General features: G+C 56.9%; 9 protein-coding genes across 28 annotated transcripts in view; 6 read left to right on the forward strand and 3 right to left on the reverse strand.

The window, feature by feature from the left end:
- Positions 1 to 518: 518 nt before the first annotated feature.
- Positions 519 to 46,404, forward strand: NUP210L (nucleoporin 210 like). 4 transcript variants are annotated; one of them, XM_048828055.2, is made up of 40 exons: positions 519 to 2,107; positions 3,304 to 3,440; positions 3,987 to 4,118; positions 5,039 to 5,132; positions 5,751 to 5,901; positions 6,966 to 7,098; positions 7,661 to 7,819; positions 8,345 to 8,413; positions 9,782 to 9,888; positions 10,895 to 11,035; positions 12,760 to 12,897; positions 13,814 to 13,969; positions 14,549 to 14,747; positions 15,104 to 15,249; positions 16,253 to 16,474; positions 17,009 to 17,182; positions 17,696 to 17,888; positions 19,345 to 19,433; positions 19,781 to 19,885; positions 23,698 to 23,799; positions 24,690 to 24,818; positions 26,037 to 26,164; positions 27,112 to 27,244; positions 27,879 to 27,941; positions 28,482 to 28,661; positions 29,704 to 29,784; positions 31,362 to 31,493; positions 32,131 to 32,289; positions 33,804 to 33,895; positions 35,125 to 35,299; positions 35,946 to 36,121; positions 36,396 to 36,616; positions 38,621 to 38,757; positions 39,294 to 39,420; positions 40,161 to 40,310; positions 40,608 to 40,858; positions 42,088 to 42,292; positions 43,103 to 43,207; positions 45,687 to 45,761; positions 46,270 to 46,404. In XM_048828055.2, the coding sequence occupies exons 1-40, from the start codon at positions 1,845 to 1,847 to the stop codon at positions 46,359 to 46,361; spliced, it is 5,721 nt and encodes a 1,906-aa protein (XP_048684012.1). In that variant the 5' UTR covers positions 519 to 1,844; the 3' UTR covers positions 46,362 to 46,404. The 4 variants fall into 4 exon arrangements, with proteins under 4 accessions (XP_048684012.1, XP_048684013.1, XP_048684015.1 ...); XM_048828056.2 differs by lacking the exon at positions 43,103 to 43,207; XM_048828058.2 differs by lacking the exon at positions 28,482 to 28,661.
- A 727-nt stretch (positions 46,405 to 47,131) lies between these two features.
- On the reverse strand, positions 47,132 to 49,784 carry RPS27 (ribosomal protein S27). The gene is made up of 4 exons (XM_048828063.1): positions 49,643 to 49,784; positions 49,220 to 49,328; positions 48,096 to 48,206; positions 47,132 to 47,381 (listed from the first exon to the last, which is right to left on the reverse strand). The coding sequence occupies exons 1-4, from the start codon at positions 49,646 to 49,648 to the stop codon at positions 47,353 to 47,355; spliced, it is 255 nt and encodes an 84-aa protein (XP_048684020.1). The 5' UTR covers positions 49,649 to 49,784; the 3' UTR covers positions 47,132 to 47,352.
- A 2,195-nt stretch (positions 49,785 to 51,979) lies between these two features.
- On the forward strand, positions 51,980 to 62,224 carry RAB13 (RAB13, member RAS oncogene family). Its single transcript, XM_048828062.2, has 8 exons — positions 51,980 to 52,366; positions 57,916 to 57,976; positions 58,457 to 58,517; positions 59,029 to 59,106; positions 59,793 to 59,882; positions 60,195 to 60,260; positions 60,770 to 60,820; positions 61,486 to 62,224. The coding sequence occupies exons 1-8, from the start codon at positions 52,243 to 52,245 to the stop codon at positions 61,558 to 61,560; spliced, it is 606 nt and encodes a 201-aa protein (XP_048684019.1). The 5' UTR covers positions 51,980 to 52,242; the 3' UTR covers positions 61,561 to 62,224.
- A 1,316-nt stretch (positions 62,225 to 63,540) lies between these two features.
- On the forward strand, positions 63,541 to 68,863 carry JTB (jumping translocation breakpoint). Its single transcript, XM_048828381.2, has 5 exons — positions 63,541 to 63,697; positions 64,269 to 64,309; positions 65,010 to 65,095; positions 65,368 to 65,447; positions 65,832 to 68,863. The coding sequence occupies exons 1-5, from the start codon at positions 63,648 to 63,650 to the stop codon at positions 65,986 to 65,988; spliced, it is 414 nt and encodes a 137-aa protein (XP_048684338.1). The 5' UTR covers positions 63,541 to 63,647; the 3' UTR covers positions 65,989 to 68,863.
- LOC125625845 (cocaine- and amphetamine-regulated transcript protein-like) lies at positions 68,772 to 72,492 on the reverse strand. The gene is made up of 3 exons (XM_048828382.2): positions 72,240 to 72,492; positions 71,514 to 71,597; positions 68,772 to 69,808 (listed from the first exon to the last, which is right to left on the reverse strand). Exons 1-3 carry the CDS (start codon positions 72,363 to 72,365, stop codon positions 69,701 to 69,703), a joined length of 318 nt encoding a protein of 105 aa, XP_048684339.2. The 5' UTR covers positions 72,366 to 72,492; the 3' UTR covers positions 68,772 to 69,700.
- A 4,673-nt stretch (positions 72,493 to 77,165) lies between these two features.
- On the reverse strand, positions 77,166 to 86,147 carry CREB3L4 (cAMP responsive element binding protein 3 like 4). 6 transcript variants are annotated; one of them, XM_075123090.1, is made up of 10 exons: positions 85,717 to 86,147; positions 84,948 to 85,112; positions 84,086 to 84,350; positions 83,362 to 83,501; positions 82,880 to 82,975; positions 82,258 to 82,364; positions 81,946 to 82,014; positions 80,843 to 80,927; positions 80,419 to 80,515; positions 77,166 to 79,880 (listed from the first exon to the last, which is right to left on the reverse strand). In XM_075123090.1, the coding sequence occupies exons 2-10, from the start codon at positions 85,110 to 85,112 to the stop codon at positions 79,567 to 79,569; spliced, it is 1,338 nt and encodes a 445-aa protein (XP_074979191.1). In that variant the 5' UTR covers positions 85,717 to 86,147; the 3' UTR covers positions 77,166 to 79,566. The 6 variants fall into 6 exon arrangements, with proteins under 6 accessions (XP_074979191.1, XP_074979189.1, XP_074979188.1 ...); XM_075123088.1 differs by lacking the exon at positions 85,717 to 86,147 and adding an exon at positions 85,534 to 85,693 and having other exon boundaries at positions 84,963 to 85,112; XM_075123087.1 differs by lacking the exon at positions 85,717 to 86,147 and adding an exon at positions 85,534 to 85,693 and having other exon boundaries at positions 82,880 to 82,972.
- A 3,207-nt stretch (positions 86,148 to 89,354) lies between these two features.
- Positions 89,355 to 96,553, forward strand: SLC39A1 (solute carrier family 39 member 1). 2 transcript variants are annotated; one of them, XM_048828442.2, is made up of 4 exons: positions 89,355 to 89,432; positions 91,664 to 92,020; positions 92,818 to 92,948; positions 94,278 to 96,553. In XM_048828442.2, the coding sequence occupies exons 2-4, from the start codon at positions 91,822 to 91,824 to the stop codon at positions 94,965 to 94,967; spliced, it is 1,020 nt and encodes a 339-aa protein (XP_048684399.1). In that variant the 5' UTR covers positions 89,355 to 89,432; positions 91,664 to 91,821; the 3' UTR covers positions 94,968 to 96,553. The 2 variants fall into 2 exon arrangements, with proteins under 2 accessions (XP_048684399.1, XP_048684398.1); XM_048828441.2 differs by lacking the exon at positions 89,355 to 89,432 and adding an exon at positions 89,574 to 90,521.
- A 3,742-nt stretch (positions 96,554 to 100,295) lies between these two features.
- Positions 100,296 to 126,738, forward strand: CRTC2 (CREB regulated transcription coactivator 2). 4 transcript variants are annotated; one of them, XM_075123066.1, is made up of 14 exons: positions 100,296 to 100,507; positions 109,033 to 109,134; positions 109,696 to 109,812; positions 110,015 to 110,076; positions 113,944 to 114,012; positions 117,495 to 117,598; positions 118,219 to 118,248; positions 118,857 to 118,939; positions 119,316 to 119,365; positions 119,721 to 119,965; positions 120,815 to 121,278; positions 122,851 to 123,102; positions 124,972 to 125,185; positions 125,724 to 126,738. In XM_075123066.1, exons 1-14 carry the CDS (start codon positions 100,343 to 100,345, stop codon positions 125,927 to 125,929), a joined length of 2,163 nt encoding a protein of 720 aa, XP_074979167.1. In that variant the 5' UTR covers positions 100,296 to 100,342; the 3' UTR covers positions 125,930 to 126,738. The 4 variants fall into 4 exon arrangements, with proteins under 4 accessions (XP_074979167.1, XP_074979168.1, XP_074979169.1 ...); XM_075123067.1 differs by having other exon boundaries at positions 109,039 to 109,134; XM_075123069.1 differs by lacking the exon at positions 100,296 to 100,507 and adding an exon at positions 105,035 to 105,248.
- Positions 126,739 to 130,036: 3,298 nt separating this feature from the next.
- The window catches only part of DENND4B (DENN domain containing 4B), a 23,256-nt gene continuing 19,772 nt past the window's right edge, over positions 130,037 to 133,520 (forward strand). For 6 of the 8 annotated variants that reach the window (XR_007353633.2, XM_048828200.2, XM_075123064.1 and 3 more), the window contains exon 1: positions 130,194 to 130,279. The gene's annotated coding sequence lies outside the window, so the exon portion shown is untranslated. Of the gene's footprint in view, positions 130,077 to 130,193; positions 130,280 to 131,702; positions 131,856 to 133,520 lie in introns of those variants that run through there. The other 2 variants (XM_048828203.2, XM_048828201.2) reach the window with 2 other exon arrangements.

Below are 133,520 nucleotides of genomic sequence, written 5' to 3' on the forward strand. Positions count from 1 at the left end.
CCTGTGCATCCAGATTCCCCAAACACATGGATTCCCCCCCCCCCACTGAGCTGCCTGAACCCAGATTGCCCCACCCAGAAAGCCCCTTCACACTTGGATCCTGCCTGCCCGCACCCCCTGTAGAGGGGCAGGGCTCTGGGGTGTTTCTGGGCAGGCCCAGTCTTTGCTCTGTGTCAGGGCTGCGTCCAGCCTCACCGCTGAGTCTGTGTCCCAGGAGGGGGAAGCTGCACAGTGATCGCCCACCTCTGTGCAGCCACTGGCCTGTGGTCCCCAATGCCATGCTGGAGCCTCCACATTTATTTGACAAAATATGCAGAATTTTAAAATGTGTGCAGAATTTTTAAATTTTTTGGGCACAGAATACCCTGAGGAGTACTCCTTCCATTAGCAAAAAGAAAAGGAGGACTTGTGGCACCTTAGAGACTAACCAATTTATTTGAGCATGAGCTTTCGTGAGCTACAGCTCACTTCATCAGATGTTGAAGTGTTGATCTGATGAAGTGAGCTGTAGCTCACGAAAGCTCATGCTCAAATAAATTGGTTAGTCTCTAAGGTGCCACAAGTCCTCCTTTTCTTTTTGCGAATACAGACTAACACGGCTGTTCCTCTGAATCCTTCCATTAGGCACCTCTCCTGCATGCAGGGGTGCTGAGAGCCACTGAATCAAACTGTAAACCCAGAGAGTATGGAAACCCTTTCAAGCCAGCCAGAGCAGCAGCACCCCCCCCCTAGTTTTGCCTGTATGCTCACAAGCCATGCCCAAGGGCCTGATTCTGCCTCTCCCACACTCACATGCTTCAGGGGAACCCATTTCCTTGCATTGTAAACTCTTGGGCGAGGGACTCAGCCTTTGGGTAGGGCTAAGTGTGCCATCAGTGCTCACCAAATAAAGCACTTCGCTGAACCCAGCCACTCAATGAACTAGGAAAGAGCCGAAGCCCAGCTGGTTTCTCCAAGCTTGTGCTTTCCTTCTGCTGTATGGGGACACCTAGAGGCTGCTCTGGGGATCCCTCCAAGGCGTTTGGGGTTGGCTTTTGCTGGGTGGGGTAAAATCATTGTTGCCAACTCGATACGGATTTTTATCACAAGTTGCAAGCTGTGGGGTATTTCTCAACACCCCAGTGCCTGGAGGCACACCATGGGGGGAGACTCAGCTGTCATTTAAAAAAAGCATTTTTAGGCCTCACAATTGTAGAGAAACTTCGAGCCATGACCTGTATGTGCCCAAACAGCTGGAAAGCAAACACCAAAACATATGATTTGGGGGGCCTAGCTCATGGCTATTAAGGACTGGCAATCTAGTTATCTTTAGTCTTTTGCTCCAGCTTCTGCCTCCGACCCCGTATCTTCCTTCCTTACCCCGTTGTCCTCTCCCGCCCCTACCCTCGCCCGGCTCAGGGTAAGGCAGCAGGCCCCTTCCTCTCTGTGCTCCCAATGCCTGGGTCCTCCTGAAACCTTCCAGTGCAGCTGGCTCTGGTGTGGAACCGGCTGCGCGCCAGGAGCTGCCCCAGCAGCCGTCGGGGTCGGTGACTTTGGGGCTCCGGAAACGGCACCGGGATGTGCCAGGTGCAGGCCGAGCACCGGTGCCCCTGGTCTAAGTTAGTCCTGCACCGACCCGGGGGGACCGAGGCTTGCAGCCGCCACGTCAACCCTGCCCCTGGGAACGCTCCAACCTCGCGGGCACCCTGCGCAGGCGTAGTGGGTAGACGCTGCGCCCCACCCGCCAGCGCCCCGAACCTAGCGGAGCATGCGCACTTGTTGGGCTAAGGAGCGGCGGGCGGGGAGGCGACGCACGCGCTGTGGGACGCGGAGAGGCGGGCGCCGCGCCGCACGCGGAGAGGCGCATGCGCAGAGCTGTGGCTGCGTGCCCGCGAGCGGGAGCTGAGCCCTACGGCAGCCGCCATCTTGTCCCCGCTCCGGTCCTCGTCTTCAGCATGAGGCTGCCGAGGCGGGGCCGGCCCCCCCCGTTCCTGCTCCCCCTCCCCTTCCTGCTGCTCCTGGGCCCCGCCCGCCCCTTCAAGCTCAACGTGCCCAAGGTGCTGCTGCCCTTCAGCCGGGAGCTCCACGTCCCCTTCGTGCTGGAGGCGGAGGGCGGCTGCTACTCCTGGTGAGGGGGCGGGGCCTCCGGGGGCGGGGCTTGCAGGGATGGGCGGGGCCTGTGGGATTGGGGGAGGGGCTGTGGCTAGGCGGTGTAGAGATGGGGGGGACCAGGGTTTTGGGACTGTGGGTGTAGGGTTCGGGGAAGCCCGGCCTGGTGATGGGGGGGGAGGAGGCCCTTACCAGGGGGAAAAGGGGAGCATAGGGTTGGCCTAGGGGAGAGGCCTGGGCTGGAGGGAGCTTGGCCTTGGGGCTCAGTGAGTGACGTGGAGGAGGTGGGTCTATGGCAGTGGTTAGGGGGTAAGGAGCTGGGCCTGCGGTAGGAGAGAGGGGCCCAGATCTCTCTTCCGGAGGAGCCTGCGTTGAGGGGAGCAGCTGAGCCTGCGTTGAGGGGACGAGAAGGATTTTGGGGGAAGTTATGGATGGAGGGGCTCCACTCTTTGGGAGGAGTATATGGGCCTTTGGAGGGTTAGAGGGGTCACAGCCCATGAGGAAGGCAGGGACCATGGGGAAAGCAGGGTTGCCTTCTTAGTTTGTTTGGTCAGAGCTCTGCGACAGGCCGGATGATCTGGTACCGGGTTGGTTCAGTGGCCTCCTTACCCTGCTGAGCCCTTCTCAGTCATGTAGGTCCTTGTGAATTTCAAAACTAATCATTGGCACATCATTGGTTTTATCCCACGGAGCTCAGTGCCACAATATATTGGTAAGACCAAACCGTGAGTGGGATTTGAGAAACCGTTAGACGTTTATATGGATAACAAGAATTTCCAGAATGGCAATAGTGAATACTAACTCCCCTCTCCTGGCAAAATAAATAAACCTGCACAAATTTTGAAAGTGATGTAACCCTTATTCCTGAGGGCTTAAGCCAACCTCTAACTGTTGCCAGTTAGGAAGAAACATTTCCTGGGAGTGGGCATTCCATGACTGCCTGTTGCAACATCATCTTACCGGCCTTTGTGGTGGGACAGGGTACTTTTCTAAATGAATCGCTAGTCTTATCCAATATGGCAGTTCCTATGTATCCTCTCCAATAGCATGCAGCTCACTCATACCAAGGGTAGCATTTCCCTAAAACACTTCCTTATTCTGAGTTGCAGATCCATCTGATTTTGAATCCATTTTTTGAAAAAAATCTTCACCTCCCTTATTTTGCCCAGATAATAAAAATATGAATAGAAGAATCCAAATCTCTCTGTTTTCCAGGTATTCCACACGTCATGATACAGTCACCATTGAGCCAATTTACGAGAATGGTACCACTTGTTCGCAAAAAGCTTTGCTGTCTACTCAGTCTACACAGGCCACAAAGCTAAACAGTGTTGTTATAGCTGAGGAACTTGGTAGGTGGATAAAGAGCAACATGATAGGGAAGGAATTGGGTGTCTAGGAGGGACTTCCAGGGCTGAGATAGAATAGGCTCTTGAAATCACCCAGTCCTTCCCAAAGAGACACACACTGGATTGGGCACTATGGCACTAGTGCTTTGTCCCATCTGATTTTAATAATGAAAGATATGGAACTGCGGTGTATTTCATTATTTGTTTCAAAATCACAGATTTGAGTGATGTACATGCAAAATAACAGTGACGTATAGTAGGCACACCACAGTCTGCCTGTGGCTCAAGGAAGGACAAAAACAGAAAGTGTAACATCCATGCCCATCACAGTCCCAGAATGAGCTTATCAGGGACTTTGTTGAGGAATTTGTGCTTTCTGACAAAGGTGCTTCCTCCTCCTCCTCCTCCTCCTCCTCCCAATGATGTAAGAATTGCCACTTTTTTGTTTTGTTTTTGTTTTCAGTAGTACTACCTTCTCAAGATTTGGGAATTCAACATAGATTTATGGGATGTTGAATTAAGGCACACTCATTTATTCTCACATTTTAGTGACAGGCCATTTACTGCGTTGTGACATCATTGTCGATATGATAAACAGTATTGAAATTATCTCCCGAACCCGAGAAATATATGTGGAAGATTCTCCACTTGAATTAACCGTGAGAGCTCTGGATGTTGAAGGTATTGTATACAGGATAAACTTCTGGGGCAACTCCCAGGATTAAACTCTACCTCCTGAATAACAAGGACATTCCTTAATCTGAGTTTTTTAAAGAATGTATTATGATATGTAGCAAATTTTGTTCCCACCCCCAACGTAGCAACTTTTGCGTGTATCACAAAATCCTATATTTCATGTGCTATGTAATTTTCAGGTAGAGAAAATGTGCCTGTTTCTAACTAGTTCCTAAAATGTTTTAATATGAGCAACATGAGAATTTATTGTACTTCTGTTTATCTTTCATTTGGAGTGCATATAATGACTGCTGAGTAAAAGTAGTATCCCACTTAGTGCAAGCATAACAACTGTGACATTGCAAGGTTCTCAGATGCCACACTAATAAAACTGGTATAAAAACCTAGATAACAATAATCAGAATTCCTGTTTTCTTTGCTGTTATCTCCAACCATAGAGCTGATTTACTAATAATTGTTTAAAACTGTTATATGCTCATTCCAGTTTATTTTATTTTCATGCTTGAAATTATGTTCTTCTTTTCATCCTAGTTTGTTTTTTGTCTACGTATACATGGGTTTGTGTTTAGGGAGAAGTTGGATATGGTCAGAAATATTTTGGAATATAACAGGCATGGGCAAGTATACAAGATTAAGAAGGGAGAGTTGTCATCAGAAATATTCGACACCTGGAATATGGGCCTGTGGCCTGTTTGTTCACAGTTCTTGTAACTGGATGTGAGGAGCAAGGCAACGTAAGGACAGTTGGTGGTGGCATAGTGATAATGCAGGGTTTTTCCTGTTTTCACAGCAGTAGACAGTAGAAGATAGATTAACACATTTAGCTGTGTAGAACTCCATACTTAAAAATATATGTATTCACCAGCACATGTTTCTGAATCTGTCTGTCTGGTTTCTGTCTTCAGGAAACACATTCAGTAGTTTGTCAGGAATGACATTTGAGTGGAGCATTGCTAAGGATGATAACATGGAAGGCTTAGAACTGTCTAGCAAAATTAGGTAACTATATTTAGAATGATTAATAAATATCATCTGTTGCATTTCGTCCCGGCATCTCATAATGGGGTAGGAAGTACTATTATCCCCATTTTACTTGTGGGTAAATGGGAATGCAGAGACGAGAATTGATTTTCTCAAGGTAACAGTGAGTCAGTGACAGACATGGATATAGAACCCAGGAGTTCTGATTTCCAGGTTATGGGCTGACTCTTCAGGCACACAGAAGTACTGCTGCTGGTAAAGTCAGATGCAGTGGAAGCTGGCTGAAAGAATACAGAATACTTGTGGTCTGCATGTCGGTGATAAGTAGACACGGAGTGCGGGTGGAGGGTTCTGTAGTGGATTAGTTTAAGCTCTCTGTGTAGACATTACCTTACTCTGTTCTATTGCCATGTACACCAGGGGGAGGTATATTGTCTCCCTGACTTGGTGATTAATGGATGTGCACATATCAACATAGAAGTTACAGGGGTTTTGTCCCTTTATTCTGGCTAACATAGGTCCTCATTCCACATAATCCTGTAAAGTTTGTCCTTCGATTACTAACACTGAAAATATGTACTGAAATGATCGTGGAGATGCTTTTCTACCTGTAAAAGCCTAGTTTGGTCTTTTTAGGATTTTAAAATACTCTGAAGCAGAGTATTCCCCACCAGACTACATTGTCGAGATGGAACGAGCAGGAAAACAAGGGGATAGGATTCTGGTATCAGGTATCAAAACTGGTGCAGCTATCATAAAGGTCCGAATTCAGGAATCAACTTATAAGGTGAATTCTTACTGTAGAGTTCCCACCTTTAAAATGAAACTTGTGCCTTAGGTAGATTGCAGTTCCAGGCATATGCTTCTTAAAATTATATTTTCTTTACCATCAGTACCATTATTTGTCTTTCAGAAGTTACAGGCAATGACACCATTCACACCATTTTCCATTTAAAATGTATAAATTTGGACAGTTTTGATAATACAGTATTGAGAAATATATTGATATATAAATCCCTAAAATATAACCTACCCATGTATAGCGGGTTAGGAGGACACTCGGTTAAAAAAATCACATTTCTGTCTGAACTTGCCTGTAACAACAGCTGATAAAAAACAACACCTAAGGCTATTATAACTAAAAGGTTGGAGAAAAATACTGTTTTTTTTTCTTTGGTTACTGCATTTGTCAGTATTTGATGGATAGTCAGTTTCACTGTTATGTTCCCAAAATGATTAATTCAATTCGTATTTTTTGTTGGTTTTGTGAGTCTTTCACACAGCAACAGAAGAAAGAAAAACATTTAAAAAATAGGAATAAGTGATTGTAAAACCACAATAATTAGTAAGAGGACTTGGGCAGATGTAGTATCTGAAACTACTTTTAACCTTTGTTTTAATAAACTATCGAGTTCAAGCTGACCATCCCTTTAAAAGAAAATTGCCACATTTTACTGTATCTAGGTTCAAATGGTGAGACACTTCTTCCCATGAGTAACTGAAATTTATTTTAAAATAATATTTTAAATAATAGAGTCTTACTTTTGAAATCTCCTGCTGCTGGTGGTCCTCTTGCTGAAAAATGACAATGTGATATTGACAGGGTGGGATGTCTGGTCAATGTCAAACTCTAAAACTAGTTTCCCTCTTGCTTTTGGCTGCATTCATAACCATGGCAAATCTTTTGCTCATTAAAACCAAGCATTCTGTTTAAATAATTCTTTTTAAAGTTCTACTTTTGATTGTTTAAACCTATATTGAAGCCTTGTGGGAGCTGTCCCCTCCCACACATTTCTATCCAGTTTTTGCAGAGCCATAGTAAGCTTCTGGCTTTTATCCATCCTCCATTAGAAAGCAGCTGCTGCACTGGTGCGTCTGTTGGTTCTGGAGAATGTATTCCTAATGCCGTCCTATGACATTTACCTTCTGGTTGGAGCCTACATTAAGTACCAAGTTGCTAAAATTGTACAGGGAAAGATCACAGGTAAATTCTTTTTTTAATACCTCCAAGTTTCCCAAAATCTTCAGAATTTTTTTCTAAGTGAAGTTACAAAAGTTAAAATTTCATGGCCAGGTGGTATTTCACTTTCCTGCAGTGGCCGTTCCTGACTCCTGGGGAAGCCAGGGTTAAACTTAACCCTGAAACCCAACAGAGCAGACATTTCCCCTGCATGTCTAATGTCCCTTGTGATGGGTCTGAGTCCTACAGAAAACCTCAAATCATGATAGCAGTGGATGCCTCTGTATAGAGGCCAATGACTATTGTGTGGAACAGTGCTTCAGTCTGTGGCAGTAGAACATTTGAACTCCAGATACTGGATGCACTCAGTGTTAACCAACCAAGACTGTTAAAGCTTGCACACAGATATCTGATAGTCTTCAGGGCTAACATACCTCTTCCCCTGTGTGTGTGTGTGTGGGGGGGGGAGTTACTTCTTTGGTTGCCAGGAACCCAAATATGTGCCTTTATAAAGAAAGAATCTTGTATAAGACAGAAGTAGACTATTGTGAAATAACTGTTTGAAAAAGTAACTTATTTCCTGCAGAAGTAGAGTTACCTCTTGAACATTATGAGCTTGAACTGCGTGACCCCATTGTTGCACCTGGTGGATCTGATCTTATTCCGGTGGCCAAACTGGATGTGGACACAGCCACTGTGACAGCAATGCAGTTAGGACAGATTAGTCTGGTCTTTGTTCATAAAAGTATCCTTTAAATAAAGTTGTAACCATGTCAGCCTTCTTTATTACTGTGGCCATTCTCTTTCATAAGCATGTCAGACCTGAATTAAGTAAAACCATGCTTCAGAAAGCAGATTTGGTTAGGCTCCACCCTGCAACACCTCAGAGAATTCTATAACTTCTTAGGGTAACTCCCTCCTTCAGGAAGATGGATTTTCCTTCTTCGAGCTGAGCATGATGACATACTCATTCATCCACTTTGAGGTTAATATCGTTGGTTCTTTTTGGCCAGTACCCATCACTCACCTCCTAGCTCAACTCCATCACCTGTGATGCTTCTGGAATGAGAATGAGCCTCCTTGCCAGGTTCACAGTCCAGTTCTCATTGAAAGACACCCATTGACTTCAGTGGAAGTTGGCTCAGGCCCCAGAGCTTAAGGAGTCCAAGGATATATGGTTTATTTAAATGCTTCTGTTGCTCCCATATGTCCCTCCTATTTTTTTTTCCCGCACAATAAGACTGAATTCCTTCTTTATACGCAAACCAAGATATTCACATGCGAGCTGCATCTGGACTTCCAAACTGCACTATCTATGTTGTAGAAGCTGGGTTTCTAGGTAATTAATCAGAAGATAAAAGCTTGATTTTTAAACTCTTATTGCTTCATGTTATTGACCAATAAAATGTCTGACTTTTAAAAAAGTGACTTAATTATATGATAGATAGCATTGCTCATGTTAGAATCTGTTTTACATCCATCACACAGAAACCTGCTGTTCTTGTTTGTAAAGTGCTGTGTAAGCTTACAGCTCTTTTTGTTTTTAATAATACATGTTTTGTTTTAATAATAAATGTAAAAATAAATTCTTCATGTAGTTTTCAGAAAACTTATATCTATTAAAGAAAATAACCCCATGCTATTTCAAGCTTCCCCTTGTTAATTTTTGCATATTTTTGTTTATTGTATACCTCATTTAGGGCCATTTTCAAATAATTAGGTGTTAGAGGGTTAAAAGCTTATGTTATGGTAAAATTCCAACACTTGCCATGTTTTGCACACGACTGCATAAATTGACAGGCAAAGTGATATATGTATATACTTGTGCACACACAGTTTGTATGATTGCTTTGTATAAAGCACTTTGAAACTTAGGAGTGAAATGCCTTCTGTAAAAGAAAAGATCATTATCAGTTAGTCTCACTTTGTGAAAGAAACAGGTCACGATAGGAGGATGAGACTATGTCTTATTGAAAAAGCAGACTTTGCTTGTCTCCTTCCAGGTACATGGGCTTGAAAATTCAATCTTGCATATTCACAACCCAGAAATCTAGCTGATTGCCTGCTCTGTAATTTAGAGAAGTTACAGAAACTTAAAGACTAATGGCACAGAATGGGCACCGGAGTTTGAAATAACTGGTCTCAGTTGCTTTATGAACCTATGCAGTCGTGCTACATTATTAAAAGTAACTACGCTGTTTACAGAGCTATTTCCCATAGGAGAGTTGTCTGGACCTCAAGAAGTATTGAGAAGAGGGACTGGATTGTTAAAGGGATGGGTAATGAACCCTTTTGTATCACAAATTGTCATCCAGAGTAAATGCATAGTGACCATGAAATTACCACCATCTGATTGGCTGTCGAATCTCTGTTTGCTTTGTATCGAACAGATGCCTGCATCACAAAACTCACCACCTCTGTTGGCACTGGTTTTCCCCTTTGCTGTCCCAGGAAAGAATTTATTGTACACTTCCTTCTTGCTTCTATAAGTGGTCCAGAGTAGGAGTAAGAAGCATTGCAGAGAAATTTGCATTTACTGTTGCCTGTGTTCTACCATTTAGGGAATAAAAAGGGGGCTGCAATCTTCAAAGCTGTTAATGTAGCACCTTTCACCAACATTAAATTCATGAAACTGAAACCTAGCTGGATTTTTATTAAATGATTTTCTTTCTTTTAATATGCCACTTTCTTTTACATTTTATTTCAGGTTTCACTGTTCAGCCAGGAGACAGGTGGGTTCTAGAAGTGAAGCGAGCATATACAATCACTGTTGAGGTGTATGATAAATCCAGCACTAAAGTCTATTTATCTGATGTGAGTATGTGGGAAGGGTCTGTTGTGCTTTATTCTTTACATACCCGCAGCTGCAACAATTGAGGGATTCAGATCCTTTCAAAGTCTTATTGGAAATAGCTTATTCAGATGTTTAGGATTGATCAGTATTCAGGTCTCTGGAATTCAGCTTAATGTGATGTTACTAAAGAGAGGATAACTTATTTTCAAATTTAAACTACCATCTTCATTGAGAAGCTGTAGTGTTCTAATAAATGTAATTTTTCGTATGCCTTTACATTTAGGGCAGCTTCAGCACGTGGGGAGAGTCTGCTAGGAGAAAGGCAGCCTGGTTTATTGAAAGAAAGGAAGGTTCAGTGGTTGGGCACTAGCCTAGGAGTCAGGACAGCTGGGTTCAGTGCCCTGCTGTGCCAGAGACTTCCTGTTTGACCTTGAACAAGTCACTTAGCTTCTCTGTGCCACACTTCCCCATCTGTCAGACACGGGTTGATAACACTGGCTGACCTCACAGGGGTGTTGTAAGGATAAATACGTTAAAGATTGTGAAGTGCTTTGAGATCTACTAATTGAAAAGTGCTATATAAAAGCTAGGTCTTATTAGTGATAGTCTGAGCTGTCTGCCAGTGGCTTATAGGTACCTTATGCAAGTCACTTAATCCTCCTTGAGCCTTTGTTTCAATGTAATTAAAATAGCAATGACAATGTTTCCTTAACTCCTGGGGATTTGTAGGGTTGTTCTCCTAACAGGTCATTTCCTTAAGAAAAATGTTCTTCAGTCCAATACAGAAACCAAAGTAGGATGACTGGGCCCTTCATTTGCCAGCTGTATCCAGAATGCACTCCTGGTTTATAGTTGTTTCATAACCATGTTGATTTCCAAACTCCGGGAACACCCAACGTGTGTGTGCGCGCGCTTGTGGCCGTGCAGATTTCTCTGTCTGCATGTCTTGCGATTCTTCTGATAGAACGTGGATCCAATTTCTCTGGGAAGTGGTTCCTTCATTTATTTCTGGTTTTTGTTTTGCAGAACCTCAGAATAACTCACGAGTTTCCCAAGGAGTATTTTGAAGAGTTCTTGTCTTCTGTTAATGGGTCTTATCAGATAGTTCAAGTTCTGAAGGAGGGCATCACCGTAATAAAAGCTGCCCTAGTATCAGTTCTTCTAAAGGTAAGAGGTGAAGGTTGTACCCTTCCCTTTCCAGACTTTGCTGTTGTCTAAAGAGTTGGTCCAGTGCCTACTAGAGTGAGTGGAAAGACTCCCATTGATTTTAATGGGCGTTGACTCAGACCCTGTGATATTACTGTTCACAAATGCAGAACCTGAACTCCTGTATGTTTCAAGTTACGGCAGTATTGCTAATGCCGTATTTACTTTGAATCGTAGCAGGCTGTCCTATAAAACCTGTGTGGATAAGCGTCTCCTCCTGGGGCTCTGGGGATAGCAAGCTCTCTCTGAAGGACAGTGTGATTTCCTCAGAGACATGGAATCTGAGGACTAGAGAGAAATGCCATGACTAATTGGTAGTGCTGAAGATCAATAGGCTTCACTAAGCTGCTCATGTGAGTTTGTTCGTGCTGCACCTTTCCTACACTATTCTGAATTTTCTAGGGGCTACAAACAGGAGTAAGGGGGTGAAATGAAGAAAAAGAAAATGTACATTGAATATCAGGAAAAGCTATAGAATTGTCTGCCAGGGGAAATGATGGAAGATGCATTTCTCAGGACATTTCAAAACTGAACTGGACACAGCCCTTGAGAGCATAGTATAGGGAACTATCCTGCGCTGGTTATAGGATGGACAAGATGTGGACCCTGTTAGACCTTTTCCATTTGTAACTCCCAGGATACTGTGTTAACTGACTAAAGAAGCAGGCTGTACTTCCCCTATAAAGAACCTTACTTAAAATCAGTGGGTAGTAAAAGAAAATGACCTATTAAGCGTTAGTTTTTGGGAGCATGTATTTTTAATGTTTCAAACATTTTTCTCTGTTCAATTCCAGGCTTTAGTAAATGTGTTATATAGGGAAGATTTTGCAGAAGTCTGCTTAATGTGCACAGATTAAGGCCACATGTGGCCCTTGATCTGGAAAACATCTCTAACTGAACTGAGTGGGCACTGAGGACAGTATAGGTCTCTTGGATTAATAGGCTTGACTACAATGAATTCTTGGGTTAGCCCACTAAGCTGGCTGGTTGTTTCTGTCCAGTTGTAATGTTCTCTTTCAAATGGTTTTGAACAAGTGAGAGGTCTAGGTGTAACTAAGTAGCTGGGATTCCTCTACCCTTGCTCTCAACTTGATGTAAAGTGCAGTTTAGTGTTATTTCTTCTCTTTTAATTCTCTGCTGGTTGCAGTGTGCTTACTTGTCCTATAGACCATACAAACAGGAGCATTAAGGGCTGCTTTTATATAGGATTATATTTTTGTTTTTATAACTGTAGCATCAGTCTTCCTTTTATGAAATCTAGATTTTGCCCCCTCTCCCTCTGTTTGGTGACATACTGTAAATTTCTCAGTCCTGTAGTGTTTAACTATCTCCTATAGTTTTACACGTGAGGCAACAGCTGTTGGGAACAGCTGGAGGTATTACTGCTGTTTTGGGGGAATTTTGATTAAGCTTATACAAAAAAGAAAAAAAACAATTGACTTAAAGCAGAAACATAGTGTTCCTTATTCCCACCTTGTTTTCCAGGTAATCAGTACAAATAGGAACCATTGTTACTTCACAAAGTGTCAAATCTGTCAGCAGCTTGAAGGGAGGAGCATGGTATGCATTGTCTGCACATGCTGCCACCTCCTTGTACACAGGCAGTTAAACACTAGTTTACCACTTTTGTGAGTGGGGCAGCCTCTTTACTTGAAAGATTATTGTTCCTTTTTCTGTGCCTGTAGGCTGGCTCTGAGGATTACTTACCTGTCCCAATCAGCCATGAACAGGAGGTGAAGATTTACTTCCCCATCAAGCTGACACCCTTCTTCCTCGCATTTCCACACCATCCTATGGCAATCTTGTATCGGTACAAAGTTCAGGTGAAGTATATATGGCATGGAACATCAGGAAGAAGACCTCTTTCATATGAGAGCCCCTTCCAGAAAAAAAGCTTATTAATTACTTCCAGCCAAATAGACACCCTGAGAGTATCCTCAATAGTGAGTGAGAGGGCACGACAGCCTTTGTTTCTTTGCTAGCCTGATCTAGGCCCATTAAAATAAAGGGCAAAATGCTCATTGAATTTACTGGGGACAGGAGCAGGCCCCCATGCTAGCAACATCACAGGCGGATGACTAGTGCTTTCCTCTGCAAGCCCCACCCCTCCTCACCAGGCTTGTTTGCTCTTTCCCTCCCTCACAGGTGGTCACATTTTACATTTGTCCTAAACTGCTCTTTTTGAGTCCGTTTTCTCCAAGGTTTTGTCTTCCTCTGTCATCTCTTCTTGTTCCCTTCTTTACTGATCATACGCCCACGTTTCCAGCACCGCTTATCTTTAGTCTGGCTACGTGGCCTTCAAGCCCCTGGGTTTCTGAATCATTCTAAGTTGTATTGTAAGTTCTAAGCAGCTAGAAAAGGGGGCAGAGACAAACTTATTTTCTCTATTCTGTTCCTGTCTGTGCCACTGACTTGCCTTAGGTAAAAAACCTTCCTGTGTCTCATTTGTGTCAGTACGGTTTATACTTTCCTATCCCCCTCATAGGGGGATTGTGAGACTTAATGCATGCAGGTGAAGTGCTTTGGGGTCCTCAGATGAAGAGAACTGAAGAAATACTGTTATTACTTTATTTTTTACCCTGTTAGCATGTTGTTGCACAGCCAAATCAGCTCAAGCACACATTTTGCCAAAGAATTAACACTAATCTTGATCCCTGCACACAATCCTCCTCCCGCTCTAGTACTCTCATTGATGGTAATCTGAGCTGTTTCCCTTTTCTATCCTCTGCTGTTTCCTAGGTAAAAGGAGGCAGTGGCAATTTCACGTGGACCTCTTCTAATCAGACTGTAGTCACAGTCACCATCAAAGGAGTAGTGACTGCAGGGGTGGTCAGAGGGCAGAGCACAGTACAGGCCAGAGATGTGCAGAACCCCTTCCATTATGGAGAAATAAAGGCAAGCCTTTTCCTGACAAATCTTGCTTCAGTGACAGAGAGGGTTGCTTGTCCACATTTAGGAATTTAAAACTCATATTTGAAGAGTAAAGTTGATGATGGGCACCTGCTTAGAAATGTTGGATTTGATTCTCCTCAGACTTACACTGCAGTTCAACACTTCAGACGAGTTACTGCTGATACTCACTGGAGGGAGGGAGTAGAATCACCCCCCAGTGATGTTGCTGTTTGTTTGCTAAGCACAGACTTCTTATCAACATATTAACAATTGTCTGCTAAGCACAACAATATTAAGATTTATTTGAGTCAGGGTGTCTGGTGCTGTACAGTAACTATAAAATCAGCTGTAACTGAATCTCTTACCCCTGTATAGTGGAATTCTGTCTATACGATTAAGGCTGCAAGTGGAATTCAGCTTCTAAGCCAGAGGTGGTTTCCACTTTTATGTACTCTGCCTGCCTGTCATGAGAGATTCTAGATTTCCTTCTTGAACCGGTGGCACTTTGCAGTGTGACGTGATTCTAACCCTGGGTGATCTAACCCTTCCTACTTTGCTGACTGAGACTCTTTGTCTGCGCAGGTGTATGTCTTGAAACTGACAAAGATGGAGATTTTGCCATTTCATGCAGACATTGAGATTGGCCAAGTTTTGGAAGTTCCCCTCATGATGTACCACACCGATAGGGAGACAAGGGAGACCATTGCTTTTACTGACTGCTCCCTCTTAGCCCTGGACATAAGCATGGATAAGCAAGGAGTCTTCATCCTTGCTGAAGAGGGTAAGATAGATGAGCTCCAAATTTGATCACTTTTTAAAATACCTGATTGCAAAGTCCGTTTATAATTTATTTCCCAAAGTGTCATTCCCCATTTTCCAGTGTGAGTATTGTGTCAATCAGTCACAAGGTCTAGACAGAAGGTTAGTCATCCTGTCATAATGTCTGGAACTGTATAATTCAAGTCTTCCAACAGCTAACGGGGACAGGACGAGTGGCGAAAGGATGACAGTCTGGGAAACGTTTAGGAAAAATTTGGGAAGTCATGGATTCCATTACAGCCGTAACCCTGTGTCCAGACATCAGCCCTGCTCGTCGGAGATGTAGAAAGTGCTGAAAAAATGCTCTCAAATTTACAGGTAATCAGAAACCTGGCCTGCCATTCTGCTCCAGTATCCAGTTAGCGGCGAAGTCCTTGGGACACACTTTAGTAACGGTGAGCGCGACAGTGTACCAGGAGTATTTTGAAACCAGTGCCACATTTGCTGCTTATGAGCCTCTCAAGGTGAGGAGATGCTCCCCTCTCTCTACTTTGTTCCCTGCTATTTGAGTCCTTCTTTTGTCTTTGCTGTTTTCCCATATTTGCTTCGGGAGCAAACCCACTGATGGTTGTGAGGCAGCGATGCTAGTGCACACTTCCCTTCTGTTGTGGACTGCCTGCCCGTATTCATGTTGTCATGGAATTGTGGTCAGAAAGAGAGGGCACTTTATCCCTGCCCCGTTGAGGGATTTGTGAGGCTTTATTAATTAACATTTGGCAAGTCCCTTGGAGCAGGGAGTTTAATGTATATCACCCTGAAATATTGCTATGTTTTTCTCTGGGAGGAGAAAGTTCCTCCCATATGTCTTTTTCCTTGTCATTACACCTGCCCACAGTTGAAACCATGTTTTTCAACTACCATCCTCCCAGACTCAGAGGATTGAATAAATTCTTTTTGTGAAAAACCATCAAATGCATCTGAGCAGGTCTTCTGTTGCAGTAGTAATTTTTCTTTTCCTGTTAGCTGAGCTTTCTTCTGCCCCAGTAGGGTGTCTTTTTTATTTTTGGTGCAGATTATTATATAAAGTATTAGTTTTCTTACAGATAGCTCAATATAGTCCAACCCAGATCCAATAGCAAATGGCCTCTTTCTATAATATTGTGTAGTTTCTCAACCTTTCAGGCCTGTATAAGAACATGCGAACCGCCATACTGGGTCAGACCAAAGGTCCATCTAGCCCAGAGTCCTGTCTTCCAACAGTGGCCAATGCCAGGTGTCCCAGAGGGAATGAACAGAACAGGGAATCACCAAGTGATCCATCCCCTGTTGTCCATTCCCAGCTTCTGGCAAACAGTGGCCAGCTGGCTCCACTTAAAGGCCCTTCCCACTGCTGAGTGGTATGAAGGAGCCTGAGTGTAACTGAGAATTAGGCCCATTGGTTGTATTATAGATATTACCTTTTGTATGCCCTTGCTGAGACTATATATTCAAATAGCAGAGTCTGCTCATTTCTCTTTGTGTGATCAGGCTCTAAACCCAGTGGAGGTGGCATTGGTGACTTGGCAGTCAGCGAAGCAGATGGTATTTGAAGGCGGGCCGGGGCCATGGGTTTTGGAACCATCTCGTTTCTTCTTGGAATTGACCGTGGAGCATGAGGAAAAAATTGAGGTTACACAGATCCGACTGCCAACTAAAAGGAAACAGAACCAGTACATTTACCGGATTTTTTGCCTGGAGCTGGGGGAGCAGGTAGGGAAACACACCTACATTTTCTGCAGTGTAATAACCAGCTGGCAACAGATCGGCTAATCTCTCACACATAAAGCAATACAGTGTGAAAAAAACATGTTCTATTTCTCCTGCCAGGAAAGTTCATGGCTTGCACCAGTACACCCTAACTAAGGGACAGTTTGACTCTTGTGTACCTGAAAATCATTTTAGAAATGCCTACTGTCCACTTCGCTGTGGAAATAGAGAAAGGGATAGTGTATTGCTGCATCTGATACTTAACAGTATTCAGTGCAGAGGTGCCCCATTAGTGAGGGGGGCTCCCTGGACACGCTGGGCCTCTAGAGAGTCTCCCCTAGACTGTGTGTTTGTTTTTGAGTCTCAGTATTTTGCTTATAGACTAGACTTTTATCACAACCCCTGACATCCTGGCATGGTCTGGCTTTTGTTTTCTGTAAATAAACCCATTTTGGGATGCTGTTCAACATGACATCATGGATATAGCTGAAATTGAAAAGCCTGCTGGCTAACCATCTCCCTTGTATGTCCTTGAAGGTGCTTATGCTCCAAGTAGGTAATCAGCCAGGAGTCCTGAACCCTAGTCCTGCCGTGGAAACTGTGCAGGTGACTTTCATTTGTGCTCATCCAGCCAGTATGTCTGTGACTCCAGTGTACAAGATAGCTGCAGATGCTCAGCCTTGCCCATTGCCTCAGCACAACAAACAGCTGGTAAGACTTTATATGTTTTAAAAAGAATGAATAACACTCCTCTCTATAATCATTTGTAGGATGATTGGAAACCCATGATGTGTGTGATATGTTTGATGTCCAGATGAAGCTTGTGTAGCACTAACTGATAATTTAATAGCTATTACCAGGAAATCCATTATCTGAAGATGGAATCACCTCTGTCAAATTAAACTACCTTGATGATCTCTGCTCAGTTCCTCTTCCCATCAAAATGGCTGAGTAATTACATCAAACTACTGTGTAATTTGGCAGTAACTCACTTTCTGCATAAGAAAACTCCAAAGAGGAGTCACAGCATCCTGGGCCCTGTAGTCTCTTAGAACGGCCATACTGGGTCAGACCAAAGGTCCATCTAGCACAGAGTCCTGTCTTCCAACAGTGGCCAATGCCTCTCTCATTCAGATGAAGGTGGCTATGGGCTGCAAGGTGCTTTTTCTCTAGAATCAGGCTCCGAGTTACTAATAAGATTGAGTTCTGTTATTTTGGGTGTAGATCCCCGTGTCCAGTTTGAGGAATACAGTTTTGGAGTTGGCCGTGTTTGATCAGCACCGGCGGAAGTTTGACAACTTTAGCTCCCTGGTGCTGGAGTGGAAATCAGCCAATGAAACTGTCGCACACTTTACTGACTCAAAGTCCATGCAGATGGTAGCAAAGGATGATGGGAGTGGACAGACCAGATTGCACGGTACCTGTTCAGTTTTATACACTGAACTCCAATGAAGTCAGTCGGAGTTGCTCCTGCTTACCCCAGCACTGAATTTAGCTCAAACTCTCTCTCTCCTTCCTCCTAATATAATCTCTGTATCTATGCATCACCATGATATTTGGGTTTCACTTTCTCTAATGATTTTGGCTTTATTAATAAAGAATTTAACATAAATTAAGCTCAAACTTCAAGTTTTCTCCCTAGGCTGGGCTCCTCCTAGGTTCTTCCCTAAGGACTGTTCAGCCCACTCACTAGATCAGAGGTGGGCAAACTGCATCCAGCCCTCCAGATATTTTAATCTGGCCCTTGAGCTCCTGCTGGGGAGTGGGGTCCGGGGCTTGACCCACTCCGCGCGGCTCCCAGAAGCAGCAGCACGCCGCCCTCCAGCTCCTACGCACAGGGGCAACCAGGGGGCTCTGCACACTGCCCCTAGCGCTGCCCCCACAGCTCCCATTGGCCACGAACCACGACCAATGGGAGCTGCGGGCCGGCGCCTACAGACAGGGCTGCACACAGAGCCGCCTGGCCGCGCCTCCAAGTAGGAGCCGGATGGGGGACATGCCACTGCTTCTGGGAGCTCCTTGAAGTAAGTGCCACCCAGAGCCTGCACCCCCGACCCCCTCCTGTACCCCTGCCCCAGCCCTGATCCCCCTCCCCCCAGTCGAACCCCTCAATCCCTGCCTGGAGCACCCTCCTGCACTCGCAACCCCTCATCCCCAGAGCCTGCACCCCCAGCCGGAGCCCTCACCCCATCCCGCACCCCAATCACCAATTTCGTGAGCATTCATGGCCCACCATAGAATTTCCATACCCAGATGTGGCCCTCAGGCCAAAAAGTTTGCCCACCCCTGCGCAAGATCATTTCTTTAGAGAGCCAGTCCCAGTTCCCTTAATCTGCAAATGGAGTAACAAGCCACCTGCCTAAGTGAGTCATCAGCACCCTCTTAGCCCTTTCCCAACAGAATTTCCTCCTGCTTACAGGGTGGGTGGGGTATGTCAGACAAACACTGCTACTCTGTTACAGCCTTTAAAAGTGCCATAGCATGGCTAATGGATTATATATAGGTTTCAGAGGAACAGCCGTGTTAGTCTGTATTCGCAAAAAGAAAAGGAGTACTTGTGGCACCTTAGAGACTAACCAATTTATTTGAGCATGAGCTTTCGTGAGCTACAGCTCACTTCATCAGATGTATTATATATATGTGCTTTTAAACATACAGCACAAGAAAGCCGTCAAAGAACAAGTCAAGCAGATTTCTAACAATTAATTGCGTCCAATTCTTAACACTGAAATTATTGCTCGTGAACCTCATTTGCAAATACTGCATCCTACTCACTCTTATTCCTAGTTGAAGGTGGAATTGTTTTTTGTTCGTTTTTCCTTTTCAAATTCTATCTCGTTTCCAGTGAAATTTCTGCTCTCTGTTGCTTATAGGGCATCAGCTCCTTGAGGTGCACCGCATCAAAGGGACTATTCTGATTGGAGTCAGCTTTGTGAAGTATTCAGAGAGAGGCAGTCCAAGAGTGAGTGAAAGAGGACATTTTGGGGCACATTTTCAAACGCTTCTGAGATGAGTGTAGTATGGATTGCTTAATCTCTGACTGATCTGTCTAGCAAACTGTTGCAGTCTACTGACACATTGAGCTGAGTAGGTTAGGATTGTGCAGATAATTTTATCTTCAGGTTTGAATACTGGGCTTTGTCCTCTTTCAAGAGGAAAGTCCTATTTCTGCCATCTCAGCCAGTTAGGAGAAGGGCTAGTGCACTACCACTGCAATCATTAGTTCCTTCTGCGAAAGAGGAGGTTTGGGGCTTCAGGACTAGAAGGAATACTAATGTAACTTCTCTCTGCTTTTGGTTGTGCACTTAGGAAGTATCTAACTTGCCAACCTCCACGGCTGTGGAGTTGTTACTGGTAGAGGATGTGACGGTGGTGCCAGACAATGCCACTATCTATAATCATCCTGCTGTGAAGGTAAGAAGGTTATTAGTATGGCTAAGTCATATCACATCAGTCTTTTGTATATTACGCAGGATTTTATCATCAGATGTTTTTTTCCCCTCAACTGCCTTCATGAATATTTAGAAGACAGTGAACGTGTGTCCCTGCATAAAGCTCATGCCCATCTGTTGTATAACTGATCATCACTTAATGGAATGATAAACGCTTTGATCTTCCTCTTTCTGCTCAATGAAATGTAAATACAGTGTGGTGTTGGACTGCAAGTGCTGCTTATGTTCAAGGGTAGCGGTGCTTCTGAAAAGAAGGCCACTGTTCCAGATGAGTGTTAAGAGAGATGGTCTGCAAGTATTCTTCACAAAACACTTAATGAGGCTTGTCCTGGTCTGTTTCAGTGAAACTGAAGAGACAGTGCAATTAGTGGAGGAATCACTGTTCATTGCCCTTCTGTTGAGTGTCTCTGTAGCACTCCCAATCCCTGCCCACTGGCCAGTGAGTGATGGGAAATCAATCTTGGGTTTTCCATTTGAAAATCCAAAGCACTAACCCCCAGGCTGGACCATTCACAATTATTTTAATTGGATACATGGTACTAGCTGATGCCCTTGAGCTTCCTTTCTTTGTTGGGTCAGCAGGGTCTCCTTGGGGGAATCATGACTTTGTGTGTTACAGCTGGCTATTCTTAATCACCTCATCACTTAGGGCCAAATTTGAGGTCTTTATTTGGTTTTTACTTATAAGAACATAACAGTGGCCAGACTGGGTCAGACCAGTGGTCCATCTAGCCCAGTGTCCTGTCTTCCAGTGCCTGATGCTTCACAGGAAATGATCAGAACAGGACAATTTATTGAGTGATCCATCCCCTGTCATACAGTCCCAGCTTCTGGCAGTAGAGGTTTAGGGACACAGGAGCATGGGGTTGCGTCCCTGGCCATCTTGGCTAATAGCCATTGATGGACCTCTCCCCATGAACTTCTCTCATTCTTTTTTGAATCCACTTATACTTTTGGCCTTCACAACATCCCCTGGAGATGAGTTCCATAAGTTGACGTGTGTGAAGAAGGACTGTATTGCCTTATGCTTTTTTAAACATGCTGCCTGTTAATTTCATTGGGTGACCCTGGTTCTTGTGTTATGTGAAGGGGTAAATAACACTTTCCTCTTCGCTTTCCCCACGCCAGTCGTGATTTACAACCCTCTGCCATATGCCATCTTCGTCGTCTCTTTTCCAGGCTGAACAGTCAGAGTCTTTTTAGTCTCTCCTCAAATGAAAGCTGTTCCATCCCTCTCATCGGTTTTGCTGCCCTTCTCTGTACTTTTTCCAATTCAATATTTATTTTCAATTCCAATTATATGATTTTTGAGATGGGGTGACCAGAACTGCAGGCAGTATTCAAAAATGGGAGTGTAACATGGGTTTATATAGTGGCATTATGATACTTTTCTGTCTTATTATTTGTCCCTTTCCTGATGGTGCCTAACATTCTGTCAGTTTTTTTGATTGCTGCTGCACAGTGAGCAGATATTTCAGAGGATATCCAGAATGACTACAAGATCTCTTTCTTGAGCAGTAATAGCTCATTTAAACCTCATCATTTTGTATGTATACTTGAGATTGTTTTCCAATGTGCATTACTTTGCATTTATCAACACTGAATTTTATCTGCCATTTTCCCCGGTCACCCAATTTAGTGAGATCCCCTGGTAACTCTTTGCAGTCAGCTCTGGATTTAACTGTATTTAGTAACTTTTGTATCATCTGCAAATTTGACCACCTTACTGTTTACCCCTTTTTCCAGATCATTTATGAATATGTTGAATAGCACTTGTCCAGGTACTGATTCTTGGAGGACCCTGCTATTTACCTGTGTCCACTGTGAAAACTGGCCATTTATTCCTAACCTTTGTTTTTTATCTTTTAACCAGTTACTGGTCAGACCTTCTTTCTTATCTCATGTCTGTGTGCTTTGCTTAAGAGCCTTTGGCTAGGGACCTTGTCAAAGGCTTTCTGAAAGTCCAAGTTCATTATATCGACTAGATCACCCTTGTCCATATGTTTGTTGACCCCTCAAAGAATTCTAATAGAGTGGTGAGGCATGATTTCCCTTTACAGAAGCCATGTTGAGTCTTCCCCAACAAATCATGTTCATCTATGTGTCTGATAATTCTGTTCTTTACTACAGTTCTGTTCTTTACTACAATTTCCCTGGTACTGAAGTTAGACTCACTGGCATGTAATTGCCAGGATTGCTTCTGGAGCCTTTTTTAAAAAATCCGTGTTACATTAGTTAACCTCCAGTCATCTGGTAAAGAGGTTTCAGAGTAACAGCCGTGTTAGTCTGTATTCGCAAAAAGAAAAGGAGTACTTGTGGCACCTTAGAGACTAACCAATTTATTTGAGCATGAGCTTTCGTGAGCTACAGCTCACTTCATCGGATGCATACCGTGGAAACTGCAGCAGACTTTATATACACACAGAGAATATGAAACAATACCTCCTCCCAGCCCACTGTCCTGCTGGTAATAGCTTATCTAAAGTGATCATCAGGTTGGGCCATTTCCAGCACAAATCCAGGTTTTCTCACCCTCCACCCCCCCACACAAATTCACTCTCCTGCTGGTGATAGCCCATCCAAAGTGACAACTCTTTCAAATCCAGGTTTTCTCACCCTCCACCCCCCACACACAAATTCACTCTCCTGCTGGTGATAGCCCATCCAAAGTGACAACTCTTTAAAGAGTTGTCACTTTGGATGGGCTATCACCAGCAGGAGAGTGAATTTGTGTGGGGGGGTGGAGGGTGAGAAAACCTGGATTTGTGCTGGAAATGGCCCAACCTGATGATCACTTTAGATAAGCTATTACCAGCAGGACAGTGGGCTGGGAGGAGGTATTGTTTCATATTCTCTGTGTGTATATAAAGTCTGCTGCAGTTTCCACGGTATGCATCCGATGAAGTGAGCTGTAGCTCACGAAAGCTCATGCTCAAATAAATTGGTTAGTCTCTAAGGTGCCACAAGTACTCCTTTTCTTTCTGGTAAAGAGGTTGATTTAAGCGATAAGTTACATACCACAGTTAGTAGTTCTGCAACTTCATGTATGAGTTTCTTCAGAACTCTTGGGTGAATACCATCAGGTCCTGGTGACTTTTAGTCCTGTTTAATTTATCAGTTTGTTCCAAAACCTCCTTTTATTGACATTTCAAGCTGGGACAGTTCCTCTGATTTGTCACATAAAAAGACTAGATCAGGTTTGGGAATCTCCCTCACATCCTTCACAATGAAGACTGATGCAAAGAATTCATTTAGCTTCTCTGCAATGGCCTTGTCTTCCTTCAGTGCTTCTTTACCATCCAGTGGCCTCACTGATTGTTTGGCAGCATTCCTGGTTCTGATGTACGTAAAGAAATTTTGCTGTTAGGTTTTTGTGTCTTTTGCTAATTTCTCTTCAAATTCTTTTTTGGCCTGCTGAAGTATTCCTTTACACGTGATGTGTCAGAATGTATGTTCCTTTCTGTTTTCCTCAGTAGGCTTTGATTTCTTTTACTCTGCTGTTTAGCCATGGTGGCATTTTTTTGGTCTTCTTACTGTTTTGGGTTTTTTTAGTTGGGGTACACCTATAATTTGAGCCTTTATTACAGTGTTTTAAAAATATTTCATGCAGCTTGCAATTCTCAATTCTTACTTGGGCTAAAACTCCCTTTGGAGACTGAGTAAAAGCTGAGTAAGGACTGCAGGATTTAAACCCCTCAGTCAGTGAGCCAGCACTCTGAGTTGGTAGAGAAGTGAGTGCACTGGGATTTTACTCCTTTTTCTGTACCATTTTAGGAAATATTTGATCTAGTGGAAGGATCTGGGTATTTCTTCGTCAACAGCAGCAAAGAGGAGATCGTAAACACTACATACCTAGAAGCAGAGAGTGCCATCGAGGTGAGCACATTCAAGATGTTCTCCCCTGGAGAACAGCCTGGGTTCAGAATCTCACAGTGCGATTCACCCTCCTGGAAAGAAATCGATATTTTTTCTTACTTTCCATCTCTCATTTCTTTTTACCTTCAGAACTGTTTATGCAGTTCACTTTAACACGCTGGAGTACTTGATTGCCAGCAAGTGTGTAAAGTGAGCCTGATATTTGTTGGAATAGGTTCTTAATAAGAGAAAACATTAGAATAATGAATTAAGGAATACCTGTCACCAAATGGTACAAAATACACTGTATCAGTTACTGTGTATAGATTTAATTTACCTTTTGGGTTTTATTATACGTTTAGGGACTTCGCTGACTTCCAGATCCTGTATAGGGTGACACTTTCAACCATTATAGCTGCTCGATCAAAATTAATTCTCTCCTGTAGTTTTCCTTGCTGCTGTTTCCTGTAACAATAAATATAATACAATATACTATTTGGTGCTAACTGGCCCAGAGGCATGAGTGAGCAGTGGGGTCAGAAATCAAACTTGAGTCAGCTTTGCCTTCCTGTAGAGAGAAATTTAGCCTGAATATCAGGAAGAAACATCCTGACTGTATGACCTTCTGGACTGTTGAATAATTTCCAGGGGAAGTGATGAAAACACTTAAAACTAGACTGGACAATGTTCCAGTAACTGTGCTATAGGAACAGTCCTGTGGTGGCTTCTGGTTGACCCTAACAGAGCTTTTCCCTCTTTCGTTTACATGTTGTTTGAACAATGACTTTTCAGCAGAATGCTAGACTTAGTCACTTTTACGAGTTAGCTTTAGCTTTTTGGTGACAGAGATGTAAATTAAATCGGTATCCACGGCAGATAATATGGCTAATACCTCCTCACTTTCCTTGTAGATTGTCCCTTTGCATCCTGGATCTCTAACCTTGGAGGTCTACGATCTCTGTCTGGCATTTCTGGGACCAGCTGCAGTCTATCTACATGTGTCTGATATGCATGAGTTGGAGGTGGATCTCATTGATAAGGTGAGACAATTTTAGGGAAACTCAAATGTCTGTAAAAAACCTAGCCTGGTGGGATGTGATTTTTTTTTTATCTTATTTATGTTCTTTGTTTGTTTGTTTGCATTGTATGGAGCCATCTATGAAGTAATTTTCCTTTCAAGAGACATTTGTTTTATTTTCAAACTGTTAGAGAAATCTGTGTGAATGTATCTTCTTAAATACAAGAGACACTGTCAGTGGAAGCCTTTCACCTAGGCATCCGAGAACAGAATTCTTGGCTATTCCACTATGCTGTTGGCTCCCAAGGACAAAGAATGTCACTGCACAACGTGCATTCGTGCACCCGCCATCATGAAGAAACTCATCTTTCTCTAGGTTGCTTAATAAAGACGATAGACTCTTAACTATGATAGGTGGCGGTTTTGAGAGTTTGAGGCTTCAAAAATATGAGTTACATTTTGTTTCTATCATTCTTATGATTCTTTCTTCAAATCCTGTGGAGCAGAGATAATTCACATGAGCCACATAGCTGGGCTTGATGCACTTGGTGCAAGATTTGTACACAGGACTGCAAGAGAAGTTGTATTTTTTTCTTCAGTGCTTGGTTAGACACTACCAACTCCTGCCCAAGTATCCACTCTTCTCCTCCTCCTTGGGGGAGGAACAACTTCTTCTGGAACTGAGCTGCAAGGGGCTTATGTTGAAGATTGAGTGTAGTGTCTTAGCTAGGTGATAAACCATGAGATCTTGCATCCACTTCAGAGGTTTGTTTTTGGCAGTAAATCATACTGCTGTAGAAGGACCAGGCCAGTCTTTTTGTTTTTTTTCACACTTTATTAATGTGAAATCTTATTTTACCTGGGTTAAAAAATGTATTTAAGGCCATTAAGTGTCCCAATAATAATGTCACTCGGTACACAATGGAAGACCCAGTGTGGATCCGTGCCTCATACTGTAGGGGCTGCCATACGTTCTGGTAGCCCCACAGCAGCTCCTAGAAGAGATGAGCCTCTAATTTTAACAGCAACAACCCTATATTTCTGATCAAGAAGTGACACTGAAAGAAGTGGGAGCCTGTGTGCATCCTCTTGAGTGTCCTGCCTATGTGAGTATCTCTCTGCAGGTAGGAAAGAGAACTTAAGAGAGGTAAGGTGGGTGGTGTCCTTTTGCAGCCCATCCAAGGTTAAGCATAGGTACAAAGACACCACCAAAAATTGTAAAAGTGCTCTTTTTACTTAGATCGAGATTGGCAAATCTGTCCTAGTCAGCGTGCGAGTCCTTGGTTTTCATCGACATCCATTCAGGAGCAAATATTTCAAGTACATGAAGCTCAAACTGCAGGCAGCATCTGCTATTGTTACACTTGTGTGAGTACTACAGTAGGCAGCCTGGTGCATTTCCACCTCAAGTAGCAGCTGATAATATCCATTGTCTACTGCAAAATAGAACTGATTACTACAGAGCAAAATCCAGCACCCTATCCATCCCCTGGCTAAAGGAGTGTTGTGGTGACTAGATATCCAAAGTCTCTCCAGTTATGTCACTGTCTCAGTATGTGTGTTCTTGGGAAAGTCGCTTCACCTCCCCATGTCTGAGGTTTAATCTTCTGTAAAGTGGGGATCATACATAAGTACCTCATAGGGTAGATTGCCAGGCTTAATTCATATTTGTAAACCTCTCAGTGTAGATCCTCAATGAAAAGTGATGCAGAAGGCAAAGTGCTGATTTCCATTCCCATCACTCGGTTTTCTACACTGCCACAGAATCCCCTTGCCACAGGAAAATATAGCTGTGTATTAAATATGTTTACAGTGTTTATTTCTGGCATGGTTAGGTCCGATAAATGTATAGCTCTTTTGATTGAAATAATTTTCCTTGGAATCCCTGTATTAATACTGTTCGGCTTGCCTACTGTGGAGGCAGATGAAAATATATGTACTTATTTACAAATATCTTAGTATTCAGCAATGATGTCAGAGAAAATGAAGGACCGTTTAATGGATTATATAACTTAAACCTTGCCATAGCATGACAAAAATGGTGTGTGCATGAGGAAAGAGACATTAATTTCCCTGGAATGTATAGATTCCAAAGCATTAACATGATTGAACACAGCCACAGACTTTCTCACAACTATCACAGATTGTGAATTCTGCCTCTCAGAGCTTTGTGTAACATAAGTCTAGGACTGTGCTGGCTGTCTAGAAACACAAACCTCAGTATTAGAGACTCATTTTAAACACATCAACTATTAAAGGCATGTAATTTTAATGCAAGCTGGGAAAAGTGAAAAAACTGTTAAGTATCTTTGCAGGCTAATGGAGGAAGTGGGTGAATACTCTGAAGTTTACGTACTCCGAGCTGTCGCAATAGGCCAGACAACCTTGGTGGCTACAGCCTGGGACAAGATGGGAAGAAAATTCACTTCTTCTCCTCGGAAGGTTGAAGTAAGAATGCTCACCATTTGTGCCTGTCTATCTTCAGATGTTTCTCACTTGGTGTAGAACCATTTCCTTCAAAGTGCAGTGAAAAAACCCACTTGGATAATGTTGGCCTGAAAAGCTTGGCGTTTAGATGGGTTTGGCAGTCATAAAAGAATGGAAAGATCTTGTAAGAAATCACAGATTTCTTATAAGGGCAACATGCTGCTGTTTGTTTATTTTACCAAATTAACCCATTTTCCATAAAAATCTGTGTTGTCCTGATGTTTACAAAACAGAGGGTGTTTGCTAACTGGGAGTCCCATTCTCTGTTATAGAGATCTCAAAGGGATGTGGCATAATCAGCTTAGAAAAATGCACATGTGATTTATTTTGTATGCTGTAGCAAAGAATTCAAATACTGAGCTACCATCAATCTCATTGTTCTCTAAAATATAGGTAATTTTAGCTCTTGTGAGGTTTTTGGTGGGGGGGGGGGGCGCTGGTAGAATGTCTGTGGCACTTCAAGACTAAGTGCAGACTGGCCAGGTACCCTGTGTAGTGCACCACTAAGCAAGGAGTATTTTTAATATTAATGGTTTGTCTTTTTAAAAAGAAATCCTGCAGCAGAAAAAGTTTTCCCTCCTTTTCCCTTTGCCAGGTCTTTCCTCCATTCAAACTCAACCCAGAGGAAATGACCCTCATTCCACACAACATGAGGCAGGTGAGCTTTAAAGTATTTTAGTTCTTCCAGAGACAAATAGGATTTACCCAATCCCCTTTGCCTCTTTCTTTCTTCCTTCCTTCCTTCCTCCCTCCCCCCACTCCTCCTGCCATATTAAAAGAGTATAGTATTGGTAAAAAATGTCTGATAGAGCAGGTGGTAAAGGCTCTGTATCCTATTATTGGTCCTATTCCTGTTTCCTACTTTGCTACCTCTTTCTCACTTAACCTTCCCCACTCTTTCCTAAGCAGTAGAAGTCAAAATTACATCAGGTATGTTTGGCCTTCTCTTCCCCTCCCTCTCAGACTCTCACCTCCAGATCATTTCCAGGCTAACTTCTCCTGTTTCTTTTAAATATATTTGCACTGTGAAGTGTATCTGATGCACTCACTTGAGAAGCGGGGGAAGAGACACTGCGTTGTTTCCAATATGTCATACGCTTTCTGTTTGTGGACAAGGAAAAGCGCAGATCTGGTATGTGGTTCAATTGAGTTTACCTCATTTTCTGGGGCTACAGTTTCCTGTTTAAATATATTGCAGGTGATGTCAGAAGGTGGCCCACAGCCACAGTCCATCATTCACTTCTCTATCAGTAACCAGACTGTGGCTGTAGTTAACAGGCTGGGCCAGGTGATGGCTAAGGCAGTTGGAACAGCCATAATACAGGGTACCATTCAGGCGGTCAGTGAAGACACAGGAGAAGTAATAGTTTTCTCAAAGGTATCTTCCTAGCTTGTTTTGTAAGTCCTCATTTGTTTCTCTGATGTATTTTCCTTGCACTGGCCTCTGCTGAGGAAGCACATCTGCAGGTGGGTTTGGGCATCTCAGTGGAAGTGATCCTGAAATCCTTGGTTGGACAAAACTCCCATCGTCTCTAAGATCCCATACTATATGCATGTCGTGCCTAGACAGGAGTAAAGGTTATTGTAGGGTTATTATTGTAGTTTGTTCTTTGGTTTTATGTTTGAAATGAGAGGTAAGGCCTTTGCCTGTTGGAGGGAGAAAAGCCTTACTAAGTGGCATCATCTCTTACATCTCTGTGTTTCTTGCTTTGTTGCACCCTCAGTAGGAAGTGCATTGTTGAAACAAAGTAAATGTTTAATTCATGGGAGAAAGCAATGGGGCATCAAATAGCTCTATGCCAACCAGAAACTTTCCCTGCTTGGCTAGCAAATAAGCTGCTGCAGCCTCTGTGTTGGTGGCCATCATAGGCGCCAACTCCGTGGGTGCTCCGGGGCTGGAGCACCCCCGAGTAAAAATTGGTGGCTGCTCTGCACCCACTGGCAGCTCCACCCCCGCTCCCTCCCCCCAGCTCACTTCTGCCTCCCCTCCACTCCACCACCTCCCCTGAGTGCGCTGCTGGGCCCTGAGTGCGCAGCTGTTTCACGTGGCAAGCCTGGGAGGGAGGGGGGAGGAGGGGGAACGAGGCACGCTTGGGGGAGGGGGCGGCACCAGGGCAGGGATTTGGGGAGGGATCCAATAGGGGCAGAGTTGGGGTGGGGGGGCACGAGCACCCACTGGTGCCAACAGAAGTTGATGCCTGTGGTGGCCATGTTTGCTTAATGTTCTTCAGGGACTGTCACTTCTGCAATTCTGCTAACCTCTGGGACTGCATGCAAATCTAGTTCTCCTTTAAAGCTACCAACTGAGCCCCTAACCAGCCTACACACTGTTTATTTTGATGGTAGGTCCCCAGTCTCCTTCCTCAGATTGTCCATTTTACTCCTATATCTCAAAGCATGTTATTTGCCATATATTGCAGGGTCAAGTGGAATTGGAAGTAGTTCAGCTGAGAGCAGTAAGAATTCATGCACCTGCCACGAGGCTTATAACAGCCACCAAGGTTAGTTCTGTAGCTAATATCGGAAACCACAGTGACCTGCAAGTAGTGAATGACTTTTTAGCTCTAGCTGGAGTTTTTGATTGCAGGTATAAATCCAAATGGTGCTGAAAATCCTGAGATAGGGTTTACTAAAGTGATGTAGTAACTGAAAACGGACTTCTTTAGTCATCTAGACCAGTAACTTCCAACCTTCTCAAGCAAATGGCACCAATTTACCAAATGGAGACTTTAGCTGACTCCTGTTCTACTGTGTACGCTCTAAACCCCATTCTCACAATGATTAGCAACCTAAGTCCTACAGCGGGTTAGAGCTCTGAGCTCCACTGGATGGGAGCTGGGAAATGACAGTGCCCTAAGGCCCAGCAGAGACAAATCATTAAAGTGGGGAGAGGGAGCCTGGAATATCTTCACAAACGCCTCAAGAAACCGTGCTAGTGGTGAATCATGCATCTAGTCCACTGTTGTAAGATAGTTTCTGAAACGTTCTCATACTTGGAATTTAGAAAGGCTCTCAAATGCTTTGTGTGTATAAGTGAGAAGGAAGTTATGTGCAGGACAGCATGGAAGGCACACTGAAAAGGGAACTACTTGGCTGCTGCCGAAGATCTGAGTATGTCCAGGTAGAATATGCTTGCTCTATTTGCCATACACAGCTCCTTCCACCAGTCCAGGGCGTGGGGGACTGAACCTGAGTCTTCTGCACACAAGGATATGCCACTGTCAGAAGGGGTTGTTATATTTTCTCTAGGGCTAGGCATTTAGCTAGGTTGTTTGTATGTTTTACAGTAATGTTAAGGGACTTCAGAGAATATGCTGTTGGTAACAAATTCATGACACATACTACAAACCCTAACTATTTTTGAAGAGTTTACAATTAATTTCTTGTGTCACCATCTTGGCAACTCCTCATAGTCTGTGTCCTATTCATTTCTTTGTCTGCCGTTCATAAGAACGGCCATACTGGGTCAGACCAGTGGTCCATGTAGCCCAGAGTTCCAGCAGTGGCTGGTGCCAAATGCTTCAGAGGGAATGAACAGAACAGGGCAATTATTGAGTGATCCATCCCAGGTCATCCAGTCCCAGCTTCTGGCAGTCAGAGGTTTAGGAACACCAGAGCATGGGATTACATCCCTGACCATCTTGGTTAACAGCCATTGTTGGACCTCTCCCCATGAACTTATCTAGTTCTTTTTTGAACTTGGTTATAGTCTTGGTCTTCACAACATCCCCTGGCAATGAGTTCCACAGGTTGACAGTGCGTTGTTTGAAGAAGTACTTCCTGGTGTGTGTCTTAAACCCGCTGCCTATTAATTTCATTGGGAGACCGCTGGTTTTTGTGTTGTTTGAAGGGGTGATAACATTTCCCTGTTCACTTTCTCCACCCCAGCCATGATTTCATAGACCTCTGTCCTATCCCCCCGGAGTTGGCTCTTTTCTAAGATGAACAGTCCCAGGCTTTTTAATCTCTCCTCCTGTGGAAGCTTTCCGTCCAGAATTGAGCTTAGATGCCCAAACTGTAATGTAGAAAACATCAGCAATACCCTGAGTGCCATGGTGACAGTATTTTTACTTTGCAGATGCCTGTTTATGTCATGGGGCTGACCAGCACTCTGACTCCATTTTCCTTTGGTAATGCCAACCCAGGGCTGATATTCCACTGGTCAATGAGTAAACGGGATGTTCTGGACCTTCTCCCCCGACACTCAGAGGTATGGAGCTGTCCACAACAACGTGATTAAAACCCACTGCATGCCAGGTGGTGGCTAAAGGCATTGGGGATAAGGCAAGCTGCATTAGAATTCCTGGCTGGGCAGATTAGCACTGCTCTGCAGACCATATGGCTTGAGTGCCAGCATCCCTGCCACCCTGCCTTCATAAATTAGGACACCAAATGACCTCCCCTTCCTCCTCCTAGTCCTTCTTTGAAACAGAGAAAGCCTTTCACAAAGTCTTCTACAGTGATCTCTTCAGTGACATTGCCTTAAACTTCCTTATACTATGTCTGCTGTGTGTATGTTTCAGATTGTGAACTCCTTGAGACAGGGACTGTCTTTAGCTGTCTCCTTGCCCAAGCAGAGCTGGAGCTGCACTGAGCTGGATGCTTATCTTTGTATATCTTAAGAGGAACAGTACCAGGCTCTTGAGGGAGTTACTCATTAACCATTCTACCTAGAGCCAATTAACTTATAATAGCATCTCTCATCATAAAGAAGAAAATGCAAGGGAAAAGTGACCTCTTGAACCCTACATATGGCATCTGTCTGCATTTTTCCTTTACTATAAATGAACAGTTGATTGGAAAGGCCCGAGCAGCCTGTAATGACAACCCTACCATCTCTCTGTCAGGTTTCCCTGCAGGTTCTACCTGAGAATAACTTTGCTATGGTTGTACATACTAAGGCAGCTGGAAGAACCAGTATTAAAGTGACAGTGCAATGTCTGAATGTATCCGCCGGTCAGTTTGAAGGAAATATGGCTGAACTCTCAGATGAAGTACAAATATTGGTAAGTTGTCCTGGTCACTCCAAATGGTATCTCTTACTTTCATGGGAAGAGGCAGAAGACAGGATTTCATATCGGAAGCAAGGAGGAAAAAGGAAATGAAGCCTAGGCAAGATACCAAGTCAAGCTGGCAGGTGTGCCATGGATAGGAGTACACTGCGGGCTGTCCACAAGCAGGTGCATCACAAAAGATGTATTGTAGTCACAGTGTGCACAGAGATGTGTAAACCCTTCTCTGCATGTCTCTGTATTTCTCGCTAACTGATACTCCTGGTTAGTGGTGACTTCATTCATGCTGCCCATGGGGTGTATATAGATTGTGTGTAACTCCAGCCCCCCCCTTCTGCAGTGTTGTTTCTGCCGCAGAGCAAGGGAGAGTTCTGTTAATGAGCTGGCCTGCCCACACTAAATGTCCAGCCCACACTTTTGATGTGGATTTTCATTGAGACTTGCCTCTTGAAGCCTTTGGAATAGAAATCATCACCCCCTGCACAGCGGCAGTTTCAGTGACTGCTCTCGAGCCTGGAGCCAAACAGTCTTGGCATTTTCAGAATAAAAGCAAATATCATATCAGCCAGTAAGTAGGAGAAAGTTCCTCATTTCCGTGCAATGTGAAGGGCTTTAACCATACAGCTCACATAACAGCCGCTGGAAATGGATGTTGAATGCTTAGTCGTTTCTTTCTGTACTTTCTTACTATGTTTTGTTTCAGAGTAGCAGCCGTGTTAGTCTGTATCCATAAGAAGAAAAGGAGTACTTGTGGCACCTTAGGGACTAACAAATGTATTAGAGCATAAGCTTTCGTGAGCTACAGCTCACTTCATCGGAATGCATGAATCCGATGAAGTGAGCTGTAGCTCAAGAAAGCTTATGCTCTAATACATTTGTTAGTACCTGTGGCACCTTGGAGACTCCTTTTCTTCTTACGATGTTTTGTATTTGTATATTCCTTCTGTGAAGAGGTTCCCAACAATAAAAGTGCCTTTCTCTGCTGATGAGCTGTGTGCATTGCTCTCCAGGCAGCCATTATCATTTCCACCCCCATATTGAGAGGCTTTCTTCTGATTTCTTATTAACCAGCCTACATGAGAACATAGGATTTGTCATACTGGATCATGTTATTTGTCAATTGACTTTTGTATTCTGACTTTGGCAGTGACTAATACCTGATGCTCTAGGAGTAAAAAGGGAGGGAAAAAAAACATATGTTTCAGTCCTGTTATTCTCTACCGTACACATGGATGGTGATGGATTCTGTCAGACAGCAATCAGCTTGCATGTGTTAATCCCTACTATGTCACGTATAAAGTTATTGATAGAAAAATTATCCAATCTCTGCGTTGTAGTCACAACATCTAAATCTCTGATCCCCTGTGGGAAGGAGTTCCACAGGATGATTACATGCTGTGTGAAAAAGCATTTTCTTTCATTGGTTCTAAAAGTACCTGCTATTTAATTTAATCCAGATGTATTTTTCTGAATTTCTCTTTATAAAATGATTTGTTCTGTTCCTACAGGTGTTCGATAAGCTTCTACTTTTCTCTCCGGAGTGCCCTGCAGAGCAGATTCTGATGTCTACAAACTCACAGTTCAAGCTGTATACAAACAGGTAAACAAAGAAAAGACATTCCATTCTGAACCCAGGAAATATAGGACGGAGAAACAGTTTACAGCAGGGGTGCCCAACCTACGGCCCGTGGGTTGTATGTGACCTACCAGAGCATTTCATAAAGCCCATAGCCTGCTTCAACACAATATACTAACAGCTGATTCATCAGTGTTTTGTCATCATGTTTACATCATTTAGTTTACACAATTGTGTAAATAGACAATACTGGACATAGGTTATTTCTGTCTAAATACGTACGAAACAAGCTGAACTTAAAAGATAAATCAGTACAGGTGTCATTAAAATATGTAGAATCTGTTTGGCCCACACAAGATTTACGTGGCCCTCCTGTGTAATAAGGTTGGGCACCACCGGTTTACAGCATGTGTTCTTCCTTTCAATGCAGGGAGCTGTCTGCCTCTTTGCATTGCAGTCAACTTTTTATCTTCTTTCCAAGAGCTGCACAGACTTGCAGAATTCTGTTGCATGGGAAACCACTTTTGGGCATGCTCAGTCTCTGAAATTGCCTGAACATTAGTCTTTAAAGCCATACTTTGTGCATATTAAGTGAAACTCAAGCCTGACACAGAAGGGCTTAAGTGAAATTTAAGTGTTGCATAGGCCCTGTGCTAGCCCCCAGCGCAGGGATGCATTTTATCTGATGAGTATTGAGACCAGGTTGAGCTCCACTGTCAGTGCGAGAAATGAAATCTGGGGTGGTAGTTTTTGTGGTTCTTAGATTATGCACACTCCCAGATGTGTTCTTTTCTGTTAGGAATATAATATGCACTTTTCTGAGGGGTGTCCTCTGGTACCCTACCACCCTCAAATGTGCAACATATCTGAGTGACCCTGAGCATAGCTGGGTCTGACCATCTGGAGAATATTGTGCCTTCCTCCTGCTCTCAGTCTGTCAGCAGAGGGAATGAGATTGAGTTTGGGGCCCAAACTCTGATCTCTTGTGAATGAGTGGGTGGTGCTGTCACTAAACCACTGGCTCAGCACTTTCATGCCTCATTTAAATAATAATAAAATACGGTAAGCTGTGAACTGGAAAAGCTTGGAGGCACACTCTCCTGGGGGAGTTTTGAAATTGCTGGATACAGGGCTTGTCTGAGAAAAGCTCTTCTTGCTGAGATTTCTCATAGCTTCACTGCCCTCCATTTAGACTGAAATGTTCAGCCTGGTAGAGTCTAACCGAGGGTTTGTTCACTCTGTCCTTGACCTAGGGAGGGAGCGGCGCTTGTGAGCTCTGAAATCCTGCAATGTTTCCCCAACTCTTCCGTCATTGAGCAGCCTGGCCAGGGACTCCTGAGAGCAGGGGCTGTAACAGGCACTGCAGTGCTAGAAGTAACTTCTCTAGAACTCTTTGGTGTCAACCAGACGGTCATAACCGGGGTCCGGGTAAGAACTGTTGCAAGTAAAAGAAATAGCACCAGTGTCTGATTTTTTCAAATCACGAAAACCTGCTGATGCTGAGAGATCACGTACTATTCATTGGATCAGGATCAGTGTCTCGGAGGGGCGAGTAAGGACCCCCATCTCCAGGGTTCCGCCTCGGCTCTGCCCCTGACTCCAAGTGTGACCTTGGAGGCCAGTCACATCACTTCTTTGAGCCTTAATTTACCCATCTGTAAAATGGGGGAGGATGATGTGTTGTGAGATTTAATATTTGTAAATCACCCTATTGTGTGAAAGGCCCCACAGAAGTGCAAAATATCTTTATCTGTTACTTCATTTTTTAGGGCTTAAAATAAGGGCTAAGAAACAGTGCTGACCTTCTCGCAATAAACATATTGTATGCTTTTTCATTTATTCATGTGCTATTGATAATTTAAGAGCAATCTTAAATGCTTTGAGTGATGGGAGACCAAGCAAAACCTAGGTCCTGCAGGAAGAAAGAGAGATGGTTCAGTAGGTGGCGCTCTTTCTTCTGAATTAGTTATGAACCATTGTACACTTGTACATAATACGTGGATCTGCTTCGGTGGGAAAGACATAAATTTCATGTTTTTTTAAAGTGAACCAAAGGAAGCATTGTCTCTTACAGGTGGCTCCAGTGTCATACCTGAGGATAAGCACCAGTCCCAAACTCTACACCATTAGCAGCACATCTCTGATGGCATTTCCTCTGGGGATGGCTCTTACTCTCACAGTCCAGTTCTATGACAATATTGGGGAAAAATTCCATGCCCAGAACACCCAGCTTTACCTGGCTTTGAACAGGTACAATCCTGAGGAGGTTGGCACATAGTTGACTAGGGTGACTAAAACTCACAGGTAAAATTTTAGCATTACACGTGGTGGGAGAGGTGAAAGGTTCTGTATTTCAGGGTTAAAGCAGATTTGAAGGGAGCTCTTTGGAAATGAAAAGCTGGTTCACATAACTCACTGGGCTATGTTAGCTGTGGGGTTTTTATACTTGAAATATGCTGCTTATCTCTTCTGGGCATCCGAAGCTCTGCTCGTTTTCTTTTGACTGGGGCTTGTTTGCTTTCAGAGATGACCTGCTGCTAATCAGACCTGGGAATAAGAATTACACATACATTGCTCAGGCTGTGAACAGAGGAGTGACACTGTTGGGAATCTGGGATGAGAAGCACCCAGGCATGGCTGATTATATCCACGTGCCGGTGGAGCATGTCATTGAGCCAGACCTCTCAGAGCCCATTGCAGTAGGAGATGTGATCTGTTTCAGCACACCCCTTGTAAACCAAGAAGGTTTGTAAGTTGTTTTTCTGCTCCTGGTGTAGTCTCTATCTATTGTGGTGTTAACATGACCTGTTCCAGTCACCACGTTAGATCTCACAAGCTAAGCAGAGCTAGGCAGCCCATACTTGAATGAGAGACCGCTAAGGGACAGTGGAGCGGTGCTGGGGATTTAATAGGGGGCCATCTTCCCCAGAGGCAGAACTGAACTGGTGTCCCAGCATGGAGGTAGGGTTCTCTGCGCAGCTGAACGTATTGACTTGAAGGCAACGTAAAACTGTGGCTGTGGGAGGGGTGTTTACTCCAGTTTCCTGGCCAAATTCTAATCCAGACACATTCCACTTTCATAAAGTCATCCGATTTCAAGTTTGTATGGCTTCTAATTTCTCCATTAACTCTGTGACAGACAGGATAAGGGCCAGTGTAAAATGCATAACTGCTCAGCGATGGGAGTTTGAATGCTTATTGGCACCAAGGAGTTAATACTGGACATGTTAAAGTACTCTCAGCGTTAGCTTGCCAGACCAGGAAGAGCCTGTTTAGCTTATTTTGGCATCCAGTAGTAAGAAGGAGGAGATGAAGCATGTTGCACGGCTCTGGCTTTGGCCCCACTGCACGTGGGGAAAGCGGGATTGGCATGACTTCTGCGCTAGGTTCGTTCCTGGGATGGAGCACAAAGGGAGCTCTGTTGGCTCTGGTGGAAATCCTGTTCCTACTAGAGCCTAGCTTAGTGCCGTGAAGCGCTGCCAGTGGCAATTCCTGCCTAGCCCAGAACCAGAAAGTGTCAGCTTTAGTGGGTCCTCAAAGGAGAGTTTCTGCTTCTCACCGTCTAATGACAGGGGCCCTAATTCTCCTTACACCTACACTGGCTCTGTTATGAATTTACACCAATACAAGTCAAAGGAGTATCAGGCCCATCTCTGCTGTCAATAGAAAGCCTCCTCCCTTCTCCACTGCTCTAGGACAGTGGTTCTCAAGCAGGGGTCCAGGACTCCCTGGGGGGCCGCGAGCAGGTTTCAGGGGGTCCGCCAAGCATTAGACTCGCTGGGGCCCTCAGCAGAAAGCTGAAGTCCCACCGCATGGGGCTGAAGCCCAGGGCCCTGAGCTGCCCCACCACCCAGGGCTGAAGCCAAAGCCTGAGCAGTTTAGCTCCGTGGGGGCCCCTGTGGCATGGGCAGTTGCCTTGCTTGTTACCCCTTAATGACGGCCCTGGCTTTTATATGCAGAAAACTAGTTGTTACGCCACACGTGAACTGTAGAGTTTTTATAGCATTGGGGAGGGGGTGGGGCTCAGAAGGAAAAAGATTGAGAACCCCTGCTCTAGGATTCAAGTGTGGGCTCAACCTTGCTGTCCCTGGCCTTAACTCCAAAGGAGTATTTTGCATCCTTTCATTCCAGGGCTGCTGTTTTCCTCTTTTTTTCCTCACTCACCAGTGTGGCACTTCACAACCATCCAAGAGGGCAGGCTGCACAGGGGCTACTGACTGGTGTTCTTTATACCAAGGGTTCTGCAGCTGCATTAGAACACTCAGTACACAAGAGTCAGTGCTCCTGCAGCTTCAGTCTTATTACTGGCTCCTCATCATTAAGCTTTGACAGGGTCTTAGGAAGAAAAGGTAACCGGAGAGCATGGCCAGGAATGCCAAAGCCTTTCCTTCATCCTAGAAAACCTCTTCTGAGCATGCTTTTGACTCAGTGACCCTAAATATTAACCTGCAGCCTTATGGTTCTATTTTGTTCAAGTAAATATGATTTATAGACTGCCTTTGCAATCAGGCAGGCAGTTAGCTCCGTGTATTCCACTGGGTGGGGGGCATTTGTGTAGTGTGACTGTCTGAAAGGTTCACTTTGAGCTCTAAAAATACAAGATCTGTGAGTGTGGCCTACGCTGTATGAACTCTGTGAACGTGCTATAGGGGAAGTGACACCTGAAACTTATTCCCAGCACATTCAGTGATTCCTTTCATGAAGTGGAGACTGACCAGAGGAATCTGGTTTATGACTTGGCCTTTATAGGTGAACCTGGGCTGTGGCAAGTCTCCCCCACTGGCATTCTTGAGACAGACCCTTTGAGCGGAGCAACGTTTGTGAAGAAAGCTGGGACAGCTACAATCTTTCATGACATCCCAGGGACAGTGAAAACATACAGAGAGGTATTTATTGCTACACTCTTCTGTACGAGACCAGCTTGCTACTGCTTGTGCCAAGGAAATTCTTCCCATAAATTACTTGTACGCTGCACCCATGGCAGTTAGTCTGTATTTATCTTGGAATCCTTTTGTTTATAAGACTGCACGGCCTATACTTAGAAACTGAAAGCAGCACTATTAGCATCGTGGCTGAAGTCTGTGTTATGGTGCTGCAAAAGCAGAGTTTTTACTGTAACTTGACATGGGATAATTTGCAAACCTGGATTCAGTTCCTATGTAGGAAAAACAGTCCTGTAAGTAAGTTAATAGGGTCTTTAAAAAGAAGACACTAAGAGCTTGTGTCTTTACACCACTCTGACAGTGTAAAGGGGACTTAGTGTAAATGACAGTCTGGTCCCAGAGGTAATAAAATTGCTTGGTTCTGGAGAACGGAAGAATGTTCAGTAGCAGAGAAATAGTTACAGCAATAAAACTCCCCACTGTCCATATGAACACACCAGTCTTTCGAACACAAATTTATACCCCGTTTTATGTTTTAGGTAGTTGTCAATAGTTCATCAAGATTAAGCCTCCACCTTGGTCCCAAAAGCTACCTAACCAATACTCCTAACTCTTCTGAAGTCTGGGTTTTCGTTGCCACAGGCAGTGCAGGAACAAGCCTCAGAGGTAAGACCTATTACTGCTGGCTTCTTCTAAATTCCTCCAGCTTGGCCTAAACCGAACTACTGCAGTTAATGGGGTGGTTCTAGTGTTTGTTCCATGGGAGAGCAAATGTATTTATTCTGTAGGAGCCCTCATATTTGAGAGACACTGAATTGCAGGTATAAAAGCAGTTTATAAACTGGTCCTCTAGCACTTTATTCAAAGTCATGCAGGCTTTATAACCCTATAATGAGGTGAAACTACAGCTCAACCTTTGTAACTGCTAGACTACAGATTACCAGTACATCCCATCTGTCCTTCCAAGAATATCAAAATTAGGGATATTTTCTTATGTAAAATAGGAAATTCTTTTAATGTATGCTTTGCCTGGCTTACTTTCCCTCCAAGTGCAGCTCAGATGTCAGTGAATGGAATTGGCACCATAATGGATTAAAAAAGGACAAGGCCTATTCTTATGCTGTCTATAAACATTTCAGTTTCCAAGCCTTAGGTTTTAAGTAAAAAAACATGTTGTCTGTTTCAAACAAAGCTTTGTACTTTGCTATTGAAATGATTGTAGGTGTCAGTGACCTACTGGGAAAGAATCTTCTGTCTGGGAGATGTAGGTTGGATGGAAATTATAGACTGGCCTCTCAACTGCTCTATCCACCAGAGAAAGCTTCATCACCTGGGTTTGATAGAAAGATCCATTGTGATAATGCTAGCTCATGCATTCTTCATTCTTCCAATTCTCTTTCTTCTAGGCCCATGCAGCCCTAGTCAGGTTTATGCAGTCACTAATCTGCTTCGCCCAGAGTCTCATCTGCTATGCCAAGCTGAGTTCAGCAGCATAGTGCTGGATATTCCAGCAAGTAAAGTCTTTCATGTCCGGTCACACTTCAGTATTGAAAAAGGTAGGCACGCTGACCCCTTTCAAGGGAAAGGGTCAGGGATTGTGGGGGATTTTTCATTTTTGATTGTTTTTTTTCTTCCCACAAAATTCCCATTTCTCCACCGGATTGAGAACATGGTGGTGTTTCACAAACATTGTTTCTGCTGACTTGTTAGCATGGGGTAAGAATATGCGTAGTGAATTCTCCTTTCCCCTCACTCTTTGTAGTTTTCCAGTGATAGATGGCTTATGTATTAAAAACAGTCAAACACAAGGCTTCTGAATGTTTATTCTTTGGTTTTCCCCATCTTGAATTTAGGTCTCTATGCCTGCATAATCACTGCTAAACCCCAGTCTGATGAAGTCCTGCTGGCTTTGAGTTTTGCTGAGGCCTCCGTATATGTGATGGTCTGTCTCTTCAGTGAACAAAGCAAGGATGGAATGCAAAGAATCCTAGTTCCCTTCCTCCCTGCATTTTACCTCAACCAGTCTGAATTGATTTTTAGCAGCAAACAACTAAATGGCAAGATCAGAGTGCTGGGAGCTGAGAAAGTGTTAGAAAAGCTGGAGGTACATAGAAAGCTCCCCCTGCCCCTCCATTCCTGGGGAATACACATAGCAATCCTTCTTCTGTTTAGCATGTATCTGTAGGGAGACTCTGATCCCGGTACACGAGGTGCGGTGTGAGCAGTCCCTTGTGGGAGATTCTTCAAGAAATGAGTTGCTTCTGTGTTTGGAAACAGTAGTGGGTTTTTTACAGTAATTGAGCACTCCCCCTCTTCTATATCAGGAGGGGGGTAGTGGTGGGCAGGTAGACAAGGGAGAACCTAAGTTACAGTAACCCCAATGCTAGGCAGGCCATTTGTCCAGTTGGAAACCTGACAGTCCTCTTTTGGGGTGGTTTTTCGCCTGTCTGATACTGAAAGAAAACCGGATGGGGGATGTTATAATGAAGAGCTCGCCACTCCTCCCCCACTGAAGTGACTTCACACACACACACAACATGTGACATCACAACCGCCAGGGCAGGGTGGTGGAGTCTTCAAAATGGCACCTCCTATGCCACGTAACCTCATGCGCACTGTGTGGGCAAGGTTATACCAGCAGGCCCAGGCCATTTCTGGAAGTATCAGCACATCCAGTATTCTGCTACCCACTGCGAATGATGGTAATTACAGGAATACTTGTTATCACTACTGCATTGTCATAAATAACCTCGCTATTCTATGTCTGGGTGTGTAATATTTAGGGCCCTACCAAATTCATGGCCATGAAAAACACATCACAGATCGTGAAATCTGGTCTTTTGTGTGCTTTTACCCTTTACTATACAGATTTCACAGGGGAGACCATTCCTCAAATTGGGGGTCCTGACCCAAAAGGGAGTTGCAAGAGGGTTGCAAGGTTATTTTAAGGGGCTTGCGGTATTGCCACCCTTACATCTGCGCCGCTGCTGGTGGGGGCTCTGCCTTCAGAGCTGGGGTCCCGGCCAGCAGCCACTGCCCTCCAGCTGCCCAGCTCTGAAGGCAGCCACCGTCAGCAGGAGCGCAGAAGTAAGGGTAGCAGGACCACGACCCCCCACAACTCCTTTTTGGGTCAGAACCCCTACAATGACAACACCATGAAATTTCAGATTTAAATAGCTGAAATCATGAAACTGATGATTTAAAAAATCCTATGACCATGAAATTGACCAAAATGGACCGTGAATTTGGTAGAGCCCTAGTAATATTATACAGAACTGGCATATACTGTTTTTGTTTTCCTTTGAAATAACTGCTTTTTGTCTGTTTTCAAAGGTCCACCCCAACTCTCCTGTGATAATAGTGAGGCAGCCTGAACATTCGCCCAACATGCCTGGACTTGTCTTCTACCCAGTTAGTGTGGTCAATCTCACATCTCTCCACCAGATGGCAGCCCCCGTCTTTATCAATGTCTCCTGTATTCTCACAGGCCAAAGAGTTGCCATACCTGTGAGAGTTCTGGCAGGGCAGCATCTGTTTAGTAAGTATCAGCTGGTCTTATTTGTATGAGAAGATGCAATAGTGCCATCAAAGTGGTTTGCTAGTTACTGGATCCTCATTCTTCACATTCCAGTTTGCTTTCCTGTTGCAAGAAAGTGAAACGAGTCTACCTTACTGTGTCTAGGCCTGAACCTGTGCGGTATCTTAATTCTCATTGACCTTAATGGCAGTTCAGTGTCCCGCAGCACACAGCATTGGTCCTTTTGAATGCTAACTCAGTAACAAGGGGTCCCTGTTTTGTTCATTTCACACTGAAGACTCAGTGGGATCACAAGGAAGAGACTTACTCCCTAGGTGTGGACAGCTGAACTTGGTGGGGGTGGGAAGAGGAGTTGTATGGAGTTGCGGGTTAATAATGATGCAAAGCAGTTTCCATCTGATTTTATTTAATAGTCTACATGAGGTGGTGGTCTGGGTCTATTTCCTAGTGAACAGAGGGGAGTCTCTGATAGAATAGGGAGACTGAATTGCCTGTAATCCATAAGGTGGTCCCTCCGAGTCCTAGTGAGGCACTTTGAGAGGGGCCGGAGCCAGGAAACTTTCACTGCAGCTGTTTGCGCTGCACCTGGTCTAGGGAGAGAACTTCATTCCTTAAGGCTCCAACACCAAATTCCTATTAAAAGGATAAATGATTTTGAAACATCTTATTTAATACTTCTTTTCAATTAGTTCTTGCAACAAAGCTGCAGAGTGGTTAGATGTATGTCTCTACAGTATCATTTATTACAGAAACCAGGAGTCTGCCTACACCCAAGACTAAATATTACCTCATTTTTCTGGAAAATGTTAGGTCAGTGCAATGAAGCAGGAATTGTCCAACAGCTTATTGGCTCTTACCAGATCCTTCTCTTCACCCTCTTTGCTGTTCTAGCATCAACAGCTGTAATCTTTCTCAGTAAGTGAAAACACAAGAGAGGTTTGCAGCTAATTATTAAATGAGGGGTAAACAGAGAGCTTTACCTGTGTGTTCATTATCACTGAATACAATCATTTGTCTGTTATACTTTGTGTATATTTTTAAGGGTACAATACTGTTTTGAGTGTGGTTGAAAATTACAAGCACCTTGTAAAAAAAACCCAAAACTCTACACAACACAAACAACCACATTTCAGACCATGTCCTAAAATAAAATACGTCTAGCACACAAAGGTTTAACCCCCAGAAGATCATCCTGGTGTCTGTCCTAGTTCTGTAATGCCTTTCAAGAACCTGTGTACATACTGCTGTACAGGGATGCAGCCACCTTTCATGTAGACACCAACGAGTATCCACCAATGAGGAAATGGCATTTTGGCCAGTAAGGAAGAAAGATAGATAAAGTAACCTACCATCCTTAATGACCATATAAAGCAGATAGGCCCTCAGTTTATACAATCTCAGGAGGGAAAAACCCAGCCACCCGTAGTAAATGTCATGTAACTTAGTGAATCTGCCTCTGAAGGATAACAGGCTGAATCCCTGCTACTGCAGTCAGAACCTGTCGTTCCTGAGGTTTAGGCTGCTGGACATGTTAGGGCTAGGGCCCTACTCTTCTTATTAACCTGTCTTTCTGGGTCTTAAAAATCATTTTGGGTAAACTTTAAGGGTAAAAAAAGCACTGCTGGTTCTTTGCACTGGTATATACAGGGAGCCTGTCACTGCTAGAGCTTGATTCTTCTACTCGGAGCCTGAAATAAACCAGAAGTCAGCAGCAGGCTCAGTGGCCTGCATGAAACAAGTCCACTTCCTAAAGAATAGGAGTACTTGTGGCACCTTAGAGACTAACCAACCTAAAGAATGTGCTTCCCCCTGTGGAAAAGCCCAATTCCTTTCTCTTCTCTAGACATGAAGAAAAGGAGTACTTGTGGCACCTTAGAGACTAACCAATTTATTTGAGCATAAGCTTTCGTGAGCTACAGCTCACTTCATCGGATGCATACTGTGGAAAGTGTAGAAGATCTTTTTTATATACACACAAAGCATGAAAAAATACCTCCTCCCACCCCGCTCTCCTGCTGGTAATAGCTTATCTAAAGTGATCACTCTCCTTACAATGTGTATGATAATCAGGTTGGGCCATTTCCAGCACAAATCCAGGTTTCCCACACACACACACAAACCTACTCTCCTGCTGGGGAGTGGGGTGAGAGGAGGTATTTTTTCATGCTTTGTGTGTATATAAAAAGATCTTCTACACTTTCCACAGTATGCATCCGATGAAGTGAGCTGTAGCTCACGAAAGCTTATGCTCAAATAAATTGGTTAGTCTCAAAGGTGCCACAAGTACTCCTTTTCTTTTTGCGAATACAGACGGCTGTTACTCTGAAACCTCTCTAGACATGGTCACTCTGGAGCCGAGCTGAGGTATACTGGCAAAGGGCAGTGTGGTGGAAACTTGCCCTGTAGCTACTTATGCTGTCTCTCTTCTGGGGCTAGATAAGATTATTGGCTCCAACAGGGGTACCTTTTGAGCACTACTGATTTAACCTTTAATATATGAAGTTTATTTACACTTTCAATGGTATCTAAATACTGCAACATTTCTGCCCATTTTGCCTGATGATTTTGGTACTTGGTGCCCCACAATTCTGATGGATCAGATTTTTCCAGCAGTGCCAAAATGCATATTCTCTTCCTCCTTCACACCCCTGCATACACGGCAGGGAGCACTACAGGGTCAGGTTTTGACCCATACAAGCTGTGAAATTGTGTTCAGTTGGAATATCTTATTTGTCAGTTTGGCCTTTAGACAAAGTTGCATGGGTCTAGTTAAACTTGTGGAAAAACTCATGCTTATGTTTGCATGGCTTATTGCACTTGGTCTTAAACCTATACTAATTGACTGAAGCTAAACAGCCCATCTCTCTGTAGAGCACTCAGGAGAGTTAAAGCAAATCAGTATGTGTGACATCAACCTCTAAATTAGAGCATCTTAGCCGCCTAGTACTATCATTCAGGAGTAGTGGCCCCAAGACTCCTAAATGGCCACGCAGCTTTGTGTTGGTTTAAATCACACCTAAAACTGCTGTAACTGTACACAAACTTTTAGCATAATGAGACTACCAGTGGTCCCCAACCTTTCTGTGGGAATAGCAAATTCCTATTCCCAACACACTGTGGCGGGCGCCAAACACCCTGCTGCCGAAATGCCGCCGAGAAGTGGCAGCGGAAAGAAGCCTTGCCACCGAGAAACGGCAACGCTTCTCAGCAGCATTTGGGCAAGTGGTTCTCAGGTGGCCACGCTCGGTGGCAGCATTTTGGCAGCATGGTGTCCTGCAGGCGCACACAACTGCCCCAGCGGGTGCCATTACACCTGCGGGCACTGCGTTGGGGACTCCTGAACTATACCTTCACACCTGTTCCACCAGTGTTACATAATTTGTTATTTTTGCAGCATACAATGCCTTTCTGACCAGAGTGCAGACTGTACCTATTGTGTATGTTCCTACCTCAGCTACACCTCAGACAGGTAAGCTGGAATTTTTTGAAACTTGTAACATTGTATATAATTTGTTTGAACAGCTGTATACAAAGGTCAGTAGCAAACATCACTTACTTAAGATAGGACTTATTCTCTCATCCTGGTTGCTCCCTTTCCCAGCCTATCATTGCTGTAAAACAGACTCATTTCTCTGGAGGCAAAATAGCCAGCCTCGAAAAGTGAATTTGAAGTCCCCTGAACCCCAGGTACTTTTTGCTTGTAGCTGTGTTGATCCCAGGATATTAAGAGACAAGATGGGTGAGATAGTATATTTTGTTGGTGACAAGAACAGAAGTTGATCTAATAAAAGATATTCCCTCCCCTACCTTGTCTCAGGTACAGGAAAGGGCTTGAAGTTTTAGGAACTATTTTCTATAAATTGAAGGTTAGATGGCAGCAGCTGTCTTCAGTAAAACCCTGTCCTTTTTGTTCGTGTGTCCTAAGGATATCCAGGCAGTCCAGTATTAATCTGACTAACCTTTTTCCCTACACTTAGGGTATTCATATCCTCCTGTTGGTACTCAGCAACACAATGAAAGAAACAGGACGCAGCTATGGCTTTGGAGTGTACGGAGAAGGCATGTTTGAAGGAAGTACCTGTTTGTACAATAATAAATGTCTAGTGAAGCATGATGTTAGGTGTAGTTCTAACTCCTCTAACTGGAAGTCACAGCACCTTCCTGGTTCTCTGGGACAACAGTCTGACTCTAGAATCTTCAGGCTACAGTGATGGGTACTGGACAGGGGCCCCACTATCATGTTGCCAAAGGCACAATAGGGTTCGTGCCCTTCTACTTTAAGAGATCAGTGTGGTAGATCCTGCAACAAGAAAACTCCTTCATGATTTGGGCCAGAATAAAGTCCAGAAGCCACCAGGCCATTTGACTTTTAGACCTTTTTCAGGCCAGTAATGTATGATACAGCAGGCTTCTTGTGCCTGCCTATATCGGTAGGGTATCAGATCAGAGCACTGGAAGGTTAACAAGGTACTTTACTGTGGTTTGAGGAATATTTTGGAGTCACTTGTAAAAGCTTGTGCTGCCAGCAGAGCAAAGTTAGGATTCACAGTGGTTGAAACTTCCACTTTAAGAATAGTCAGATTACTGACTTCTCAGGAGAGGGCGGAACTAGAGAAGAACTCCGGTTTCACTCTAAGGTGAACAGGGACTTGCTGCATATGCATATTCTTTCCCTGCTGAGGGTCATCATAGTATCTGTTGCAATTACAGGCAGGGCAGAGTCAAACTCTGCCCAGAAAGTGTTGGTTTTCACTCCGGTTGAACAGTTTTGCTTATATCACCCAAAAAGAGCATTATGTGAGTTGACAGTGAGTATCAAGTTAAAGCAACAGACTAAGCTGTATTTTATCCAAAATTTATTGACAGTCAGATAGGTGAGGCTACAGGGACAGTATGAAAGTCATGTTCTCCCCTCACGTTCCAGAGACGTGTTTAAAGCCTTCTGTTCACATCAGGACACTTAATGTAGCTCTGTGGCTGAATCCCATGCTCTTGAACCATCTGTATTTGTCTGTGCAGCCAACTGCGCAGGTAGTCCCACCCATCTCAGACACTTCAGTTTAGTGCTGCTTTCGTCTGAAGGAGCATCCTAGATAAGGAAAGAACAGTAGGTAATCCCAAGCACATTACCAGCCTGTGGGGCGGATGGGTGAGTCGTTAACTCAGTCCACAGGAGGGTAACAGCACCACAAGGCCTCTAGGGGTTGAGGGAGGCAGACCGTATTCTCATAGCTCAACAAGGACTGAGGGCTACTGGGAGAGTGAAACCCTCAGGTATCAACAGCTCCAAAATCCACTAAGTCAGATCCATCATTATAGAAGTAAAACTGTAGTGGAGCCAACAGAACACAGAACTAGCTCAAATAGTCCAGGCATGGCTCAAAGCCAAGAAGGCCAAAGTATATCCCCAACAACCCTCTTAGGAAGACCAGTAAATAGCCATCCAGCCTAAGCATTCAAGAATCCCCAAGGTTTCTAGTAGTTCTGTCCTGCCAGCTGTTCTAGGAGACTAATTTTTGCTGGTCACTTAAGAGGCATTTCATTATACTTAGCAAACCCACTCCCTGCAAGCACTTCAGGCACATACTAGACAGATTGAGACTCTTCTGAAGTGCCACTCAAGATAAAATTCTGGATCAGAGGTATTATAACACTGTGTACAGTGCATTGATATACATTCCCTGTCCTGAAGAATCTCTCGTTCAAGACAGACAAGAGCAAAACAAAACAGGTAAGGGGGTTATGATGACATGGAAAAATACATTAGCTGCCTGGGTGTTTTAAAGTACAAATTGCTGCTTACCTTCTGTAAGCCTTGCCTTTCCTCCGGTGGGCTGGCACAGCACAGTTGAGCAGCCAACACACAGAACTACAGTCTGAGCATGGCTGAATACAGTGGTGATTTTATAGCAACCTGAAACAAAGCAAAAGTTTGAGGTGAGCCTATTTCTCTACAAGAGAAGTGGGGCGGTGTTATTTCCACTGTTGGAGCAAAAGACAAAGCTGGATTGTTATTGAGACTATTTTGACATTTTCAGCAGGCAAATGAAACTTTAATCTGCTGGAGAAAGAAGGGGACTAAGGGCGACAGTGAAAAATGTTCAAACAGTTTGCACTGCTCTGGCCATAGTGGGGCTTTAAAGGGGTCTCAAAAGCAAGCGTTTTAAGTTTGCATTTTAAAGGTAGGTACAGTAGACTGAAGAACCTGGTCCCGGTGGGGAATGATCAGTTGTCCGCTAGCTACAATAATGAATTCAGCTAACATCAGACAACTAAATTGAGACAAGATAATCCCAGGGCATCCCCTGGGCAGGGTACTAGTCAACACACATTAAGGGACTCCTCCCACATGGGGTCTAGCCCAGTGATAGTCTATTATTGTTTGTCAGAGTATAATCAAGGTCCAGACTTCAGAGAAATTTTAGCAAAAGGTAAGATTCCAGGATCCCTTTAAAAGCACCTGGTGGTCCAGATTTGGCCTGCAGTCTGCCTACCGAGAACCCCGGTGTACCCCCTGCACAGCTGGAGGAGAAAACATGCCTTACAATGCTGCACAGGTGCAAGCTTTCCGTTTGATTTCTGGAGTAGGACAACTTCTGCCACGACCAACTCTTACAGGCCCAGGGTCAGGAAATGTTGACTACATGGGCTACCGAGTTTCAGAGGGGTAGCCAGCCGTGTTAGTCTCTACCTGCAAAAACGAGGCGTCCTTGTGGCACCTTAGAGACCAACACGTTTATTTGGACACAAGCTTTCGTGGGCTACCAAGCTACCTTCGGGCTCCTGCCTGGGAGCTAAGCGGGACGCCCACGGCCGGCTGCCAGCAGGTGGGACGCAGCCTGGGGGAGCCCTTCCCCAAGTGCCCTGAGCGGGAGCTGCCCCGCACGGGCTCCAAGGCCCGCCTGGGGGGCCAGGCCGGGGCCTCACCTGGACACTTCACGTCCATGAAATAGGAGTTCGGACTCTGGACCAGACGCTTCTTCTTGTGTTTCCGCTTCTCCTCCTCGGGGGAGGGATGCAGCAGGTCTTTCGCCAGCTGCAAGCCAAGCACAGCGCGTTAGGCCGGCCCGGGGAGCCCCCCCACCCCGGCCCCCCTCCGGAGGGGCGCCCCCCTCCCGGCCTGCCCCCCCGCCGCCATCTTGGTCCCTCCCCCCCGCCGCCATCTCCCCGCTCCGGTCCCGGCTCCCGCTACCCGGCCCGGGCCCCCATCGCCGCCCCCGGACCCCGCCCCCCGCCGGCAGAGCCCGGCCAGCGGAGCGGGGCCGCCCCGGGCGAGGGGGCGGCTCCCGGGCCCGGGGGCGGGGGCGGCTCCCGGGCCCGGCCCCCCACGGGCCGCTCGGCCGCACTCACAGGCATGTTCGCGTGGAGGCAGCCGGGGCCGAAAAGGAGCTAGAGCGGAAACCGGGGCCGCTATATCCGCTCCGGGGTTCCCCGCACGGGCGGAAGTGAGCACTTGGCACGGCCCTGCTGCCATGTTGGAAAGGTCGAAGCTGCCACCCAATGCGCAAGAAGAGCTGGGTGCTGTCGCCATTTTGAGAAGGTCGTTCAGGCCAACACAGTGCTCCGACTACCGGAAGCGCCGCCATGTTGAAAAGGTCTTTGCCTTCAACCAGAAGAAATACTGTAGTCGGAAGTAGCGGCCATGTTCAGAGGGTCAATCTTTTCTCCAGGCGCTGAGGAAGCGGGAAAGGACGCCATCTTGGGAAGGTCCTTGGGGACCCAGGCCCATGGGATGAGCCGTGAGATCCTTCCCCACAGGCCCCATGCTGCTGAGGTGCCCCGGGATTGGCCCTGTTCCGCGGTCCCGCATGACATCATCCTGGGTGCCACGGTGACGGGAGCAGGCGGCGGGAGGAGGCGCGAGGTGCTGTCATTCGAGGGCCTGGGACGATGAGGTCCTAGCGCCGGGCCGGTGGGCTTGGGCCCCGCGAAGACGGATGGGCCCCAACGTCGTTCATTCCGGTCACCCTCCGAACCCCGGCAGGGCCTCGAGCGGAGCCGGGCTCCTCCGCCGCGCCCCGCCGACACGCGGGCTGCCCCGCGGCCCCGGCCGCCCCAGGCTTTGGGACCCTCCCGGGCGACAGGCACGGAAGTGACCCTCGTCGATGCACACGTGGATGTGGGAGGAGCTTAACGGTGGCCTCCGTCGGCGGGGCAAGTCCGAGAGCGGCAGGGCACTTAGGCGAGTCTGCGCGAACGCTAGAAAAGGCCTCAAAGGCCCCTGCTCTCTAATCTCCAGCAGCACGGAGCAGGTCCAGTGCGGGGCTCCTCTGCAGCTGGAAGCCTGCGGGGCCACAGGCATGAGGTGCGGGCCCCGCACATCTGGATTTCTTGCTTCCCTTGGAACCTGGGCTTCCGCCTCAGAGAGGTTTGCAGACAACCAGGGCAGAGAGGGAACAACAGCGGGCCGAGAGCGAGGTACCCTGTGGTTTGGTCACTGGAGGGCAGTGCCGGCGAGTGGCGCTTGTTGCCCAGCTGGAATGCACGGAGGCCTTTCTGCCGCTTCCTTCCTGCAGATCCCGGGAGAAAAATTCACCCTCTCTGGCACGAAGCCAGACCTAGCCACCCCATTTGCTGGCCCGTTCAAGGGAGGACCTTTCTGATGACACAGATAAAGGGACAAGCTGCAGGATTAGGATTTATGTGGTGTCAGCAAACCATGACTGTGACCCAGGGACACTGGTCACACCATGAATTAATGTCAAGAAGTTTTTGGAGCATGTTTGCACCACAGTGGGCCCCCCACAGCTCTGCCAGTGCCCCTCAGTCCTGATACGCAGTTCCTGCTATCCCTGCCTGGGTCCCCCGTCAGCTCAGCGGGTGCCCCTCACTCCTGACCTGCAGCCACCTGCTATCCTAGCCCTGAGTCCCCACTCAGCTCTGCCAGTGTCCCTCAGTCCCGCAGCCCCTCTGCTACTTCAGGCTTGGGCTCCCCACAGGTCAACACAGCTCTGAGAGGCCCCTCAATCTCCACCCACAGCCTGTCCCTGCTGCTCATCCAGTCCCGGGCTCCACACAAACACAGAGACCTGCTGATGCCGCACCCCAGTCCTGAGTCGGGACCCGCTGTGATTTAAGGGCTCCTGCTTTCCCACGGCAGAGCAGGGTGGGGAAAGGAACTGGACCCTATCAGTATTGTTCTGCTTCAGGGGCTCCCAGCCCAAGGGCAAGAGGAAGTAAAGGAGAAAAGCATCCGGTGTGTGAGGAGGAAGAGGGTAGGACTGACCCTCCCCCGCTGTGGGACCCACCCGACTAAGAGTTGGCTGCGTTTAGACAAAACAGCTTCAGTAAATTATGGTGAAAACCTGCCCCTCGCCTCACTTTGTTTAGGAGGAATTCCAAAGAAACCCAGCTCAGCTCAAGCATATCCCAGCCCTGGGGTCTGCCCCCGCCCCGCCAGCTCTGCTGGCGCCCCTCAATCCTGACCCACAGCCCCCTGCTAGCCCAGCCCTACCCCCCCAGCTCTGCTGGTGCCCCTCACTCCCAACACACAGCCCCTGCCAGCCCAGCCCTGCCCCCCCCCAGCTCTGCCGTTGCCCCTCACTCCTGACCCGCAGCCCCCTGCTAGCCCAGCCCTGCCCGCCCCCAGCTCAGCTGCTGCCCCTCACTCCCGACCCGCAGCCCCCTGCTAGCCCAGCCCCGGGCTCCCCCCACCCCCAGCTCTGCCGGTGCCCCTCACTCCCGACCCGCAGCCCCTGCCAGCCCAGCTGGGGGCTTCTGCAGACCAATTGGAGGCCGTTGCCCCCCGTTGCTGGTTAACCCCTCCCTGCCCAGGGTGCTTCCCCAGCCGGGCTCCCCGCGCAAGAGCCGGTTCTCCCGGGCCCGGCGGGAGGAGGGCTCCGGGCTTCCCCCACCCGCCGGGCGCAGGCGGAGGCGGAGCCGGCACCGCCCCTTGGCGCTTCCCGGCTGCAGGAAAGTTTTGCCCAGGAGCCGAGCGGCCCGGCCGGGCCATGGCCAAGTCCTACGATCACCTCTTCAAACTGCTGCTGATCGGGGACAGCGGGGTGGGCAAAACCTGCCTGATCATCCGCTTCGCCGAGGACAACTTCACCAGCACCTACATCTCCACCATCGGTGAGTGCCGCCCCCGGGGCCCCCCGGGGAACCCCCCTGCCTGGGGAACCCCTGCAGCCCCCCAACCTCACCAGCACCTACATCTCCACCATCGGTGAGTGCCGCCCCCGGGGCCCCCCGGGGAACCCCCCTGCCTGGGGAACCCCTGCAGCCCCCCAACCTCACCAGCACCTACATCTCCACCATCGGTGAGTGCCGCCCCCGGGGCCCCCCGGGGAACCCCCCTGCCTGGGGAACCCCTCCAGCCCCCCAACCTCACCAGCACCTACATCTCCACCATCGGTGAGTGCCGCCCCCGGGGCCCCCCGGGGAACCCCCCTGCCTGGGGAACCCCTGCAGCCCCCCAACCTCACCAGCACCTACATCTCCACCATCGGTGAGTGCCCACCCCCGGGGCCCCCCGGGGAACCCCCCTGCCTGGGGAACCCCTCCAGCCCCCCAACCTCACCAGCACCTACATCTCCACCATCGGTGAGTGCCGCCCCCGGGGCCCCCCGGGGAACCCCCCTGCCTGGGGAACCCCTGCAGCCCCCCAACCTCACCAGCACCTACATCTCCACCATCGGTGAGTGCCCGCCCCCCGGGGCCCCCCCGGGGAACCCCCCTGCCTGGGGAACCCCTCCAGCCCCCCAACTTCACCAGCACCTACATCTCCACCATCGGTGAGTGCCCGCCCCCGGGCCCCTGGGCCCCCGGAACCCCCCTGCCTGGGGAACCCCTCCAGCCCCCCAACCTCACCAGCACTACATCTCCACCAGCGGTGGGTGCCCAGCCCACCCCCCAGACTGCCCCCCGGCACCCCCAGGGACCCCTCTGCCTGGGAAACCCCTGAAACCCCCCCCAATTTCACCAGCACCTACATCTCCACCATCAGTGAGTGCCTGGGGACCCCTCCCCCCGACTCCCTTCCCAGGGAACCCTGGATCCTCCCCTCCCCAAGGGGAACCTCCCCCCTGGGGAACCCCTGCAAACCCCTCCCCGCACACTAACGTTACCAGCACCTACATCTCCCCCATTGGTGAATGCCCCCTGATACCCTTCAGTCCAGCCCCCTGGGAAGCCCCCCATACCATTGGTGTGTGCTGCTTGAAACCTCCTCAGGAACCTCCCCCCTGGGAATCCCCCATCCATCCTGGGTGAACCCCATGCCAACCTCACCAGTGCCTACCTCCCCCAGCCTTCAGGCCACCCCTAAACTAGCAGCTCCCTACGTCAATCTGCCCCCCACAGCATCACTTCCCCATCCCCTGTATTATGATGGTCTCGGGACTGGGGGGTGGGAGCCCAATTGCGCCAGGCCCTGCACAAACGGGTTCTGCCCTGAGGAGCTGGCAGTGGAAGTTGTTACACCCTGTGAGCCTGTCTCCCTGGCAAGCAGCCCCAAACTGGGGGAGAGACAGCCCAGGGACAGACAGACACGTGGACACAGATCAGCCCCGCATGACCGAGTTGCAGACAGACGCACGGACGCAGGCCAGCCCCATATGGCCCAGTTGCAGACCGCTACAGTCACAGGGAACATGCCCAGCCAGTGCTCTTCCTGGTTTCTGGTCGGGGTCGCTGTTTCTGGCTCGTGTATGTAGCAGCAAACTCCATTTCTTCTTACTGCTTTAAAATCCTGCTTTCCCCTGGAGTTAAAGAATTGCCCCTTCCAAATCCGCACTGCCTGTGGGCCAGGTCAGGGGCCTCGAGGTGCCGCCCTTCTGCGATGCGCCCTGGTAAGCGCTGGTTGCAGTGCGTGGGGGTATTCGGACTCTGGTGTGCTGCAGAGACAGAGTGCGAGCCGGGCCCTGCCTCGGCCAGCCAGTTTGAACAGAGCAGCGGGGTCCCCCATGGCAGCGGTTTGGGGTGTACGATGGGCCGGCGTCACCCCCAACAAACAGGACGATGTCTTGTTCCATACGGCCCTGTTCTCCTGCGCTGGCAGAGTCATGCCCCGCAAAGCCACTGATGATCGTGAGGCACCCGGAGAACGGTCGGTCCTCGGGTTGAGCGCCAACCCGGAACCCCCGACCCTGCTGGATAACTCCCCGTCTGTCCGTCTGTCTGGTCTCTCCCCAGCCCCAGGCAGCTCTGAGTGCAGAACAGCAAGGGGTGGGCAGGCGAGGCCCATTGAGGGCGGGGGGGCACGCAGCATGCCTCCTCCCTGGGTACTAACGTCACCCAGTGCTTGGTCTGAGCTGAGAGCCCCTGGGATGGCCCCGGCCTGGTTCACTCACTGGTGAGCTCTGCCCCCCGCCCCCCACACTGCTTGCAGGCATCCTGTTCACTAGTGCCCTGCCCTCTGCACCACTGAGCACTTGTGTGTGTGCACCAGCACTGCCCCCCACCCTGCGCCCCATGGCACAGGCGTGCGTGTGCATGTACATGCATGTGCCCTGCCCCCGGGGGGGGCACTGCCCCCCACCCTGCGCCCCATGGCACAGGCGTGCGTGTACATGTACATGCATGTGCCCTGCCCCCGGGGGGGGCACTGCCCCCCACCCTGCACCCCATGGCACAGGCGGCTCCACTCAGGGGGTCGGTCTGGTTGCTTTGTGCACCAGCCATGGAAGGCTCGTCCCTCCCCTCCGTGGGTCAGACGGGGAGGGGGCAGGAGGGCTGGCTGGGGATGCAAGGCTGGCTCTGTCCCACAGGAGGGGGGCAGGTCACCCCGTGCAGAGGCCCAGGCTCGGGGTGAGCTCCTCGGCCGTGGCCCCCTCTGCACTAGTCTCCCAAGGGGACTAGAGCCGTGTCCCAAGCTCAGGAGGGCAGGACGCCTGGGTTCTAGCAGGGCCTCCGTCACATGACCCACTGGGCTGCCTTGGGCAAGTCCCTGTGAGTGCTCCCCTGCCCCCCAGGGCTGGGTGAGTGTTTGCAATGCCCAGAGCCCAGGGGGCACCATACCTGGCACCTCCATCAGCCTCCACCACCTTTTAACCCGGCAAGGGCATTAGTGATCCTCGGGCAGAGACTTTGGCCCCAGCCGAGGGGCCATGGGGGCTGGGGGCAGTATCGCTGGGGCTGCAGGTCCCCTCTGGAGCTGGCAGCTCCCGTCCCAAGCAGGGGAGTTGCCCCTGAGATGGTGAAACAGTTTCCTGGGCCTTGGGCGAGAGAGGCCGCCAGCCCTGCAGTGTTTATAGAGCCATAAAACGGCCTGACACATCCCTGTGACTTGCACGCAGGCGCCGGCAGGGAATTCCACTGGGGAGAGGTTTTGATCCATCTTGCCCCGAATCCCTGGGCCGCCCCCTTTCCCAGGAGGCGTGTCCTGGGCACCCAGTGGGTCGGTGGGGATGTGCCCCAGCTGCTGGCGGGAAGCCTCCTCCCACCCCCGAGGTCTCACAGCCACTCGTCCTGCCTGTTACAAACGTGTGTCCTGCTCCGAGTGGTGCAGGCTGGGTCGGCGGGTGGGGACCCCGAGCTACAGCCGGGCCTCTGGGCCGATCGGATTCCACCTCCTGGCCGGGAGCGGCAAGGTCTGCAAACCCCCAGGGGCAGGCGGGAGGGGTGCAGCTGGCCGGGGATGCTGGTGTTTCCCATGGGGGTTGCAGGGACAGAGCCAAAACCTTCAAGAGCTCCATGGTTGGTCTGTTTCTGGCTGCCAGGGCGCCACAGACCCCCCTCAATGCAGACCCCTCCCCGGACCCCCCTGTCACGAAGTCACCAGGCGGTGCTCTGGAACTGCTCCCTATGAAGCCAGTCAGGACTTTGGGGAAGCCTCCTCTCCCCAGGGCAAGAAGCTCACACAGCTTCCACTTTCCTGGGTCTGACCTCAGAGCATTCAGTGTCCTCTGCCCCTCCGTGCGCTTCCCCTAGCGAGTCTGACCAGGAGGGGTCCTGGGGAAGTTAGAGGGTCCTGCCCCCCAACTTCACAGACAGACGTGACTCTCAGCCATCCAGTAACACAGAGGTTTATTAGATGACAGGAACATGGTCTAACACAGAGCTTGTAGGTACAGAAACCAGACACCTAAGTCAGGTCCATTTGGGGGGCAGGGAGGCCCAGACCCCACGGGTCTGGGCCTCCCTCTCTTTCCCCAGCCAGCTCCAAACTGAAACTCTCCAGCCCCTTCGTCTCTTTCCTCGGCCAGGAGGCCACCTGATCTCTTTGTTCTCCAACCCTTCAGTGGGCACCTTTGCAGGGGAGGGGCCCAGGCCATCAGGAGACAGGGTGTCTGCCATTCTCTGTGCAGACGCCATCACACGGGCCCTCTCGGGCTCGGCAACAGTCACACCCCCTGATCCCACCACCTAGAGACTTACGAAATGCATCCCACTGAGGCACCCACACAGGATTCAAAGAAAACATTAAGAACATTCCCACTTCGTCACGCCCCCATTACTAGGGTCCAAGGGCCAGACACCCCCTAGCTGGTGTAGATCAGCGTCACTCCATGGAAGCAGCCGGGACTATGCTGATCTCTGCCTGCTGTGGTTCTGGGGAGTCTCTCTCTGCAGTGGGTCCCTCTTGCTGTCAGCCCCACAGAGCTGCTCAGGCAGAACAGTCCCTACCTGGGTCCAGCTCAGCTTCGTGCCCCGGCAGACGGCTCCAAATGCACCTCTTCCCCTCGCTTCCCATGTGCCAGGGGGTCAGGGGGTGATGCCTGGGAGCAGGGCTGGAGAGGGGTGGGGCAGTGGGGCTGGAAGTCATTAGGGCGCGTTGGAGTGGGGTGAGGAGGCAGTGGGGGGGCTGCAATTTTTAATCCCCATTGGAAACTCCGAACCCCACTGACCACAAATCTCCTTCCCTGGGGGGGCTGCTTGGAGCTGCCCCCCTCCCGAGTCTGTAGCCTGCTCCGTGGTGCTGTGGGGGGGCACACTGGGGATGCTGCATGTGAGTTCCCTGGTGCCAGGCTGAGAGTGGGGCTGGGGCTGCATCATTCCTTTGCCCGCCCTGGGAAATGGGGCAGGAACCTGCCCACGCCCGAGCACAGCTCCCCGGCCCAACACGCAGTGTCCCTGGCACAGCGGGCAGGGGGGGTCTGGGCAGGGCCAGGCTGTGGGGGCTGCACGATGCTCCAGAGGCTCCATCTGTCTGGCTTCCCCCCACCCCACCACCATGTGCAGCGAGCCAGACAACAGCTGGATGGCGGGGGGTGTGGGCGCGAGGCCGTGGCCCAGGGACCCTGAGCGGCTGCTGTGGGAAGCTGAGGGCTCCGTGCTCCCACCCGCCTGCAGCTGGTTTATTCACTGCAGCGGGAGAGCCCCCGCCTTGGACTTTGCTCCCAGGGGCGTCAAGCTGTTGCTGGGAGACTGGAGATGGGGGGCCGGGGGGGCCGGGTTGTGTTTGGGGGAAGGGAGAATACTGCAGGGCAGGAGAGTGGGGATACAGCCCCAGGCTGGCACTGCCCTCAGCCCATCCTCTTCCCCCCCAGGTGTGAGTCCAGTCACACCAGGGGTCTCCTTCCCGCTCCCACAGTCCAGCGCCGCTGCATCCAGCAGCTCTGCAGTTGGCCTGGCTGCCTGGCCCCAGGGTGGGGGTCATGCCAGGGCCTCTGGACCCCCTTCACGCACACACACTCACACCCCCGTGCAGCTCTGATGGCGTCATCCGTCTTGTGTTCCAGGGATCGACTTCAAAATCCGGACAGTGGAAATTGAGGGGAAAAAGATCAAACTCCAGGTCTGGTAAGTGGGACCCCACCAAAGCCGCCCCCTCCCGCCTGCCCCCAGCCCCCCCTCCAGCTGAACCACAGCTCAAGCCCTGCCTAGCACCTGCAGAGCTGGGGCAGGGCTGGGGGGCGGGATGGGGGTACTGGCATGGCTCCGGGGCTGGGAAGAGGAGATCCGGAGCCTGCCCGCACTGAGCTGCTGGTTCAGGCCCTGGCAGCCCCATGGATGGTGGCTGTGCCCTGCTGCAGGTGTGGAAGGAGCGTGTGGGTTGCCAGTCTGCCTCCGTCCCATGGAGCAGCAACCAGCCCCCATCGTCCACCTGGGCAGGGGGGCCCAGGGCTGGGTGAGCCGTGGAGGCAGAACTGGAGTCCCCTTGGGCAGGGTGGTTGCACCAGGAATCCCCGCCACCCCCCCACCCCTGTGGATCCCAGGGTAGCCCTGGGGGTCAGAGACACTGCTGACCCCATTAACCCTCTTTCCCTTCCTCTCTTGCAGGGACACGGCAGGACAAGAGAGGTTTAAAACCATCACAACAGCGTATTACCGAGGAGCCATGGTATGGTGTCTCTCCCCCTGCTGGGCCCAGCCTGGCCAGGGCAGTGGGGCAGGAGCACTCTGTGGTGACCTGCAAGGCCCCCCCCCCGGGGGCAAGCTGGGAATGGTGCCCAGGAGCCCCAGGAAGGGGAGTTTCACCCAGTTCTCCTGGCAGCAGGCGCCTGCCAAGCAAGGAGGGAAATGTGGGGCCTCAGAGGAGCCCATGCTCCCCCCCCCACACAGCACAACTGGGAGTGGGCAGGGCCTCTATCTCAGCAGGCCCCATTGGAGGGAGTGGGGCTAGCTGGGGCTCTAGTGGGCCGTCCCGAGGAGCTGGGGCCCAGGAGAGGGGCCCCTGCCAGGCAATAGGGGGTGGGGGTGCTCAGTCCAAGCTGCTCCATTAACGATTGGGGGGCTTCTGGGCACCAGCCCAGGGAGAGACCCAAACACTGCTGAGGGTCAGGCTAGCTGGGGCCTAAGGCCCGGACACCCCAGCCCCGGGTCCAACCCCACTGAGCGAGCGTCTCTTCCAGGGAATCATCCTCGTGTACGACATCACAGATGAGAAATCCTTCGAGAACATCCAGAACTGGATGAAGAGCATCAAGGAGGTGGGGGAGAGGGGACCTGGGGATGGAGCTGTGTCATGGCTGGGGGGTTGTGGGGGGAGAGGGACGGGCGGGGGCAGCTGTGTCATGGCTGGAGGTTTGTGGGAGGGGAACTTTGCGAGGGCCATGGTCTGGTCACCACCCAGATGAGGTGTTATGTGGGGTTACAAGTTGCTCAGGGCTGGGCTAGCAGGGGCTGCGGGTCAGGAGTGAGGGGCGCCGGCAGACCCGGGTGGGCGTGGGGGGCTGCAGGTCGGGAGTGAGGGGCGCCGGCAGAGCTGGGTGGGGGCGGGGGGCTGCGGGTCGGGAGTGAGGGGCGCCGGCAGAGCTGGGTGGGGGCGGGGGGCTGCGGGTCGGGAGTGAGGGGCGCCGGCAGAGCTGGGTGGGGGCGGGGGGCTGCGGGTCGGGAGTGAGGGGCGCCGGCAGAGCTGGGTGGGGGCGGGGGGCTGCGGGTCGGGAGTGAGGGGCGCCGGCAGAGCTGGGTGGGGGTGGGGGGCTGCGGGTCGGGAGTGAGGGGCGCCGGCAGAGCTGTGACCGTGGGGAATGCAGGACCGGGGTCCGGTTGGGGATGTGAGGGAGGGGTGGGATACCTGGAGGATGGCTGAAGGGGCACTCAGAGCGGGGGATGGATGGTGGGCTCGGGGCCCAGGGGAAATAGGCATCTCCCCCAGATCTGCTCTCTCCTCCAGAATGCTTCTGCAGGGGTGGAGCGCCTCCTCCTGGGGAACAAGTGTGACATGGAGACCAAGCGCAAGGTGCAGCGGGAGCGTGCAGAGAAGGTACCTGGGGGGGGCACGCTCAGGCCCGTGTTGCGAGTGATGCTCATTCATGGCTGGATCTGGGGGTGGGGGCAGCTGGGCACAAGGTGGCAGCCCCCAGCAGGCGCTGAATGCAGCAGAGTCCCAAGGGCCAGGCCCCGCTACTCCCATCTCACCCCCCTATTTGGGGTGTCTCTGAGGCCTTGACCATGTCTACCCAGGACGGAGAGGCAGCTGTGCCGGGTCTGGGCCATTAGCGAGAGAGAAGGAGGTCGGGGGGGGAGGGGGCGGGCTTTGGGTGCCTGGCTCAAATGCCCCTTTCTCTCCTGGCAGCTCGCGAAGGAACATGGGATCCGGTTCTTTGAGACCAGTGCCAAGTCCAGTGTGAACGTGGAGGAGGTAAGCGGGGCAGGCTCTGCTCCCTGCCATGGGGCAGCTCCCCAAGGTCCCTGGGCCCTGCCCCGTCGTGCCACCAACCCCCTGCACTGGGCGCTTACTGCCTAGGGGCAGCCTGGGAGAAACAGCCCACAGGCGAACCCACGAGGGGTGCTGCTAGGGGGTGGGTGGTGCAGTGCCCGTGGGGAGGGAGGAGAAGTCTCTCCCAGTATCTGGGCTGTAGGAGGACCCTGGGCAGATCTCTTCCCTGTCCCTGGAGTGGATGGGGTGAGGGGCTCCAGTGAGGCTGTGAGACCCACCCTGGGGACCTCTGTCCCCCGGCAGGCAGGTCCTTCCCATGTGTTCCCATGGAAGCGGGGAGAGGGGGATGGTAAGATTCACCTAGAGGCTCTTGTTTCCCACTGCTAAGTGTCCCCTCCCCCAGCCAGCCCTCAGCCCCCACCCGTGTCCCTGGCTGGCCTTCCCGGCTGGGCGTGCTGGGACGCCCCTAACCGGCTCCTCTCTCCCCTCAGGCCTTCAACACCCTGGCCCAGGACATCCTGCTGAAATCCACCAAGAAACTGGTGAGCATGCAGGGTCTGGGCAGGCTTGGGAGCCCCCCCAAGTGAGAGGGGACCTGCGCAGCTCGGCCCCCTTCCAGCAGGAGGCGCTGAGATGGGGACAGAAAAGCAGCATGAATCTGCCTTTCCCCGTGAATGATCTTGCTTTTCTCCAGCACCTTCCTCGCTGAAGGGTCCCAGTACAGGGATCCCTTGCCTGGGCTTGAGGTGCAGCCACCTCTGGGATGGGGCGTAGGGGCTGGTTATACAGGATCCCTCGCCAGGGGCTGCGGTGCAGCCACCTCTGGGGAGGGGCGCAGAGGCTGTTTAACCATCACACTGCCGTGCTATACAGCAGCCTAGGCCAGGATGCTGGTGGGGCTATGGTATCTAAGGTGGATGGAAACTCCCCACATTGGAACACGGCCAGGACTGTAATTTGGGATCTTTAATGACCCCTTGTGGCGAAGCCTGACCCCAGACGGCACTCCCAGCAGCACAGTGCCGCCTAGCGCCCCGTTGGGGCATTGGCTCAGTCATACTGCTCATAGGGTGCCCGCCCTGGGCATGGGGACCGCCCTGACTCAGACGAGAGCGCCCCCACTGAGTGACCCGGCTCTCCCTCCAGCCTGGCACCAAAGCAGCGGGCAAGGGGCGCCCGACAGTGACTCGTTCACTCTCTCTTTCAGGGTAAAATCCCCAAAGGGCACCTGGACTTGAAAAGTTCTCCGAAGAGAAGCAGCAGTAAATGCGCCATGGTCTAGCAGCAGCCATGCCCCTGGAGCACCCCATAGTGCCCCCCACCAGGCGCCACGCCGGAGCCACTGTGCCACTCCTCTCCTTTCTGCCACGCTCCTGCTCCTCTGTGACAGCGGGGGCCGGGCAGCGCCCTGGAGCCGGGCGGCTGGGCAGAGCTGAGCTCCGGAGCTGGTGTCTCCGAGGGGCCAGGCCCACAGCCAGTCAACCTTCCCACTGCTCGTATGCTCCGAGAGAGGAGAAACGGAGGGCAGGGGCGACCTGCAGGCTGATTTGGAGGGGAAGGGAGCAGAGGGGGGAGCTGGAGAAGAGGGGGGGCTGCAGACAGGAAGGAAGGGGGAGAAGGCAGTGATGTGGGGGAGACCTGGCCATGCTGCAGCCACGGTGCAGGGTTCGGCCGCTTGTTGCTCCCAGGGGCGCGTTGATTCGAAGCCCTGGCAAGCCAGGATCCCTTCTCCCAAACCAGCCTGCGGGTCCCCCGGGGGCCAGGCAAACACTGTAAATTGGACTCACTGCTCCATCATGTGTAGGAATGACTGTCTGAAAACCCAGGGCCCCCAAGCCCAACGTGGGGCCCAGTGTCTCCACTCCCAGGCACCGGCAGAGCCCCCTGTGTATCTTGGGCGCCCGGCGCTATTTAATTAACGACATAAAGCCCCAGCTTGTACCTTTGCTCTCGGCTCCGGGGTGTTTCTTTGACGGCACCGAATATGGGCAGCGCGGAGGCTGGTTGGCAGGCTGCTGTGGTGTCAAAGACCCTCCCGTGTGCCAGCCAGCAGCCCCGAGATTGTCGACACGAAGAGCCTTAAAGGGCAAATTTCACACACACCCCGCACACGGATTCTGCTTTCCTCCTGGGCCTCTCACAGCTGAGCCTGTGAAAATGGGCACCTGGGTCCCTTTTGTTTCCTGTCCTGGGTCTCGTGCTCCTGGCCGGCCCGTCCAGCCCCCACCAAGGCAGCTGCCATCCCCAGAGCCAGGCTGGGCGAGCTCAGACCTTTTATTGGACCAGCGTCTGCTGGGGGCCGAGAAAAGCCTTTGAGCTGCACAGCCTGGTGTTTGCCACGTGCCCCCTGCCGTGGGGCCGGCTGCCTGCAGTGCCCTCTGCACAGCAGCCCCCGGGCTCTGGCCTCGCTCCCGGCCCCCTAAGCCAGGAGCCCCCCCAGGAGCCCTGCCCGCCTTCTCGCCAGGCCCACAGGAGCGGCTGTCACCCCAACCCCAGCGCAGGCTTGCTTGGGCCAAGGAGATGCTGAGGGCTGAGCCGGAGGTGGGAAGGGCCCTGGCCCGGAGCCGCCTGCAGGGACCAGGGCAGGACGAGGACCTGGGTCCCGAGGCGAGTGCTCCGCCAGGGGGGCTAGACAGAGCAGCCTGGGCCAGGCCCCTCGCCCCCGCGCCGGGCCCCGGAGCCACGTCGCCCCCCCCTCCCGGGCCCCCGGAGCAGCGTCGCCCCCCCCCGGGCCCCCAGAGCCACGTCGCCCCCCCCCGGGCCCCCGGAGCAGCGTCGCCCCCCCCCCCGGGCCCCCAGAGCCACGTCGCCCCCCCCCGGGCCCCCGGAGCAGCGTCGCCCCCCCTCCCGGGCCCCCGGAGCAGCGTCTTCCCCCCCCCGGGCCCCCAGAGCCACGTCGCCCCCCCCGGGCCCCCAGAGCCACGTCGCCCCCCCCCGGGCCCCCGGAGCAGCGTCGCCCCCCGGCCATGGGGCTGCGAAGGGGCGGGAGGCAGCCCGTCCCGGCCTTGGCCCCTGCGGGGAAGGAAGGGGGACCCCGGGGGCAGCGCTGGCCGGCCCCGACCCTGCCCGTGGGGCTGAGCCCCAGAGCTGAGCCCCCAGCCCCCGGGCACTGCCCCCAGCCAGGCCCCGCCCCGGGCCCCGCCCCCAGCCAGGCCCCGCCCCAGGAGCTGAGGCCCCGCCCCCGCGAGCCGCTCCGTCACGCGCTGGGATCCCCCTGCGCCCTTCCCGTCATGCCCCGCGCCGCCGCCACTTTGGCCCCGCCTCCCGCGGGCCGCTCCCGCCGCTCCCAGAGGGCCCCGCGCAGGCCAAGATGGGGGCGGGGCGAGGCGGCTGAGAGCGAGGCCGGGAACCCCCCCCGCCCCCCCCGCCATGGGGCCGCGCGTCCTGCTCGCGCTCGGCGCCCTGGTCTGGGGCCTCAGGTGAGCGGGGCCCCCCCCGCCCCCCTAACCTGCCCCCCTCCCCCGCCAGGCCCCCCCCCCCGCCGGCCCCCTCACCTCCCCCCCCCGTCTGGGGCCCTCCCCAGGGCCCGGCCCTTCCCCAGGGCCCGGCCCCCCCTGCCTGGGGACCCTCCGCCGCCCCCCTGCCCAACCCCACAGGGAGCCCCCTGCCGCCCTCCCCTGGGCCCGGCCCCCCCCGCCCTGCCCCCCTGCCTGGGGACCCTCCGCCGCCCCCCTGCCCAGCCCCACAGGGAGCCCTGGGCCCGGCCCCCCCCGCCCGGCCCCCCTGCCCAGCCCCACAGGGAGCCCCCTGCCGCCCTCCCCTGGGCCCGGCCCCCCCGGCCTGGGCCACCTGGAGCCCCGGGTGCAGGGCGGGGGTTGCAGGTTCAGCCTGGCAAGCGGGTGGAGCTGCGGCGAAGCCCCTGTGGCTCTGGCAGCCTGTGAGCGGCCCTGGGCCCCCTGGCTGGGCAGGGCCCTGGGGCGGAGCCGCCCCCTTGCTCAGTCCAGGAGCCCCCCGGTTTACTAGGCCAGCCCCTTTCTGATTTCCTTGCAGGCTGGCAGAGGCGACGGTGTCGAGCGAGGCCAAGCGCTCAGGTGGGTGCTGGGGGGTGGAGCCGCCACGGCGTGGCTAGCGGCCCGTGGTTGTGGGGCCCGGTTCGTGGAGCTGGCGCGTCTGGCCTGCAGGGCTCCTGCTGTCTGCGGGGTCAGGGCAGGAGCACGAAAGCCCCCACCTGCATTGGGCACTTGAGCCCCCCGGGCTGAGCTGCAGGCTGTGGTGCCATAATGCAAATCCTCAGCTGCCCCCGGTGGGATTTATCCTCCCTGTGGGTCTGAGAATCCCAGCAGCGAGTCCCATTTCAGCGAGGATACACATGCTCCAGACCCGGCTAATTCTCCTGTGTGGGACGGAGATGGTCCTCCAGCAGGGAATGGGGGTGGGTGACTCGTGCTGTGCAGCGAGCTGGGGGCAGCGCCTGGAGCTCCTGGCTCCCCACCCTAAGTATTGGTGTGACGCAGGCTCCTTTGGTGACATCGCAGGGAGGGGGGAGGCTGTTGGCCAGAAAGTGTCAAAGACCCTGTTCTTGAGGGGGGGCGCCCTGGTGCGTGCTCAGCTGGGGAAGAGTCAGTGTCACTCACCAGCTTGTTAGGCTCAGTGGAAACCTGACTAGTGCTGACAGTAAAATCTTTCTTCTGCCTGGGAGTCTGCTGCCCTTCCATCTGCAGCCTGGCTGCTCGGATTGCAGGCCCTGGGCAGCTGGACTGGGCTCTGAACCTTTCTCCCCTCTTTTCTCAGTGAGCCCGCTGGTGGCCACGCCGTGCTGGCAAGTGGAAGACTTTGTCGTTGTTCAGGATTGTGCCCTGTGCACAACCTTCCAAGCAGTAAGTGTGGAGATGAACTGCCCTGTAGCCAGGTAGTGGGGACCGGGGGGGCTCGCTGACAAGTGCTGGTGGTTACACCCTGCTCTGGTCCCTTGCTTGGGGAGTGCTGAGTGGGATGCACCCTGCCTGGGTCAGGCTGAAGGTTCAGAGTGTGGGGGGGAGGGGGACACTAGGTGTCATGCCCCGCAGAGCAGAGACCCCTCGGGACTGGCGGGGGGAATGACACATCCCGCCCCACAGAGTGTGTGAACATGGGTTTCGTTTGATTGCAGAAGACTATGCCCGAGTGCAGCATGACTGGCTTCATCGAGCAAATTAGCTGCGCTGTGTCCAAGAAGGAGGAGTACAAGAGGTGAGCCAAGCCCCGGGACCCTGCGGTTCGTCTCGGGCGCAGCATGGGGCAGCCAGGGCTTGCTGGGACAGAGCCTAGGAAGGCATCTTGGGCTCCTGGGTGTGGCTGCTTCATGCTGTATCCAGGGTACCTGAGCTCAGGGGGGGCAGCCAGGGCAGTGTTGCTGGAGGGCCCCAAGACTGCACCTAGCATGGCTATAATGGGGTCTGCTGCAGCCAGCCTCCCCTGTAATACAGTGGGGCAGCTCCCAGCATCCACTGCCCAAGCCGCTTGGACTGCCCAGGGCAGCGTGTGCTGGGACCTGCTGCGGTTGCTGCCCGGCCGCGCAGCACTCCTGCCCTTGGCTCGGATCCCAGCCCTGTCGACTCTCTCCTCTCTCTACAGCTGCCGCTCAGTGGTGACAGAAGCGCGCAGCTTCTGGAAGTTTGAGGGGGCCACGATCTGTGTCGCTGTGGCCTTCGCCCTGTTGGTCATGTACCGCCAGAGGGTGCTGGACAGGAAGGCCCTGGAGAAAGTTCGCAAGCAGATCGAGTCCATTTAGTGTCTGTTGACTCCCAGCAGCCCTGGTGCTGCCCACCTCCTCTGTGCCCTGTGCGGGGAACTGGGGCATGGATGCTAATCCCCTTTCCTGCTCCAGGGAGCTGTAGGAGAAGGGGACTGGCATCAGAGACCGAGATCATCTGTGTCCTGGCAGAGAGCACTGCAGTTCAGCCAACTCAGAGCCACACCAAACGCCGCTCTGCTTGCTCCCTGGAGACTCGGCAGCCGGCTGGGTCTCCAGGCACTGGGGATTCCCCTCTGTCCATCTCACCTGCCATGCAGAGGACCAGAGTCCCATCCCTTCTTGGCTCCTTCTTTCCTGCCATCAGAGCACACGAGGAATCCCTTTGTGGCTGGCAGCGCCTGGTGGGATGTGGGGTGTGTGCCCAGCGAGGGCTGCCACCTTGCATCCCTTGGAATTAACACAGCACCCAGCCCTTCTCCTTACGCAGGTTCTGAGACAATAAACCCTGAGCCTGGATGCAGGAGCAGCCTCTGAGCCTGCCAGTGCCGGCTGTCCACCCCGGTGCAGGGTGGGAGGGAGGGCTGTTAGTTAATACAGGCCCCAGACTGGGGCGGCCAGCAGGGCGCGGGGGACTTGCTGTCCCGTTACTGCTGGAGTGAAGCATGACCCTGCCTGGCTGAGGGGCAGAGCAGCCCTCAAGCAAAGGAGGGGTGCCCTTGGCAGCAGCTCCTCCATTCCCTCAGCGGGATGGGTAGCCCCGGGCAGCTGGCTTGTCTGCTCAGGGAGTCCTGCCAGCCCTCTCCCTGCCCTGGGTGCATCCCTCCCATGACCCCAGAGCAGCAGGCCAGGTGCTGGCACCCACTTCCCTGCTGCTCCGTGCTGAGCCAGGGCTGGTCTCCTGGGCCTCGAAGCTTGTCAAGCTCAGTGCATACAGGCTGATCAGACTAGCCCCATGGCTCTGCTTTTAACGAGTGCCAGGATCGGGGGAGAAGTGGGCACGGTTTCCTCCAGCTGGGTAACGCAGCCGCCTGCAGGGGATGGGGGAGCTGCTCCCCCCAGCTGGCTGTGGGGATCCCTGTGGTAGGAAATTGCTGGGCTGGCCCCTGCCCTGGGAGCCATGTTGGGCTGATGCTATTACCCCTGCCAGCACAGCGCCTCCTGCAGGCGTAGAAGGAGCTCGGCCAGGCCTCTTGGCACCATTGCGCCCTTTCCCCCTAGGAACACCCAGGTTAGCAGCTTCCTTCATGCCCCCATCACCCCAGTTCTATGGCAGCAAGTCATGGTCAAGCCAGTGTCTTTCCCAGCTGAGGGCCTGGAGCTAACAGGCAGGGCAAAGATTTGCCCCGGGGGCCTGGCTATGCCTCATGAACGTACGGCTTTGATCCATGACCAGCTCCAGGGGTAAGTCCCAGCACTGACCTCCCACTCCGCTGGCCCATCTCCTGGGAACCAAGGGTCTTGTCACACTGCGCCCTGCTGCTCTAGTGCGGGCCCCGATTGGCAGCTGAGCCAGAGCCTGGGCAGGGGCTGGATGGGGAGGGGATGGAGGAGATGTCTCTGGTACTGGGCATTAGCTCAGATTGATGCCAGAAGACCAGTGGTCCATGTTCCTGTCCCATCCTGCTGGATGCCCCCTGCGGACAATGATCTGAGCGTGCCAGGGAGCCCACAGCACAGCTGTCACTAATTACCCCCTTCAAAGGCCAGGGAACCATGCCCCCTGCAGGTGGGTTCCCTCCGGCGCAGGCTGGGGCCAGCTCCTCCTAAATGCCCTAGATTAGAGTAGCATTTATTAAAGTGCTGAGTGTTGCCTGCTCGCAGCTGCACCTCAGTCCTTGTGAAGGGCGAGGGGGGTGAAAGCTCCCAGCCGTGTTCTCTGGGCTGCCTGGGCTAACAGCAGGGTGTGGGCAGCCCTGCATGGGGACCGACGAGACGAATGAGTGGATGTTTAGCAGCTTCCCAGCAGCCTGCTTGTCCCTGTCCCAGCCTGGCCTGCGGTCTGGAGAGCCATTTAAACATCCCCTCCCATGAGCTGGCCCGTCTCCGGCGTTACCGGCCGGGAAGTGTCCTGGTGGATGGAAGGTGCAGGGGGCCAAACCCTCCCTGGGGCGCCCCAAACATCGGCAGGGAGGGGAGCGTGTGGGTGCCGATGAGCAGGCAGCTGCAGTGCTAATTGGGAGTTGGGAGGCAGGCTTGTCTCCTGGGGCTGCCCGTGAGCTGAGGGATGTTCCATGTCACTGCTCCGGGTGGGCCTGGCCTCCCACGTGCCCAGCTGCTCCCCACTCCTGGTGGAGAGCAGCCCAGTGCTCTGCTGCACAGCACTCTCCAATCTCCCCCCAGCAGAGCGCCCCGCAACCATCGCTGGGGCTGGGCCAGGACCCCCTGACGGAGCAACAGCAGGAGCCCCCCCGGTGCAGTTAGTGTCGCTCACTGGGTGACTGGCCCAGGGAGGTGCCCGGCCAGCCCTGCAGGGCTCCTGCTGCTCCCCATGGGGGGAGAGTTACAGCTCACGGCTCCCTCCTGTTCCGGTCCCTGCAGTGCTGCCCCGGGACCGAGGTCTGAGGTGACTGACCCTTGGTGCCAGGCTGGTTCCTCTCCCCAGCAACGCCAGGCTCCAGAGCCGGGGCCCTGGGACCCACTGCTGCCATGGGATCTCTGGGGCAGACCCGCACCCAGGCCTGGCAGTTCCCAAAAGCAGGCAGCAGGCTGGCTCGAATCCTCCCTTCCGCTTTCCCTCCAATCTAGTCACGCTGAGGTCCAGCTCGCTGGGGAGGTGTCGCCTGCCTGCTAGAAAGAAGCTGCAGGTGGCCACCCTTGGCTTAGCTCGAACAGTCAGGGTTTATTTTCTTCAAAAGGCTTTTACAAAACTGAATGGAACCAGGAATGTCATTAAAAAAAACTTTCAATGCAATGGTTTGGTTTGGTTGTAAGGTCGAGGCCTCTGGCTAAGGGGGCAAGCGGTGGGGGAGCCAGGCGGGCAGCGGGGTGTGCTAGGGGGCTGCAGGCAGCAACTGAAAGAAGACAAAACCTGTGGCCCTGGTTTCATCATCTCATGGGTGACGTGCAAGCGGCCGAGCAGCGCCCCTGGGAAGTGGGGGGCTGGAGGAGCAGGAGGCTGGGGTCAGGCACCTGAATCCCTCGTGGGGCTTCAGCCCTGCCAAGTGCTTTAGGGACCGGGGCAAGTAGTAGCCCCCTGGAGCAGTTGGATAAGGGTGCACACGGGCCTAGGTCTTAGCAGGGTTGGGGCCCTGGGCATAGAGCTGGTTCAGCTGCGCTGAGTGCAGGCTGCTCACAGCTGGATTTAGGAGTCTGATCACAGGAGCCCATGTTCCGAAGTGTCCCCCTCTCGGTGCTGGAGGGGATTTGGAGGCTGGGCCATGGTGGCCGGGAGGGGGGTGGCTCTGCAGGCCGGAGTGCAGCAGGGCCGAGTGATGCCGGGGGGGGCTGTGGCCACGTCTCCGTAGTCCAAAGGGCAGCTGCAGTCTGCTGCCAAGGTGGGGGTGGGGGTGTGCCCGGCACCTGGGGCTGCCCTGGAGACCGCAGGAGACCCCAGCCCTGCAGCAGCCTCCTGGGGCAGACGCTGGCCATGCCACGGTCTCTCACCACCCCCTTCCTCCGGGCTCTGCTGAGCAGCGTGGCCACGGCCGGCCGGCCTGGCTCCCCGCCCAGGTGGAGCAGAGGCATGTGCAGCGTGACACACGGCGGCGTGGGAAGGTGATCTGCGGCTGGGGTCCCTCGCGGGCAGCGGCTACAGGCACTTGAGGAGGAAGGAGTTGCAGGTGGCTCCGCGGGGGCAGTCGCACAGCCTGCCGATGCGGGCCCCCTTCTTCACCGCGCACGCCTGGCCCATGGAGCACTGTGGGGACAAGGGAGGCACAGCTGAAGGGCGGGGCTGTGCCAGCGGGCAGCACTTGGAAACAAGGCTCCCCCCGGCAGGTGCCTTTCAACCCTGTGGTTACAGCCGGGCCCCTGAAACTCCTCTGGGCAGCAGGGTCTCGGGGGGTCAGTACGATCCCCCCTGAGGGGCAGGGGCTGAATGCGGGCCTGCAGCTCGCTGGGGGAGCAAAGGCTGGGCACTGGCTGCCCAAGTGGGGGCTGGGCCCGATCCCAGCGTTGGCACCTCTGGTTAATTGCCAGAAGCAACAGGCTCTGGGTCCCGCTGCTGCCCCAGCCAGATCTGTGCCCGTACCGCATCAGCCCCCTCAGTGCGGCCGGGGGTAAGGCTGCGGCGCTGGTGGCATAAGGCTGAGGTGCCGGGGGCTGCCCTGGGAGCTGGGCCCTCTGTGTTAAGAGGAATCCCACCTCCCTGGAGCAGAGAGGGGCACCCTTGCTGCTGAGCCCAGCCCATCCCCAGAGGCCTCACCCAGCACCGGGCATGGCTGGGTCACTGAAGCCAGGGGAGGAGAGCAGGGGCGTCAGCTGTTTGAGGGCAGCATGAGCTCAGAGCCAAGCCCTTCCAGCTGCACCAAGAACAGCAGCTCCCGGGCGAGCATCACCCCACGCTGCTGGGAGAGGCAGCCCCCTCGCGGAAGGAGGCACCTCAGGCTGGCAGGCACAGTGGGTGCTGCAGGTTCTGGCCACGGGTCTCGCGTTGCCATGCGAAGGTGCAGAGAAGGGCAAGGAAAATGAGCAGAGAGTGGAACAGCTTCCACAGGAGGAGAGAGCATAAAGCCTGGGGCTGTTCAGGTTGGAAAAGAGCCGACTCGGGGGCGAGGACAGAGGGCTGTGACTCAGGGCTGGTGTAGGGGGAAAGTGGCACGGGAAGTGTCGTTTACCCCTTCACGTAACACGGACCCGGCGTCAGCCAGCGAGATGACTCGGCAGCAGCCTTAGAACAAACCTAAGGAGGCTTCTTCTCCACCCAACAGCGCCTGGGGCACTCGTCACCAGGGGTGTTGTGAAGCCCCAAAGTATCACTGGGATCAAAGGAGAATTCATGGGGGCAGGTCCATCAATGGCTGTTTGCCAAGACGGCCAGGGACGCAGCCCCATGCTCTGGGCGTCCCTAAACCTCCGACTGCCAGAAGCTGGGACTGGACGATGGGACGGATCACTCGAGAATCGCCTGTTCTGGTCCTTCCCTGTGAAGCACCTGGCATCGGCCCGCCAGCGACAGGACACTGGGCCCGGTGTGCCCCAGTATGCCCGTGGAAATCAAGGGGGGCAGCAGCTTTGGAATGAGGGGGAAGGCAAAGACGTGACCTTTCCCCATCACTCTAATGGCTCCAAAATGCTCCTGTCTGGCTCAGCTGGGGCAGGGGGAGGGCCCCCACTGCACCCACCCTGTGCCTAGACTGCTAAAACAAACCCTTGGCCTGGAGTGCGGCTGGTCACTGACCGGTCCCCAGGGAGCACAGCAGGGCCGCACAGGGGCCCACCAGCCAGGGAGCTGCCCCGGGCCTGCACCTGGAAGAGGAACGAGCAGCAAGCTCCGCTGGGCAGGCAGAGAAATGGAAGCGCAGAACTGCTGGGCACTGGGCTTGCCCAGCTGGGGCGTTCGTTACCCACATGGATCCTTTAGCCATAGAATCAGAACGGGCCGGGGCAGCCCCGGATGGTACCTTGGGGACTTGGTTATATTTCTTCTCCCAGGTGGAAATCCTCTTGCTCTGCAGTTTCTCCAGCACCTCCTGCAGCTCCTCCAGCTGGGTGCCGCGTGGGACAAGGAGAAGGAGGAAGGTGAGTGCAAAGCCCTGCCCCCAGGACCGGCTGGGGGGAGCTGGCCTGCTGGAAATTGCTGCTTTGCTAAAGGAGCGGGTGTGACAGCTAGTTACCCTGCCCCCTCCCTCTGCCTGATCTGGGCATTGCCGGGAGCTCTGATTCAGGGCTCCCAGCTTCACCCTCTCGTGAAACTGACACAGCCATTTGGGGGGCAGAGAACTGACTGCCCAGTCCCTCTCCCCTCTGTTCTCCTTTGCAGCAGTCGGTCCCACTTAGCTTTTCACATGGGAGCACAGGGACTGGCTGCCAAGCTCAGCCGCCCGGCTGTGACACTGGCCAGCACCAGCTGCTTCAGAGGAAAAAGCAAGAACCCCGTAGTGATGGGGTGACGCTGCCCCCCCATTGGGTCTCCTCCTGGCCTCTAAGAGTCTTGTCCTCCTGGGTGTGCATCGGGGCTGCCCTACCCTTCTCCAGACTCTCTCAGCCTTCGGGGCCGTGAGAGAGCCCAGGGTGGCACCAGGAGGCGCGTGTCTGCAAAGACACAGGCAGCCAGGTTTGGGTGAATGCCCTGGTCCGTGGGAGACACTGGGGGCCATGCCCGCGCCAGGCCGGAGACAGGAACTCACCAGTTGTTTCTCTTGCGGCTGGTACGAGTGTTTCAGGGGAAAGTCCTGGGGTAGCCGGGCGTTCACATCTGCCTGCTGGTGGGCCAGGAGAGCCAGGCAGAGCAGGAGCATGGTGGGTCGCTGCATGGCGGGGAATCAGTGGGGAGCTGTGCTCGGCGCTGGGGCAGGACGGGTGCCTGCTGCCAATGTGCCTCTCCACGCGCAGAGTGAGACTGGCCTGGCAAGCAGCGGGCCCAGCCCACGCACTGGGAGGGGGCTGCAGCTTGATAGGCTGAGGGCACACGGCAGGGACTGGTCCTGAGACCTCCTCTCCCATTGAGGGGGCGGGGGTTGCTGCCAAACAGGCTGCAGCTGAGTTAGGGTGAATGGAGGAGTCGGGGGGGGGGGGGGGGGGGGGGGGGCTGGAGCCAGGCGGCGGAGAGGCCGTTAATATTGATGAGAGTTACAGTGTGTTTGACGAAGAAGAGGGGGATTAAATGTAACGAATCCCGTGTCTGCCAGCTCCCAAGGGCTCCCCCCAGCAACCAGCAGCAACATCTCTCTGTCAGTGTCTGTCTGTCCCCCCCACGCCCGTCTATCCAGCTAATCTCGGTGTCTGGGTATCTATCCCCTCAGTGCTCATCCGTCTGTCGGCAGAGCGCTCTGGCTGGGCCCATGTGCATTCATCTAGCTAATCCCAGCATCTGGCTGGCGTCCCCGGGGTTCTGGCTCGGCTCGGCCCTGTCTACCTCTCCATCCTGGTGACAGCTTGAGCTCGGGCCAAATCCCTTCGGCCGGGGCCGGGAGCTCGGCGATTGCTCAGCACCTGAGCAGAGAGGAGGTGTCTGGCTGCCGGGGCTCTCCCTGGACCCGCGCTTTGTCCGTTTGCTGCGGGGCTTGGAGCCAGCATGGGAACAAAGGACCCTTCCCTGCTTGGTTCGGCCCCAGGACAGATAAAATCCCGCCCCAGCTGTGCTTGACTTTGCCAGGTGGGCGTCTGCTGGGCAGCTTTACCCTGGCCCGTGTCAGAATTGGCCTGTGGGCACAGGGCCTGGGCCCCGTTTGCAGCTGTCCAGTGGAACCAGGTGACAAGTTCTTGCTGCAGACTGGGGGGTCCCCGAATGCACCCCGTCGCAAGGTTACACGCTAACCCTTGTGCCTCTGGCAGCTGCTGCCCTCCCATGCCATGAGCAGGGCTGCTGGCATCTGGGTACCTTGGAGCCTCCAGCCCCTGCTAGGCTCTGGGCAGATGCTGACTGCGCTGGGTGCTCCAGAGCTTTAGGCTTTTCCCTCTAAGCCACTGGGGGAGGCTCTGCCCTGAGCCAGGAGCTCGGCAGCTTCCCGCCCACTGCCTAAGGAGCTGGGCTGGGGGTCAGGGCACCTGCCCTGCTGGGGATGGACCAGTCCCTGCCCCTCTGCCCTGCTCTGGCTGTGAGCACTTGGGGGCAGGGCCTGGCCTCACCTGGCACAATGGCCCCAAGCTCAGTCGTGCCCCTCGCTCGGGTAATGTAAGCGTGAGAGCATGAGTCCAGTGCTGGGCGGCACCCGAGCTGGGCCCAGGTTGGCACGAGCATCACAGCACCTAGCCAGGACGCCCGGGGTGAATCGGATCCCAACGCCGCAGTTACACCAGGGGGGGATTTAGCCCAGTGATTTTTCCACCAGCCCAGCCAAACCCCACACCCCTTGTTAAAAAGATCCCTCCCTAACAATTCCCCTCCCTGCTTCCCATCCCCCAGCGCCTGGCGTTCCTTCACCTCACACCCTAGTCCTGCACCCCCAGGCAGCCCGATCCTTGGCCCCTCGGCCACAAACCTGGCACTACGAGCACCAAGACTGGGCCTGGTCCGGTCCTGTGCCTAGGAGAGCTGAGTCCTCTCCCCAGGCGGGGCCCCTGGGAGCCCCCACCGAGCACCCCCCCCTCCCTGCCAGCCCTGGCACCAGGTCTCAGGCCAGTCTCTGCTCCAGAGCACGTGGGGCTGGACCCCCCCCCCCAGTCCTGCCCTCACTCACACAGTGGGTGTGGCCTGGCTTCTGGGATGCTGGCGCTGGAGAATCAGGTCTCAGGGGGGCCCCAGCTCAGCTCCCCGCATGGCTCTGAGCAGCCAGTGGGATCCCGTGGCAGGCGGATTCCCACTGGGGGTGGGGGCTTTTAATGCTCTCTGGAGGTTAGCCCGGCTCCTGCCTGGCACCCGCTGCCTCACCCATCGCCGTGAGCTCACACTGGATTTGTGCCCAGTGCTGTGGGGAGGTAGGGGCCTGCCAGCTCCCCCCACATGCAGCAGGTGGATCTGAGGTGTCATGGGGGGTTGGGAGGCCCTGGGCAGCGCCCGGCATAATGGGTGGCGCGGGGAGGAGAAACCCTGGTCCAGCCCTGCCCCGCCAACCTCGCCTGGCATCGCTGCGCGAATTCTCCCCAGGTGCTAACAGGTGCCTTGCTGCCCACAAGCTGCTAGAACGAGTCACTCTCCAAATTGACCCCCCAAGTACGAGGCGCTGGCCCAAGGGAACCCCCGCTCCCCACACTGGCCCAGCGCCAGCCCCCTCCATGAATCCAAATCAGCAGAGCCCTGAGCCCTGTCCCCCGCTTCACGCGCCATGTGGCAGGTTATGTAAGTGATGGACAAGCAGTGCTAATCCCCCCCGTAATCCTGCCAGTCTGCACTGGGATTAACCACAGCCGGGGGGGCAGCTTCCTGCGGCTCCTCGGCTGCCTGGGCAGGGCTGGCCGGGGGCAGGGGGTGACCCGGCAGCGCCCCGGGGTGGCTGAGGGGGGAGTGGCACCAATGGAGGCTGGAAGCGGGGATTGGGGGCTCACAGCTGGGGATGAGGAGAAAAGGGGCTTGGTGGCCCCCAAGGGAGAAGGGGAGAGGTGGATGAGTCTGTGCGGAAGCCACAACTAAAAGCCATTAATATTAATCTGCCTCCCGCTGCTGGGGAGGGGCTCCAGAGCTGGGCTAGCAGGGGGCTGTGGGTCAAGATTGAGGGGCACCATCAGAGTGGGGGCTGGACTAGCAGGGGGCTAGACCCCCCCCCCATGGGGCTAGAACTTGGGGGCTCAGCTGGAGCAGACCAATCACAAAGATCCAGTGCCACCCCCTTCACCCTCAGCCCCGGCTTCGCAGTTCAGGGGCTTTCGCAGAGTGACCACATGGGGCCACAGCGCTGGGCAGAATTCACCGGGGGTCGGGGGGATTTCTTTGGTCTCTGCAAGAGACGTGAGTCTGTCACCATTACACCCAGCTGTCCAAGCAGCCGGGTACCTCCCTGGGCCCCTGGGCATCTGGGTACCCCCGGGCCCCTGCATAGGCGGGGATCCTCCAGGGCAGCAGTTCTCAAACTTCATTGCACCACGACCCCCCTTCTGATAACAAAAATTACTACATGACCCCAGGAGGGGGGGGCCGAAGTCTAGGCCCAGGGCTGCCCCAGCCTCCTGCAGGGAGAAGCCTTTTGGTGAGGGGTAACGGGCCCTGGCTGGGCAGGGGTGTTGGGCTTCCCTGACCAGCAATGTGAGTTCGCCTCATCCTGGGGCCGGGGGTGGGGGGGGTGTGCAGTGTATGTGTGAATGCATGATTGTGCATCGGGGGGGCTGCACCGCTGGGCCCCGGGGAGGGGCGCCCTCTGATTTGCTGCCCCGCGCTGTGATAAATGGCTGAAGCAGCACCCCCACTTCCTGGGGGGTGTCGGCCCCGGTCAGGCGCCTGGCACAGGCCCAGTTCCAAGTCCCCCCCCCCGACCCGAGCAGTGTCTGGGAAGAGCCTGCGAGGCCGCCCCATTGGCGCAGGGCTGAGGTTCGGGGCTCCCTGAGCAGCATCTCGCCCATGTGGACGGAAATCTCCTTCCCTGAGTGACGCAAACGCCCGGGGGCTCAGAGCAGGCGAGCGTGGGGGGGGCTGTCGGAGGGGAGCACGGGGGGCCCCGGCTGCAGCTTCTAACAGCTCAGCTGGGTGGAAATGAGCCTGGTGCTGTGGCCTGGCCTCTCCCTGTGTGTCGGCCACTGACAGCGGGGCAGGTGGGTGCCGAGGGCCCCAGATCCCAAGGCCCCACGGTGGGGCACGAGGCCGGCAGCAGGGCTCAGGGCAGGGACAATGAGCCCCCGGCAGCCTTGGCCCGGTAAGCCCCTGAGATGTCTTTTGCCGGGGGCTGAGTGGCCTGATGGGCTCCGTGCACGCGGCTCCCAGAGCCCCTGACCCCGGCTGCTCCGTGGCCACGAGTCCCCGCTGGACACCCAGTGCAGGCAGGCCCGGGGCTGGGGCGCTCGGGAGGCAGCTGGAGGAGGCGGGCGGAGACTGGCACTGTTCGCTCGTGGGAATCTCCGTGTAGAGCCAACCTCCCGCGGCTGGGCCCTCGCCCTGCTCCGCCCATCAGCAGAGCCCTGGGAGGGCCGGAGCCCGCCCGGTCGCTCACAGGTGAGGCCGGCCTCGGCTGAGGCTGCTCCCAGGCCCTGGTCCCTCCAGCAGCACCAGGAGGACACAGGGCCCTGCCCGGCCGCGCAGTAAGGAGGGGGTTCAGCACAGCTACCCAAGCTAGGGGCTGGGGGACGCAGTGGGGGGCCGCTCCCCTGGCAGGCCGTGCTGACCCCAAAGCCTCGGGGGCCCTGCGCTGCAGGGTGTGGGGGAGGGGGTGCTGCGATTCGATTGAAATGAGCCCCTGGCAGGCCGGGGCTTCCCTCGCCCGGTGCCTCAGCCCTGGCTCCAGGGCAGGTTCCCCTCGTAGCTCCGCTTGGAGCTGATGCTTCTCTTCACTTCCGGGCCCAGTCTGTTGTGTATGTTGCTGCTGAACAGCTGCCGAGGCCCACCCCAGAGGCAGCTGCATTTCCAGGCGAGGTGAAGCAAACCCCATGTTTCTGCAGAGCCTGTTAGGTGCTTTGAGATCCTCAGAGCAACGTGTGCTCATTCTCCGCGCCCCGAGCCGCCCATCCCAGACCAATGCTGAGCCGGGGGGGAAACGAAACAGGATGGTTTATTAACTAGAGACATTCGACATCCCTCCCCGCACAGGAGACGCCACCTGCGACTGGCACAGGGTGGGTGGGGGCTCATAACAGAAAACAGCTGTGCCACGAGCACCCCCTGCGATGTGAACCCGGCTCCCTGCTACGCGCTGGAGGGAGGCTCCGCCCAGACCCGCTGTGTCCCATCTGCGCCTAGTGCAGCTGACAGCATTACCGCTTTTGTCTAAAACTGAACCTTTCTAGCCCTTTTGGTTCCCACCAAACTGCCCCCCACCCCCACCCCGCGGGGCTGCATCCCCGGGTCAGCAGAGAGCACAGAGAGAGGCGCCAGCAGCCTTGGGCACAGCGCTGACTCTGGAACCTAATGGTGGCCAATTGCCTGGCTGAGCATTTTAGTAGAAACAGCTGGGCAGTGTGGAATTGTGGGTGGAGTTTGGGGGTTGTGGGCGGAGCTTGACTGTGGCTACTTATTTCCTTCCAGTCAGAAGCCTCGTTCATGGACTTGAATGCTTTCTTTTCTCACGAGAGCTCATCTTCCTGATGTTACTTTCTCGGCCCAAATAGACATATTGCTCAACTTCTTCGATTGGTTCTCTCTTGATTGTTATTTGGGCTTTTCGCTAAGTACCAGGCCGCATAAATTTCATTTTGGAGTGGTGACTTTTCAGTCCGACTTGGCTGATTTTGTGTTGAGCTCTTGCAGCATGTGCTGTAGTCCGCTCGTATTTTCGGCAATCAACAAAATATCATCTGCGAATCTGAGCTGGTTTCACTGCTCCCCGTTAATACCATCCTCCCAATTCATCTGCCGCAATTACCCTTTCAAGGTAGCGCAATGGCCAATTCCTTTACTAGTTTGGTATAGTTTGTGTCGATGCTCTGCTCTGCGAGAGCTTTCAGCCCTGCATTGAGCTCTACACTGTTGAATGCTTTTTCATCTTGACGAAGGCAATGCATAAAGGGAATGTGTGTTCCAGTTTATAGTGAAAATATGGTCCATTGTGCTGAAATTCCTTCAAAACCTGCCTGCTCTCTCGGCTGCTGCTCGTCCAGACTCTGTGAGACTCAGGTTGTTGTTATTTTGGTGACCAGCTTGCAGACATGGGAGAGCAGGGATACTGGACGTTAGTTCTTTAGATCTTGACGAGTGCCCTCCAAAGAAAGGCCTCGTCAGCTCAACGGTACGGCCAGCTGCGTCGTACGGCAGTGAAACGTGGGCACTGAGGACGACTGAGAAGCAGCAACTGTCTGTCACAGAGAGGGCGACAGAAAGAAGAATTCTGGGATCTTCAACCCACGACCGAGTCCCCAGTGAAGTGATCGGGCAGCAGAGTGGAGTGTGGGATGTCATCGTCGCGAGCCGGTACAGTGACATGCGATGGGCCGGGCATAGAGCGCGGCTCACCGACAATCGATGGACTGCAGCTGTCGCTGAGCGGGCCCCTGGGGAACTGGAATGACCACTCGGCCAACCTCCAAAGAGGTGGGCAGGCTTTAGCGTGAGGAGACCTGGCCGCACAGGGAGAAGGAAGGCCAGGCTACGAGACGAACGGAAGACGTGTTGTGATGGGCACAATCTATACGAGGGCCGAAGGCGTCAGGAGTCTCCTCTCTTCCTGGGCTTGCTACAAACCTCACTGCAGGGGGAGATGCCCCGGCCAGGCAGCTGGAGCCGATTCCAAAGGTGCCGTCCGGAGCAGGACCCCAGGGCTGGGGACGACCCAGCAGCACAGAGGGCAGGGAGCGGCTGGGGAGCCTGTAGCCCAGCACTGGCTGGTGACTCTCTCAGGTAGCCCAGGAAAGGGCATGGGTGGCTCAATCCGAGCTCTGTAGGTGATCCGATGAGCTGGTCCGCTTGCCTGGGGCTACCTGGCCTCTGAGCTGTCCTGTGGGAAGGGCAGCATGGGGCAGGCAGGAGAGGCAGCCTGGCTGCTGCGAGCGCATTGCCCATCCCAGGGAAGCAGTGGGCCAGGGCTCTCCCCTGCGTGGGGAGCCTGGTGTGACCCAGGGGCTGAGGGTTGGGGAGGGAGCTCTGGGCCATTCAGAGCACAGCTGGGGAGCTGCATGCGGCCCCCCTCGTCCCAGGTCTGGCAATGCCCCCGCAGGGCAGAAGGGACGGGATTTATTGCTGTTCCAGACGCCCGCCCCAGCAGGGCCCCCGGAGCTGACTCGGCAGGAGGTACCGGAGTGGGATGTCCCAGCTGCAGAGATGCTGGGCAGGGAGTGAGAGCTGAGAGCCCCATGCGCTGGGGATGGCTCCCTGACACCAGTGTGAACTGGGCCTGTGGGGAGAGGGGTACGGCAGGTGTCCCGGGGACCCCTGGAGATGCTGTACCCCCCCAGCCAGCCCTGGGAAAGCAGCTCTCTGGCCAGTCTGGTCCCTGCTGCCCCTCACATCTCGTCGGCGTGGATTGACTTAGCTGCATTCCTGCTGGCTCCGGGTCCGTTCCCCTGGGGCAGCCCCCTGGGAGCCACCTGCTGCTCCGGCTGGGCCTGAGCGGACGTGTTTGTGCCCTTCTTCTGGCTCCCGGCAACCAGAAGGGTTGGGCCCCCGTCTGCTCCTTCCACTCCCTCCTCCACTGCAGCCTCGGACCCCAGCTGCTCCCCCGGGGGTGGTTCAGGCTCTGGGGCCGACGGCTCCTTGGGGCCAGGGGCTTCGGCCAGTTCTGAGAACTCCCCCTGGTTCAGGATGTTCCTGGAGATCACTGGGGTGCGGGGGGAAGGGCAGGATTAGGGGCTGGCTGGCAGGGTGCGCCCTGTGTCAGTGGGGCAGGGGCATGGGGGGTGCCCTGTGCTGGGGGGTGGGGGGGGCCCTGTGTCAGCGGGGGTGGTGGTGCAGGGGGCCCCTTGTGCTGGAGGGCCCTGTGCCAGTGGGGTGGAGGCGCGGGGGGTGCCCTGTGATGGGGGTCGGCGGGGCGGGGTACCCTGTGCTGGCACGGCGGGAGTGTGGGGGCACCTTCGGCTGGGGGGGCCCTATGCCAGCGGGGAGGGGGCGCGGGGAGTGCCCTGTGTCAGAGGCTGACAGGAGGAGACAGATGCTGTTTGTGGCCCTGTCTCTGGACAGATCCCTTTGGGCAGAGCCGGGCCAGGCAGCACCAGGAAGGTCCCGGATCCGCCCTGAGGGGGAACACCTCTGGGGAGCTCAATGGGGAGGGTCAGCCCTAAGGCTGGGGTGTTCGGTGCTGACCCCTCTCTGGGTCTATGGGGAAGATCAGCCCCGCCCCCAAGCATCCCAGCTGTCACCTCCAGTGGGCTGATAGTCGTCCTGGCTGCCCCGCGACCCCCTGCGCAGAGGGCTGTAGCTGGGGAAGATGATGAGTCCCAGGGAGACGATCAGGATCTGCAGGAGGAGGGAGAAGGGTCAAAGCCCAGCCCCTGTGCAGGTGCAGGGAATAGGGGGGCGGGAGGGGCACAGCTGGGCCCAGCCTGTGTGTGTCTGTGAGCGTGGGCACAGCCCTGGCTCTGCGGGTGTGTGCAGGAGCGGGGAGTGGGGGGGGTGTTTGGTGGGGGGAGGAGTCAGCCGTACGTGGGGCTGCGTGCTCTGTGCCCCCCCGGAGCAGGCCGCGCGTGGGGCCGCGTGCTCTGTGCCCCCCTGGAGCAGGCCGCGCGTGGGGCCGCATGCTCTGTGCCCCCGGGAGTGGGCCATGCGTGGGAGCTCGGCCCATACCAGGATGCAGGTGCTGGTCTGCGCTGCTTTGCTGGACGTGGGTTTCATCAGCGCTTGCAGCTTACGCAGCTGGCCCAGCAGTGACCTGTGGGGAGGAGACAGCGTTCGAGGGGCTGGGCTCCTCGGGGCGGGAGGGGGCCACACAACCCAGCAACAAATCCAGGCTGGCTGCTCACTCACCCAGTGGCCTTTGAGCCACCATCGTGTCAGGGGCCCCCTGCATCACCAGCCACCCTCCAATACCCCTGTGTGACGAAGTGGGACTGTTCTTAATGTTTCATCTGAATACTGTAGGGGTGCCTCAGTTTCCCCTAGGCAGTTCTTAAGTCTCTAGGTGGTGGGATAAGGGGGTGTAATTGTTGCAGAGCAAAGGGCCAGGGTACATAAATGGCTGACGCTCTGTCTCCTGGCAACTGATGGCCTGGGCCCTTCCCCCCTGCAAGGTGAGAGCTGAAGGGTTGGAGAACAAAGGAATCAGGTGACCTCCTGGCCCGGGAAAGGGACAAAGCCCAGAGGAGGAGGGGCTGGAGGGGGGTTTTCAGTTTGGGGCTGGCTGGGACATGGAGTGAAGTGCAGACGGGGTTGTCTGGCTCACTGCCCCCCCCCTTACAAAATGGACCCAGCTGAGGGGTCCTGTTCTTTGCACCTACAAGCTCTGTTTTAGACCATATTCCTGTCTAATAAACCTTCTGTGTTACTGGCTGGCTGAGAGTCACGTCTGACTGCGGAGTGGGGGGCAGGACCCTCTGGCTTCCCCAGGACCCCGCCTGGGCGGACTGGCTGTAGGAAGCGCACGGAGGGGCAGAACAGGCTGAATGCTCCGAGGTCAGACCAAGGAAGGTGGAAGCCGGGTGAGCTGTGTGTCCTGCAGACAGGCTGCTCACAGAAAGGAGACTGCCCCAGAGTCCTGCCTGGCTTCATAGGGAGCAGGTCCAGAGCATTGCCCGGGGACTCCGTGACACCCTGCACCTTCCATGGCTTCCCCCCAGCTCTGCTAATGCACCCTGATCTTCGGGGGGGAAAAGGGGGCTGGGAGCCAGGACGCCTGGGTTCTCTCCTGGCTCTGGGAGGGGCATAGGGGCTCGTGGTCGCATTGCACTCACACATTGTGTTTCTCCAGCTCCTGCACCTTCTTGTGCAGCTGCTGGTTCTGGACTGAACATGCTGCCACCCTGCCAGGAGAAGAGAGCAAGGGGGGTTCGGGTCCTTGCCAGCTGCCCGACCAGAGCCCAGGGACTCCCTGCCCCCGGGACGCACAGACACCTGGCTGTCAGGGCAGACGGCTGGCGCCCTTGGCACGGGATCTGCTGGAGAAGGGCAGCCCGGTGCCTGGCTCTGAGCAGGGCAGGCAGTGCCCTCGCAGGGGGTCTGTGCGTGCCCACCGCGGTGTGTGCGCAAGGGGCCCCCGTTCTCACCGGCTCTCCAGCCCGTCGATGTATTCCTTCTTCCGCCGCCGGCTGTCCTGGGCCGACTGCTTGTTCCGGATCTTCCTCCGCACCTTCTTCAAGAGCCGTTCCTCGGCCTGGGGGGCAGACACAGCCTGAGAGCTCAGCGGGGCAGGCTCACGTCCCCCCAGGGCTCAGGGGTCCCAGCTGCAGGGAGCTGGTTTGGGGGGGCAAGTCCCTGTTCTTGTCTCTTGTCTGACCCTCCCCAGGGCTCCCCCACCCCGGGGGTGAACAGCTGCAGCTCTGCACTCCAGGGCCGAGCCCTGCCTGCCCTGGGCACCCCAAGGGCCCGCAGGGGCGGGTGGGGCCAGGAGGGTGGAGCTGGACTGGCCCCTCCCTGCCCTGGGCCCGGCTGCACCGGTTTGGTGGGGCTGGCAGCTGCTGGCTGCATGCTGGAGCCAGGACAGGCTCCCTTGTGGACTCGCTCTGCCCTGCAAACTGGCACCAGCAGTCACCCTCTCCTGCTTGGGCCTGCGCACACGGGTACGCTCACGTGCTCTCGTGCAGGCTTGCACGCTCCTTGCACACTTGGAGGCGCACTCAGGCCGGTGCTGCCTCCCACTTGCACACTCATGTCAGCTGGCTCCTGTACCTTGGTGAGGGGCAGGTTACTGGGCAGGGACACCCCCTCTTGCGACAGCAGCCGCTTCTCCTCGTCCGTCAGGAACAGATCCGGGAACTGCAGCTGCTGGAGAGAATCACTTTCTGCAGAGCCCGGGGCAGGATCCTCCCTCCCCTTCCTCCAGCCCCCCACATCCCTCAGGGCCGGGGAGGGGCATGACCCTCCCTCTGCTGCAGATGGGAACCACAGTGACCAGGATACAAGCGAGGGCTTGGGGAACATGTCGGTCACTGTGGGCAGCTGCTCAGCTACAGGGGCTCTTGGTGGTGGGCATGGGGGGCAATTCCCCAGGGACTGTGGGTGGGGACCAGGGGTATTTGCCACCTTCTCACAAAGTGTTTTCCCTGCTGCTGTGGGCAATGGAGAGCTGAGCCCTGCCCGGCCTTTACCCCCTGCTGGAAAGCCAGCTTGGACAGTCAGTGTGAGAGGAGGGGGGTCCTGAGCCGACTTACCAGGGCCACAGCTGCCTGCATGTCCCCAGCGCTCACCACCATGGGCACCGTGCCAGGACTGGCCACGGCAGACAGGGGTGCAGACGGTAGCTCATTCACGATGCAGGCGTCAGGGATCAGCAGGGGGGGCGACCAGTCACCTGGGGCCAAGAACACAGCACAGGGGTCAGGGATGGCTCCTTCCCTGGGGCAGAGCCTGGGAAAGGCGGGGCAGGAATGGGGGGAGCTCTAAGGCTGGGACCGAGTGGGGATTCTGCTCCTCTGGCCCACCCCCATGGCCCACCTCCACCTGGCCAAGTGTCCCCGGGCGTGGGGGCCTCAGACGCTGCCCTCAGACCCCCTGCCTCTCTGCTTCACAGCTGTGAGGGGGGAGGTGCCGCTGGGCCTTGGGGCCAGCAGGAGCTAAAATGTTGATTATTGTTCCTGGGGTGAGGGGCAAAGCCCGGGGTGACGTTGGGGCTGAGGGGTACAAAGTGCAGACGGCCAGAGAGATGGGGGTGGGGTGGGGTAATTGATGGACAGAGGGGCACGGATGGTTACACGGCTAAAGCTGCCCCCTTGCAGGCTGGAAGCGCTCATCTCCGGCGGCCACCCCATAGGCAGCCGTGGGGCAGCATGGAGGATTCGGGGGGATGACTGACTCCCCTCGCCCTAAGGCTGCACTCCTCCCCCACTAAACACCAGCCTGAGGAGGGGCAGGGAGCTGTGCCCCAGAGCCACCTACCCCGGGCAGCAGAGGGCCGGCTGCCCCCACCCCGCTCACCCAGCTGGATGGAGACCACGTCGCTGTGGAGGGGGTCGCTCTGGTCGCAGATGATGGCGCAGAAGGTGCCGGGGCCCCCCAAGCCGGGCTGGGGGCTGTCCGAGCCGGGCTCGTCCGAGATGCCACTGTCGCTGCCTGGGGAGGCCTGCACGCGGCCCGGGCTGTACACTTCGTTGGGATTGATGATCGCGTTGAGGAAGTCCTCGGGCTCGCTGTCGTTCAGCCCCTGCAACGGGCACTGGGGACGTTGGCTGGAGCCGGCAGCCCTGGCCTGCCTGGCCTGGGAAGCAGGCCCAGGCTGGGCTGGTATGCGGCTGGGAGATGCCCAGGAGCGGGCACCTTGGGGTTGTGGGCAGTGCCAGTCTCCGTGCCTCAGAATGGGGCTGAGGCGCCAGGAATTGCTGCCTTGGCCAGGCCCTGCCTGCTGGCACTTTCGGCAGTGCCAGGGCCCGTCCACTATGCATGGGGGTGTGACCACCCTTGCCCGGGCCAAAGCCCATCTCTGCAGCCCCAATGGGACCCTTCTCCGGCCCCTGGCCCGTGCAGTGGCCCGTGCTGCTGGCTCCCTCCCCAAAGGTGGCTGCCTTCGAAGGCTGGCAGGAGGGTCAAGGCCAGCCTTACCCCCGCCCCGAGGAGACAGGCAGGCCCCTGGGAGGCTAAGGAACTGGGGCAGGGCCCTGGGAAGCACAGACCCGGTTCCTGTGGGGCAAAGACCAGCACTATGCTCCTGCAGAGCAGGTGTCCTACAGTGACCTGGGGACCTTGTGTCCGAGCCCCCAGCTTGCTCTTCCCCTCCCACCTCTGCCTTCGGCCCCCGACTCACGCTGCCCCCACTGACCGCCCACTCGTCAAAGCCCTTCTCCAGGGCGGGAGCTGGCTCCAGGAGGGCGAACGGGGGATCTCGGCTTGGTAGGGTGCTGCTGGGGAACAGCTCCTTCTGCTGCTCGAAGAGAACAGCCCGGAGTGCGGGGCTGTCCGGCTCCCCCATCTGGGACAGACAGACAGACAGACAGAGAGCGCATCAGACAGCGTCCCTGCCCACCTACCCCCCCCACTGCTCCGAGAACACCAGGCCAGCCGAACCTGGGCAGGCAGGGCCGGAGGTCCCCTGCACACCTTCGGGCCGGCTGCTCGGGCATGGCTGAGTGCGGGCGTCCCCTTGTGACCCTCCGATGCCCAGGCGGCTGTGCCCTGGGGACCTAGCGATTCAGAACGGCTCCCGTGTCGGGGCTGGAAGGGAAAATCCAGCCGGGCCCAGGGCGAGCCGGTCAGCAAACAAAGATGCCATCTTCCGGCGCCGGCCCCAGCTCTGGGCACAGCTGGTCCTGGCAGCCCAGCTGGGCAGGGGGCAGGGCACCGCCGCCCAGGCCCATCCCTAAGGCCTTGACTTTTACCTGCATGAGCCTCACCTGTGCTGACAACGCGGGCTGGTGCCTGGGGAAGTCAGTCCCTGTTCCCACTGAGAATGCTGCGTTTCCACAACAGCCCTGGTTACTGAGCGCCAGGCGCCAGCTGGGAGCGGCCAGGGGCCCCATGCCGCTGGCGCGGGACCCCCAGGGCTGGGCCGGGGGCGATTATGTCGCATAACCTACCTTCGCCTTGTTCCAGGGAGCAGGTTGTTACCCAGCCAGGCTGGTCGGCACCGAACACTGAAGCCTTTTGCTTCCGACCAGGATCTCCGGCATCCTGGACAGCCCCAGCCAACGCCCACCCCCGGGCCTTAAAAGGGCAAAGGGCTCCTTGTCACCCAGTGCACCCAGCCGAGGCAGGGGCTTTAGCCACCAGCGTGTGTGATGGGTGGAGGCTTTGGGCCTGGCTGTTGGCATTCAGCGACTGGATTTCCCTGCAAGGGCCCCGGGCCCAGAGACACAGGGCTGCAGCCCCAGGACTCTGCCTGGGGGGCTGGGGAGGGGAGTGGGGAGCCCTGCAAAGACGGGGGCAGGTGCCGTGGGGAGAGGGCCTTGGGTAGTGCTCTCCAGCGCCCCCTCTGGCAAACGGAGGCGCGTCAGTGTGGGGCTGCCCCTTGGTTAGGCATTGTCCCCTGGTGCTGCTCAGCCCTGATATTTCGCCCCGTCCCCTCCTGGCTGGAGCAGCAGATCTTGGAGGGAACAAGCAAACAGGCCAGGTTGTGGTGTCCTGCCTGTGTGATTGCGACAGTGCTCGGCCAGCTCAAGCCAGGCCCAGTGAGCTGGGGGAGCCTCATGCTGCCCCTCTGCCCTCCCACATAGCCAGGGCCCCGCATCATGGCCAGCCCATCGGGCAGCAGCACCAGCCACCCTGCTGGCATGCACCACTGGGTCACGTGATCGCTCACACACAGGGGCTGGCTCTCACACACACACACACACTGGGTCACACGTTGAGTCACGTGATCGCTCACACACAGGGTCTCACACATACACACAGGGTCGCACATAGAGTCACATGATCTCTGTCACACACACAAACAGGGTCTCGTGCGCATGACCACACACCTTTGGTGCCACACTCAGACCCACCCTGCTGAAATTGCTGGTCCCCCCAGTGTAACTTCAGATGGATGGACAGACAGGCGTTTGGGGCGACGGATAGCTAGCTAGCTAGGTGATGGGTGCGTGGGGCTGGATGGACAGACAGGCGCTCGGGGCGACGGATAGCTAGCTAGCTAGGTGATGGGTGCGTAGGGCTGGATGGACAGACAGGCATTTGGGGCGACGGATAGCTAGCTAGCTAGGTGATGGGTGCGTAGGGCTGGATGGACAGACAGGCGTTTGGGGCGACGGATAGCTAGCTAGCTAGGTGATGGGTGCGTGGGGCTGGATGGACAGACAGGCGCTCGGGGCGACGGATAGCTAGCTAGCTAGGTGATGGGTGCGTGGGGCTGGATGGACAGACAGGCGCTCGGGGCGACGGATAGCTAGCTAGCTAGGTGATGGGTGCGTGGGGCTGGATGGACAGACAGGCGTTTTGGGCGACGGATAGCTAGCTAGCTAGGTGATGGGCGTGTAGGGCTGGATGGGCAGACAGGCGCTTGGGGCGACGGATAGCTAGCTAGCTAGGTGATGGGTGCGTAGGGCTGGATGGACAGACAGGCACTTGGGGCGACGGATAGCTAGCTAGCTAGGTGATGGGTGCGTAGGGCTGGATGGACAGACAGGCGCTCGGGGCGACGGATAGCTAGCTAGCTAGGTGATGGGTGTGTAGGCCTGGATGGGCAGACAGGCGCTTGGGGGGATAGATAGATGCTGGGTGTGTAGGGCTGGATGGGCAGGCAGACGCTTGGGGGGATAGATAGATGCTGGGTGTGTAGGGGAGGGATGGACAGACAGACAGGTGGGGGGGATAAATTAGATGACAGTGGATGAGGATGAGGAGTGGGCACTAAAGTCAGTGCTGGGAAGTTGCTGGGTGGTCACTGGCCCCCAGGACAAGCTGACAGACCCTCTCACTGGGGCACTGTGCTGCTGGCTCACGGCCACACCCATGAGCAAACACTGGGCGCCCGGCCCCAGGCTGTGCCAGGGAAGGCTGGCATTGCCCTTTTAAGCAGCTCGCAGGCGGGCGGAGGAGGTTGGACATTGACCCCCTGAGGTGGGGCTGCAGGCAGCCCTGTGCAGCCAGCCGAAGAAAAGTGCTTTGTCCCAGGAGCCGGTTTGGCGGCAGGATGCAACTGCACTTGGCATGATCCTGCCAAGGGCCGGATCCTCCTCTCGCTCCACCGAGCGGGTGTAAATCAGGAGTGACCCCACTGTAGCCAATTGAGGGCAGGCGGAGGGGCCTGGCTGCATCAGACCTGGGGAATGGTACCGGGACAGCCGCCTAAAACCACTGCTTAATTTGTATCGAGGCTTTCCAGGGCTGAGCCCCGGCACCTCTGGGCCTGGCATTTTGTAGCCCCGGCATCTCTGGGCTAGGCAGTTCCAATCCCCAGAGCCTCTTTCATTACAAATGAAGCTCTGCCTATAACTCCCTCATTGCTGGACAAGCCCCGGATCCCAGCGGGGTTACTGATGGGGAACAAGGTACAGCAAAGAACAGGCTCCCCCGACCCCCAATCTCACTCTTTCCCCCCCTGCCATTACTGCTTCTTTTCCTTTGGCCGGGAGCTGTCATTCAGGGGGGCAGGACAGAGCTGAGGTGCAGGATGTTGCTGGAAGGTGTCATGGGGCCATCAGCTGCTGGGTTTGCTAACCAACTGTCTGGCGCTCTCAGAGCCACACAGAGTTTTTTAGGCCCCAGGGGCAAAATCTGCAGCTGAAGCCCCCTGCCATGCTGCCAAGAAAGTGACCCCCAAGGGAAGGCCCCTGTGTTGGGGTACGGGTAGGGGAGCCCTGCATGTCCCCTGCAGCAGGAGCTCCTGCTCCAGGAATCGTGACCTGGTGCGCAGGGTCGCAGCACTGCTCAGGATTGGCCCAGTCACAGGACAGCTGGGCCAAACGTGGGTGGTGCTGCGACCCCCTGTGCCAGATCACAATGCTGTTTGGTTTTGGGGCCCGGGGCAAACTGTCCGGTTCCCCCCTGGGTGGCCCTATCCCTGCATCCTCCATTTCCCTGCTCTGATTTTCTCCAGAATCACCCGGGTTTTGTCCAATGAAGACTAGAGCCTTCCCTGACATTTTGGAACAGGTTGGCTGCAGCTTTGGGAAGTTATCCTGGGACAGGGTGACCAGGGCATGGGGATGGAGCGTGCCTGCAGGATTTGCCATTGCCAGCTGCCACTCGTAACCCGGGTTAGCTGGCAGGGGCAAACTCTAGGCTTCACCTCAACCAGGCAGCAGGCCTGAGAGCTCCAGCAGCCCCGTCTGCTCTGAGATCGAAGCGTCTTAGCAGTGCACCTTCTGCCGAGGCCTCGTCCCCACTGGCGGTGGCGTGGAGGGTTCAGGCTCCGGTGCAGAGCCGGTGCCCGCCCTGCAGTGGGTATCTGCACCCGGGGGTGAACGGCTCTGGCAGGGCGAAGGAGTGGGACACTGTGCCTGGCTCAGGCGCGCCGGGAGCCACGTGGGGCACAGACCCCAAAGTTCTGCCCTGTTTCCTCCACCCCCCTAAGCTTCCCTCTCCCCACGCTGCGGTTTGTTGTGTGCCATAAGGAGTGTCCAGGGTCACTACCCCTAGTGTAGACACGGCCCGGGAGCCTGGCCTGGGCACGGTGGGGGGGAAGGAGGCAGGGGGCGGGCTCTGGATCTCCTTGCTTTTCATTGGCCCCCATGCGATGCCAATCGCTGGTCCTCCCCGTTCCCATTGGCGGAAAGCACTTCCCCGGCCACGCCCCTTCCGAACGCTCAGCCACGGCTCGCAGCGGGCCCGGAGACAAAGTAGCGAAGGCCCGGAGGTGAGTCCGGGCGGGGGGAGCCTCGGGGCTCCGGGCGGGGCGGGGCCTGGCGGCTGAGCCCCGCCCCCCGCGAGTAGCCCCGTTCCCGCGGGAGGGCTGGGAGGAGGGACCCCCCCCCTCCAGCCGCCCCCTGTCCCCCCCGCTCCGGCTGCCCCCCCGGGCCGGACCCCGTAGGGCCCCCCCGGGCCTGCATGACCCCGCCAGCCTGCTCCAGCCGGAGCTGGGCTGGTTTTCGCGGGGGGGGGTCCCCCTGGTTTTCGCGGGGGGGTCCCCCCCGTCTGTGTTTGTGCTGCCGGCCCGGGGCTACTAAAACCGGCCCCTGGAGCTCGCCCCTGGCCCGGCCTCGGGGGGCCCCGGGGCGGCTGCTCCTGCCTCGCTCCAGCGCCCCGGGCTTCGCCAGCGGGACCGGCCGCCGGCTCTCGGGGACTGGTATTTTTAGACCCGCGGCGTGTGATCTCCCGGGAGGGGGGAGGTCCCGGGTCGGACCCAGCCGTGTCCAGGCCAGGAGCTGTGCGCCCCGGGGGGACCGTGAACAGCTTCCCGGGACTTCTCTCTGCTGGCCCCTGGGGTCCCCCTCGGGAAAGCCCCCCAGCCGGAGGCGGCGATGGCCCCCTTGTCACTTCCTCTGCTGGCCCTCGACCTCGGTCATGACACCGAGGGTGGGGTTGCTACTGCGGAGGGCTGGGAGAAGGTGGCGCTGCCGGGGGGCCAGGGGTGGGGTGAACACTGGGAGCTGGGAAGGCCTGGTGCCCTGTGTGTTTGGGCAGCTGCCTCTCCGTGCCTCAGTTTCTCCAGGAAAGGGGCTAACACTGCTTAACTGCGGTGCCCTCCCAAGGCACGTGTGGCTTAGTAGTTCAGGCCGGCTGAGGTGTGGGTCCCGTTCCTGTTGGGATGGCCACAGCAGAGCTGCTGCGAGGAGGTGACGTGGGCGAAGTTACGGAGAACCGTGCACCGAGTGCAGCTCTTGCCAGAGCATGCTGGGAGGAAGAGCGAAGGTTTCCCTGAGTGGAGACGGGAGTTTCCCTGAGTGGAATTGCTGCCCGTCTCGGGTGGCTCGCAGGCCGCGGCCATGACCCGATCGTTAGGAAGGTGGGAAGTACCAGCCTGTGCCCTGCAGACCCGCTTATAAATACTCCCAAGGGGACTTTGATCTTAAGACCATTGGTTGTCTGTGGTTGGGAGAGGGTTCAAAATTCCCTTCATTGTTGGCTGAATGATGCAGCAGAGCTCAGAGCCAGGATAACGTGCCCGCAGCTGCTGTTTGGCACCTCAGGATGCTTTGGGCAAACCCGGGCGGGCATGTGGGCTTCCTTTTCTGGGTACGTGGAGTCCTGAAATTCCCGGCTAGCTTGAGGGCAGGCTGGGATCCCAGCACTCCTGCTAAATGCCTGCTGGTTCCCCAGCTAACTCGCCCCTGTGGCATTGGGCCGGGGCTGCTGACATCCGTTTTGCGTTCGCAGGGCAGATGCTGCTCGCAGAGGAAGCACTCTCCCGTTGCTTTCCTTCAATTTCCTTCAATCTCCTTTTTTCCAAGCTCCCCCTGGTGTGGCCCCAGGAGTTAGCCGGGTCACGCCAGCGCCGAATGCAGCCTGTATTCCGCAGCTGGTGCCAGCCCCACCGTGGGGGCCAGGGGCTTACGGCCCACTGGGGTCCCACAGGGCAGCCTCACCCAGGAGGAATGTGGTGGGAATGGGGGGGCTGAACTGCATGAGTCACATGCTGGTAACCAGAGGTCGGAAGTGCCTGGGAGCTAAGATTTGCTAGGAGATTGTGTGTGTGTGTGTGTGTGTGTGGGGGGGCGGGACGAAGCTCATCCATTCCTGGCGTGGCGGGGGGGAACTCAGGGGGGATCCTTCCTGGATCGCCTCTTCTGCGGCAGCAACTGACAAAAGGGGCTGGTGCCCTGTCTCCTGTTGGGGAAAAGACCCCAGCTAGGAACCCCATCCCAGCCACCCTGCACCGCTCCCCTGAGCCCCGTGGCACATGTGGGGCCATCTTGCAGCAGCTGTTCTGGGGCTACGGTTAAACCTGTAATTGAACTGGGGTTCTGGAGTCCATATGACTCAGCCCGGCCCCCAGTGCCAGCAAGAGGGAGAGCCCCGGGGTTCCGTCCTTCGCTCTTTGTGGGATCATCCGTGTGAGCCCCTGGAGCACGGGGTGGATTGGTTCCCCAGCTAACTTGCCCCTGTGGCATTAGACGGGGGCTGCTGACATCCGTTTTGCGTTCGCAGGGCAGACGCTGCTCGCAGAGGACGCTCTCTCCCGTCGCTTTCGGAGGCAGGCCAAGACTCCTGCTCGCTGAGCTCGGCTCCCACGCTGTGGACAGGCCGTGCACACCCCTGAGGGGAACACAGGGATCAGGAAAGGCCTTTCCAGCCGCTCCGGGGCCATGGCTGAGTGGCCGGGGCCCAGGGCCGACCCCGACCAGATGATCTGGAGCCCTGGCTCCAGCATGGCTGTGCTCCGGTCCCCCATGGGCTTGGAGGTGAAGCTGGGCTCCCTAGTGACGCTGCTGCTGCTGACCATCTTGTGCGGCCTAGCTCCGCTCTGCGTCTTCCGGCCCCACGGGAGCGGGGCCAGTTCGTTGGGTAAGGCCCGGCCTGCGGGGAGCGCCAGGCTCCGGGGCAGCTGCTGTTCAGCGAGGCGGAGTGGCGGCCCTGACCCCGGCTCCAAGTGTCCGGTGACTAAACATCCAGACCCAGGGTGGGGAGTGGGCAGCACGATCACCCCCAGGGTATGGGGGGGGGCAGCTGAGAGGAGAGAGATTCACCCAGGGCCAGTGGCAGAGGCAGGATCCAAGCCAGACTCCTGGGATCTGGGCCAGTGCCTTCCCCACAGGACCAGGCTCCTGCTGGCTGTTCGGCCGCCAGGGGTTCTGCTAGCCCCTTCCACTGCCCAGCTGGGCACAGCTGGGGCCGGAGCAATTAGTTCTGATCAGGGGGAAGTTTGGGGGCGAAGCCGCTAGCAGGCGGAAGCATTGAGAACCCTGCAGCCTTTCACCGCTGCTGAGCCAGAGCCTGGGCGTCCTCATGGGTAGTCGCACCTGGGGCCGGAGGGGAGCGAGATGGGGCCGGGGAAATGCACTGGCGTTCCAGGACAGGGGCTCAGTTTGATAGGTGCCCTGCTGCGTCTGTGTCCCGCACCCAAACCTCACTGGCACGGCAGCGCTTGGGCCAGACTGTGCGTTCGTAACTCGCTGAGCGGCACGTGGCTTCGCTAGTCGCCCGCAGGCACGATCAGGCCCTGAAGAGGTCCAGTCTCGGAGCCCAGCTCGCTGCCCGGTTGGCTGGCCAAACCAGTTGGCACCCTGGCAAAACAGCAGCAGAGCCATGCGTCTCCCCGCCTGGGCTTGTCATTTGTGTCTCCCTCCCTCCCTCCCTGGCAGACACGCGCAGAAAGGTCCTGAGCCTGGTGAGCTGCTTTGCGGGTGGCGTGTTCCTGGCTACCTGCCTCCTCGATCTGGTCCCCGACTACCTGGCGAGCATCAACGAAGCGCTGGCTGCCCTGAGAGTCACAGTAAGTGTGTGCGATGCAGGAGGCCAGACGAGATGGGCTCAATGGTCCCTTCTGGTCTGGAGTCTGTATGTGTAATGGGACACCCAGAGCCAGGGTCCCCAGCGGGCTGGGCACTGCTGTGATCCCTGGCGGGCTCTGTGGGAGACCTAGCCCCTGGGGCAGGGGCTGCACCCCCTGCTGCTGCCATGCTGCACGCTCAGGTCTGGTTGGGGGCTGTCTGGGGGGAAGCCGTGGGGCTCTGGACACAGGCCTGGGGTGGGTGGTTTGTGGGGGACCCTGGTGGGAAGCATTGAGGCTCTGACTGGAGTGGGATTTTCAGGGCTTTGGATGGGGGATGGCTTGGGGTGGGGTCGCTCTGTGTGCTCAGATGCAGAGCTCCGGGCCGGGGCGGGGTGGGGGGTCGGGGGCTGGGCGAGGCTGCCCGTGGCCAGGACCTGTTGCTGTTTGCAAACCCGGTGTCCCTGCAATGGCTGGGGGGTGGTGGTGCTGGGCTGGGCAGAGCCTGGCCTATCACACAGCAGGGGCTTGTGGTGACTCACTGGAGCCGCTTGCCTCATTGACGATCATTCCTCTCTCCCCCCCGCCCCCCCGCCTTCCCACGCGGCTTCCTGGCAGCTGGCGGCCCCAGCTTCTCGGCAGTGATGCCTTCTGCTCCAGCCCCTCAGCTCTGCCTCCCCCAGCACAGGGGGCTTGGGAGCACCACCGTCGCTGGCTATGTGGGTGCACCCCCCAAATCCCTACACGGCAGGCGATCCTAGCCCCAGCCACCTCTAGTGCTTTGCCCAGACTGGTTCCAGATGCTCCTGCCCAAAAAGAAGGGAGCCTCCCCCCACCCCCTGAAGGATCTGCCTAAGCATCGCTGGGGGGTCAGGTCTGGGGTCTGCCGGGGACGTGGCACTCATAGGAGGGTGGGGGAAGCCTGGGGCTAGGCTGGGCAGAGGTCTGATTAAAATCCTAGCAATGCCCCTCTGGCCCCAGGAACCTGCAAAGGTAAAAGCCGAATCCCCGCTCCATGCTGGGGGGAGGCCCCCGCGCTTCAGCCATGCCCCTCACTGTGGCGGGGGGAGCTGCAGCATGCAGGTGGGGACAGCGCATTGTGTCCCCTGTCACCGGTGGCGCTGAACCCTCTGGAGCTGGAAATGGGGGCCCCCCTTCTCTGCCTCCAGCCCCCTGCTCAATGCCCCCACCTCCTGAGGGGCACGTTGCATGCTGAGCAGTGAGATGGCTGCGAGGCTGCTGTGGGGGGAGGGCTCTCGCCCCTGGGGACCTTTGGCACCAGCCCTGTGGGCCCGGCTGAGCTCCTCGCTGACCTGCCTCTTCCCTCTGCAGCTCCAGTTCCCCTTGCAGGAGTTCATCCTGGCCATGGGCTTCTTCCTGGTGCTGGTGATGGAGCAGATTGTGCTGGCCTACAAGGACCAGTCTGGCTCCCTAGAGGAGACACGGGCGCTGCTGGGGGCCTCGGCCCAGGACAGCACCGTCCAGTCCCAGCACTGGCAGGAGGGGCCCCTGCACCCTGCCTGGGGCCCGGCCCAGGAGCGCCCCCACCTGCACGTCGACTTCAACGCGCACTCGGCCATCCGCTCCTTCATCCTGGTCTTCTCGCTCTCGCTGCACTCCGTCTTCGAGGGGCTGGCCGTGGGGCTGCAGGAGGCCAGTGCCAAGGTGCTGGAGATCTGCCTGGCCCTGCTCATCCACAAGTGCGTCATTGCCTTCAGCCTCTCGCTCAAGCTGCTGCAGGGCCGGCTGCGCCCCCGGGCCGTGGTCGGCTGCCTGCTGCTCTTCGCCCTCATGTCCCCGCTGGGGATCGGCCTAGGGGTGGCCCTGACGGAGACCTCGGGCGCCCTGCACCAGCTCTCCCGCAGCGTGCTGGAGGGGCTGGCCACCGGCACCTTCATCTACATCACCTTCCTGGAGATTCTGCCGCATGAGCTCAGCTCCTCCGAGCAGAGGATTCTTAAGATCATCCTGCTCCTCGCCGGCTTCGCCCTGGTCACCAGCATCCTCTTCATCAAGATCTGAGCTGCCCAGGGCCCCCACTGCCAGGGACAGACCCCTCCCCCACCTTGTGCCCCTGCCGCCGGCAGCATGAGATGGATCCCAGGACTTGCGGGGCCAGGGCCTGGCCCTGCACTGGAGAAAATGCTGGGGGTTCCTGCTCTGGTAGGGTGCTGGTTGGTCCCTCTGGGGACCCCCCATGTGGGGCTGGACATGGCCCCTGCACCCTGCCTGCTGCCCAGGACCCATGGACTGATCCCAGTGCCCCCTGAATCTAAACCTGCCTGGGGCTCAGGATAGCTTCCTAGACCCTGGTATGGCTCCTCCAGGGCCCCAGCCTGGCCATGCCAGTGGAGAGTCAGAGGATGCCTCAATATGAGCGCTGCCCCCTAAGCCTGCCGCAGAGCCGGGCACTGGTTCTGCAAAGCCCTTGGGAGCATGCGTGGCTGAGCGGGGGCCTGCGGGGGCAGGGGCGGATTGGGGTAGCTTCACTGCCCCCAGCTCCTCTGCAGGGGGGCGGTTGCCCAGCTGGCAGCATCCCCGGGAAGGCCGGGATGGTGCGTTCCTCTAGCCAGAGGCCCCAGTCCAGGAGAGCGTGGGGTGGGACAGGCCTTGCTGCCCCTGCAGTCTTCCATGCTCCTGCTTTGCTTGGGCTGTTCCTGGGGTGGGTATCGGGTTGGGCCTGGGCCTGGGCCTTCGCCCTGTGCCAGAGGGAGGAGCCCTGCAGAGCCAATGCCTCCTTCCGCTCTCCTCCCACTGCAGTTTTCACCCAATTGGAGGGCAGTGTGGTCTAGTGGCTAGAGCACTGGACTGGGTCTCAGGAGCCCTGCAGGTCTGTTCCTGGCCGTGCCGTTGGGCGATCTTGGGCAAGTCACTTCACCCTCCGTGCCTCAGTTTCCCCATCTGTAACATGGGGACCGTGATCCTGACCTTGGTAATGTGCAACAGCTAGGAAGAGGAGCTGGGAATGACGAATTATTTTTTTTTAAGGAACACAGAGTAAAGACTGAAGCTGCGGCCTATTTTATACACACCGGGCCAGCGTCAGTGAGAGCACGACATGGCGCCGGTTCATGCCCGCTGGAGGGTACCAGTTCTTGTACCTGTAGGGGGGTGTCCCTACGGCAGTCCCCAGCAGGAGGCCTGCTTGTACCGGAATAAAAGTGCCTTAGAGCCATCCAGCACGGTCCCTTTCCCGCACTCAGTCTTCCAATGGAGCCACTTGTGTCGCCATAGCACCGTGGGCCGGGACCCCAAGGTGCCAGGAGCTGCGTGGACACCGAACAAAAAGATGGGCCTGCCTCAAAGAGCTTCTGGCATCTAAAGTGCTCCCAGCTGGTGTGGCAGACCTGGCTTCCTGGGCCGAACGGTCGAATGGCCTTAACCCCTCCAGCTCCGTAAGGCCACAACGCTATTTTTATAAAGAGCCTCTTTCCAGCAGCCTGGGAGGTGGTAGGAAACCCAGACCCAGCCGGTTCCCATCCAGAGAGTCTATTTTACTAACTGCCCGTTTCTCCTTCCCGCCTCGCTGGTGGAAACGCAGCTGTTTGGTTAAAAGACTGACAGAGAAACTTTTTGAATTGAAAAATAAAATGACTTTAAACTCTGTAGCTTCTTGGGTGCTGTGTTTTTAACCCTGCCCCTTCTCCCTGGATCAGATCTCCAGGGCAGTGATGGCTCCTGGTTTTTAAAGAGCCATTTCTCTATGGGTGACTTTCCCCCTCCCCCTGCACTGCACAGAACCAGCGCCAGGCCTGGACCTGCGTGTGTCCAGGGTGCACAGACAGGCTTAGCTACGTGCACAGGGGACGTGGCTCCAGCCAGCTGCGCCTGCCATGTCCGTGTGGGTCCTGACAGGGCCCTGGTGCGCTCGGCCCGAAGCTGGAGATCCGAGCACGTTATGGGACCCCTCGGGGTGCTGGTGCAGGGGCAGTGGGCTCGAGTGAGGGCGATCTACATCCCAGCTTGGCACGTGCTACTTGCTTGGACGTACCCAAGTGGGGGCTCCAGGCTGGCAGGTCGCTTTGTCCGCCTCCTGGAGCGGGACTCGTGCCCCACTGAGCGAGGTGGTGGTGCTGGGGGGACACCTTAGCATGGCAGAGCCCTTATCCGCACAGGAACATCCACGTCGCCTCTAGAGGGAGCCGTTGGCCAGGCGCCGCTCTGCATGCTCCCTGCACTCGGCAGTAAGCAGGTTCATCCTTAACTCCTGCCTGGGCAGTGCCAAGCAGGTCCCGGGGCCACAGCCGGTCAATGAGAGAGCAGAGCCCTTGGGGCCAAGCGTGAGCCCCTCTGCTGCTAATGGGGTTTGAATCCTGCCTCTTCTGTCCCCCCCCCTTCACACGAGCCGGCTCCTGCGTGTACAGCTAGCCCCTCAGCCCAGGGCTGGGACTTCAAAGCACCATCCTGGCCCAGTCCCCTCTGGTGTAAGCTATGTACCCGGCCTGCTCCCTCTGCAGGGAGCCTGGGCCAATGCTTGGTCAGTTCCATGAAGCAGGATAAAGCCAGACTCTGGAGCAACAGAGGGGCATGAATGTCGCTCGTGTTAGTGCCGACGTCACCTATGATCCCTGTGCCTTTGGCCCCAGCCCCTCACACCTGCAGTTAAAAAATGTTTGCATCAGAAATGACCCATGAAACTCACCGATGCTGAGGGAAGGGATCCCCCAGCTTTTTACATTGTCTACATGAATGATTTGTGCCTGTCCCTGATTTCGGGCCTTTGCCTCTCACTGATGCCAGCTTTGGGCTGTGCCTGGCTGAGGGAGGGTAGGAGGAGAATGCTGGTGCCCATGGGGCTGTGCTCCCAGACCTGCTGAACTAGGCACTGTAACGGGAGAGAGGGGGGCCAAATTCCAAACCTTACGGGGCATCTCGCTTTACTCAGCTAACTGGGCCAGAGCAGCAGTCTCTGCCCATTTGCTGTGCAGAAGAAATTCACAGAAGTGCCAAGCAGGCCCAGGATGCATTCAAGCAGAGAACAGTGACTTACCAACAACCTCCACTAGCCCCCGTGCAACAGGCTGCCTGTCTGCAGTAGGATGTAGCAAGAAGTGCCTCAGGCTTTTGGCTGGTACTGAATGAGCCCTGCTCACAGCTCTCCGGGATAGAACAAAGCTCCGGGGTTACTGACCTCGCAAATCACGCTTAGCACTTGTAGAGGCCTTTCAGCTGCAAACCTGCCTTGCCTGCCAGCTTGGAGCTCCGTTGCCAGGGAGGCAGCATGCTAGCCTGGCTGGTGCTGGAGTCTGTTGTCCATAGGGAAGGCTCTGGTGTCTCCCGGGAAAGCAGAGCTTGGTTTGATGGGGAGGTTTGTTGTGGGGCATTTTTAGGTTTAACTGTATCACAGAAGGTGTTGGGTTGTGAAGAAGCCCAGTTGCTAATTTCACTCTGCTTCCCCCAGGGCCGGATTGTAAAAGCCTATTCCCTGGAAGTGCTGAGGGCCTAACGCGCCCAGTGGCTCCAGGCCTCCTGGCCATTAAGAGACCTAGGGCAGGTCACTTCGCTGCTCTGGGCCTGTTGCCCCATCCAGAACAGAGAGGAGGGGATGCCATTATTCACCATCTCATGCAGGTTTTACGAGGTTTTCTTAGAGCATGTTTGTAGAGTGCTTTGAAATGGGTTTAGAGCCAAGGCCATGCTTGGTGCCAGGTAACGCACGCCTGGCCCTCCAAAGCAAAGAAGCCAGGCAGGGCTGGGAAGTCAGAGCTGGGGAATTGTTTAGAGGGCAGGCCATGCCTTTGCCGTTCAGTCTGACAGGCTCGTCTGTTGCAGCCAGCGCCGCTGTGCCTGACGGCTGTGTCAGTCACTTGACAGGACTCTCTCATGTGGTTCTCTCCTTCTCCCTTCCTTTCCCTCTCAGGCGGAGACGTGCACGTGCAATTGATTCCTGACCATTAGTTTGGCAAGTTTTAAAAATAATGCTGGCTGAGGTGTTGGCAGTGCGACGTGTTTTCACAGGCGGAGGCAGATCAAAGAAATGCACTTTGTGCTTGGAATGGCAGCTGGGGGAAATCTGTAGCAGCTCTTGGATCCTGTGAGAGTACGTTCCACAGCTTTGCCCTGGCCTCAGCAATGGTGCAAAGGGCAGTTAGGGGCCGGGTTCACGGGTGCCCCGTGCAGCGTTCTCTTTCCTTGCACTAGGCAGGGGTGCAAAGGGCAGTCAGGGGCCGGGTTCACAGGTGCCCCGTTCTCTTTCCTTGCACTAGGCAGGGGTGCAAAGGGCAGTCAGGGGCTGGGTTCACGGGTGCCCCGTGCAGCGTTCTCTTTCCTTGCACTAGGCAGGGGTGCAAAGGGCAGTCAGGGGCCGGGTTCACGGGTGCCCCGTGCAGCGTTCTCTTTCCTTGCACTAGGCAGGGGTGCAAAGGGCAGTCAGGGGCCGGGTTCACGGGTGCCCCGTGCAGCGTTCTCTTTCCTTGCACTAGGCAGGGGTGCAAAGGGCAGTCAGGGGCCGGGTTCACGGGTGCCCCGTGCAGCGTTCTCTTTCCTTGCACTAGGCAGGGGTGCAAAGGGCAGTCAGGGGCCGGGTTCACAGGTGCCCCGTTCTCTTTCCTTGCACTAGGCAGGGGTGCAAAGGGCAGTCAGGGGCCGGGTTCACGGGTGCCCCGTGCAGCGTTCTCTTTCCTTGCACTAGGCAGGGGTGCAAAGGGCAGTCAGGGGCCGGGTTCACGGGTGCCCCGTGCAGCGTTCTCTTTCCTTGCACTAGGCAGGGGTGCAAAGGGCAGTCAGGGGCTGGGTTCACGGGTGCCCCGTGCAGCGTTCTCTTTCCTTGCACTAGGCAGGGGTGCAAAGGGCAGTCAGGGGCCGGGTTCACGGGTGCCCCGTTCTCTTTCCTTGCACTAGGCAGGGGTGCAAAGGGCAGTCAGGGGCTGGGTTCACGGGTGCCCCGTGCAATTCCAGCTGCAAGCATCCAACAGCTCCCGGGGTGCTCTAGCCCCGCTGCTGTTGTATCTGTGTAAAGCCACCCTCAGCTGAAGCCGTTTAGCAGCAACAAAACCAGCAGCCGTCGGCGCCCACCCCTCTCCCCGCCCCACTCCTGACAGGCCGCAGCGGGCCCGTGCGGGGCAGGCCGCCTGCGGGGCATTCTTGGGCCCTGAGTTATGGGCAGCGCGGTGCACGGCGGGAGCTGCAGTCTCCGAGCCTCTCGTCCGCCGCTGAAGAGCGCGCGCTTCCTCCCTGCGCGGGACTACAACTCCCAGCAGCCCCTGCGCGCGCCCCCGTCTGTGGCGCGCTCGGCGCCCTGGGAGCGGTAGTTCGTTTCCCTCGGCTGCCCCCTAGGGGGAGAACGGCGGGCAAGGTGGCAAATAAACTACGCCTCCCGTGATGCCCCGCGCCGCCGTGGTGTGCGGCCGAGGCCTGCGGCCTGCGAGGCGGCGGCAGGAGCTGCCTGGGCAGGGAAGATGGCGGCGTCGGGCTCCGGGGCCGGGGCCGGGGCCGGGCCGGGTTCCTCGGCCGGCGCCTCCAACCCCCGCAAGTTCAGCGAGAAGATCGCGCTGCAGAAGCAGCGGCAGGCGGAGGAGACGGCGGCCTTCGAGGAGGTGATGATGGAGATCGGCTCCACGCGGGTGAGCAGGCCGGGCCGGGCCGGGGCCGGGGGGCGCGGGAGCCCCGGGGTCGCTCCGCAGGTCACGGGGCGGGAGGTGGGGCCGGGGGGGTGTCCCCGCGCCCGTCCCCGCCCCGTTAGGTCAGCCGGCGGGGAGGGGGCCCGAGAGTGGGGCAGGGAGCGGGGCAGGCCGGGGGAGGGGGCTGAGCTGCGTGGGGGGGGCCCGAGAGTGGGGCAGGGAGCGGGGCAGGCCGGGGGGGGGGGGCTGAGCTGCGTGGGGGGGGCGGGGAGCGGGGCTGGCCGGGAGGGGAGGCGGGGAGGGGGCCCGAGAGTGGGGCAGGGAGCGGGGCAGGCCGGGGGAGGGGGCTGAGCTGCGTGGGGGGGGCGGGGAGGGGGCCCGAGAGTGGGGCAGGGAGCGGGGCAGGCCGGGGGGGGGGGCTGAGCTGCGTGGGGGGGGCGGGGAGCGGGGCTGGCCGGGAGGGGAGGCGGGGAGGGGGCCCGAGAGTGGGGCAGGGAGCGGGGCAGGCCGGGGGAGGGGGCTGAGCTGCGTGGGGGGGCTCGAGAGTGGGGCAGGCCGGGGGAGGGGGCTGAGCTGCGTGGGGGGGGCGGGGAGCGGGGCTGGCCGGGGAGGGGAGGCGGGGAGGGGGCCTGAGAGTGGGGCAGGGAGCGGGGCAGGCCGGGGGAGGGGGCTGAGCTGCGTGGGGGGGGGCGCGGGGAGCGGGGCTGGCCGGGGAGGGGGCGTGGGGGGGCCCCGCAGTGCGAGGCAGCAGCCGAGGGAGGGGCACGTTGGCTCTTGTGGGGGCTGAGGGGGGGCTGGTGTCTCGCCAGCCCCTGGGATCTGGCTGGGCTGCCGGGTCGGGGTGTCGTCCCCGCCGGGGACCCCGGGGCAAGGCCTGGTCTCTGCTGGAAGGGGCTGACAGGTTGTCGTGGGTGGCGGCTGGTTTTCCATTGCCGCGGGGGGCCTAGCAGGGGTTCTTCCTGTGTGTGGGGCTGGGGTGGCCGGCCCTGTGGTTGGGAACGTGGCCTGCAGCCCCAGCAGCTCAGCCCACGCCGGCTCGCCTCAGGAGTGCCACGAAACGGGAACGTGGTTTCCAAGCCTGAAACCGTGAGAGCAGCGTGGGTCATAGGAAACATGCCGGACTGAGCCATCCTGCGGCAGCTTCGTGGTTGGGATGGCTTTTGCTCACTGCCGTCTCCTGTTCTCTGCCCCGAAAGCTTTAGGCTGAATCCCAGGCAACCCTTCCCGGCCGTACCTGCTTGCACCCTGCCGTAGTCTCCCACGAGGAGCAGAGTGGTGGAAGCTGCATCCCTAGAGAGGCTTAAAATTAGACTGGGTAAAGCATGAGAAAATGTCATGTAGAGAACAAATCTGCTCTGGCCAGAGGGGCTGGCCTGGGTGTGATCTGGGAAATGGGACCAGGGAGGTCCCCTCCAGAGCAGCCAGCCCTCCCTGTGGGATGTCAGAGGCTCGGGACCGACCCTTCCAATCAGTGCTATGTCCAAAGCTTTCAGAAAAGGCTCTGAAGTGGCTAAGAGTAAAGCCAGGCCCTGAGCCCTCGGTAGGGTGATGTTTCGGGCTGGGCTTGGAGGCAGAGCAGGAGGGGCAGTGCCGTGCCTCCACTGACTTGGCTCCGGGTGCAGGAGAAGCCTTCCGCCAGCAGCGAGGGAGACAGGTTCCCATTTTCCTTTACACAGCCCCCCACGAAGTCAATGGGGATGCATGAACATTGCCAAACCTGGGATCTGGCCAGCAGCTGGCTGCCTGAGTCTCTGGTTCTACTGTCCCGGGCTGCAGCCTAGGAGAATGCCATCAACTCATAGGGACATACGATGCTCCAACCAGATTGTCTCCCTCAGCAGCTCTTCTGAGGAGGACGAGTGGGGGGCAGGCACATGGCGGACAGGTGTTTGCACCTGCAATTTGCAATACAAGACCTGAGAGATCCAGGGGGGCCTTTCCAGGTGGCGGGAGCTGCAGAGGATCTCACTCATGGCAGTGAAGGGACAGGGAGAGGCTGGCATTAGGCAGTGGGGAAGCCAGCTCCAGTAGGCGGGTGGGATCTGAAAAGGAGCGGGAAGGGGGGGTTTGAACAGGCTCCTGAACGGGGAGCATGTGGGCTTGAGTGAGGCTGCAGTGAGATGATCAAACCTGGGAGAGGAGTTCTGAGTGAGTTGCACTCCAGGGACTCGGGAGGTCTTAGGGGGGTTTCAGCCCTCCTGGGGAGCGGAGGTGGGGCTGGGGCAGCCACAGTGCAGGCCACATGGTGGTAGAAAGAAGATGCCTCACGGGGCGTCCGTCACCAGGGTCACTGCTCCAAGGCCGGGCGTAATGCAGTTCCTGAGCCAGCTTCTTGGGTCCAGGCAGCGATTTGTCCCTCTGTATGCTGAGCCCAGCGCTCCCTGATGGGCCAAGTGAGCCCTGCCCCCAGACATGCAGCTAAGAAATTAACAAGTGGGATGTCAACTTGCCTGGCGTTTTCAGACCCGTTTGGCTTGTGCTGGAACGCTTTAAGGGAAAAGCCGAGCCATCGCATCACTGCTAAGCGTGGTCCTGGCTGAGAGACTCCAGAGCCGTGTTTGCATAGTAAACAGCTGGTTAATGTACAGCAGAGCTGGGGGACCTGGGCAGAACCACCCTCCCTGCGATCCATGCCCTGCAGTGCTGCCCGGTGAGCCCAGAACTGGTTGGTCGGGAAACGGGTGAGAGAGCCAGGGCTGGCTCGTGGCTCAGGCAGTGCCTTCCGACGTTCCCTCAGGCATCAGGCGTTCCTCCGGGCTGCCCTGCGCTGGCTGAGGACAAGGGGCTGTGTGGGCAGCAGAAGCACAGGGCAGCTAGAGGAGGACTGGCAAGGAGCGTGGCAGGAGTCAGGGCTCTGCTGACTACGTAGTTTGGGATGCTACCTTGGAGCATGTGCTGTAGGGACCAGTCCTGCCCTGTCTCTGCATGTTAGGAACCTGATCCCTGGGAGCCCCTTCCCGCCTCCTGCTGGGCAGTGCTGGGGAGAGGTGCCAGGTGTGCAGCCCTGGAGGGTTCCCAGATCAGGTGCGCTGTGTGGAGTGGCAGCTTCCCGTACCCCAGCCTCGCTCTCAGCCCCCCACCTGCGGGTGCAGAGGGGAGTTCCGTCTGCAGGGCCTCGACCGAGCTGCTGGATGCTGGCTCCTGTCACGAGCTGTCAAACCCCTCTGGGGCCGTGTTCGGTGCCCGTCTGTGGCTGTGGTGTTGGCACTATCTGTAGTGCCCTGTGCGGGGCCTTTGTCTCACTGCTGGTTTCTTCCAGACTAGCTGGCGCTGTCCTCTCCAGAGGGCCTGGTCGGGATCTGTGGCCCTGTGCTGAGATGGGGGAGTCATAGCTCCGGTGTCTGGGTGGGGAGTGGACCAGCTGTAGGGGTCAGGAAGGAGCCAGCACAGCAGCATCCCATGTCCCCGGGCCCTACCTGTTCAGAAAGGGCTCAGCTGAAGATGTGCAGAGCCCCTGGGGCTGAGCGTGCTTTCTCCTGCCAGGGGCCCTGACACTGGGAAATGGAGCTGAAATCCTGAGCCCGTAACCCAGGCAGGCTCGGAGCCCTAATCCCAGAGCGCTGCAGAGACAGCTGGTGACCAAATCTCCCTTTTTCCTGGGATCTGGATTTTGCTGGTTTTAAGCTCAGGAATTTACGATCGGGGGGCTTCGTTGCTGCCGGGGTTTCTGACCTGCTCTGCTCTGTCAGCTCTTCAGCCAGGGCCGGGGGTCTGATGAGCGAACTGGCATTCGTGGCTCTGCTGCTACCGTGGGCGGCCTTGTCCCCCAGCAGACCTCACGGCCAAGGTGCTAGCTGTTGGAGTTGTGTGTGAGAATTGGCCTTTGGGGGGGTGACCTGAGACAGGCTGACAGTCAGTTCTGCAGTGGAACCCCATGGCCCGGACTCTGGCGCTTGTTGGTGGTACTGGGCACGTGGTGGTGCCGGGGGGAATCTCTGCCTCCCAGTTCTGTGGGGCTGAGATGGAATTTCACCGATCCCTGCCAGGGAGAGGATGGGGGTTTCGGGGTCTGGGTCGGTTTCTAGCTGACGTGTCCCCCTCACAGATGCCCGCTTCGCTTCAGATTCCAACTCGTGGCCTCTTTGCTGGCAGTCTCGGCCTTTCTGCCCTGAGCATGGGGGCTGTCTGGCCAGGAGAGGGCTGTGTCCTTGTGGAGCCTGCTCTGCCCGCCACTCCTACCCCAGCTGGCTCCCTGACTTGGCCCCCTCCCTCACCAGGGTGCAGCGTGGCAGCCCCCTGTGCCAGGGCCGCGAGGTGGTTGAGGCCTGCACTGCTGGCTGCCCTGAATCGAGCTCGGTGCTGGTTCCCTGCAGGTGCCCATTTCTCTCCTGCCCCTGGGGACAGGGCATGAGCTGCTTCCTGGGCACCGGTGAGTCATATTCACAGACCAGAGCTCGACAAGCACTGTGGGCACCAGGCTTGCTGGGCTTTTGGGACCCTGCTCAGGGCAGATGTGTCCCTAGAGATCCTTTGTCTCCTCTCATCCCCGGAACATGCTCTCTGCTTCCTCTCCCAGGGCAGCCCCCGCGGAGCTCTCCCAGGGCAGCAGCATGACGCGCCAACCTTTAGCCGTGGGGACTGCGGGGCGGGGAGTTGGCCCATGGCTTGGCAGCAGGATCCTGACTCTCTGGAGCTTGTCCTGGAAGTGGCAGTTGGGCCGTTGCCCAGCGTGTGGGTTGCAGCGGTGATCTTCCTGCTCCTCATGTCACGAGAAGGATGAGGAAGTCTGGGTCTCTCCTGGCAGGTGTGTCCCCGGCCCCCAGCGGGAAGGGCTGAGAGGGCAGCGGGGTGGGCACCGTGCCAGGCCTGGGCCGGAAGAGAAGCTTCCAGGTCCCATATAGGGGGCACCCTGCCCTTCCGGCTCTGGCCTGGCCTGGGCTGAGCACTGCCCTGGTCCTCTTCACCGGAGGGAGGGTAGTGCCCTGCACCCCTTGTCTGAACCCCTAGGCGGGGAAGGGGGATGCTCGGAGCTGGGCTAGTGACCTGGGTTGCCGATGCCAATGGCTGGCCTATCTTGGGAACCCAGCCTGGCTGAGCCGTAGCACTTGGGGGGCCAGGTGTCTTTAGAGATGATGATAAAATATCCCCATGTGCTCCCAAGGAGCTGGCTGTCTCCGGGTCCCTATGACGGCCCGGCCTGGCCTGCAGCCCCACCGGGGCTGAAGCCAAGATGCCTCAGTGCACTCGCAGCTGAAGGGCCGGCAACAGAGACGTGTGCCAGCCCGGCTGCTTCATCTGCTGACGGCTGGAGCCAGAAGTTTCCTCTCCAGCCCCTCTGCCTGCCCTTCTCACCAGTGCCTTCCTCGTGCTCACTCCGCTGCCGGCTCCTCTGCCCGCCCTTCCCACCAGCACCTGCCTCGTGCCCGCTGCGCTGCCGGCCCCTCTGCCCGCCCTTCCCACCAGCGCCTGGCTCATGAGCCCGGAGCCTTGATTGTTTAGGCACCTCCCCAGAGCTGCCCATGCTGAGCCAAGGAGCTGGCAGGTCTGTGCTGGGTCTGTGTGCCCCTGGGGGTTGCTGGGGGGCTGTCCCCAGGGCGTGGGATCTTGTGCTTTGCTCCCGTCACACGACCTCGTTGGGATGGCTCCGGATCCCGGCTCTAGATCATTATTTCTGAGCTGGTCCTAGGCAATGGTGATATGAATCTGACGTCCGCCCAGGATTCGTCCCCGTGTGTGACTGCGTCTCGTCTCCAGTTCCCTGGCAGAGAGGAGACTCTGTGCTCTCCAGCCTCATGCCCTTCGCAAGCCTGAGCATCCTGTGCCGCGGATCACTTGCACCCGGCTCGCAGCCCTCTCCCAGTCTGGGCCTGGCCGTGCCCCTCTCTGCAGCAAGGCTGGGGCTGGAGCAGCTGCTCCATGTGCGAACAGAATGTTGGGACTCATTAAGAAAGTGAGAGAATAGGACAGAAAAGATCATGTTGCCTCTGTCTGAATCCACGGTACACCCATGTCCTGAATACTGCGTGCAGATGTGGTCGCCTCTTCTCAAAAAAGATACACTGGAATTGGAAAAAGTTCAGAAAAGGGCAACAAAAATGATTAGGGGTCTGGAACGGCTGCCGTATGAGGAGAGATTAATGAGACTGGGAGTTTTTGCTTGGCAAAGAGACGACTAAGGGCGGATATGATTGAGGTCTATAAAATCATGACTGGTGTGGAGAAAGTAAATAAGGAAGTGTTATTTACTCCTCATAACACAAGAACTAGGGGTTGCCCAATGAAATTAATGGGCAGCAGGTTTAAAATAAATAAAAGGAAGTATTTCTTCACACATTGCTGAGTCAACCTGTGGAACTCCTTGCCAGAGGATGTTGTGAAGGCCAAGACTATAAAAGGGTTCAAAAAAGAACTAGATACATTCATGGAGGATAGATCCATCGATGGCTATTGGCCAGGATGGGCAAGGATGGGGTCCCTAGCCGCTGTTTGCCAGAAGCTGGGAGTGGCCGACAGGGGATGGATCACTCAGTGATGACCTGTTCTGTTCAGTCCCTCTGGGGCACCTGGCATTGGCCGCTGTTGGAAGACGGGACCCTGGGCTAGATGGACCTTTGGTCTGACCCCGTCTGACCGTTCTGATGTCCCAGGGGGCCCCTCACCCGGCGAGGACGGCCCAGTGCAGCTGATGCCAAGTTTATTATTGGGGAGCCCGTGTCTCCTTCCCCAGGAGGTCACTGCAGCTCCTGGCTCATCCAGAGGGGGTGCTGTGGAGCTGGGCAAGCTGTGAAGTGGGGGGTGCGCCGTGCCCCTCCACCCCAGACTTTCTCTGGCTGGGCCAAGCTTCATTCCTGGTCTGTCCCAGGGCCCTCCGCATCTGTTCCAGATGCTGGGCAGAAGCAGGCTGGGCTGGTCCCTGTGTCCGCGTATCTGACTCCAGCCTGGCGGGCTGGTTCCCAGTGGGAGTTGGCTCGCTAATGAGAGCTCTGCAGCCCTGCCTTCCCTACGATGGGCATGGGAAACATGCCCATGGTTCTGCTCTGGAGCCTGCCTGGGAGCTGAACTCACTGCACTGGTGGTCGTGGCCTTAGCCCCATGCCCCCGGGGTGGGGGAGGCAGGCAGGCACTGCCCCTGGCTGCTGGCAGATGCTTCCTCTCCTTGCCATGCCAGCAGCGAGAGGGCTGGGGAGGTTGGCCCCCAGCATGTGGCTTGCGGATCTGAGCAGCTGCCCCAGCGGGGGGCTCTCAGGGCGGCAGCCTCAAGCTGCCACTTGGGGCTTCCATTCTCGTTGCCTGTCCAGCGGGTGCCTCTCTACCTGGGCATCCACTGCCGAGCGTGCTGTGGCTTCTGAACCTCCATGCCAGCTTGTGCTGCTCCGCACCGCGGGCACAGGAACTTCCTCTGGGCTTCCCCCTCCCCGGGGCTGCTCGCACCCTGCTATCTCCAGCCTGCAGTTTTGCAATAACAGCCTCTCCTGCCAGACTTCCCCTCCTTCCCCCGCCCTTGATTTTGGGCTTCCCCAGAGTGCTGCAGCGCTGGGAGCCGGCCTGGGCCTGGAAGCCTCAGGCCAGAGAGGGAATGTGGACACTGGCTCTGGGCCAGTGCTTGGCGTGAACTGTCCAGCCACCCATTGCAGTCAGCTGGCGACTGCTGGGCAGGTGACTCGTGTTGCAGGGGTGCTCTGAGTCGCTGGAATGTGTTTGCCCGGGCCTGGGATGGGTCCCAAGTGTGGGGATCTGACCCAGCTTCGGACGTGCGGCTGGATTGGGGTGTTTGGCGCCCAGGCACGCAGGTGTCTTGGTGCCTATCGTTTGTTTCCTGTCAATTACTGATGGAGGAGCGGCCTTCACTTTTACCCCAGGATTGTGTTTACTTTGCTGAGGAACCTTGTGAGGGACTTTCTGAAAGTCCAATTCACTATAACCACCGATCCCCTTGTCCACATGCTTTCTCGGCCCAAGTTTTCTAATAGTGCCGAGGCATGATTTCCCTTCACAGACGCCGGGTGGACTCTTCCCCGGCTGTGCAGCTACGTCTCTGATAACTTCTTCACAACAGTTTCAACCAGTTTCTCTGGTGCGGAGTGAGGCTCGCTGGCCTGTCATTGCCAGGATCGTGTCTGGAGCCTGTTCTGTTCGCTACCCTCCAGTCACTGGTGCAGAGGGTCCGGTCCCAGCCTCTGGCAGTTGGAGGGTTAGGGGCACACAGAGATGCGCCCACCAGGACGGCAGAGGAGTGGGGGTTAAGGAGCCGTGAGAGCGGGATGTTCCCAGCTATAGCTCCGAATTGGCTGACAGGCATGAGGTGCTCAGGATGGGCTGGAAAAGCTAGCTGGGGGCTGTGTGTGGAGGGCTGGGCCAATCAGGACACTCAGCGCCCCCCTGATAACAGCATAGTCTAGTGGCAAGAACAGGGCCTGGGGGTCCTAGCTCCGAGAGGCCCAGGGATTAGATACATAGTCCTAGCTTTGCTGCTGGCAGACACGTTGCTCCAGCCCTTGGAGTGTCCCTGACTGTAAAGGGGCTTTGCCCTCCTTCTCCTGGGGGCTGCCCAGCCGGCTCTGACACTGCCTCATCTCTCTCTGGTCCAGTTGCAGGCTCAGAAGCTGCGTCTGGCTCACAGCCGGGGACCCTACTACAGCGGCTCGCTGCCCAACGTCAACCAGATCGGGAGCAGTGTCTCCGAATTCCAGGTAACAGGCCCAGAAGCCCTGCGACAGCTCCCCCAGCGGGCACAGGCCGGCTCCACGCCCCTCCCCAATCGGTAGGGTCCTGTCCTATCGCTTTGGAGCGACCCCACGCGGCTATGGGGCTCATGGGAGCAAAGGGTCCTGGGAAAACCCAGGGGAGCGTCAACACAGGGCAGCATGCATGATGCTCTGCTTGGGATACCAGGCACTGAGTGGGAGAGGAAGGCTGGGTAATGCTGGTTCTCCATCATGCACAGGCTTCAACCAAGCCCTCTTGAGTGGGCTGGGAAGAAACCCCCCTTCCTTGGGGCGCCCGCATCTGCAAGGCTACATGTGTGGAGTCTCTTCACCTGCTGGCTGCAGGGCCCTGGTTCTGAGTGCTCCACAGTGCATGGGAGTCGGGGGGGCGTGCGCTGGGGCCGGTCGCCGGTGGTTGTGGGGGCAGGTGGGACAGCGGAGCCGGGCCAGCACTGCAGGGTTGTAAACCCCAGCCCCCGTCGCGCTCTGGCTCTCCTCGACATGCCCCCGGGGAAGGTCCGAGCGAATGCCCTTGTGTCTCTGCAGGGCCCCTTGCATTCGCCTCTGGACTCTGCGCGCAGCACCCGGCACCATGGCCTGGTGGAGCGGGTGCAGCGAGACCCCCGGCGGATGATGTCTCCTCTGCGCCGATACGTGCGCCAGATATCCTTTAGCAGCGCTGCTGCCTGCTCTGTGGGACAGCGCCCGCGGCTCCTGGGTGCAGGGGCCCAGAGCGCTCGGCTCGGTGTGGCTAGAGAGCATTAACCTCTCGGTGGGGCTGCTTTGTGGCTGTTATGATCACACGTGCCCTGCCACTCTGCTTCTTTATGGGCACTCTTGGCTTGGTCCTTAACTCTTTGCTCACATCGACAGCTCTCCCTACAGCCCGGCCTACCTGTCGCCTCCCCCTGAGCCCAGCTGGAGAAGGTAACTCGCCTCCCCGCCCCCCGGGGCGGCCATCGACGCAGGAGCAACCCTGTTGGGTCACGGGGCTGCCAGGTCTTTACCCCTTCCCCCAGCCCACAGGGTCCCTGGCCCTGGGATACCAGCTGCAGCTGAAGAGTCGCTGATGAAATCTCCTTTGCAGAACCCGGCTAGTGCCCAAACTCCTGGGTCGCTGGCTGCAGGCTTCCTGCTCCCTGCTGGTGTCTCATGGTCTCTTCAGCCAGGCAGAGAGGGGCTAGTGGGAGGGAGCGACTGAGGCTGACACAACACGTGGGGCTGTTGAATGCACAGAGTAAAACCAGGAAGCTGGGGCTGATTTCGCTCCTGTTCAGTAATCTCAGGAGTTACCTGCCATGACCCTGGGTACCGCGATCCATCCCCTTAAGCTCCCACCGGAGCCAGCTGCCTGGGCGCCCTCTGTGACTGGACGGGGCTGGGGGTCCCCTCGCTCCTGAGCGGACCTCGTGATCTCTGGGCGTAGAGTTTCTAGAGGGCTGCTCAGGCCGGAGCTTCCTGCAGCAGCAGGGGGAGGGACGGCTGGGCTGGGCCTGGCCCAATAGGCCCTTTCTGTGGAAGGGACCAGGCCCCCTTGTTTGCCAGCCAGTGGCAGTCCCAGCATGTGTCCTCTGGAATCCCGGAGGGGCTGGGAGAGCCCTGCCAGGCGTGGGGCCGTGGGGAGTGGCCTGGTCCTTCGCTGGGCACTCAGCAAGGCTAGTCAGGGAGAAGCTCCAGCTGAGGGCGAGAGGCATCCAGCTGGCCGAGGGGCTGCAACTCAGCAGGGACCTTCCAGGGCTCTCCCAGGGGCTTGGAGCTTGGTGTCTGTGACACACCAAGGGCTGGCCGGAGCCAGGATCAGATGCAGAACAGCAGATCCTTGGGCTGCTCTCTGGCTGGGTGTGAATGGCTTCGGGACAGAGCCAGTGTTTTGGCCTTGGGGAGCCTGCCACAGCTGCCAGTGTCCGCTTTGCAGGTGGGCCCCGCCCAGGCTGCACCGGCGACTTGCCAGGAGCCCCCAGGAGCCCATGATCTGTAGATAATGGAGCTGTTTGCAGCCCCAAGTCCCAGCGGACAGTGCTCCTGTGTGGCCCAGGCTGCGGGATGCCACATTATCTGCTGGGTCTTGTCTCCCTGCTGGAGGGGATTAGTTAACTCTGCTCCTCGTACTTTGGCCACCTCGATCTGCTTCTCTGTTGATCCATCTAGAGGGCAGGTGCCGGGGCATCTTCCCCGGGAAGCCCTGGTGTCCCAGTACCAGCGGGTGGCTGCCATCCCGGGCGATGGCCAGGCAGAGCCACTCCCCTCTCCTGGGCCAGACTGGTCACTGGTTCCCTGGAGAGGAAGGGAGCTTCCACATGTACCTGGTCCCCTCCCCTGTTCCATCAGTGGCGCAGGTCAGGGGCTTTCGTGCTGCTTGTTTGTCCTGCAGGAGCAGGTGCGTAGGGGAGACGGTTTGTCTTGGGTTCCTGGGCTTGGTGCCCTTTATACCCCTGAGATCCCACTGGTGGAGACGGCACATCACTTGGGGGCTGCCTGGGAGACTGGCAGGTGCAGAGCTGTGCGGGGTCCTCCCAGCTCTGCTGCTGAGCCCGTTCCCCAGCTCCCCAGCAGCCTGCGCCGCTTCTGGCGGAGCAGCCTGCATGGCCCACGGTCAGCCGGAGAGCAGCTCTGGGCACTTCGCATCCAGGCTGCAGGTGGCCCCAAGTCCCGCAGGAGGCGGGTGGGGGTGGCATAAGGTCCCAGGGGCTGGATGGCTTGTGGGGCTGGTGCGGGATAAATCTGGGGGGTTCTGTGTGTCTCTGGACGCGCGTGATGTGCAGACGTGGGGCTCACCTGTGCTTGCACTGGTGGAGGACAGATCTGCGTGTGCCGCTTCCCTCCCAGAGCCTGGCTCGGCCCCCAGCCTCACAGCCAGGGGCCAGTCCCCCCTCTCCCTGGGTTGCCAGAACCTTTCCAAGGTGGAGGGACCAGCATTTCCAAAGGCAGCTGTGGTTTGGCCTAAACCCCTCTAGCAGGCTGGTTGCAGATCGCCCCGGGGGGCAGCTGCCAGGATGCTTCCCGCTGGCATGTCTCCTGGTTAAACACTGGCTGTGCCAGGGGACACAAAGGAGGCCTCAAAGCCTGGAACTGCTCCTGAGAGGGGTTGTTCCCTTTGGCCACGGCCTCCCTTGCAAGGGGCCAGGCTGTGCAGAAAAGACAGTGGGTCAGGGGCAGACAGTTGGACCTTGTGGGGAACAGCCCAGGGGCCTGTCAGCAGCTCCATGCTGGGGCTTGTGCTGCCTATGTCCGGAGGCCTCGTGAGCCCTGGGGCCCAAAGTGCCTTCTGGGACTACAGCCGTCCGGGGCTCTCTCCAGGGACCGGCCCAGACTGACTGTTTCTCTGGTGAAGGCTGTGCAGCCCCCTCAGGAGTGGCACCGAGGCTGCCCGTGCTTGTTCCAGCCAGCGCTGAGAGCCAGGCCCCATGAGGGTGAAACCCCCTGAGCCCAGAGGGTTAGGGAGGGTTTCGGATCACCCTCCAACGGCCAGATATCTGGGGGTGCCTGCTCTGTTGGGGGGCATGGGCATGGGGTGCCCCAGCCAAGGTTTGCCATGTGTGCAGCAGATCCAGCCCCAAGTCCGCAGGAGCATCTGGCGCCAGGGCCCCTGGATGCCACCTGCACCCAAAAGAGCTGACTGAGGCAGGAATCTCTGGCCTAGGGGAGTTAGGTGCGGAGCTCCCAGCAGTGCTCCCAGCTCTGCAGTGGGACGTGTGCCCAGCACTGGTCCAGCTCCCTTTGGCACGTGCTGGCCCTGCCCATTGAATTGTGCAACCCAGGGACTGCTCGGGCAAACGCCCAGTGCCTCGTGGGTGCCCGGAGGGGGTGTGGCAGCAGGAGGTGCTGCACCGAGGGTCATTCCCCCCTGCACACAGAGCAGCTTGGACTCCTCCCCCCCACCTTCCTAATGCCCTGGCTCGGGGTTGCCACTCGCTGCGCATCCCGCTGCTAACTCCCCCCTGGCTTGAGCCTTTCCCTCTCTGCTCTGTTGCATTCAGTCCTTTCTCTGCTGGTCACCTGACACCCCTCTACTGCACCTCACTCAGCACCTGCCCCCCTTCATGGACCGCGGGAGGAGGGGCAGCTCCTGGCATAGAAGCTTTTGGCTCCCCTCAGGATTGGCAGTACACGGGGAGCCTCTGGACCAGGAGCCCCCGGCTCCCAGGCCAGGTTCAATGTAACTGTCTGTGGGGTGGCGCCAGGCCATTCCCCCTGCCGAGGTCCCTTCTGCTGCTACGCTGCGGGGCCCAATGGTGGTGGGTTCTGGGCATGTCACAATCCAGCCCAGGGGAGACCCCTTAGTGCCCCCATGGGGGGACTCTCCAGGGGCAGGGCACTGTTCATGCTTTGCAGAGAGCTCAGCGCTGCCCAGGGGAGAGCAGTGGGGGTGGCGCTACTGGGCCACCTGCCCAAGGAGGGCATGCGGCCGCCCACCCAGCCCCATGGGGCTGACGCTTGGGGCCCTTTGGCAGCTTTGCATGAAGCTGTTTCAGGCTCCCTCTCTTCTGAACGGGAGCTGCCATGGTCCTTGGAGGGCGGGGCTGCTTGGCTGGCGCTGCCTTGTTAGGGTGTGTCTGAGAGGAGGCTGCCATGGGGCACTCTTAGGTCAGCCGTGCCCCCTGGCACAGCGTTGCATGGCTCCCTGGCCATGTCCTCCCATCTGGGCCCCAGAGCTCCAGGCTGCCTCCTCCCCCACTTGCAGCTGGTACCTTGCCCTGCTGCCCGCCTGCGTTACTAACCCTTCCCCGCTGCCCGGGTGGGGCCCTGTGCCCATTCCCTGCCCCTCAAAGTAACCTGCTGTTTTTCGTTACAAAGGACCATGCCCTGGGGTAACTTTCCCATGGAGAAAGGACACTTGTTTAGGCTGCCGTCGGCTCTCAACAGGTGAATGGTTTTTGATTCCGTTCTCTCTCTCTCCCTCTCTATGCCCGAGCCGTCCGATGCCGCAGCCCCCAGGGGGCTGGGCAGGTGCTGATGGCCCCTGGCCCAATGGCCAGTGTCCAGTGGGGTCGGGGGGGATCTTGACCCCCTCCCCCCCCCCCCGATTGGTGACTGGGATGCTCAGGCTGGGGTGGCTCAGTGGAGCTGCAGTGATTTACACCAGCTGAGGATTTGGCCCATGTCCCATTGCCCTCCATAGCTTGGTTCTCGGGTTCATGTGACCATCCCACCTGGGCTGTCGGGGATCACGGTGGGTTCAGTAGCCCACTGAGGGGCCAGTGGCCGGGGCGCTTGTGCCAGGTGTCTGTTGCCAAGGGGGCAGGGGGCTCGCGAACGGCTCTCTGGGCTCAGGGCAGTGCCCTCTGTGAGATTCTACTGGGTTCGCAAGCCCAGCTGTGCCCCTTTAAAGACACGGAGCTATCTAGTAACAGGGCTCATGCGTCCCTGGCCTTTCTGCCCCTCTGAGCATGGGTGCGAGCCTGTTGGGCAGGGAGGGCGGGCACGCTGGGCCTGACGCAGCACACAGCCCAGACAGTGACGGGTCAGCCCGCTCAGTGCCCCAGCCAGGTCTTGCTGGCCATGCTGCTCAGAGGGGATGGAGCAGCTGTTGGGGTGGGGGGGAGCCTTCTGCTGGCTCCTCTCTAGTGCAGACCCTGGGGGCCCAGTGCCTATTCATGGGCTTAGGAGAAATGAATCGGCCCAGCCTCCCTAGACCTCTCAACCAGCACCCAGTGCCCCCTGGTAGCAGTGTCAGCAGGGAGTGAGTGGGCCCCAGAGCCCCGGGTCTGTCCCTTGGGCGCAAGGGGGCTGGGGGCCATGTCCTGGGGTGGAGCCTGCACTACGGAGCCAGCACCTGTCACGAGCCTGGAACTGCCAGGGGAGACCCAGCCCTCGGCAGGAGAAGAGGATTCCTGCTGGCCGTGGCCACCTCCGGCTGGGGCGTAGGGGCTATCAGCAGTGCAGCACTGCAGAGGCCCTGACCCAGCTGGTCCTGTTACAGCAGGTTAATGGCTCGTGTGCTGCCCCAGGGCAGTTAAACTCTCCTGCCGGGCGTCCTGTTTCCTGAGCAGGCAGAAGTGCCAGCTTGGGCCTGCAGCCCGGCCTTTTCAAGGGCTGCAGTTACGAAACCCTCTGCAGGCCGCGTTGCCCAACCCCCATGGAGCAACAGGCTGCAACGTGCTGCCAAAGCCCCGGCCCCTGGTGCAGCCTGCTGGCGTGGCTGGCAAGGAGATGCACTCTGCACCCTCGCCTGGCAGAGCCGGGGTGGGCAAGGGGCTGGGCCCCCCTCCCAGCTCCTCTCCCCTGCCACCTGGTGACTGGGCCTGGTGGGAACTGGCAGCTGAGGCCCTGCTCCTCCTGCAAGTGCCTGGCTAGCTGGGTGCGAGCTCTGCCAGGGCGAGCCTGGAGGAGGCTGCAGCTCCAGGGGCCTTCTGCAGCGGCTGGAATCCTGCAAGTGTCGGGCAGGCTGGCCTTGGGGAGCTGCCTCCCCCACCAGGCCCTGGGTGGGAGGAATGGGCCAGTTAGTGGCCTTGGGCGCCCCAGGGGCTGGGGAGAAGGAAACCGTCACCGGCCCAAGGGGGAGTTTGGCACAGGCAGCGAGAGCTGAAGGCAGCCTGCCCTGCCCCCAGCTAATTGGCCCCTGCCCTGCCAGTACTCTGTGCCCCCCATGCCCACCTGGTCTGGTCTGCCCCCCAACCGCCCTACTCCAGGCTGATCTGTGCCCACCTGGTCTGCGCTGCCCCCCCCCCCCCCGCTCCAGGCTGATCTGTGCCCCCCCGCACCCATCTGATCTGCCCTGTGCACCCCCAGTCTGCTCCAGGCTGTTCTGTGCCCCCCACCCCCGGTCCGCCCTGTATCTGCTCCAGGCTGATCCATGCCCCCTGCCCCCAGCTGGTCTGCCCTGCCCCTCTACTGCCCTGCTCCAGGCTGATCTGTGCCCCCCGCCCCAAGCTGGTCTGTGCCCCCTGTGCCCCACCCACCATCTGCTCCAGGCTGATCTGCCCCTGGCTGATCAGGCCTTGCCCTTCCCCAGCTTGGTGCAGCTGCCCTGAGGTCACAGCAGGGCAGGCTCCAGCCTGGGCCTTTCCTAGCCATCCTTGAGGAGGTGCTAGGTATGGTGGGGTAACAATTAGCCTCTGTGCTACTGGGGCTTTCCCCTGAATGGGTCCAAGGGTGCTGTACAGCCCCTGCCCCTTTGCTCCTGAGCTGCTACCATCCCGGGCTGTTTAGGACAGGAAATGAAGGGGGGACTGAGGGAGCCCAGCCGCCCTGTCCTGGGGCCCCGCTTTGGGGGACTGGCTCAGTGCCCAGGCGCAGCCAGATGGCTCCCCCAGGCGCCGTGCGTGGGCTCAGCATTGGTCCCCAGCGTGCACCGTGTGCTGGGAGCAGGGACAACTTCCCCATTCGTGCTCCTGGGGTGCCGCCGTGGGGCTCAGTGCTGCCGTCTCGCCTAGGGCAGGGTTTCGTTCCTGTGGAGGCTGTGCCCTGGTGGGAGGAAGGCCTGGCCCTTGGGGGCTGTGAGGAGTGGGAGAGACTTTCCTACCTGGGAGCAGGCTGGGCCCCTCAGCTGAACAGTATCCCCCTTGTGTGTCGTTAGCTGGAGTAGCCTTCCAGTGCCCCCAGGCTGACTCATTAGGAAGACAATGCGTGCGTCTCCCTGGGGCCTCGGGGAGCCCCTTCTCTGCAGCACATGCTTTGTGCCACCCCAGGAAAAACGGCTTCAGGATGAGTCCTTGTGTGCACAGCGCCTCCCCCAACAGATCCTTCGCTTCGCAGCCACCTCTGGGCTGGAGCAAACCCCCCTCTGCTGGGAAGGGCCAAGGGTGGCCCTTGTCCTGAGGAAGGGTCTGGGTCCTTTGGTGGGGACTTGACAGCTGCCTCTAGAAACGAGCAGAGATGTCCCCTCCTGTTCCAGCTCACAGCCCCACCGCCTGGCCTTTCCCCCAAGGGACGGCGAGCAGAACATTGCAGTACCCTAGAGTTTCCTTAAAGCTTAGCTGGGCCAGGGCAGCTGCTGGCTCGGGAAGGGGTTCCCCCAGGGCTGTTCCCCTGTAGATACCTGTTGTGATTCACTGAAAACAGTCCCCTGCCCTGTGCTGTCCCATCCCCGTTGTCCCAGTGGGGGTTTCCTCCCTCAGGGATCCCCACGCAGTCTGAGCTCCAAGGGCTCCCACATCATCCCACCAGACTGCTCTCTTGAGAAAGACCCAGCAAGCCTCAAGAAGCAGGAGGCGGCTTTTGACACCGAGAGCCAGACAGCTTCCTGCTGAGCGCGTGCAGGGAGGGGCGCGTGGATTCCCCAGGCGGGAGGGTTCCTGCTGCAGCAGGCATGCTGGCAGCTCACGCTCCTCCCAGGATGCACCAGCCTTGTTGGGCCCTGTCTCTGCCCAGGGGGGTCTGACTGGGGCCTTGTCTTTTGCCATTAGAACAAATTCGGATTCGGCGCTTCACACGAGCGTGATGAACCCCAGCCCGCAGGACATGTACTTGGGCCCCTCGCAGGGTGTCCCCCCTCCCAATCGCAGGAGCGGTGAGTAGCACCCCAGCCCTGCTCCCTTGGCTACTGCAGCAGGCGCATGTCTTGGCTCCCTGCCTCTCCCTGCCCTCCTTTCCCAGCCTCTTGCTGCTGCTTTGTACCCTGGACCATGTGCAGGCCGGCTGAGTCTTGGGGTAGCCCAGGAGCCAGCTGTGATCGCCGGGCCGCCTGGTACGATTGGTGCCCTGGGGCGCCAGCCTGACGGCAGGTGGATACTCTTTGCTGCTGGCTCCCACAGGCCAGGAAAGCTGCAGACTTCCCCACCTCGTTGTATCTGCCAGGTCCATCTCCTAGCCTGGTCCGAGAACGGTTGTACCATGTCCCCCCATAGGCATGTCTAGCTCAGCACCCCCTTTCCTGCTGCACCGCGTCACCCCAAACGTTCATCCTCACCTTCCTTCCACAATGGCTCGCCTGTCAGGCAGCTGGTCCGAGCTCTGCTACTTGGTGCCCTGCCTCTTGCAGTGCCCAGCTGGTCGGGTCTCCTGCCTTCTCTCCCCAGGAGTGTGGCTGGGCGTTGGATCGCATGGGAGGTCCCCGGCAAACCTCTCTGTCTTGCAGAGCTGCCCTCATCCCCCTGCTCCTAGCTAACCATGTCACCATTCCTCTTTCAGGTTTTCTGGACGGGGACGTGGACAGTAAAGGTAATAGCTTAGTGGTTTGAGCATTGGCCTGCTAAACCCAGGGTTGTGAGTTCAATCCTTGAGGGGGCCATTTAGGGATCTGGGGCAAAAATTGGGGACTGGTCCTGCTTTGAGCAGGGGGTTGGACTAGATGACCTCCTGAGGTCCCTTCCAACTCTGATATTCTATGATTCTATGAAATATCCCATCCCTGCTCACCTCGCCTGGCAGTCACAGTGGGGCATGGAGAGAGGTCTGATCCCAGCCCACGGGAGGGGGGCAGTGCTCCTGGCCCCTGCAGGGCTGGGAGCTTTAGGGTTGCCAGGGGAGGGTGGCACATGCTGCTTCATTGCCAGGGGCAGCAAAGGAGAGCTGGTGAGTGAGTGAAACTGCATCATATCGCCTATGGGGCCTGCAGGCCTGACAGAACTACAGTTCCCAGTGTGCACTGCTTCATTCAGGATGGAGCATTGCATGCTGGGACCCGTAGTCTCTTGGGCCCATTGCCCTCTTAATGCCAGGCATGACTACTGTTTAAGAACACTCCCAGTCACCAGGGTTTGGCAGAGCTGGGTGCTGGGCTGGCCCCCTCTGCAGAAGGCTCACCCCTGCCCTTCTCCCCTTGCCAGTGTTTCTTTTCCAAGTGCCTCCCATCGAGGAGAACTTCCTGGATGACAACAAGCACCTACTGAAGCCCTGGGACACCAAGAAGGTGGGTGTGGGAGTCCTGGGGAGGGACGGCGCTGCTCTTGGGGGAGTCCAGGGGGGATGCCCCAGTGGGTCCCTGGTACTAGTGAGGGGTATGTGGCGGTGGGAGGGCTCCCCGCGGGGCGGGGCTGGGCCTGTATGATGGGGTGGGAGGTCCCGGGGTGGGGAGTGGGGCCGTGCCGCTCCCAGTGCCCGCACAGTTCATCTTGGCTGGTGCTGCGGGTGCCTGCCTCTGGCGTCCGGAGTGTTGCAATGTGTGTTCACCTCTCTCCTGGCCAGAAACTGCCGGCCACCTGTGCTGGTCGGGGGGCGGGGTGAGGGCGGCGGGAGGTGAATGCCCTGCCCAGGCTCACCCCCACTCTCTGTCTCTGATTTCCTAGCTCTCATCGTCCTCGGCCAGGCCCAGGTCCTGCGAAGTCCCCGGAATCCAGTAAGTCCCGTGCCCGGGTGTGTGATGGTGCCATTGTAGTCCTGCTGCAGAGATCTCCCAGCACCTCGCACGTTGCTCGGCCCCTCGGGGCAGAGTCTGGGGGTTCTCGTCTCCCTTTCACCTGTGGGGGGGAAACTGAGGCACAGGGACTTGCCCAAAGCAACAGAAGTGAGTCCATGGCGGAGCAGGGAACAGAACTAGGAGTCTTGCCTCCCAGTCCTCTGTTCGCTCACTAGGCCACACTCCCTCCCGGAGCTGGGCCCAGAATCCAGGAGTCCTGATTCCCAGTCCCCATCTCTGACTCTGGGTGCTCGGGAGCGTCGTCTTTGCTGAGCAGTGTCTCTCTTTCTTTCAGTATCTTTCCGTCCCCCGATCAGCCTGCCAACGTCCCACTCATCCCCACCGCCCTGAACACAGGCGGTTCCCTCCCCGACCTCACCAGCCTGCACTTCCCCTCCCCACTGCCCACCCCCCTGGACCCCGACGAGTCGAACTACCCCAGCCTGAGCGGAGGGAGCAGCACCGGTAACCTGGCCAACACCATGACGCACCTGGGCATCAGCAGCGGCATGGGACTTGGGACGGGCTACGGCTCCGCAGGTGAGGGCTCCGGGCTGCTGCCTGGCCTCCTGGCAGAGGCACAGCAGTCGTGCTGCCCAGAAGAGGAGTCAACCTGTGGCCGTGTGGGCAAGGGCTGCATAGGACTCCTGCTGGGCTCCTTCCTCCTCAGAGCCCAGTGCTGAGGATGGGACATCAGCCGGGCCGCCCAGGCCCATGGGACTTAGCCAGGGCTGAGTTTGCCCCTCAGTCTCCGCTTGGCCAAGGGTGGTGGGTGTCTCGGATCCCCGCGGAGCAGTGCTGGGGGGATGAGCAGGCCCCGGGGGTCCCTGAGCATGTGCTCGGAGGGAGCTGCTGGTGCTGGGAGGTCGGGGGGGATTGGGGCTGCAGCCTGGATGTTACTGAGCAGCTGCAGCGGGGTCTGGTGATTCTGCACCTCCAGCAAGCTCCTGCCTTGCCCCTGTCCCAGGTGGGGACGGAGAATGGGCTGAGCTGGGCTCCTTCCCCTGCAGCATCTGGACACACAAGAGCCTCTCAGGTCATTTCAGCGTCAGGGTTAGCAGGACAAGAGCTGGGGCATCGTATGAGGGAAGAGCTGAGCCCCCCTCATGGTACGCTCGCCCCCAGGATCCCCAGTGCTTGCCCTGCAGAAGGGAGCTGTCAGGTGAGCAGGACCCGTGCAGCCCAGCCGGAGCTGCGTCCCTCGAGCCAGGCGCCCGCTGGAGGGGGTCTTGGGCCACGATCCGATTCCATTGCTGGGTTTGTTTGTTTCTGTTGCCGTCTCCATCGTTTTGGTCTCCCCCCCCTTCCATCCCGCCCAGGGGGCGGAGCCTCGTCTCGTGCTGATTGCCATGGGTAACGGTGGTGTCTCTTTTTTTTTTGTCCCCACAGGACTTACCTCACCTATGCAGAGCTCCCTGAGTAACCCCGCCCTGCAGTCCTCGCTTAGCAATCCCAACCTGCAGGCCTCCCTGCGCTCCCAGTCGCTGCAGTCCTCCCTTAGCAACCCCTCCCTGCAGTCCTCCCAGAGCAGCTCCTCCATCCCCTCCTCCATGAGCAACCAGTCCCTGCCCTCCTCCCTCAGCACCCCCTCGCTCCCCTCCTCCCTCAGCACCCCCTCGCTCCCCTCCTCCCTCAGCAGCCAGTCCATGCAGTCCTCGCCCAGCAACCCCAGCCTGCAGGCCAGCTTTAGCAGCTCCTCCTACTCCCCCCTGGTGCAGGCGTCCATTAACACGTCGCCCCGCCGAAGGGCCCCGCTCAGCCCCCTCACCCTCCCAATGGGCGGCGACTCGAGAAGGCAGCACCCCAAACAGTTCTCACCAACAATGTCACCCACATTGTCCTCCATCACCCAGGTATGCATGATCCATCATCATGGGCTGCCCTCGCCTCTTTCAGTTCCTCCTGTTGTCCTGTTTTTGCCATCCTCATCTCAGTGGGAGGCTGGGAGCCGTAGGGCAGGGAGCTGGCGCCAGGCGATGCCCCGGCCCCTCGCGGGTCCCTGCTCCATGGGGTGCTCGGAGAAGTCGGAGATGATTGTGTGAATTCATCAGATCATTGTGTGAATTCATTCATAGGGCTGGGCTGGGTGCTGCACAGATGGTCCGCGGTCGACAGACAAGTCAGAGGGTGGGGAAAGGGAAGCCTTGTTCTCCCTAGTCACAGCCTGGGAACCAAGGCCCAGAGAGATGCACTGACCAGCCCAGGGAGCTGGGAGCAGGACCCTCCTGTCCCGAATCCCAGCTCTTCCACTGGCCCTGTGGGCCTGAGGTAGTCTCCAGCTGGCTTGAAGGGAGCCAGTCTAGCTGGGAGCCAGTCTGGAGGGTCTCGGTCCTAGGGCACAGCAACCCCCCTGTCGGGCCAAGCCGTGCAGGGAGGCAGCCCCAGGGGCCTGAGCGTGCTCTGGGACAGGGCCCTCAGCTGGGGCGGGGCCGGGAATCGGGGAAGCCGCAGCTGCTTGGGGCGCGGAAGATTCAACATGGTGCTGGGTGTGAAGGCTTCTCTGGTTGCTGCCCCCTGCTCCTGAGGCAGACGGGGGCCGGCACGCTCTCCCCAGCCACAGGCGCTAGCAGTAGGGCGACGGCTGGGCTGCGCCCCAGGAACCAGGCTTCTGCGGGCTGTGGGGGGGTGCACAGAACTCGGCTCCAGCTGGGCCCTGGGGCAGCATGGCCTCCTGCTGCTGCCAGGCTGGGGAGTAGCACGGTGCCCTGGGGACGGGGTAGAAATACCCTGCAGTGGGGTTGGAGGTAGGGGGGGTCTCCCTCTGCACGTGGATCTAAGCACAGACCTCCCCACAGAGGGAAGTGGCAGGGGTTGATGGGATCCAGGGACCTCGATCCTTGTGTCCCTGGAGATTGGTCTCGGCTAGGGCGTTCTTAATTCTGCCTCTCCTGAGCTTCCTCCCCCGAGTCTTGCCGGGATGGTCTGATGCCCCAAGCGAACGCACTTCTAGGCAGGGGAGGGAAACGGATGCATTTCCCTCCCCTGCCCACCCACAGATGGCTGGCCAGAAAAGTGAAGCCCGGATTATCTGTCAGGTGCAGGGGGTGTATTTGCACAATTAGCCGGTGGAACTCTCTGCCACAGGATCTCATTGAGTCCCAAGATATAAGGGGGTAGACCTATCCAAGGACCTTGAGAACATCCCTAGTCCTGGTGGAGGGTAGGGAACAAGAGGAAGGCTCAGCACCCTCCTGGTTGGGCCTCGAACAGACAGGCCTGGGGCTCCTTCACCTCAGAAGGGTCCCTGAAGCAGCTGGTGCTGATGACTCAGGGACAGGAGAGTGGGCCAGCATCTCGCTCCAGAGGTGGGGGCCGGGTGGTGTCTTGCAAATAGCCTTGCAGTTTAGAAGGAGTGGGACCCCTGGGCCTGATCCCTGCCAGCCTTGGTGCCTGGCTGTAACCCTTGCCGTGCTGCGTGTTTGCAGGGCGTGCCATTGGACACCAGCAAGCTGCCAGCCGACCAGAGGCTCCCGCCATACCCCTACAACCAGCCCGGCCTGCTCGTGCAATCCCAGCAGCCCCTGCAGCAAACTCAGAAGCCCCAGCACCAGACGCAGCCAGCCCGGCAGCAGCAGCCCAGCGCGCCCACGCAGCGGCCGTACCTCTCGGAGTACCAGCATAATTCCTCACTACAGCAGCAGCTTGGCCAGCCGCTGGGCGACTTCAGTGTGGGCAGTGTGAGTCCCAGCGTGCACTGAGTCTGCGGGGGGCCCTGGCTCCTGCCCCTGGGGCGATAGGAGCAGAGACTCTCAGGGGGCTGGGGATGCTCCCGCCAGACGGGCTCCTTCCACGTCACCAGTAACGTAGCCGTTGAGCTGCCCAGGCCTAGCCCACCCCACACCAGCTGTGTTTGGGCCACGCTCCTGGAGTGGCTGCTGATGCCAGCCTGGTTCCCGGCCCTCCAGGCTGCTTCTGGAGTTCTCTCTTTGCCATCTCTAGGCTGCTTTCCCCCAGTCTCTGGCCTTGCCCCCCAGTCAGTGCTGGGATCTCTGGGAGCCATGTTCTGAGCGCCCACCCTGCCCATGACTAGCCTGCGGGGCTCCTGGGGGGAGAGGTTGGTGGCACCATCTCCAGCTCATGGCAAGGGAGGTGGAGTCAGGGTGAGGCAGGACTGGCATGCACCAGCGGGGGGCACAGGCCGTGGGAGCAGGGCAGCCCCCTCTGCAGGTTTGGGATTTCTGTCACACCTGCTGCCGCCCCCCACCGCAGGCGATTCCTCACCTGTGGCCGCAGACGCCGAGGGGTAGAGGAGGCTGCCGGGTTGATTGGTCCCTGCAGCGCGTTCCTCTAAATCAGTCTCCAACCTTTTTACACGCAAGATCACTTTTTGAATTTAAGGGCAACCCAGGATCTACCCCGCCCCTTCCCTGAGACCCTGCCCCTTCCCCAAAGCCCTGCCCCATTCACTCCACACCCCCCAGCCCCCATCACTCGCTCTCCCCACCCTCACTCACTTTCACTAGGCTGGAGTAGGGGGTTAGGGTTTGGGAGGGGGTGCGAGCTCTGGGCTGGAGTCGAGGGCTTTGCAGTGTGGGAGGGGGTTCTGGGCTGAGCCTGGGGCAGTGTTGGAGTGCAGGAGGGGGCGGGGGGTGCAAGCTCTGGGAGGGAGTTTGGGTGCAGAAGGGGGCTGGGGCAGAGTGTTGGGGTGCAAGGGAGGTACAGGGTGCTGGCTCCGGGAGGGGAGTCAGGGCTGGGGCTTGGGGTGAAGGAGGGGGTATGGGGTGCTGGCTCTGGGAGGGGGCTCAGGGCTGGGGCTTGGGGTGCAGGAAGGAGTTTGGGGTGCTGGCTCTGGGAGGAGGCTCAGGGCTGGGGCTTGGGGTGCAGGAAGGAGTTTGGGGTGCTGGCTCTGGGAGGGGGCTCAGGGCTGGGGCTTGGGGTGCAGGAAGGAGTTTGGGGTGCTGGCTCCGGGAGGGGGCTCAGGGCTGGGGCTTGGGGTGCAGGAAGGAGTTTGGGGTGCTGGCTCCGGGAGGGGGCTCAGGGCTGGGGCTTGGGGTGCGGCCTTTTGCCGGGCAGCACTTATCTCCAGTGGCTCCTGGCTGGTGGTGGAGTGTGGCTGCCGCTAAGGCAGGCTCCCTGCCTACCCCAGCCCCATGCCGCTCCTGGCAGGGGCCAGCGTGCCCCTGTGACCCCTGTAGGGGGCGGGCAACGTGTGGCTCTGCACGCTGCCCCTCTCTGCAAGCACTGGGCCAATTCTCTGCAAGCATTCCCGGCCAATGGGAGCTGCGGAGGTGGTGCTTGCAGGCAGGAGCAGCACTGGGAGGGAGACGCCCGCCCTCCACCTGCAGGGCTGTGTTGGCCACTTCCGGGGGCGGCGTGGGGCTGGGGCAGGCAGGGAGCCTGTCTCAGTGGCAGCCCCACTGTGCCGCCGGAGATCGCGATCGACTGGGAGATGCTCTAGGATCGACCCGTCGGTCACCACTGCTCTGAGACGTTCTCCTTTTGGCCCAGGAATCCTGGCTCCCAGTGCCGTCTCTGCCCACGGAGCGGCTGCCGGGGCCCTTCTCCTGGGCGAGTCACTGAGTCCCCCGCCTCGTCTCTCCCTGCAGTTAGAGCAGTTCAGCATGGGCGAGAGCCCCCCGGGCAGCTTCCCGCTCAACCACAACGCCTTCCCCGAGGACCTGGGTGCCTTAAACTACCACTCGGCAGAGAGCCTGGGCTTCTCGGCCAGCGGCAGCAGCTTCCACGAGCCCCATCTCCTCAGCCGGCAGAACCTGAGCAACTGCAGCCGCCATGGGCCCATCCCCAACATCGTCCTCACAGGTGCGTGGGTGCGGGAGCGCGCTGCCCTGCCCTGCCTCCAGCGTGTCGCAGGCGCTGGGCCTGGGCTGGGGTGCACCCCGGCTCAGGGGCTGGGCACTGTCCCCTCCGGACCACCAAGCGCTGTGGGGCCCCCTGGCACCGTGCGGATTGCGCGGTGGAGCGAGTTTGCTGGGTCTCAGCCCAGTTTGCGGGGGGACGGGCGCCCCCGGCCCAAAGACTATCCCGGCTGGCCTCCGGTCAGCAGCCAGTAGCAGGGCCACGCACAGCATGGGTCATGGAGGCCAGGCCCCCCTTACGTGGTTCCTCCAGGGCTGGGCTGAGGTTCCTGGGCAGTGGGTAGGAGGAGTTCGCCCTGCTAGTGGAATGCTGCTGGGAGCCAGCTGGGAGGGTGGCTGTGCTTTGCAGAAGGAAAACTGCTCCCACTTCCCAGGGCCCCCCAGGATGCTAGGCCCCCCCCGCCGGCAGGATGGGCTCTCCTGGCTGCCCCACCACCACACACCGTCCTGCCCTGGGTCTGACCCTTCCTCTCCAACCCCAGGGGACTCCCCGCCCGGCATCTCCAAGGAGATTGCGTCGGCGCTGGCCGGGGTCCCCGGCTTCGAGGTGGACACGTCCCTGGGCCTGGAGGAGGATCTCAAGATCGAGCCCCTCACCCTGGACGGCCTGAGCATGCTGAGCGACCCCTACGCCCTCCTGACGGACCCCGCGGTGGAGGACTCCTTCCGGACGGACCGGCTGCAGTGAGGGGACCCGCCCTGGGCAGGCAGCAGAGGAGTGTGGGGGAGGAGAGAACAGACTTCGAGCATTGCAAACAAGCCTGACTTCCAGGGACAGGCCGCCAGCCCTGGCCCTGGTGCTGCGCCCACCCTCGCTGCCCGTTCTACATGAAACTTCCCAGGGCCAAGAGCACTGAGCAGCTGGGCCCAGGCGCTAGGAGTCCGCCAAGAATCACTCGAAGCCTGGCCAGTGCCAGCCTCTGCTCCCAGCAGCAACCCCTTGCCCTGCACTGGGAGGTGGCCAGGGCTCTCCGCCCGCTAAGCAGGGGAGAATGTGGGGTCCTCTAGCTCTGGGCCAGAGGTCCAGGGGACCTCTACTTCTGTGAAGGATGGAGTCTGCATCCAGGGACCTCGACCCTCCAACTAGATGAGGGGTGGTGATGAATCCAGTGTCCCCGTGCCGGAGGGAGTGGGCCTGTGGTGGAGGAGTCCAGGGTCCCCTAACCCCACGGCCAGGGTTGCGGTGAGCATGGGGCTCTGTGCCCCCAGCTTCCAGGCGACAGTCTGTCCACATGCTGGCATGGCTGCGTGTGCAGCCCTGGGCTGGCCATGTATGTAACTGTTCTGTTAGCTAGTGACCTGAGCCCCAACGCTCCGGGCATGGGGTTTGGGTTTGGGGTTTGTTTTTGCTAATCATAATGTTTAAAGACAAAATTTATCCCCCCGTCTTTCCCCGCTGAGCTGTGTGTACCCCGTCCCCTGCTGAGCCGTGTACGGGGGGCCCTACCCGGGGGCGGGGGAGGACAGGGCTATGTATAAAGCACTTGTAACTTTGAATCCTTGTCTGTTGTGAGGTCACGTCCTGCGTCTGTGTTTGGGGGGACCCTGGGGAGGGGGGGAGCAGATGCCGTGGGGCTGAGGGAGGTGGGGACCCCAGACCTCTCTGCTCCCCGACGGGCCCCTTGCTGTGGAGGAGGAAGCCAGAGTGATTTATTATTATTATTATTATTTTATTTTTTAAATATATTCTCTGTTCATTAACGACATTGCATTAATGTGTGGGTGATTGGAGAGATGTTGGGGGGTGGTTGGGGGGGCAGTGGGTCTGGCGGCGTGAGGTCCCCTCACTCACATCCCTCCAAGCCTGGGCCCAGGTTGGGGGGACACTGACGCTGCCCTGGGGCCTGCACGGGGTGGGGGGATTGTGTACTGGAGGCATTTGCAGCCAACAGAGCTTTTCCAAATCCCCGCTGGGATGGGCAGCCTGAGCAGCGGGGGTGTCTCTGGAAGCAGAGTGGGGGACCCCCCCAGCTGTGGCAGGGGAGAGGCCTGTCCAGTGCATCTTGTGTTCAAAAAAGGGCCAGGGGCTCGGGGCAGGACAGCGAGAAGCAGGGAGGCTGCTCCAGGGCCAGGCGTGCAGAGGAGAAGGTTCTAGGACCCGCAGAGGGCAAGGGGGTCAGGGGTGGGGGTTGGCTGAAGCAGGGCCCAGGAGAGTGAATGGGCCATGCAGGTGTGTGGAGGAGCCGGGCTGGTACCTCAGGGAGTGTTGGGTGGCCCAGGCCCACTGACTCTGGCTAAGGGGCTGTTTAACTGCGGGGTCCTGTCTCTGACGGGCCAGTGCCAGACACTTCAGAGAGAGAACAGAACAGGCCAAATACCAAGTGATCCATCGCCTGTCACCTGGTCCCAGCCTCTGGCAGTCGGAGGTTTAGGGACACCCAGAGCAGGGGGTCACATCCCTGAACAGCCACTGATGGACGTATCCTCCATGACCTTATCTCATTCTTTTTTGAACACAGTTATACTTTTGGCCTTTACAACATCCCCTGGCGATGAGTTCCACGGATTGACTGTGTGAGCTGTGTGAAGAAGTATTTCCGTGTGTGTTTTAAACCCGCTGCCTGTTAATTTCTTTGGGTGACCCCTGGTTCTTATGTGAAGGGGTAAATAACACTTCCCTAGTCACTGTCTCCAGCCCAGCCATGATTTTATAGACCGCTAGCATATCCCCCAGCCGCCCTTCGTTGGCTCTTCTCCAAACTGAGCAGTCCTGGTCTCTTTATTCTCTCCTCACATGGAAGCTGTTCCAACCCCCTAAGCATTTTTGTTGCCCTTCTCTGTACATTTTGCAAGTCTAGTATGATTTTTGGAGAGGAGGAAAGCAGGCCTGCAGGCCATATTCAAGGTGTGGGTGTCCCATGGATTGATATGGTGACATTGTGCTCTGTGGTACTAGCTGTAGCCCTCTCCACCTTGTGAGCTTTTCTGCCTGCCCTGTACACGCAGTGGATGTTTTCAGAGAACTATCCACCATGACTCCAGGATCTCGTCCTTGAGCGGTAACAGCTAACTGAGACCCCATCCGTTTGTAGGTGCAGCTGGGATTGTGTTTTCCAATGTCCATCAGTTTGCATTTATCAACATTGAATTTCATCTGCCGTTTGGTTGCCTGTTGCCCAGTTCTGGGAGCTCTTCCCTGTCAGCTTTGGACGGCACTATTGTGAGTCATTTAGTATTGTCTGCAAACGTTGCCACCTCCCTATTTACCCCTTTTTCCAGATCACTTGGAACAGGCCTGGTCCCAGTGCAGAGCCGTGGGGACCCTGCTGTTTCTCTCTCTCTCTCCAGAAGAATGGGGACAGATCCTGGGCCTGATCCAGCTGGCGTCTGCGCTCCCTCGCCCCCCACCCCAGGCCACTGCACTAGGTTCTGCCCTTTGTCATCTGCATATCTACAGCTGCTGCTTCACCCATGTCCCTGGAACTGGAACCCGGAGCGCTCCCTGCCCTTTGCAGCACCCCTGGCCTGGCTGCCTCAGCAGTGGTCCCCACGGCTGGGCTTGGCAGCAGGAGGCCCGTGGTCCCTGCCTGCCACGCACACACGTGGCCAGAAGCTCCTTGGCCCAGACAATCCTGGTGACTGCTCCTGCTCACTGGATGTTTTCTTGCCATTAATTTCAGCCTGTTGCTCCGTACTTTACCCCCGCTCCCGCCTCTGCTCCCTGCAGACCCTTCTGACTCTTAGCCTGACCCTGCTGTGCAAAGCTCTGTGCTGAGGAGGCCCCAAAGAAAAGTCACCAAGACTCCCGCTCCCCCCCACAGCCCGTCAGGGATCCACAGAACTGGTGCTATGGCCTGGTGGCCAGGAGCCTCCATTCAGTGAGGCAGCCCCGGCCCCCCGGGGTCCCACTCTTCCTCCAGCGAAGCCCCGTGCTGCCTTCACACTCCTGCCTGGAAGCTGCAGAATAACCCTGGGGTCAGAGGGGGAATTTTCTGTAAATATTTTATATGAAGACTGAGTGTGCCTCAGTTTCCCCCACATGCTGCATTGTCAGCTAGAGGGGGCGGGAAAGAGCTGTTTGCTCGCTGGGGAGGCCTAGTGATGCAGGTGGGGCTGGCGCTGGCTGTCTGGGGCCTGTACCCCCCGTCACTGGAGGGCCCATGGAGCCAATCACCAGGACGTTGGCCACCCGCCAACCCCCGTCCAGGGCTGGCCCCCGTCGGCTGGAAACCCCCGGGTTTGATCCTGGGGAACGCAGGAGCGAGGAGGGGGCAGGAGGCCCCGGGCCCTCGAACAAAGCGGCTGCAGGGGGACAGTGCGGGGGCCTGGGGGTCACGGCTTGGCTGGGCTGCGGGGGCTGGGCCGGGCTGTGACTTTCCTCCCTGGTGCTGCCAAGGTGCCAGCGCTGGCTAGGCGCCCGGTGGGAACGCCCGAGCCCTGGTGAACGCATGAGCCCTGGTGAACGCCCGAGCCCTGGTGAGTGCCTGAGCCCTGGTGAATGCACGAGTCCTGGTGAGTGCCCGAGTCCTGGTGAACGCACGAGCCCTGGTGAGCTAAAGGTGCCGGGGTGCGCGGACCCCTCTTCTCCCTCTGCGCCCAGGCTGGACCGGGCCTGGCCCACTCCCCACCCCCGGGGGGGCCCTGGGGGGGGCGCTGCCCCCCAGCACCGGCTGGCTGCCCTGGGGAGGGGCCCGGGCCCGCGAGGGTGAGCGGGGCAAGGCGGGCTGCGAGCTGCGGGGCACGCTGGGCGCGAACGGACCCAGGCGTCCGGCGGCCGGGCCCCGCCAGCTGCAGGGCGTCCGCCGGGCCGGCAGGGGGCGGGGCGGCGCCGGGGCGGGGCGGGGCCGGGCGGCGGTGGCGGGAGCCGCGTAGCGGGGCCTGGGGGCCGAGCGCAGGTAGGGGGCGGGGCGTGACCTGGCCCTGCCCCTCGGGACCCCCGCGCCCCGCCCCCCCGGAACCCCCGCGGCCCCCCCGCGCCCTGCCCCCCCGCAACCCCCCCGCGCCCCCGGAACTCCCGCGGCCCCCCCGCGCCCGGCAGGACCCGCCCCGCGGGTGCGGGGAGCCCCGGCAGCCTCCGCTCGCTCCCTCGGCGGGGCAGGTAGGGGCCGAGCCCGGGTCTGCGCGGCCGCGGGGCGCTGAGCGGCCAGGTGGGGGGCAGGCCGGGGGTGGGGGGGCAGGTGTGGGGCAGGCCGGTTGCAGGGGCTGTGGGGGGCGGGCTAGGTGCAGGGGGGGTAGATGGGGGGCAGGCCGGTTGTAGGGGATGTGGGGGGCAGGTGTGGGGCAGGCCGGGTGTGGGGGGACAGGTGTGGGGCAGGCCAGTTGTAGGGGATGTGGGGGGTAGGCCAGTTGTAGGGGATGTGGGGGGCAGGTGGGGGGCAGGCCGGGTGTGGGGGGACAGGTGTGGGGCAGGCCAGTTGTAGGGGATGTGGGGGGCAGGCTAGGTGCAGGGGGCGTGGGGGGCAGGCCAGTTGTAGGGGATGTGGGGGGCAGGCTAGGTGCAGGGGGGGTGGGGGGACAGGTGGGGGGCAGGCCGGGTGTGGGGGGACAGGTGTGGGGCAGGCCAGTTGCAGGGGATGTGGGGGGCAGGCTAGGTGCAGGGGGGGTGGGGGGACGGGTGGGGGGCAGGCTGGGGGTGGGGGGGCAGGTGTGGGGCAGGCCAGTTGCAGGGGATGTGGGGGGCAGGCTAGGTGCAGGGGGTGTGTGGGGGCAGGTGCGGGGCAGGCCAGGTGCAGGGGCTGTGGGGCAGGTGACTCGGTTATGCTGTTAGAAACCAGTTCCATGTTGGGGTTTCTGTAAAGACCAGCCCCCCCCCACATGCCATGATGCGGTGCCCCAAGGAGGGGCACCAAACTCATTGCCCCCCGCCGGTGGGTGCAGGTTCGCCCCAGGCAGGGCGGTGGGTGGGTCTGTGTCTCTGTGATCTCTCCACCCTGGCCTGGCAGCGGGGGCTGCCCCATTGCCTGGGTGAGAGCTGCCACCCCTGGGGCCTGGGGCCCCGTCCATCCAGCCAAGGGGCAGGTGCAGCCGGGCTTTTTGCCCCGAGCAGGGAGCTCTGTCCCTGTGGCCGGCTGAGCCCCTGCTCAGGGTGTGTTGGGGGGTTCCCAGGGGAGCTGGGCTGGGACGAGGGGTCTGGCTGGCAGCTTGGGATGGCCCCACCCACGCTGGTGCCAGGGCCTGGTCCCTGCAGCCCACCCCCTGGGTGGGTCCCCCCGCACAGGCGGGCTCTGAAGGGTTGGGGTGGTTTCCTGTGGCCGGGGAGGGGCCGCACTGGACCCGTCGTTGCTGTAAGCCGCCCCAGAGCCGTGCTGTTAGATGTACACGCGCCAGGACCACAGCCCTTCTCCGGTCTTGCTGCAGGGGCCCCCCCAAGAGGGCAGCATGGAAACGGGCCTTGAGCCGCCCGTGCTGGCTTTGGGGTGCCGCCCCACCCCTCCGCAGGGAGCTCTCGGCTTCCTCATTCTGAGTTCTGCTTTGGCTGGCAGCTGCCTCCTGGTTGCAATTGCGGACAAGAATGGAAAGTCCCACTCTCCCTGCCTGGCCTGCAGGGAGGCTGGCAGCCCCTGCCCGCAGCCCCTGCCCGCGGCAGACGGGATCTGGCGGGTCCCTCCGGAGCAGCGAGGAGGTGGTGGTGTAACGTGCTGGCCGAGCAAAGGTGTCTGTGCGTCTGCAGACAGGTACAGCCCTGGCCAGGGGGGCGAGCTCCCCGCTGGCCCCGAGGGGCCGCCCGCTCAGGGGACGGGGAGGCGTGCTGTCCGTGGTCCGGGGGCTAGTTAGCGACGGCTGTGGTGTCCTGGCTCCCAGCCCCCCTTGCTCTGACTGCTACACCTGCTCTTCTCCCAGAGCAAGAAACAGAACCCAAGGGACAGTGGGGTTAAAGGCACCTGCTGCTGTCCTTGACCCCTGGGCTCCCCTAGCTGTGGGGCAGGGTGTCCCCGAAGCGGCAGGTGCCAGGCAGGCTGGGTAGTGGCGCGCTCAGGGCCGGGGGGCTGAGCTGTCTGGAACAGGGAGGATTGAGCATTATTTAGGCAGCGCTGGCAGCAGATCAGAGGTAAATACGTCTGTGCAGCTCCCAGCACTGCGGGAGGCCTCCGGGCTGTCCCCACGCAGCCCTCAGCCTGTCTGGCGAGTCTGCCCCGGGGCTGTGCCCAGGCTCCAGGCAGCCTCGGTTAGCACCACCTCTCATGCCCCAGGCAGGCCTGGCCTTTGCTGTCCCCTGGGGTGGGGCTGGGGTGGGTGCAGGGTCCTGCTAGGGAGGCCTGGGGGCCGAGCGAGGCAGGTCAGCAGGGCCCCTCCTGTGGGGCTCGGTGGGAAGCCCTAGGTCTGTGCCAGAGTGTAGCGAGTGGGGGGCTCCCCACTGAGCCCCCGAGTCGAGATGACCTGCCAGGCTGGCTGGATGGTGGGGGGGATGGAGGTTGAGCCACGAGCTGTGGGGGTAGATTTTGGAGGGGCAGCAGGGGCAGTTTCTCCGTGGCCTGCATTAGGTTACAGGAAGCTAAATTAAGAGCCGCCTGAATCTCTTCCTGCTGCAGCATGAGCGATCACATGGGCTGGGGCTAAATATAGGGCGGGTGGTAGCTTGGCAGTGCCTGTCACTGAGGGGCCAGAGCAGAGCAGGCCAGTCCATGACATGCAGCACTAGGGGCGTGGGAGGTCTCGGGGGACAGTGTAACACCCCCCTGCCCCGCTGCATGGGCGAGCAGCTTATATGATCTTTTCGGGGGGCAGCTGTTTCCCCCTCACTCACCCTGTGCCCTAAACCCAGGACGGGCTGGGGGAGCTGCTCAGGGCGGAGGGGTGGGATCTAGACCAGCAGCAGGGTACCCTGGTGTGGGCTGGGGGCAGCTGTGCCCCAGAGAGGGAGATGGGGGGCAAGAGCCTCTGGGGAAGTTGGAACAGGTGATGTGCTCCCCACCCTGGAGCAGCATCTCTTCCCTTGTGCCATGCCGGGCCCGAGGGGCACTTTCGTGGCCCTTTGCTGGTGAGCCCTGACATGCCCCCGGCTCCTCTCCAGGTCGCCCCTGGTGTAGGGGGGTCCCCTTTGGGTCCCATGCCTCCCTCGCCATGGTAACCCTGCTGCAGGAGCTGGGTTGGTTTAGCTTTTCGCCTGTGCCGTGTCAGGGGGCTGCCTAGTCTGCCAGCTGTGAGCCTGCCCCCCGACAGGAGCTGGCGGCCGCAGTGCCAGGGCACCCGTTACAGGGAGAGAATGAAGTATTGTGAGCAGGGAACTGGCTCCCACTGGCCTGATGTGACCCTGCTGGGGGCATGCGGAGCAGCTGGGGGACCCGGCTAGTCGGGGGCTGTGCCAGGGTTTGGTTTGATTCACCCAAAGGACCCTGCAT

This window comes from Caretta caretta, chromosome 24, assembly GCF_965140235.1.
Source record: "Caretta caretta isolate rCarCar2 chromosome 24, rCarCar1.hap1, whole genome shotgun sequence".
NCBI lineage: Eukaryota > Metazoa > Chordata > Testudines > Cheloniidae > Caretta > Caretta caretta.

Excerpts from the sequence above, each read along its gene's own strand:
- NUP210L (XM_048828055.2), top strand. The coding sequence starts at position 1,845 with ATGCGCAGAGCTGTGGCTGCGTGCCCGCGAGCGGGAGCTGAGCCCTAC. Across the intron at positions 3,441-3,986 it reads TGTTATAGCTGAGGAACTTG|TGACAGGCCATTTACTGCGT; the intron begins GTAGGTGGATAA and ends CTCACATTTTAG. Across the intron at positions 7,820-8,344 it reads TCTGGTCTTTGTTCATAAAA|ATATTCACATGCGAGCTGCA; the intron begins GTATCCTTTAAA and ends ACGCAAACCAAG.
- RPS27 (XM_048828063.1), bottom strand. Across the intron at positions 48,207-49,219 it reads CATGGACGTGAAGTGTCCAG|GTTGCTATAAAATCACCACT; the intron begins GTGAGGCCCCGG and ends GCTTTGTTTCAG. Across the intron at positions 47,382-48,095 it reads AAAGGCAAGGCTTACAGAAG|GATGCTCCTTCAGACGAAAG; the intron begins GTAAGCAGCAAT and ends TTCCTTATCTAG.
- RAB13 (XM_048828062.2), top strand. The coding sequence starts at position 52,243 with ATGGCCAAGTCCTACGATCACCTCTTCAAACTGCTGCTGATCGGGGAC. Across the intron at positions 57,977-58,456 it reads AAGATCAAACTCCAGGTCTG|GGACACGGCAGGACAAGAGA; the intron begins GTAAGTGGGACC and ends CCTCTCTTGCAG. Across the intron at positions 59,883-60,194 it reads AGCGGGAGCGTGCAGAGAAG|CTCGCGAAGGAACATGGGAT; the intron begins GTACCTGGGGGG and ends CTCTCCTGGCAG.
- JTB (XM_048828381.2), top strand. The coding sequence starts at position 63,648 with ATGGGGCCGCGCGTCCTGCTCGCGCTCGGCGCCCTGGTCTGGGGCCTC. Across the intron at positions 65,096-65,367 it reads TGTGCACAACCTTCCAAGCA|AAGACTATGCCCGAGTGCAG; the intron begins GTAAGTGTGGAG and ends GTTTGATTGCAG. Across the intron at positions 65,448-65,831 it reads AAGAAGGAGGAGTACAAGAG|CTGCCGCTCAGTGGTGACAG; the intron begins GTGAGCCAAGCC and ends CTCTCTCTACAG.
- LOC125625845 (XM_048828382.2), bottom strand. The coding sequence starts at position 72,365 with ATGCAGCGACCCACCATGCTCCTGCTCTGCCTGGCTCTCCTGGCCCAC. Across the intron at positions 71,598-72,239 it reads AGCCGCAAGAGAAACAACTG|CTGGAGGAGCTGCAGGAGGT; the intron begins GTGAGTTCCTGT and ends CGCGGCACCCAG. Across the intron at positions 69,809-71,513 it reads AATATAACCAAGTCCCCAAG|TGCTCCATGGGCCAGGCGTG; the intron begins GTACCATCCGGG and ends TTGTCCCCACAG.
- CREB3L4 (XM_075123086.1), bottom strand. The coding sequence starts at position 85,659 with ATGGGGCCCCTGGCCGCTCCCAGCTGGCGCCTGGCGCTCAGTAACCAG. Across the intron at positions 85,113-85,533 it reads AGCCCGCGTTGTCAGCACAG|ATGGGGGAGCCGGACAGCCC; the intron begins GTGAGGCTCATG and ends TGTCTGTCCCAG. Across the intron at positions 79,881-80,418 it reads CGACTATCAGCCCACTGGAG|TGATCTCCAGGAACATCCTG; the intron begins GTGACAGCTGGG and ends CCCGCACCCCAG.
- SLC39A1 (XM_048828442.2), top strand. The coding sequence starts at position 91,822 with ATGGCTGAGTGGCCGGGGCCCAGGGCCGACCCCGACCAGATGATCTGG. Across the intron at positions 92,021-92,817 it reads GAGCGGGGCCAGTTCGTTGG|ACACGCGCAGAAAGGTCCTG; the intron begins GTAAGGCCCGGC and ends CCTCCCTGGCAG. Across the intron at positions 92,949-94,277 it reads TGGCTGCCCTGAGAGTCACA|CTCCAGTTCCCCTTGCAGGA; the intron begins GTAAGTGTGTGC and ends TTCCCTCTGCAG.
- CRTC2 (XM_075123066.1), top strand. The coding sequence starts at position 100,343 with ATGGCGGCGTCGGGCTCCGGGGCCGGGGCCGGGGCCGGGCCGGGTTCC. Across the intron at positions 109,813-110,014 it reads TGCGCCGATACGTGCGCCAG|ATCGACAGCTCTCCCTACAG; the intron begins ATATCCTTTAGC and ends CTCTTTGCTCAC. Across the intron at positions 118,249-118,856 it reads CGGGGACGTGGACAGTAAAG|TGTTTCTTTTCCAAGTGCCT; the intron begins GTAATAGCTTAG and ends TCCCCTTGCCAG.